The 144179-nt window shown below is 42.7% G+C and overlaps 1 protein-coding gene and 2 long non-coding RNA genes across 6 annotated transcripts; 1 reads left to right on the top strand and 2 right to left on the bottom strand.

The window, feature by feature from the left end:
- Positions 1-43181: 43181 nt before the first annotated feature.
- Positions 43182-139053, bottom strand: ARFGEF3 (ARFGEF family member 3). Of its 2 annotated transcripts, none has more exons than XM_073671327.1 (34): positions 138653-139053; positions 133785-133836; positions 129440-129521; positions 125102-125233; positions 122557-122625; positions 119264-119386; positions 111771-111813; positions 107618-107702; positions 107353-107457; positions 106823-107147; positions 100364-100476; positions 98041-98927; positions 95494-95675; positions 90963-91128; positions 89800-89907; positions 86019-86234; positions 83890-84000; positions 80556-80706; positions 79304-79597; positions 79050-79183; positions 69960-70105; positions 68448-68627; positions 67685-67826; positions 66538-66660; positions 64860-64963; positions 64453-64597; positions 63516-63644; positions 61277-61453; positions 59246-59360; positions 59064-59166; positions 58851-58982; positions 57329-57459; positions 49852-51058; positions 43182-48299 (listed from the first exon to the last, which is right to left on the bottom strand). In XM_073671327.1, the coding sequence occupies exons 1-34, from the start codon at positions 138735-138737 to the stop codon at positions 48108-48110; spliced, it is 6489 nt and encodes a 2162-aa protein (XP_073527428.1). In that variant the 5' UTR covers positions 138738-139053; the 3' UTR covers positions 43182-48107. The 2 variants fall into 2 exon arrangements, with proteins under 2 accessions (XP_073527428.1, XP_073527429.1); XM_073671328.1 differs by having other exon boundaries at positions 95494-95660.
- LOC141258226 (uncharacterized) lies at positions 72696-74538 on the bottom strand. 2 transcript variants are annotated; one of them, XR_012318243.1, is made up of 6 exons: positions 74064-74538; positions 73604-73972; positions 73387-73522; positions 73146-73307; positions 72980-73075; positions 72696-72899 (listed from the first exon to the last, which is right to left on the bottom strand). It is a non-coding gene; the product is annotated as an uncharacterized lncRNA (long non-coding RNA). The 2 variants fall into 2 exon arrangements; XR_012318242.1 differs by having other exon boundaries at positions 72696-73075; positions 74064-74537.
- On the top strand, positions 76395-77564 carry LOC141258225 (uncharacterized). 2 transcript variants are annotated; one of them, XR_012318241.1, is made up of 5 exons: positions 76395-76656; positions 76738-76873; positions 76953-77114; positions 77185-77280; positions 77361-77564. It is a non-coding gene; the product is annotated as an uncharacterized lncRNA (long non-coding RNA). The 2 variants fall into 2 exon arrangements; XR_012318240.1 differs by having other exon boundaries at positions 77185-77564.
- Positions 139054-144179: the final 5126 nt, after the last annotated feature.

Raw genomic sequence — 144179 nt, 5'->3', positions numbered from 1 at the left:
GAAGTTTTCCAGAGCAGGGCAGGTCCACATCATATGAAGCATGTTAGCCGGGAATGTTTTACATCTAGCACATAAGGAGTCTGGTCGAAGCCCTATATCGTGGAGAAATTGGGGTGTTCTATATGACTGGTGCAGCACCTGTAAGTGGGAGAATCTATGGGACTCACTCAGAGATAACTGGGGAACTCTTTCCAGTATTTCAGACCACAGCCCCTCTTCAATAGGGCCTATCATGCCCTCCCATTTTTCTTTTGATCTTATGGGGTGTTTTGCTGATACTAGGTCCAGCAGACCCCTATAGAGCAATAAGATTAGCCCCCCAGAATTATGTGAGCTAGCCATTCTCTGTATTATAGCATTTTGAGGAACTCCATTATTTAGGACAAGACCCTCTGCCTGATATGCATGTTGTAACTGAAGGTACTTAAAAAATTCGGTGTTGGGCAGTCCATATTCATTTTGTATCTGTGAAAACTCCTTGAGTGAATCGCTCGCTAAAAACATGAGTGAATCTTTCTAGTCCTTTTAGACTCCAATTTTTAAACCCTTCCAATTTATATGGGTTAGGGAGCCATGGCGTTTCCCACAGTGATGTAAATTGTGAGATCCCTTGTATCCCCTGTAATTTCCTCACTGCCCACCAAAGTTTGTGTATTAACAGCGTAGTTGGGGTTCTACAAGAGGGTGTCTTAAATTTGTGAGCCTCCAATGCTTCATAGAGTCTGAGTGATTTAAAATGTGATTGGAGTAGAAGACGTTGAGCCCCCCCCCCCCCTCCAGGGTCGACCCACCCATGAATGTGCTGGAGCTGAACTGCCATATAATAAACCCACGGATTTGGGACAGCAAGGCCACTCATTGTTTTATCTCTTTGCAAAGTTTCCAGTTTAATTCTTGGAGCTTGTTTTCCCCAGATTAAGTCCCTGAACATGCTGTTTACTTTAACGAAATAACTCTGGGGAATCCATATTGGAGAATTATGCAATACATATAGCAATTGTGGCATCCAGATCATCTTGACCAAGTTAGTGCGGCCCACTACTTACAGTGGCAATTTAGACCACGTGTCCAGTTTACATTTGAATCTGGCCAGTATTGGGTTGAGGTTTAGTTTCTCATAGTCAGTTACTTTAGATGTTACATTAATACCCAAATATTTAAATTCATTGACCACTTGTAAGCCCGAGTCAGTATAGTGAGGTGCATTAATGTTCCTATTATCTATTGGAAGCAATACTGACTTAGTCCAATTAATCGCCAAACCCGAAAATTTCCCAAACTTCTTGATTGTCTCCATAGCTACAGATAATATTTTGGAGGTTTCCGCTAAAAATAGTAGTGCATCGTCAGCATAAAGCGCAATTTTCTCCTCTCTATTCCCTCTGCCAAATCCTATTATGCCAGGGTGCATCCTGATAGCCGCAGCTAGTGGTTCAATGGCCAGTGCGAACAGTAAAGGGGACAACGGGCAGCCCTGCCGCGTGCCCCTCCCCAGTTCACAGGCTGAAGTAAGACGCCTATTTACCCTTAACGTGCCAATGGCCTCTCATATAGTAGCTTGATCCATGAAATAAATCCAGCGCCCATACCAAATTTCTCCAAAACTACTCAGAGATTCCCATTCAACAGAGTCAAATGCTTTAGCAGCGTCTAGCGAGCAAATAACCCTGTCTCCTGCATTGTCCACTGGCAACTGAAGATTAAGAAATAGTCTACGGATATTAACGGCTGTAGACCTAGCTGGCATAAAGCCCGATTGATCACTATGTATAACATTAGATATTATGTTATTTAACCTGGAGGCCAGAACTTTTGCTATAATTTTAATGTCCGTAGGTAGCAGGGATATAGGCCTATAGGATTTGGGAAGCAATGGATCCTTACCCGGTTTGGGTATCACTACGATAACTGCTTCTCTCATTGAGAGGGGCAGAATGCCTTCCCTGGCTGCCTCCTGGAAGGTGCACAGCAATTGAGGTAGTAATATATCCCCAAATTTTTTGTATATTTCCATAGGGAACCCGTCCAACCCTGGTGATTTATTATTGGCCATTGAAGCTGTGGCCATTTGTAACTCCTCTAATTGCAGGGGACTATTTAAGTATTTTTTATCTGCTTCAGAGATAGCTGGAAGATCAATCCCCTCCAAATAAGTCAGGATTTATTCTCTGCTAAATCGTGTTTTGGTTCTGTATAAGTCCTGATAAAATTCTCTGAAAGTATTTGATATTTGATCTGGCTGATTAACCATTGCACCTTCCTTATTTTTTAAAGCGCCTATAAAGGATGTCCCTATTTGAGCCCTTGCAATCATAGCCAGTAAATTCCCTTTCCTTTTCCCCTTCTTCATAAAAATGTGTTTGGGAGAATAGTCGTTTATTCTTGGCCTTCTCCCTAATGTGTGTGGAGTATGCCTCCTGCGCCTCTTTCCAGGTCATTAGGTCCTCCTCTGTTCCTGATTGGACAAATTTATTTTCCGTGAGTCTAACCCTGGCTTGCAAGAATTCCCCAAATTGGTTAGTTTTAGTCTTGGATCTATTTCTAGCTTGTATCAGGACTCCCCTCAGACAGGCCTTCATAGCGTCCCATAGTGAGTTCTGCATCACAGAGCCGTTATTTTCTATAAAATAGTTTTGAAGAGCAGATGTAATCAAATTTATGTCTATGATTTGCAACCAAAAGGGATTCACAGACCATCTAGTAAGAGTAGCTTCCAATCTGGGCAAAAGACACAGGCTCATCATCAGGGGTGAGTGGTCCGACAGTACTGTAGGTAAATATTCCACCCTTTCCACTAAAGGGAGGATGTGTTCTGTTCCCAGTACTAAATCTATGCGGGAGAGGGTGTTATGTGATTTAGAGTAGCAGGAGAATTGTTGTGTTTTGGGATATTTAAGACGCCATATATCAGTCAAGGATAACTCTGACAGGAGCTCACCAAACTTAGCTATGGGGGTAGCCTCTGTAGCTGTGTCTGATCTGAATCTATCCCAGTATGGGTGTACAATATTGTTAAAATCTCCCATGCATAGCACAGGGACCCCTTGTACTTTGACGCAATTTCCTTCATAATGATATTATTATAGGGAGGGGGGAATGTAGACTGCCACTAGTAATAATTCTGTGGTGAATATTCTACAATGAATCCCAATGAATCTGCCCTCCTCATCCACCTTAGCGGATATCAATTCAAAAGGGATAGATCTATGTACTAAAATACTGACGCCCCTAGAGTAACTTGAAAAGGTAGAATGAAAACTTTGGCTGATCCATGAACGCTTCAGGGCCGCTATATTACTTTTTTCTAGATGCGTTTCCTGCAGACATACCACTGCTGGTGAATTTCCCCGTATATACTCCATGACAGCCGTCCTCTTTAAGGGGTCTCCCAACCCTCTCACGTTCCAAGAAAGGAATTTTACTTGGTAAGCCGTTAGGATATAACGCATAGGGGATGGACAGGATACGTATGACAAGCGTTAACATAACTCCGGTTCCCAAATATAAGGCTATGATAATACCCCCTTTTCCATACAAGATCACTGTAATCCATACGTGTGGCAGAACAATCTATAAACATACAACTTACAAAAACATACAAACAGAAAAATACCGATCCATCCAGAAAAATCAGATGGATGGGGGTACCAGTCCAACTCGCATCCGCACATGAAGCAAGTGAGCAACCTACAAAAAGAGAAAAATAAACGTTTCTTGGGAGCCTGCCATTTTAGGATAATAGACAGAATATCCATTTTCCACTGGGCCGTGGGTTACGTGGGTTACTTGGTAAGAATTATGACTCCAACAGTCAATCAGATATCTTCTGATGGCACATGACTTAAATTATACGTCTTCATTCAGCGTTGTGGGTTCTGACGAAGCTGCTGTTCATTTAGATCAAGCCAGCGGAGTGCTTCCTTAGGATTTTCAAAAAAGGAGGTTGCTCCCAGGGCGGCCACTCTGAGTTTCGCCGGGTAAAGCATGGAATATGGTATTTGGAGCTGGCGTAGCCGGCGTTCCACATCCACAAATTGTGCCCTGCATTTTGACACTTCAATGGAGTAGTCAGGGAAAAAGGACACCTTTTGGCCGTTGACGGAGATGTCCCCTTTATCACGAGCTGCCATAAGGATGTTGTCACGGTCCTTATAGTGGAGCAGCTTCATTAAGACTGGCCGTGGCGGGGCTCCGGGTAACAGCTGAGTAGGAACTCTGTGCACCCTTTCCACAGCAAATAGAGGGGTCAGGTGTTCCGCCCCAAACAGGGAGAGCAGCCATTTCTCAAAATACTCAGTAGGGTTATTGCTCTCGGTTTTTTCAGGGATGCCAATCACCCTTATATTATTCCGCCTGAGTCTGTTCTCCAGATCGTCAGTTTTAGCTAGCAATGCCAGGATCTGTTGGTCATGTCTGCGATAGTCACTGATAATTTGGGACAGTTTATCCTCCAAATCACTAATTCTCCCCTCAGCTGATGTGGTGCGATCTGTTACTTTCTGCAGCCCCTGTCTCATATAGGAAAGTTCTTCCTTAATCTCACCCATTTGATTACTAAGTGAGGACAGGATAGATCCATACTGTGTAACAGCCATGAAAATATCCTTAATTGTAGGGTCTTCTGTCTGCTGGCTTGAGAGAGTGCTGAAGGGGTTAACCTCTGGCCGAAGCTGCGGGCTGCTATTTGAGGTGTTAGTATTATCTGTATTGTCACATTCTCCTGGTGCACCTAGGGATGTGGAAAGCTTTGGCTTCTCGGTGCCATCTTGAGACTGTCTGTCTGCTCCTGCAGTCACCTCACGGTGCCTTCTGCCTGCCTTCCCAGCCATAAAAAAACTCCTCTGTTGTGCACAGATGGTTACAGGAGCTCAGAGGGAGATGTTATCTTTGGTTTTATTACTATTTAGGGCCCAGTGGAGACTTTTACAGGCTATTGCTCCCGGAGTTGATCTGTCCTGCGACCGCTCACATGTCCAGCCAAGCTTTTATGGATATCTTTGAGAAATGGATTTCTTCTTGCCACTCTTCCATAAAGGCCAGATTTGTGCAGTGGTTGACTGATTGTAGTCCTGTGGACAGACTCTCCCACCTCAGCTGTAGATCTCTGCAGTTCATCCAGAGTGATTATGGGCCTTTTGGCTGCATCTCTGATCAGTCTTCTCCTTGTTCGAGATGAAAGTTTAGAGGGACGGCCGGGTCTTGGTAGATTTGCAGTGGTCTGATAATCCTTCCATTTCAATATGATCGCTTGCACAGTGCTCCTTGAGATGTTTAAAACTTGGGAAATCTTTTTGCATCCAAATCTGGCTTTAAACTTCGCCACAACAGTATCTCGGACCTGCCTGGTGTGTTCCTTGGCCTTCATGATGCGCTCTGCGCTTGAAACAGAACCCTGAGACTATCACAGAGCAGGTGCATTTATACGGAGACTTGATTACACACAGGTGGATTCTATTTATCATTACCAGTCATTTAGGACAACACTGGATCATTCAGAGATCCTCACTGAACTTCTGGAGTGAGTTTGCTGCACTGAAAGTAAAGGGGTCGAATAATATTGCACGCCCCACTTTTCAGTTTTTAATTTGTTATAAAAGTTTAAAATATCCAATAAATTTCGTTCCACTTCACGACTGTGTCCCACTTGTTGTTGATTCTTCCCCCAAAAATTATAATTTTATATCTTTATGTTTGAAGCCAGAAATGTGGCAAAAGGTAGAAAAGTTCAAGGGGGGGCAAATACTTTCACAATGCACTGTAATTGAGCTGTCAGTCCCAGATAGCTTCCAGTCGTAGTGTTCAGCTCAGTGTGGTGTGTTCTCTGTGCTTTGTGCTCTAAATTAAGACATTATGAATTCTGTTGTCTGACCCTGGATTTGCCTATTGAAAACCTATTGGAATTATCCCTTTTGCCTCGACGCACTCTGACCTTGAAATTCTGACTCTGCTCTGTGACTTGACTACGCCTTTGTCTCTTCCCTCTGTTTATGACGTACCCTCCTGGCTCTTGACCCCGAACTCCTTGACTACCCTGACTCACGGCTTGTCCGTGAGAAATGACTCAGCGTCACATTACGACTGGCATACGTTTTTCTTTTTCACCAGTATGGATCTTGTTCACATATGCTGTGAACCGTTGGCGAATGGGACATGAATTGTTGCAATTTTAGTTGTAGGGTCAGATAAATAGTTTGAAAATTTCTTATAGCTCTCCACTGTCGGCAGTGGCTGTGACGTCGATACCAGGAGGGCTGAACTGCTGAAGAGTACTGCACTGAGTTCTGGCAGTGGTCCACTGGAGTTCTGTAGTTAAATGCAGTTTCAGCTGCCAGTTCCGCAAAGATCTTTCTGAGACTCTTAATGACATTCTCATTTTTAATGACCTTGTTCTCTGGTCGAGGCCATGATTCAAACCATTTGAATGAACCACAGAATCCGTAAGAGACGTGGTGAACACCAGACTGCCATTTATATTTCCCCGGAGCAGGTCAATTTACCTGAGGTGGAGCCATTTGAGTTTAGAGTTGCTATTTTTTGTGTTATGGAAAAAAAGTGTAGACAATATCTTGTACTCTACCTATTCTGTGGTTTCACTGGACATTTTCTCAAGAATTGCCTAACTCATCCTCAGGAAAGCAAACCGTGTGGAGAATGTCTGATTCTGGGTGATTGCCGAGGAGGTCACCTAGATTCTCAGATATCTTTTTCTTCCCCTGATAAAGTACTGATGAATATGGTGTTTTCTTTTAAGAACCAGGTGTTATCAGCATTGGGGTTCATTGACTGCGAGTCTGACGCTAACTTTATTGATTCGGTTAAGATTAGAGACTGTTATTTTAGAAAGACCCATTCAAATTTTATCCAATGACAAGACACCATTAGCCCGGAATTTGGTCAAGAGGGTAACTGTGGAATTCACAAACCTAGTGTGAGCACTTCACTCTGAATCCATGTCCTGTTTTGTTTTGGATAATTTACCTGCTTGCTGTCTTGGTACTGGGGCTTCCATGGCTGCTTCTTCACAATCCTGTCATTGATTTTTGTCAGAAGGAATTAACACACTGAGCTATTAGAGAATGTGAGAACAGGTTGTAATTTGTAGTATACAGTAAGAAAAAGATTTTTCCACCACCAGGAGCAAAACAGTAACAATGCAGTGACATGACAAGAATCTGCATAACTAATCATATGCTAAATAATTGCAAGTCAAATTTATGTATGAGATAGCCAAGAGGATTGTTTATAAAATAATGGTAGTCTCACGTTCGAAGCCATAGTGGATGGTGAGATATGGATCCTGAAAGTCAAAAGTTCAAAACACTGTTACCCTTTTGCTCATCAGTGTAAATGGAGCCCCAGTTGTTACAAGAAATATCTAAAGTTGGTACAAACATGCTCTGCTAGACTGAAAGGTCTGCCGGGTAAACCTGAAGGACTTTGGAGATGTGTTCTCGGAAAAGGAGGCGGTGATACCACCTCCCCATCGTCCTTAATATTGTGCTATTAATCATGTCCCTAATGCCAAATTACCTAAAGTTCGCCTCTACAATTTGTCTGGGCCTGAACGGACCACCATGAAAGAATATGTTAACGAAAGTTTACGGAAGGGTCATATTCATCCTTCTTCCTCTCCTATAGCTGCCGGATTTTACTTTGTAAAAAAGAAAGATGGGGGTCTCTGTCCTTGCCTTGATTTCCGAGAACTAAACAATATCACAGTTAAAAATGCTTACCCACTTTCACTTATCCTCAACCTATGTAATCAGCTTTTGGGGAATAAGTGGTTTTCTCAACTTGATCTTAGAGGGTCTTAAAATTCGATATGCACCTGGAAGGGTGATGAGTGGAAAATGGCATTTTTAACATCCGAGGGTTTATTTGAAAATCTTGTCATGCCATTTGGGTTGTTCAATGCACCTGCTTTTTTTCAAAATGTTCTGAATTATATTTTCTCTCATTGCATTGGAAGATTTGTTGTGATTTACCTGGACGATATTCGAATTTTCTAGCCCGATTTGGACTCTCACCAGAAATATGTCTCTGTCATATTACAACATTCCTCTGAACCATCTACACCACCACCTTCCCCAGTCAATGTTGATGTGAATCTGGAACTCCAGATAGCGAAGATTATCAATTCTCACTTTGCATGTCAGTCTCTTCAATATTTGGTACATTGGAAGGATTACAGTCCTGAGAAGAGAATTTGAGTACCAGCATCTGATGTTCATGCGATCAGGTTGGTCCAGTCTTTTCACTCTTCACATCCAGATAAACCTGGTTCTGATGTTTCCTAGTCCTTCTTAGGAGGGGAGTACTGTCATGGGAATACCGAGACAGAGAGAGGCCAGAAGATCGCGGCGCCTGGTTACACAAACTCCTGCACTGATTAGAACTGTTTCACCCTCCTATTAAACAGTGCAAGTTTTCCTTGCTCTGTCATTGCAAGGGTTAATCAGTTCAGTTGATCTCCTGGAGCTCTCCATCCTGAATTGTCTCAGCTGTTCTGTGTTGGCCACTCCCCTCTGGTATATAGTGGGTACGGAAAGTATTCAGACCCCTTTAAATTTTTCACTCTTTGTTTCATTGCAGCCATTTGGTAAATTCTGAAAAGTTCTTTTTTTCTCATTAAAGTACACTCTGCACCTCATCTTGACTGAAAAAAAACAGAAATGTAGAAATTTTTGCAAATTTATTAAAAAAGGAAAACTGAAATATCACATGGTCATAAATATTCAGACCCTTTGCTCACACACATATTTAAGTCACATGCTGTCCATTTCTTTGTGATCCTCCTTGAGATGGTTCTACACCTTCATTGGAGTCCAGCTGCGTTTAATTAAACTGATAGCACTTGATTTGAAAACGCACACACCTGTCTATATAAGACCTCACAGCTCACAGTGCATGTCAGACCAAATGAGAATCATGAGCTCAAAGGAACTGCCCAAGGAGCTCAGAGACAAAATTGTGGCAAGGCACAGATATGGTAAAGGTTACAAAAGAATTTCTGCATTACTCAAGGTTCCTAAGAGCACAGTGGCCTCCATAATCCTTAAATGGAAAGAAGTTTGGGACCACCAGAAGTCTTCCCAGACCTGGCCGTCCAGCCAAACTGAGCAATCGTGGGAGAAGAGCCTTGGTGAGAGAGGTAAAGAAGAACCCCAAGGTCACTGTAGCTGAGCTCCATAGATGCAGTAGGGAGATGGGAGAAAGTTTCATAAAGTCAACTACCACTGCAGCCCTCCATCAGTCGGGCCTTTATGGCAGAGGGGCCCGATTGAAGCCTCTCCTCAGTTCAAGACATATGAAAGCTCGCATTGAGCTTGCTCAAAAACATATGAATGACTCCCAGACTATGAGAAATAAGATTCTCTGGTCTGATGAGACAAAGATAGAACTTTTTGGTGATAATTCTAAGCGGTATGTGTGGAGAAAACCAGGCACTGCTCATCACCTGCCCAATACAATCTCAACAGTGAAACATGGTGGTGGCAGCATCATGCTATGTGGGTGTTTTTCAGCTGCAGGGACAGGACGACTAGTTGCTATTGAAGGAAACATGAATGCAGCCAAGTACAGAGATATCCTGGATGAAAACCTCTTCCAGAGTTCTCTGGACCTCAGATTTGGCTGAAGGTTCACCTTCCAACAAGACAATGACCCTAAGCACACAGCTAAAATAACAAAGGAGTGGCTCTAGAACAACTCTGTGAACATTCTTGACTGGCCCAGCCAGAGCCCTGACCTAAACCCAATTGAGCATCTCTGGAGAGACCTGAAAATGGCTGTCAACCAACGTTCACCATCCAACCTGACGGAACGGGAGAGGATCTGCAAGGAAGAATGACAGAGGATCCCCAAATCCAGATGTAAAAAACTTGTTGCATCATTCCTAAGAAGACTCATAGCTGTACTAGCTAAAAAGGGTGCTTCTATTCAATACTGAGCAAAGGGTCTGAATACTTATGACCATGTGATATTTCAGTTTTGCTATTTTAATAAATTTGCAAAAATTTCTACATTTCTGTTTTTTTTCAGACAAGATGGGGTGCAAAGTGTACTTAAATGAGAAAAAAAAAATGAACTTTTTAGAATTTACCAAATGGCTGCAATGAAACAAAGAGTGAAAAATTTAAAGGAGTCTGAATACTTTCTGTACCCGCTGTATATGCTTGCCACTGGCACTTGGGAGTTGCCAGTGATAGTTACAACTTCCTGGTTTGGTGGTGAAGGAGAGTTCTGAATTAGCAGCAGTCGTTTACGGGAGATATCTGCGTGGATATGGTATTGTGTGTTTATCCTAATCCTCTCTCATTTGGTTTACCCCTCATACTGTTCCCTTGACTTACACTGGGTTGTTCGGTGAGTGCATTTGTATGATTGTAGTTTTATTTTATCCCTGTCTGTTTCCCCTGTCTGTCTGGTTTGTGTTATACGTTACACTTCCATATCTCCCTGGGTGGGGGGAGGAAACAGGTCAGCGTGCTTAGAAGAGCATAGCAAGATGCGAGACCCCAGCATCTCCACCTTCAAGGGTAATCTGGTGTACACAGATAGCCTATGGTCCTCCTAACTTGAGGAACAGGGAAGGAGCCAATTGCCCTGGGGAAAATCCTGCTACAGTATTATGACACTTAGATACAAATAATTTGGACCCTGGAGTAGCGGAAGGAGACAATGACTGGACTTTACCGATCTCTGCTTCCAACGCCGAAGATACAATGGAAACCACTATGCCCTGAGTAAGAATGGAGGATGGTAGTTCTGGAGGAGAAACTGAATTGAGACTGCAAGATAATGCATCAGCTTTCACATTCTTAAACCCTGGCCTGGATGTGATAGAGAATTTAAATCTAAAGAAAAACAAGGACCATCTGGCCTGTCTGGGGTTAATCATTTACCAGATTCAATGTAAGCTAGATTATTATGATCAGTGACCACAGTAATTTCATGAACCGCCCCCTCCAAAAATGCCTCCATTCCTCACAGGCCAATTTAACAGCAAGTAACTCATGATTCCCAACATCATCATTTAGTTCCACAGATGAGATTTTTTTTAGAAAAAAAGCACCTGGACTCAGGTTAGTCAAAGTTTTCGACCCCTGTGATAAAACGGCCCTTTCTCCGACCTCTGAAGCTTCCACTTCCACAATGAAGGGTTCTTGTTGATAAGGTTGGATTAGAACAAGAGCAGACATGAAACACTCTTTTAATTTTTCAAAAGCCCTAATAGCATCCGGCGACCAAACCTTGAGATCCGCCCCCTTACGTGTAGAGTCAGTAAGAGGTTTAGCAATCTGAGAAATTTTCTATAAATAGCAAATCCAAGAAAGATTGCAAAGTGTAACATCCCTGGCGGCGTGCTGGCATGGCTTACCATCTCCCACCATGCAAGACCGCCAACTTACCTACCAGTCCAGGCTGTGCACTATACTCCTCTACTTGCTTTGTGCATGTCTCTTGTGTGCTGGCTTAGGGCGGCGGCGCTGGTACTTCCTGATTCTTAAAGTTACAGTGTGCGCAGTCCTAATGAGTCACCAGCCTATTGCTGTGAGTCACTGGATACTTAAACCTGCTCCACCCAGTGGGAGGGGCCTGAGCATCACTTTCTTACAGTGTGTTCTGTGCAACTGTGAGTTGCCAGGTTCTATCCTGAATCTAGTATGTTTCCGCCACCCTGGGGGCTGAGTACCCAGGCCCGTTACCTGCATCTATTACTTCTAGTCTGTTTCCGCCACCCTGGGGGATGAGTACCCAGGCCCGTTACCTTTATCTATGACTTCTAGTCCGTTTCTGCCACCCTGGGGGCTGAGTACCTAGGCCCGTTACTTGTATCTGTGACTTCTAGTCTATTTCCACCACCCTGGGGGCGAATGCCGAGGCTTGTTCCTGTGTCAGTTCCTGTCTGAACTGTGTTCTAGCCCGTTACCTGTTTGTGTCTATGTCCGATCTTTCCCTTTTCCTGCAGTGTCTCAACCAGTACCTAACTCCTACTTGTTGTCTCTGTACTTCTGTTTGTGAGTTTTGTGTCCACTCGCTACTTCATAGCAAGTATCTTGTATGTATCTGGCTCTGCTTGTCCCGTTTCTCTGCCTCCGTACCTACCTCCTGTGTTCTGGCCATCTTCCTGTGTTTGCCGGTCCCTGTCTGTTCCATGTGAACAGAGCCCTGTCCTGTCTGTCCGCTCCTGTGGCACTGCTCTGCTTGCCCTCTGCACCTGCAGCTCTGCCCTGCTCAGCTTGCCCTCTGCACCTGCGGCTCAGCTCTGCCCTGCTCTGCTTGCCCTCCGCACCAGCAGCTCTGCTCTGCCTTGCTCCGCTTGCCCTCTGCACCTGCGGCTCTGCTCTGCCCTGCTCCTCATCCCCTCTGCACCTGCATCTCTGCTCTGCTCCACTTCCCCTCTGCACCTACGGCTCTTCTCTGCTCTGCTCCGCTTGCCCTCCGCACCTGCAGCTCTGCTGTGCCCTGCCCTGCTCCGCTTGCCCTCTGCACCTGCAGCTCTGCTCTGCCCTGCTCCGCTTCCCCTCTGCACCTGCGGCTCTGCTCTGCCCTGCTCCGCTTCCCCTCCGCACCTGCAGCTCTGCTCTGCCCTGCTCCACTTCCCCTCCGCACCTGCAGCTCTGCTCTGCTTTGCTTCCCCTCCACACCTGCGGCTCTGCTCTGCCCTGCTCCGCTTGCCCTCTGCACCTGCGGCTCTGCTCTGTTCTGCCTGCCCTCCGCGCCTGCGGCTCTGCTCTGCCCTGCTCCGCTTGCCCTCTTCACCTGCGGCTCTGTTCTGTTCCGCTTGTCCTCCGCGCCTGCGGCTCTGCTCCGCTTGCCCTCTGCACCTGCGGCTCTGCTCTGCCCTGCTCCGCTTGCCCTCTGCACCTGTGGCTCTGCTCTGCCCTGCTCCGCTTGCCCTCCGCACCTGCGGCTCTGCTCTGCCCTGCTCCACTTGCCCTCCGCACCTGCGGCTCTGCTCTGCCCTGCTCCACTTGCCCTCCGCACCTGCAGCTCCGCTCTGCCCTGCTCCGCTTGCCCTCTGCACCTGTGGCTCCGCTCTGCCCTGCTCCGCTTGCCCTCCACACCAGCGGCTGTGTATTCCAGTCTGTACTGGTCCCTATCCAGCCTGTTTACCTACCTGCCAGTACCCGCCTGTCTGCATACTAGACGTGCCTGCCAGTGCCCGTCTGTCTGCATACCAGCCAAACCTGCCCGTTCCTGCATTCCCCGGAGTGGGTCAACAGCTGTGACCGGGGTCTGACCTGGAGTAGCACCTGGGCCACCTCCCACGTCCCTCCTCGGACCACGGAGTTGATTAAGCCGCCGTGCATCCGTAGACGGATCTGGCGAGGTCCCTAGTCATGCCCCTCCAGGCACTCCTCGGTTCGTGGCCCAGTTTGACCACTAACCACTCTCACGCCAAACAGTCCGGGCGTGAGCGTAACACAAAGCTTTAAGATCATGAGATTGAACTCAATCAATTATGGCCAGCACCTTCCCAGGGTCCATCTTAAACCCTTCTGCTGACAAGATCAACTCTAAGAACAAAACTTCCTGAACAGAAAAAACACATTTCTCTAATAAAGCAAACAAAGAGTTCTCCCACCCGGACACAAAGCACCTAAGATATGTCTCAAGATTCTGGTTCACTCATTCAGTTTGCCCATTAGACTGTGGATTAAAGGCAGATTAAAATGAAAGCTGAATCCCTAAGCGAGCACAAAATGCTTTCCAAAATTTGGAAATAAATTTAATCCCCTGGTCAGCAACAATATCAGATGTAATCCCATGTAATTTCATGATTTCTTTAATAAAAATTTGTGCCGAAGTCTTGGCATTCGGTAAAGCAGTGAAATGAATTGAAATGAGCAATGAAATGATCCATTTTACTGAATCTATCCACCACCAACAATATTACAATGTTTCCTGCTTACACAGGTAGGCCAGAGATAATGTCACGATACTGTAGCAAGATTTACTCTGGGCAATTGGCTCCTTACCTGTCCCTCAAGCTAGGAGAACCCTAGGCTACCCCTACACCCCAGATTACCTCTGATTGTGGAGATGCTGGGATCTCGTACCTTGCATGCTGATCTATCCCCCCCCCCCCCACACCCAGGGAGGTATGGAAGTGTAAAGGATAACACAAACCAGAGAGACAGGGTAAACAGACAGGGATAAAAGAAAACTACAATCATACAAATGCATTCCCCAAACAACCAAGTGTAAATCAAGGGAACAATAGGAGGGGTAAACCAAATGGGAGAGGATTAGGATAAACAAACCAATGCCAAATCCACACAGATATCTCCTGTAAACTACACCAACCAACTGCTACTAATTCAGAACTCTCCTTCACCACCAAACCAGGAAGTTGTAACTATCACTGGCAACTCCCAAGTGCCAGTGGTGAGCATATATACCAAAGGGGAGTGGCCAACACAGAACAGCTGAGACAATTCAGGATGGAGAGCTCCAGGAGAAATTATTGAACTGATTAACCCTTGCAATGACAAAGCAAAGAAAACCGGCACTGTTTAATAAGTTGGTGAAATAGTTCTATTCAGTGCAGGAGTTTGTGTAACCAGACGCCGCGATATTCTGGCACCTCACTGTCACAGTATCCCCGTGACCCTAAAATTATGACTGTTACAGGAGTTTCACGATTTGGTCTTGAGTGGTCATCCTGGTTCCACATCTATGTTGAAAGCCAGTGATATTTAAGATTTTGTATCCGCTTGTCTGCACAAGGACTAAAGTCTGTCATAACTGGCCAGCTGGGAAATTGACTCCATTTCCAATTGCAAAAAAAAAACATGGACTGATCTGTCCATGGATTTCATCATGGATTTGCCTCTCTCTGGTGGGAAAACTGCTATTTTGGTGGTGGTTGACCGATTCAGCAGAGTTATTTTGTTCCTCTGTCATGATTACCTAATGCAGAGACACTCTCCAGATTGTTTATTTCTCATATTGTAAGGTTACATGGGATCCCTCTTAACATTGTGTCTGATAGGAAATGCAATTTGTCTCTAAATTCTGAGGAGCTTGTGTAGTCAACCGTTTGATTGAATTGTCTTTTTCCTCTGCCTACCACCCTGAAACTAACGGTCACACGGAGAGGACAAATCATTCTTTGGAACAAATTTTAAGGTGCTTTGTAGTGGCTCAGCAGAAGCAATGGTCCTCATTCTTACTTCTCGCTGAGTTCAAATTTAACAGTTGGGTCAATCAGTCTACCGCAACCTCACCGTTTTTCTATAAATATGGTTTTCATCCCCATTTTGGAGAATTTTCTCCGATTAGTTCTCAATGTCCTGGGGTGGAGGTCGCCGTACGGAGACTTGGGGATATATGGAGGGAGGTTCAAAAGAATATTGACATAGCTGCCAGCCATAGCTTTAGCTTAGTGTGGTGTGTTCCTGTTTCGTGAATTCAGACATTCTTCTTTTGCTAGACCCAGGATTTGTCTATTGACTACCCATTTGTATTACCCATTTTGTCTTGACGCACTTTGAACTTGGAATTCTGACTCTGGACTGTGACTTGACTACGCCTTTGTCTCTTCCCTCGGCTTATGACGTACTCTCCTGGCTCTTGACCTCAGACTCCTTGACTACCCTGACTCACTGCTTGTCCATGAGAAATGACTTAGCATCACAATTTTTATTCACACACAAACTCACTGCTGCTTATCATGCTCGAGAGAAACATTACAAAATTATGACGAGATGGCACCATTACCCATCCAAGCTGCATGCCATTTTCCTCTTTGTCCCTGACACATGCTGGCATTGTGAACGGATAAAGGGCACTATGCTTCACATTTGGTGGGGATGAAGTAAGATTAAACCCTTTGGAGAGAAAGTGTTTTCAACATAGCATCAACTCACTGGGTGTAGGGTTAAAAACGTTCCTCAGATAGCCCTTTTATCCATATCATCAAAAGAAATATATACTTCACATTCGATTCAAATTCCTACTATAGCCGAATGGTACATAGAGATGGCAAATATAAGCTGGATGGAAGAACTATCCGTAGAAAGTTCAGTGCATACTGATAGATTTCTAAGAATCTGGAGAATATGGATTCTGTTTAAGGATTCACCAGAATTCAAAATATGCAGTATTTAAGTAGCTCTGAGTGAGCTTCGAACTGCTTAACTGAGTATGGTATGGTGTTCCCTCTTACATATTCCCCTCACCCTCATTTTTTTCCCTCCTTCCCCTTCCCTCTTCTCGCTGATAACTGTTCTAAGGTTTATCTCAATGACTACTAAAAGTGAAATACTTCTAGCAGCTGTTATATTCATTAGCAATAACATTGCAGTTTGAAAATGCTGCTTATGTTTTTCTTTTTTCTCTTTATGGCATTTACTGCTTTATTATGGCCGGTTCTTATATAGGTAGAAATGTTACTTTCAATAAAAATAGATTGCATTTAAAAGGGTTATCATAGAAAAAACATTGATGGCATATTGTAAGAGAATGTCATCATTGTCCAAACGGCTGAGGACTGACCACTGTTACACTTGTCTGTCGTAAAAATGAAGTGGCATCGGTGCAAAAAAAAAAAAGTTATATAGAGTCCTAACAGCTTTTTCCAGAAGCCACATTATTGATGATGTGCCTGTCGAGAAAGCTGTGCAGAGCTGACAGACGCTGTGCCACTTTGACTCCCATGTTGAGAAGTTTTCATGGCTGTGTTCCATTGTGATAATATTACAAAGGCCTGTGCTTCATTTAGAAATTGTGTTCTATTATGAGGTTGTGACATTATTTGTCTTTATTTTGGTGCTGAATTTATCACAAAGTGAATTTTTGAAATCAATTTTGCATATGGCTGCTTGTTTATTATTTCCACCAAACTTATCAAAGTGTTGCAGTGTTAGCGGTCTACAGCTAATTTTACATTTTTTAGGCCACTCTCTACTGGATTGAGAATTGTGACGTTAGGCTGCAGCATGATCTGTGACCTGCACAGAGGTAATTGTGAAAGGAGCAAAAGGAAGTGAGTTGTGACCATCACCATCATGAATGGTGGATTATGTGTTATCTGCTAATATAGAGCTAATCACTAGTGATGAGCGAGCATACTCGCAAGTACTCGGTACTCGCCCAAGCATCTCAGTACTCGAGATGCTCGGAGCTCGCCAAGTACTTGCGAGATGCTCGGGCGGATGCTCGGGTCTCCTCCCTGCATGTTTGGCGCTCTTTAGAACGCCAATCAACATGCAGGGATTGCCTGCCACTCATTGTAATGCCGTAGTCATGGTGGTTGTGGCATTACGGTGATTGGCTGGCCGCACAGCGTCATCAGGTCTATATCAGACCTGGCGCCGCTGTGCTCGTCAGTCTACTCTGCAACCAGGCAGTGTAGGGAGAGGTGCTGCGGAGCTAGGGAGAGATTTGCTTGTGTATTAGGTAGTGTAGGGAGAAAACAAGTACATTACACATATCCATCTCAACAAACAGTCCTTCTGAGGACTAATCCATCTGCAGAGATATCAGGCAGGCAGTGTATATAGGCAGGCAGTGTATATGTGACACCCCAGGGGTCTGGTTGCCACAGTAATAGAGATATTATGTCTGAGAGCAAGTGGGAGGTTTCTCTGGTCAGGATCCCTAAACATGCAACACGGTCCGCCCAGACCTGGGAGGGGAGGAATCTGCCCTTATATACTGGGTCTGGGGCGGGATTAGAGCAGTCAGAGCCTGGAGTACAGTTCCAGACACAGGGAAAGCAAGAACAGGAGCTCTGTAGGAGCAGTAGCAGAAGTCCAGGGGCTGGAGCTGAGCAGAGTTCGCCCTGGACGAAGATACTAAAGCCGGACACAGGAGTCCGAGGCTGTGGGGACTGATATACACCCAGCAGCAGAAACCAGCCGGCAGGGGATTCCAGGTCCTCTGGCCATAGAAGCCCGGAGGCTCAGTCACAGAGAAGGGACCAGCGCCGCCATCCAGGAGCGGAGGCTAACAGAAGGCCCCAAGTAACCAGCCATACGGGTGAGCACCACACGGTATACTCAGGGACGTGGGCTACTTGTAACCGCTGACAGCAAGGTAGCCAGGAAGAGTGCAGATAAACGGGGAGGCCTACAACTCCACCTGGCCAGGGGAACTCCTGCTTGCTCGCAGACTGACCAGGCCCCTTATACTAGCCAGTACTCCCGGGAGGGTCTGCCTTGTACCATCAGTAAAGACCCTGAACTGCACCACACGTCTCTGTGATTCCTTGCCGCACCAGCACCATTAGTACTGGGACCCTCACACCATCACTCCCATCATCTTCCACCTTAGCTGCCCTGAGGCAATACTTCTCCCGTGGGGAGTCATCCCATACTCGGCTGCGCAAACAACATCAGCCTCAGCGGTCTGCAGCGCAGCGGCGGTCCCCACTGACCGCAATCCACGGGTGGCGTAGTCGGACACTTATTCCAATACAAATAGACTGCCACTGGTTTGACCACCCTGGGCACGGACCGGGTCACCGCCACACGGAGACTACAACCCCCAGCATTCTACAACAGGCCCGGTTCCGGGTTCCCCTGCACAGCACAGGCCCAGGGGGCGCGTCATATACAGCAGACTGCAGTGCATATAGCACAAGAGGCTCCATTCCAGTTCTGCCTTCTGCTGCTTTTAAATATTTCTAGAAATAGGCCTAGGTCTCAGGGGCCAGTAATAATTTTTTTTGGATCTTAATCCTCATTATTTGCTTCAAAAGCAATCCAGAGAACACCGTTTTTCAGCGCCATTTGCTTGTTGGCACTGCAGAATGCAGGCAGGTCCTTTCCTTAATACAGCGCTAAAAATCCAGCTATTTGAAACTGTGTTTTCTCCGTCACACAGATCACATATACGTTTTCAGAAAATACTGCCATTTCTGGCCTCCATTAAATTTTTTTTCAGTGCGTCAGCAAAGTTTTTGACACCGGTTTGCTGTTCAAAATAGTTACCTACAGGTGAGGTATTTAAAACAGTGTTTTCTTCGTCACACGGATCACATATACGTTTTTAGAAAATACTGCCATTTCTGACCTCCATTAAAAATTTGTTTCAGTGTGTCAGTGAAGCAATTGACACCAGATTGCTGTTCAAACTAGTTACCTACAGGACAGATATTTAAAACTGTGGTTTCTCCGTCACACGGATCACATATAAGTTCGCTCCAAATTCAATCATTTGTAGTGAGCGTGGAAGATACTGTCCTCCATTTAAAATGGGCAAGACACGTGGCAATGGATGGGGAACTGAACGTGATGGTGATGGTGCATGCAGAGGCCGAGGCCAAGGCCGTGGGCAAGCTGAAATTGTGCCACAACAAACACCCACATCTTCTCGCCCAACCTTCCTGTCCCAATTCCTAGGGGACCGCAGCACACCACTATTGAACCCAGAGCAGTGTCAAAAGGTTGTTAGTTGGATAGCGGATAAAGCTTCCAGTCACTTAGCCGCCACCACCACCACCACCACCCTGTCTTCCACACGGTCAAGTCTCAGTAGCCGTGAGTCTGGACCGCATATTCCTCACCCTGATCCTCCTTTCTCCCACCATGCCGAGTGCCCGGAGACAAATGATCCCACACTTGGACACTCTGAAGAGCTGTTCACTTTTCCATTTATAGATTCGGGCCTCTCGCCCGGTCCACTTGAAGCGAGGCAAGAGGAGATCACATGTAGTGTTACCCAAATATTTGAGCAGCCACGGTCACACGAAGGCGACGGTGGGAAAGTGTCACAACAGGTGGACGATGAGGACCAGGATGCGGAAGTGGAACCAGCCTGACCACCACCAGCATGATCAGGCACATGGCAGCAAAGCACCCGACTTTGTGGGCCGAACCCCAGGGTCCAGGAACAGTGTCTGCGAGTGGCACCATTGCTTCTTCCGCTTTTGTGCATGCAAGCCAATCCCCTGTCCATAGTGCATGCGAAGATGCCTCCTGCCCTGTACCCGTCGTTGCACACTCTCAAGTAGCAGCATCAGGAAGCACATCCACGTCCTTGTCCCAGCACAGCATTCAATTGTCCATACCCCAGTCCTTGAAACGCAAGTGCAAATACACAGCCAACGCCCCACAGGCCACACTAATAAATTCTCACATTTCACGACTGCTTGCGCTCGAAATGTTGCCTTTTAGGGTCGTGGAGACGGAAGCATTCCGCAACCTGATGGCGGTGGCCATCCCTCGGTACTCAGTCCCCAGCCGCCACTATTTCTCCCGGTGTGCCATCCCCGCATTACACAAGCACGTGTCCCAAAATATTAGCCCTGCCCTCAACAACGCATTTACCAGGAAAGTCCACCTAACCACGGACACGTGGACAAGTGCTTGTGGGCAGGGGTGGTACATCTCGCTGATGGCACACTGGGTTAACATAGTGGAAGCCGGGACCCAGTCGGACCTTGGGACGGAACACGTCCTTCCGACGCCAAGGATTGCGGGCCCTACGTCAATCAGGGTTGCCCCCACGGTCTACAGCTCCTGCACCTCATCCTCCTCAGCCTCCTCCTCCTCTTCAGCCTCCATCTCCGAAATGACCACATCAGTCACAAGCTGGAAGCACTGCAGCACTGCCTCGGCCAAGCGGCAACAGGCTGTGCTGAAGCTAATATGCTTAGGTGACAAACCACACAATCCTGAAGAGTTGTGGACAGCTCTGAAAGAGCAGGGAGATCTGTGGCTCACACCGCTGAACCTACAGCCTGGCATGGTCGTGTGTGACAATGCCCGGAACCTTGTGGCGGCTCTGAGGCGAGGCGAGCTCACACATGTACCATGCCTGGCCCATGTGCTTAACCTCGTGGTTCAGCGGTTTCTCAAATCCTACCCGGAGCTGCCAAATCTGCTTGGTAAAGTACGCCGCCTGTGTGTCCATTTTAGAAATTCACCTACAGCTTCCGCCACCCTTGCCGTGTTTCAGCAGCGTTTGCAGCTTTCGTCTCACAGACTGGTGTGTGATGTCCCCACGCATTGGAACTCTACACTGCAGATGTTGGGAAGGATTTGTGAGCAGAAGAGGGCAGTTGTTGAGTACCAGCATCAACAAGGCCGTCGGTATTCAGTTCAGATTCCACACATAAGACCTCAGTAGTGGACATGGATGTCAGACATATGTACCATCCTCCAAAACTTTGAAGACTCCACCAAGATGGTGAGCAGCGATAACACCATAATTAGCGTCACCATTCCGCTTCTCTGTCTTCTGAAACGCTCTTTGCTCACAATCAAAGAGGATGCAATGCAGGCGGAGCACGATGAGATGGAGCAAGGAACCATACAGGGTGATTACACACAGCCCAGCCTCATCTGATCCCAACGTGGATTGGGGAACAATGAGAAAGAGGAGGAGGAAGAACAGGAGCTAATTTCATGCGCTATAGATGGTACTACCTGCACAGCTGTCATACCGTCTGTTCAGCGTGGATGGCCAGAGGACAGAGAGGAGGAGGAGGAGAGCATGGTCAATCATCCTCTTGGTGAGGACACGGAAGTCTTGCCTGTTAGTAGTCTGGCACGCATGGCTGAGTTTATGTTACGCTGCCTTTCCCATGACCCTCGCGTTCTCAAAATTTTGGGTGACAGTCATTACTGGTTGATGACACTTCTAGACCCATGCTACAAGGAGAACTTTATATCTCTTATTCTTGAGGCGGACAGGTCTACAAAAAATGGGGCTGTACCAGAAGGCCCTTGTTGCGGAACTATTAAAAAAATTCCCATCTGAAAACGCTGGCGGCAGAGGTTACACTTCGTTGGACAACCAACGAAGTGTGACCTCAACAGGCGAGAGAGACATAACTTCAATCCAGCAGAGGCAGGGGAACACTGTCAAAGTTCTGGGAGAGTTTCCTCAGCCCCTCCCATCGCACAAGCCTTGAGGCGCGGGGTACTCTCACAAGGAGTGCAAAGTTTGGCAAGATGCTGAGGGAGTACCTTGCCGACCATACCAACGTCCTCCGTGATGCCTCTGTGCCTTATAATTATTGGGTATCCAAGCTGGATATGTGGAATGAACTGGCTCTCTATGCCTTGAAGGTCCTGGCCTGCCCTGCCAGCGTTTTATCAGAGCGGGCTTTTAGTGCCGCTGGTGGAATTATAACTGATAAGTGCATCCGCCTGTCAACTGAAAATGCTGACAGACTGACTCTTATAACAATGAACAAGGGCTGGATTGGGCCAGGCTTATCAACACCACCGAATGATAGCAGCGTAACAAACTCAAATCCAGTGTCTTTTCTTGGGAGGTGTATTCCCATGCACCTTTTCACACCCAGACATGGGTAATATGCTTCCTGATTTTGACTATTTGTTCTTGTCCTCCTCCTTCTCCTCATCCTCCACCACATCACCAGGGTGACCATGGTCCGTGAGGCAACACCCACATAATTTTTTTAAAGGGTGTTTCTGATGCAGGTAAAAAAATGTTTTTTATACAGTATGTTCATGTATACCTCCCAGGGGTAAATGTTTGCTACCCCATACACTTAGCGCATGAGCATTACAAGTATAGGAGGCCCGCTCCTTTCTAATGGGAACATTTTTTTTATGATGCCCTCCTCCACGTCTCTTCCAAGGGGCAACCCTTACATTCACTGCATAGGCAAACACAATGGGAGACCCACTTCCTAATAATGGGAACATTGTTTTCAGGAGACCCTCTGACCTCCACGTCTCTTCCAAGGGGCATTGGAGTGCCTCCAAATTTTTGGCAATCCTTACATTCACTGCATAGGCAAATACAATGGGAGACCCACTTCCTAATAATGGGAACATTGTTTTCAGGAGGCCCTCTGACCTCCACGTCTCTTCCAAGGGGTATTGGAGTGCCTCCAAATTTTTGGCAACCCTTGCATTCACTGCATAGGCAAACACAATGGGAGACGCACTTCCTAATAATGGGAACATTGTTTTCAGGAGGCACTCCTCTAAGTCTCTTCAAAGGGGTATTGGGGTGCATCCAAATTTTCAAAGTGGTATTGGGGTGTGTCCAAATTTTGGGCAGCTCTGGCATTCACTGCATACGCAATAACAGTATAGGAGACCCACTCTTTAGTAATGGGAACAATAAAACATAGGTGGCAGATGGCTCTCTAAGAATGGTAAAGGCCGCCTGATGGCCCTATAAAAATAGGCTTTTGACTTTCAGAGTCCCTCCTTCATAAGTGAAACACGATGTGTCTGATGATGTGTCACACACCACATGGCCAGAGAAGGTTGTAAAATGTCATTTCCTGGTGAATGCATTTGCCACGGTTGAAAGCAATGCAAAAGTGAAAAAACGCATCAAAAATGCTACGTGTGAACATAGCCCAAGGTGTGGAGGAGCATTTTTGTTTTTGGTTATTTATTTTGCTTTCTATACAAGTGATTACCCTGGAAAGGATGTTCCTTATCATATTTCCCAGGAAAATCCATTTTGGTTTCGTTTTGGTATGTTTTATTGTGAGTCCGTAAAAGTGGCGTAATACCTCTGACAACGTTGTTGACAGAAGTGACCTGGGAGTCAGAAATGCTTCCAGGGGTCATTTGAGCACTGTTCCCATCGATTTGGGCAATTTTTAGGCCCTCTGCAGACCGCCGGGAGGAGCCGCCTGAAAAATGCTCAAGTTTCCCATAGACTTACATTGAGCTCATTGCTTGGGTCGATCACCCGAGTATTCCAATGTGCTCAACCCGAGCATCAAGCACCCAAGCATTTTAGTGCTCGCTCATCACTACTAATCACTGTAATCTTTACAGAACAGGAGGTGTCAGCCTAATATTAAGATGATGTCACAATGTACCTGGAATCTATATTTCTGATCTATGTCTTAAGATGATGGTGTCACCATAGACTGTGCTTTTACATATAAACTAGTGATTATTAGTGTTGAGCGAGCACTAAAATGATCGGGTGCTCGAAGCTCAGGCCGAGCTCACCGTGATACTCGGGTGCTCGACCCGAGAAACGAGCCCAATGTTAGTCTATCGGAGACCCGAGCATTTTTGCGGCGGCACCCCCGGCAGTCTGTAGAAAGCCTAAAAAGTGCCCAAAAACGATAGTGACAGTGCTCAAATGACATGGGGACAGCATGGGGATCGCCCCAGGAAGCATTTCTGACCCCCAGGTCACTGCTGTCAACAACGTGGTCAGAGGTATTAAGCCACTTTTACGGGCTCATAATAAAACGTTAAAAAACGAAACAAACTGTTTTCCTGTGAAATATGTTAAGGAACATCCTTTCCAGGGTAAAGACTTGTGTATAAGGTAAAATAAATAACCAAAAACAAAAATACTCCTCCACACCTTGGGCTATGTTCACAAGTAGCATTTTTTATGAGTTTTTGCACTTTTGTATTGCTTTCAACCGTGGCAAATGCATTCACTGGGAAATTTCATTTTAACATTTTACAACCTTATCTGGCCATGTGCTGTGTGACACATGCATACAGTGCTGAAAAGACATGGGAACAGCATGGGGAAGACCCCTGGAAGCATCTCTGACACCCAGGTCACTGCCTAAAAGTGTGCCCATCAGAAGTGATCCTTGCCGCATCAGAAGATGCAGACTTGCAACTATCCCCGTGCAAGTCCTTGTCCCAGGGCAGTGTTCAATTGTACCTCCCCCATTCCTTGCAATGCAAGCGCAAGTATGCAGCCTGCCACCCACCCACCCCCAGGCTGCAATACCATACTGCTTGCTTGCTCTTGAAATTGGGCCTTTTAGGCATGTGGAGGCGGAATCTGGCCACCACGTCATGGCTGCGTCGGCGGCCTGGTATCCATACTCAGTCCCCAGCCGCCCCGCGGCCGGGTCCCCAGCCACCCCTACTTGTCCCGGTGCGCCTTATACACAAGCGCGCATACCAAAACATTACCTGTGCCCTCCCCAGTGCATTTAGTGGGAAGGACAGCCTAACCACAAACACGTGGACAAGTGAATGTGGCCAGGGATGGTCCATCTCACTGTCGCTTTCACACTGGGTTAATATTGTGGAAGCCGGGACACAGTTGGACACTGGGATGCAACACGTTCTCCAGACATAGAGGATTGCGGGTCCTGGGTCAATCAGGCTTCAACACAAAGTTCAGAAGGTAGACAGCAGCAGTGGTCGGCCTCCTACACAACGAGAAAATTATTCATGATCATGAGGCCATCCATCTTCTTAGCTTTCTATTCCTTGGAATGCAAGCGCATGTATGTAGTAGCGGCTAGGCCTGAGGTGGTCAGCGTTTTGGCGCATATCCTACCTCCCCGAAGATTGCTGGATGTTTTCCTGCTACTATCCCAGTTCTATAACTCCCGTTAAAACAAAGCTTCAAGTGATGAATGATGGATGAGGTGGTGGCAAAGTAGAAAGAGCAGGTGGAACAGGGACCATTCACATCAATATCAGGGCAGTCAACCACACATGTCTTGTAGGATATGTTTCTGTACCAAAAGGAGCAGTTCAGCTACACAGTTAAAGGGCATACAGTGAGTGCAATGCCTACCAAAAATTTCGAGGTACTCCACGGCCCCTTGGAAGTAACATGGAGGTCAGAGGGCCTTAACTAAACCGTTTTTTCCATTTATAGCAACAGGGTCTCCTGAACACTGTTGGCCTAAGCAGTAAATGGAAGGCTTTCCAAAAATTATGAGGAACTGCAATGCCCCTTGAAACAGACATGGATTACAGCGTACTAAAAACCCTCTACCCATTATTGGGGAGTGGGTGTCCCTTAGTGTTCGCCTATGCATTGAAAAGCAAAAGCTGACTAAAATTAGGAGGAAATGCAAAGCCCGTTGGAAGAGTCGTGGAGGTTAGAGGTAATTAAAAACAACATTTCAATGCCCCTTGGAAGAGCTGTGGAGTTCAGAGTGGTTCAACAAGACGGTTTTAAAAACACCTTGGAAGAGATGTGGAGGTCACAGTGGAATAAAAAGACAATATCAATGACCCTTGGAAGAGACGTGGAGGTCACAGTAGCTTAAGAAGAATATTTTAATGCCCCTTACAAGAGCCATGCAGTACAGCATATTAAAAACATTATTCCCATGATTGGGGAGTGAGTCTCCCATAGTCTTTGCCTATGCCTTCCAAGCAAAAGCTGCCAAAAATTAGGACGGAGTAACTTGCAATGCCCCTTACAAGAGCCATGCAGTACAGCATATTAAAAACATTATTCCCATTATTGGGGAGTGGGTCTCCCATAGTCTTTGCCTATGCCTTCCAAGAAAAAGCTGCCAAAAATTAGGACGGAGGAACTTCCAATGCCCCTTACAAGAGCCATGCAGTACAGCATATTAAAAACATTATTCCCATTATTGGGGAGTGTGTCTCCCATAGTCTTTGCCTAGGCCTTCCAAGCAAAAGCTGCCAAAAATTAGGAAGGAGGAATTTGCAATGCTGGCAACACGGACCACGGTCACCCTGGTGGTATAGTGGTGGTGGTGGCTGAGGATAAGGAGAAGAGCAAAAAACAGCCAAAATGAGGAAGCGTATACCCATGTGTGGGTGTGAAGCGGTGTATGGGAATACACCTCCCGAAATAACACAGTGGATTTGACTTTATGTTACTCTGCTGTCATTTGGTAGTGATGAGAAGTCTGGCCCAATCCAGCCCTTGTTCATTTTGATAAAGGTCAGCTTGTCAGCATTGTCAGTTGACAGGCGAGTGTGCTTATCAGTTATAATTTCCCAGCGGCACCAAAAACACGCTCCGATAACACGCTAGCGGCAGGGCAGGCCAGGACCTCCATGGCATACAGAGCGAGTTCATTCCAAGTGTCCAGCTTGGATACCCAATAATTAAAAGGCACAGAGGAATCACGGAGGATGCTGGTACGGTCAGCAAGGTACTCCCTCACCATCTTTTGAAACTTTCCACTCCTTGTGAGAGTACCCCGCGCCTCAGGGCCTGTAAGCTGGGCGGGTCTGAGAAAACTGTCCCAGAACGTTGACAGTGTTCCCCAGCCTCTGCTGGATTGGACTTGCGTCTCTCTCGCCTGTACGCCTTGGTTGGGCAACGAACTGTGACCTCTGCCGCTAGCTTGTTCAGATGGGAATTTTTTAACAGTTCTGCAGCAAGGGCCTTCTGGTACTGCCCCATTTTTGTAGACCTCTCCACCTCAGGAATAAGAGAGTGAAAGTTCTCCTTGTAGCGGGGGTCTAAAAGTGTCACCAACCAGTAATGACTGTCACCCAACATTTTGACAACGCCAGGGTCACGGTTAAGGCAGCCTAACATTAAGTCAGCCATGCGTGCCAGACTGGTAACGGGCAAGACTTCCGTGTCCTCACCAAGATGACGACTGACCATGCTCTCCTCCTTCTCCTCCCAGTTCTCAGGCCACCCACGCTGAACCGACGGTATGACAGTTGTACAGGTACTACCGTCTACCGCGCATGATACCGGTTCCTGTTCTTCCTCCTCCTCCTCTCCCTCATTGTCCCCCAATGCACGTTGGGATGAAATGAGGCTGGGCTGTGTGTAATCGCCCGCTATGGCTTCTTGATCCATCTCATCATACTCTGGCTGCAATATCTCCTCTTTAATTCTCTGCAGAGAGCGTTGCAAAAGACAGATAAGTGGGATGCTGACGCTAATGATGGCATCATCGCCACTCACCATCTTGGTGGACTCCTCAAAGTTTGTCAGGATGGTATATATGTCAGACATCCAGGTCCACTCCTGAGGTCTTATGTGTGAAGTCTGACCTGAATATCGACGGCCTTGTTGCAGCTGGTACTCCACAACTGCTCTCTTCTGCTCACAAATCCTTTGTAACATGTGGAGGGTAGAGTACCAACGTGTGGGGACATCACACACCAGTCGGTGTGCCGGAAGCTGCAAACGCTGCTGCAACACAGCAAGGGCAGCGGAAGCTGTAGCCGACTTCCGAAAAGCGGCGTACTTTGGCGAGCAGATCTGGCAACTCGGGGTACGATTTAAGAAACCGCTGAACCACGAGGTTAAGCACATGAGCCAGGCATGGTATGCGTGTGATCTCGCCTCGCCTCAGAGCCGCCACCAGGTTACAGCCATTGTCACACACGACCATGTCTGGATGTAGGTTCAGCGGTCTCAGCCACAGATCTGCCTGCTCTTCCACAGCTGTCCACAACTCACAAGCAGTGTGAGGTTTATCACCTAAGCTTATGAGTTTCAGCTCAGCCTGTTGCTGCTTGGCTGAGGCAGTACTGCAGTGCTTCCAGCTTGTAACTGATGTGGTGATATCTGAGATGGAGGCTGAACATGAGGTGGAGGAGGAGGATGATGCGCAGGAGCTGTATACTGTGTGGGCAACTCTGACTGACATAGGGCCCGCAATCCTCGGTGTGGGGAGGATGTGTTCTGTCCCAAGGTCCGACTGGGTCCTCGGCTTCCACTATGTTTACCCAGTGTGCCGTCAGGGAGATGTACCGTCCCTGGCCACAAGCACTTGTCCACATGTCCGTTGTCAGGTGGACTCTCCCAGTAACTGCGTTGTTGAGGGCACGGCCGATGTTTTGGGACACGTGCTTGTGTAGTGCGGGGATGGCACACCGGGCAAAATAGTGTCGGCTGGGGACCGAGTACCGAGGGACGGCCACTGCCATAAGGTTGCGGAAGGATTCCGTCTCCACCAGCCTAAAAGGCAGCATTTCCAACGCAAGCAGTCGTGAAATGTGCGAATTTAGGACTGTGGCGTGTGGGGCGTTGCCTGCGAATTTGCGCTTTCATTCAAAGGTCTGGGATATGGACAATTGAACGCTGCGGTGGGACGTGGACATGGACGTTGATGATGTTTCTTGAGAAACTGCCATAACAAGTGAAGACTGAGAGGAGGGGGCATCTTTGCATGCAGTATGGACAGGGGATTGCCTTGCACGCACAACAGGTGGTTCTCTTACACGCACAACAGCGGAAGAAGCAGTGGTGACACCCGCTGACACTGGTCGTGGACCCTGGGGTTCGCCCCACAAAGTCGGGTGCTTTGCTGCCATGTGCCTGATCATGCTGGTGGTGGTCAGGCTGGTAGTTTTGTCACCCCTTCTGATGCTGGCCTGGCAGGTGGTACAAATGGCCTTTTTGGGGTTATCAGCAGAGTCTTTAAAAAAATTCCAGACTCTGGAAGACCTACCAGTTGTACTGGCAACGTCCCTCGTGTTGGTGTTATGGGGAACGGTTGCCCGCCTTCTGTCTGCGGCCAACACACTGCTTCTTCCTGCCTGTTGGGGTACTCTGCCTCCCTCCCCGTGTGCTGCTGGCCTCGCTCTGCGTGTACTCCTGCCACATTTGGTCAGTTACTAGATCATCCACCACCTCCTCCTCCTCTTCCGCACCATGGTCCTCCTCCTCACTTCGTGGCAATTGTGTCTCGTCATCGTCCACCTCTTGTGACAAATTGCCAGCGTCGCCTTCTTGTGGCCGTGGCTGTTCAAATATTTGGCCATCGCTACATGGGATCTCCTCTTCCACCACTTCAAGCGGAGCAGGCGAGGGGCCCAAATATGGAAATGGACCAGTGAACAGTTCTTCAGAGTATCCAACTGTGGGATCAGTTGCTGTCTGACAACACTCGGCATGGTGGGAGGAAGGAGCATTAGGGTGAGGAGGAGTATGCGGTCGAGACTCACGGCTACTAACACTTGACCGTGTGGAAGAGAGACCGGAGGTGGTGGTGCCCAGGTGACTGGAAGTATTATCTGCTATCCAATTAATAACCTGTTCACACTGATCAGTTGGCAATAGTGGTGTTGTTGTGTGCTTCCCTAGTAATTCAGTCAAGAACTGGGAGCGAGAAGATGTGGCTGTTGGTTGTTGCACATTTTCACCTAGGCCACAGCCCCATCCTCTGCACGCACCATCACCAGAATGTCCAGTTCCACGTCCCTTGCCACGCGCCTTGCCCATTGTAAATGAAGTAAAATAGCTTACACTCGCACAATCAATGGCAAAAGGGTAAAAAAGGAGATTAGAACCGTGGAAGAGGAAAACCACAGTTCTATTTCTCTGTCCTACACCAGAATCTTTTAAACAGATATATTTGTGTCTGAATAGTCAGCAAGACACTGAAACTGTTTTTTTTTCTGTAAAAAAGGCAAAAAGGTGGATAATACAGAGATTTGAACCGTGGAACTGCAAAACCACAGTTCTAGTTATCTGGCCGAAACCAGACTCTTTTAAACAGATATATTTGTGTCTGAACACTCACAGACACACTCAATTTTTTTGGGGGGGAGGAGGGGGGGGATACCAAAAGGTTAATAAGATGGGTATTTGTACAGTCTGACTGAGGGGAAAAAAAAAAAAGAGGATTTAGATGAAAAAAAAAAAGGATATTTCCTGGTCCCTGAGACCTGGGGCTAAGTCTAGCAATTTGAGCAGCGGCAGCACACAGGGCTGTAATGCAGTGTTTGTTGGTATAACCACTGCGTCTCCTATACAGCCTGCCTGCCTGCCTGATATCTGGGATGGATATTAGTCCTAAGAAGGACTGTTTGTTTGATTTTGCAGGCTTTAGAGACCCTACACTACCTATTTCGCAGTATAAATCTCTCCCAAGCTCAGCAGCACTCTCCCTACACTGTCTGATCCGGAGCGACTGTGTCCAAGATGGCGGCGCCCGGTTTTAAATACTCGAGGTGACGCTGTGCGGCCAGCCAATCACTGTAATGCCCACAACCAACATGGCTGCGGCGTTACAGTGACTGGCTGGCAATTTCCTGCATGTTCATTGGCTCCGTAAAGAGCGCCAAACATGCAGGGCGGAGACCCGAGCTCCCGCCTGAGTAACCCGAAAATGCTCGGTGCTCGCCGAACATCCCCAGTAGTGAGATGCTCAGGCGAGTACCGAGCAGTGTCGAGCATGCTCGCTCAACACCAGTGATTATATTCATCATTTACAGAATGTGTCTGACATGCATTTATACAGGTACATCTCTCTAAATTAGAATATCATCAAAAAGTTAATTTCAGTTCTTCAATACAAAAAGTGAAACGCATATATTATATAGAGTCATTACAAACAGAGTGATCTATTTCAAGTGTTTATTTCTGTTAATGTTGATGATTATGGCTTACAACCAATGAAAACACAAAAGTCATTATCTCAGTAAACTAAAATGATTAACAAAAAACACCTGAAAAGGCTTCTTAAGCATTTAAAAAGGTCCATTAGTCTGTTTCTGTAGGCTCCACAATCATGGGGAAGACTGCTGACTTGACAGATGTCCAGAAGGCAGTCATTGACACACTCCACAAGGTCCCAGAGTTCCAGATTTCCAATTTTCATTTGGAAATCAAGGTCCCAGAGTCTGGAGGAAGAGTGGAGAGGCACACAATCCAAGCTGCTTGAGGTCTAGTGTGAAGTTTCCACAACCAGTGATGGTTTGGGGAGCCATGTCATCTGCTGGTGTAGGTCCACTGTGTTTTATCAAGACCAAAGTCAGCGCAGCCGTCTACCAGGAAATTTTTGAGCACTTCATGCTTCCCTCTGCCGACAAGCTTTTTGGAGATGGAAATTTCATTCTCCAGCAGGACTTGGCACCTGTCCACACTGCCAAAAGTACCAATACCTGGTTTAAAAACAACAGTATCACTGTGCTTGATCGACCAGCAAACTCGCCTGACCTTAACCCCATAGATAATCTATAGGGTATTGTCAAGAGGAAGATGAGAGACACTAGACCCAACAATGCAGACGAGCTGAAGGCTGCTATCAAAGCAACCTGGGCTTCCATAACAGCTCAGCAGTGCCACAGGCTGATCGCCTCCACGCCACGCCGCGCCGCATTGATGCAGTAATTGATGCAAAAGGAGCCCTGACCAAGTATTGAGGGCATTTACTGAACATACATTTCAGTAGGACAACATTTCGGATTTTAAAAACATTTTTCAAGCTGTGGTTATAAAGTATTCTAATTTACTGAAATAATGACTTATGTGTTTTCATGGGCTGTAAGCCATGATCATCAACATTAACAGAAATAAACACTTGAAATGGATCTCTCTGTGTGTAATGACTCTATATAATATATGAGTTTCACTTTTTGTATTGAAGAACTGAAATAAATTAACTTTTTGATGATATTCTAATTTAGTGAGATGCATCTGTAGATACCACCACTCCTTCCTCTATAGTTCCACCACGCCTTCAATAAATTATACTAATCATTAGATCTAAACAAACTGGAACTGTGAGCAGCAACTAACAATGTTTTTTTAACAGGGAGAAATGCAAAGTCCTACATTCGGGCAAGGAAAATGAAAAAAGCATATACAAAATAGGAGGTATATAGCTAAGCAACAGCATGTGTGAAAAAGACTTGGGTATACTAAAAAATCTCATACTGAACATGAGTCAACTGTGTGATGCAGCAGCAAAAAACAAACAATTCTGGGTTGCATTAACAGAAGCATACATACTAGATCACATGAAGTTATTATCCCCCTCTACTCCTCTTTGGTCAGACCTCATCTGGAATACGGTGTCCAGTTCTGGACACATTTAAAAAAAAACATTGAAAAACTGACCCCTGGAGGTCCCTTCCAACTTTAACATTCTATGATTCTATACTGTATATAATTCTGTTATTCCAGTATGTGTTATGCTATATTAACCTGTTCCAAAATCTCTTGTATCCATCTGTTAATTTATTTGGAGGGTGGCATGGTGGCTCAGTGGTTAGCTTGGTTGCTTTGCAGCGCTGAAGTACTAGATTCAACTTCCAGGAAGGCCAATGTTTGCAAGGTGTTTGTATGTTCTCCCCGTGTTTGCATGGGGTTCCTCTGAGTTCTCTGATTTCCTCCCACACTGCAAAGACATACTGATAGGGAATTTTGATTGTGAGCCCCAATGGGGACAGTGATGCTGATGAGGAATTAATGGTGCAACCCAAGCTAATAAATTAAATAAATACCTGCAAAAAAGCATAACATTAAAGCGAATCTGTCACCAGTTTTTCTGCCACCTTATGTGAGCGCAACATAATGTAGGGGCAGAGACCCTGATTACAGCGATGTATCACTTACTGAGCAGTTTAGTGTAGATTTGATAAAATCACTGTTTTTTCAGCAGATTATCAATAGAGGACTAGTAATCCTGCTACTAGGTAGTCCTCCATATTCATAAACTCTGTATAACCCCTGGCTAAAACTTGGGGGGTTCCTGTGTACACTGTACATAGGTAGAAACTGCCAATCAGTGGTTTGGGCGGAGTTATATAGAGATCAGCATACAGAGAACAGATAGATTTGCAGAAGATACAATAGTGATTGTATCCAAATGACTGCAAGCAGCCCAGTAAGTGACATATCACAGCAATCAGGGTCTCAGCCTCTACATCATGCTGCTCTCAGATGGGGGAGCAAAAACCTAGTGACAGATTCCCTTTAATTGCATTCTGAATCAAAAGTTCTTAAGTTTTAAAATGTCCATATGATCCCGGTTGTTCTGTGTTCGCTGTACACCAAGTGGCATACTCACCAAATGGGAGTCCATTAATGACCTAGATTCCATTAGCATTCAGATTGGAGTCAGTGTTCCTCAACTTCAGTCCTTCAGTAGAGATGTATATGCTTGCTAATGCATCCACCTTTCCATTCAAATCTATAACAAATATGTGGGCCACTAATTAGTGAATAAGAATCAGTTAATATTTGCAAGTAGGCGTAGACAGGGCCCTCGATTCAATTTTACAGGTGGGCTCCCGACACCCTAGAATCAGGGGTGTCCAACTCATTTTCACCAAGGGCTACATCAACATTATTGTTGCCATCAAAGGGCCAATTGAAATTGTAAGGGCTTATGCACACTTCTGTGCAACACAGTACAAACATGGACTGCTATACATAGACTGGCCATGGACCATAAGAGGCCTGTCCCTGGGCAGTAGAGCTAAGAGAGCCGTTTCTGGATTGTAGAGCTTAGAGCGCTGTCTTTGTATAGTAGTGATTAAGACAGCTGTCTCTGGGTAGTAGGGCAAAAAGAGCTGTTCCTGGGTTGTAGGGCTAAAGAGCTATCCCTGGGTAGCAGGCCTAAGACAGCTGTTCCTGTGTAGTAGGGCTAAGAGCACTGTCCCTTGATAGTAGGGCTAAGAGCACTGTACCTGGATAGTAGGGCTAAGAGTGCTGTCCCGGGGTCGTAGGGCTAACATAGCTATGCCAGACCTCAGAGTCCAAGATGGACTTCTCCCTATGCTAAGTACTGGCTGCGTCTGTTCTGATTCAAAGATGGAACCACACAAAAGTGCTGGCTGACTGCATTCACTTTTTGTGCTGGCTTACTGCGATAACTGCATTTACCGTTTGATCTGGCTGACTGCGTTCACCATTTTTGCAGACAGACTGCAATCACTGTGTTAATTATTTGTGCTGGCTGATTGTCTTCACGGCGCTCACTGTGCAAGCTGACTGCAATAACTGCATCTACGATTTGTGCTGGCTCACTGCGTTCACCGTTGGTGCTGGCTGACTGCGATCACTGCATGCACAGTTTGTGGAGGCTGACTGCGATCACTATTTGTTTTCGCTAACTGTGTTCACCATTTGTGGTGGCTGACTGTGATCACTGCAATTACCGATTGTGCTGGCTGATTGCTATCACGGCATTCACTGTTTGTGCTGGCTGCAATAACTGTGTTCACAGTTTGTGCTGGTTGACTATGAGCACTGCATTCACCATTTCAGCAGGCGGATTGCTAATCACTGCATTCACCGTTTGTGCTGGCTGACTATTTTCACAGCATGCACTGTTCACTCTGACAAAGATACAGTAGCACCTACTCTCTGTGCTGCTTCTGCCCCCTCTGCTGGTTGTGTTGACATAGAACGTAGCCAGTACTTGGTAGAGGGGGTGGCGCCAGCACAAGGGGCGACTGCCATCTTAGATTTTGAGCGTTGGCACACATTTCAACACTGCTCCAACCGGCTCTCCACTTTCCCTGTATGGAGAGCTGGTCAGAGCAGTGTTATAGTGTGCCCTGACCTCGCAGACTGCATAGGTGGGCAGGACTCGGCTGCAGGCCTTGAGATTGGCACCTATGCAGCCTAGATCAACACTAGACCTGTTTGTGTTTGGTATAGATTTTATGTGGATCCTGAGCATTGCTTCCTCTGCTGAGTCCAATGAACTTGTCTGACAATGGGGTTTTTAAACCACTGTGGCAGTGTTTTAGTTGCTTTGGATTCACGGATGTTTTGATTTCTAGTAGATCTATTTCCACGAGTCCTCAGCCCCCTTTTCTGCCATAGTTGATGCAGAAACCAAGGATTGGTGCTGGCGCTCAGCCACCTTCACCATGTAACACACAGAGAAAGAGAGGAAGCTCTGCAACGGTATCATAGCGAACACTGAAGTGGAGCTGACCGGATCACAAAAAGGAAGAAACAAGATAAAAGTGGAAAGGGAGATCTGAATACCAGTGCTTATTTCATATTTGAAGTATACTAGTGAGTTACAGGGTTAGTCCCATATCCAAGATCCTATCCCAATATATAGTAAGTGTAATAATATTAGCAAATGCCTCCAATTAGAAATGTAGTATAGTTCTTCTGATAACTAAGTCGCTTTCCCCATGTGTAGGGCATGGCAGTAGCTTAGGTATCCATGGTTACGACCATATAGTGACAGTTAATTAGTTAGTTGTTAGTGGTCGTAACCATGGATACCCAAGGTCCTGCAACGCCCTGCACGTAGTGTAAACATGAGAAGAATTATACTACATTTTTAATTGGAGGTATTTGCTAATATTATTGGGATAGGATCTTGGAATACCCCTTTAATTTTTATTTGTAAAGATCAAATAACTAGTTATGTCCCCTTATAAACTTGTTGAGTAGAAATATCACATCACTGGATTATATTACATACCAAATTTTTTATTAATTACTTCAACGCTGTACTGTTGACTTTTATTGCATGTTGTGGGCGAGACCCACTACTCAGAAATTCCATTGGATTGCTGTTCACTCCATCTGATTTTATTTATTTATTTTCCTCCCTTATTTAGCACCATTTCATTCTGCAGCGCTTTACAGACATCATCATTGCTGTCCCCATTGGGGCTCACAATCTACATTCCCTATCCGTATGTCTTCGAAATGTGGGAGGAAACAGGAGAACCCAAAGGAAACCCACAAAAACACAGGGAGAACATAAAAACTCCTTGCAGATGTTGTCCTTGGTCGGATTTAAACCCAGGAGACCAGGACCCCAGTGATGCAAAGCTGCAGTGCTAACCACTGAGCCACCCTGCTGCTCATTGATTTTCTCTTTATTATTTGAGGTCAATGAATGAGACAATAATGAAATGCTGGGAAAATTATGTTGTCATCCTAATTTTCAGTTAAATTAAGGAAACATTTTATATCTGTACAATAAAAACCATACTCGTGTGAACCAAGTCATATGATGCTTGAGAAATAAATGCATTCAGATGGCACCACAACTATGAACCACCATTCCTCTGAGGTTCTAGTATGTTATTGCAATATTTCCCACTTTACTTTAAAATTCACCCACCCTCCCTCACGCTTATCACTAAAGCGCACAATAATCACAGACATAATGCTTCATTTTCCGTAGCTGCGGTATAAGGATATAATCTCTGGGACTTTTCAATGTGTTTGTAACCCTTCTTCATGCTAAGTTGAGCATTCTAATGGTTTCTATTCCCTCGAGTTGTTTTCTGAGCACAGCTGCCCACAAATAGCTGAAAAACTGCTGTGCCCTGGAAATGTAAGTAAAGCTTGTACTTAGAACAATACAATACTATGAATATTCACTGTATACTGTATCTACTATTCATTTACTGAGAAATGTCATGGACTATCTTACACATGTTGTATTCAGTGGCATGTAAAAGTTTGGGCACCCCTGGTCAAAATTACTGTTATTGTGAACAGTTAAGGAAGTTAAGATGAAATAATCTCTAAAAGGCCTAAAGTTAAAAATGACACATTTCCTTTGTATTTTAGGCAACAAAAAAAAAGAGTCATTTATTACATTTAAAAAAATTACAAAAAGTAAAATGGGCCTTAGCAAAAGTTTGGACACCCTGCAAGGTTAGTACCTAGTATGACCCCCTTTTGAAAGTGTCACAGTTTGTAAATGCTAAATCTTTCTGAAGGTCTTTTGCAGTCAAGCGAGGGTTCTGATTTGCCTCTCTTGCAATCCTACTGATATTATGCTCTCTCTGATATTTTGCTTGGTCTTCCAGACATTATCTTGACCTCCACTGTTCCTGTTAACTGCTATCTCTTAATTACATTTCAAACGGATGAAAGACAACTTAAAAACGCTTTGCTATCTTCTTATAGTCTTCTCCTGCTTTGTGGGCCTCCACCATTTGAAGTTTCAGAGTGCTAGGCAAATATGGATTTGGATTTCAATTTATCTACTGTTCATTCATTTAGCATTTTATTAATTGATAAAAATTAACTATTAATACTTTTTTAAAGCATTCTTACTTTTGCAGCATTTTTTCACACCTGCCTGAAATGTTTGCACAGTACTGAATATGTAGCGGCTCACAAGTGACATCTTTTCACTTTTCAGGTGATGTCCTTTTACTTTTCCCCAACTTTTTCCATCTTCTCTGTCATGAAGATGACTTTCCACCCAGAGTTTATAACAAAGACACATTTGACTTCACATTTACAGCACCGTACCCACCTATTCCCAACCTAAACATACTCTCCATCATGTTAACATTCCAAATTCTATACCTGTTGCTACCTCTGCTGTGCTGTGCAGTACCCTATGCAAAAATGTTGGTGTCATTGTAATGCCTTCTTTTAAAGTAAAGCAATAATTGCATTTAAGTGCCCCATAAAAAGTAATAATGCCTCATGAGTGCCACAAAAAAGTAATATTGTCCTCTAATGGTCTTCAAAAAGTAATAATGCCCCAGGAAAAAATACAATTTTGCTCACCTCAAGTCCCAGGTGAGTTTACCAACAGAGTCATCTCCTTCTCTTAGAATATCAGTGATCTGATGAATAATTCATGAGAAAACTATTTTCTTCTTAATATGTAAATGAGTTGTTAAGATCTATGGGCCGGACATAAGGAAGCAGATTCTCAGAGAGATCCATTTTAAAAGTAATAGTGTAGTAAAAGTAACTTGTAGATCAGGAGAGCAGACTGTCAGTCATAACATGTATCAAGCTGGTAACACTCCCTTTCATTAATAAGCTCTGAATGTAGATTCTCAGGGAGATCAGTGTCCGGCCCATAGATCTTAACAGCTCATTTACAAATATGTAATACAATGTGGATATCTCTGGTAATAAAAGATTGAATCACATGAATCTACTTTCTACATGCTAACATAGACGGCTTAGGAGCGTTGATTCTACTGACAGATTCCTTCTAACTATAAAGAGTTTGTTCAAATCTGCAGCGTGTCAATAATTCTTTTTTTGCAGCGTTTTTCACCCATTCAAATGAATGCACAAGTTTCCCCACCTACAAAGAATGGAGAGGTCTGTAATTTTTATTGTAGGTACACTTCAACTGTGAGAGACAGAATCTAAAAAAAAAATCCAGAAAATCACATTGTATGATTTTTACATAATTAGAGTCCATTTTATTGCATGAAATAAGTATTTCATCACCTACCAACCAGTAAGAATTCTGGCTCTCACAAACCTGTTAGTTTTTCTTTTAGAAGCCCTCCTACTCTGCACTCATTACCTGTATTAATTGCATGTTTGAACTAGTTACCTGTATAAAAGACACCTGCTCACGCAATCAATCACACTCCAACCTCTCCACCATGGCCAAGACCAAAGACCTGCCTAAGGACACCAGGGACAAAATTGTAGACCTGCACAAGGCTGGGATGGGCTACAGGACAATAGGCAAGCAGCCTTGTGAGAAGGCAACAACTGTTGGCACAATTATTAAAAAATGGAAGAAACACAAGATGACTGTCAATCTTCCTTGGTCTGGTGCTCCATGCAAGATCTCACCTTGTGGGGTAAGGATAATTCTGAGAAAGGTCAGAAATCAGCCCAGAAACTACATGGGAGGACTTGGTCAATGACCTGAAGAGAGCTGGAACCAGTGTCTCAAACATTACCTTTAGTAACACACTACACAATCATGGATTAAAATCCTGCAGGTCATGCAAAGCCCCCCTGCTCATGCCAGCACATGTCCAGGCCCGTTTGAAGTTCCCAATGACCATCTGGATGATTCAGAGGAGGCATAGGAGAAGGTCATGTGGTCAGATGAGACCAAAATAGAACTTTTTGGTATCAACTCCACTCGCCATGTTTGGAGGAAGAAGGATGAGTACAACGCCAAGAACACCGTCCCAACCGTGAAGCATGGTGAGGGGAACATCATACTTTGGGGGTGTTTTTTTGCAAAGGGGACAGGACGACAGGACCGCATTGAAGGGAGGATGGATGGGGTCATGTATCGCAAGATTTTGGCCAACCTCCTTCCCTCAGTAAGAACATTGAAGATGGGTCGTGGCTGGGTCTTCCAGCATGACAATGACACGAAACACACAGCCAGGGCAACTAAAGAGTGGCTCTGTAAGAAGCATTTCAAGGTCCTGGATAGCCAGTCTCCCCCCAATAGCAAATCTTTGGAGGGAGCTGAAACTCAATGTTGCCCAGCGACAGCCATGAAACCTGAAAGATCTGGAGAAGATCTGTATGGAGGAGTGGGCCAAAATCCCTGCTGCAGTGTGTGCAAACTTGGTCAAGAACTACAGGAAACGTCTGACCTCTGTAATTGCAAACAAAGGTTTCTGTACCAAATATTAAGTTCTGTTTTTCTATTGTATGAAATACATATTTCATTCAATAAAATGCAAATTCATTCTGTAGAAATAAAAAAATACAAAATCCAGAAAATCACATTGTAAGATTCTGTCTCTGACAGGTGAAGTGTACCTATGATACAAATTACAGACTTCTCCATTCTTTGTAGGTGGGAAAACTTGCAAAATCGGCAGTGTATCAAATACTTATTCTCCCCACTGTAGATTTTTCCTGCAGGAGGTGGCGTTTTCAGTGCAGGAAAAAAAAAAAGCTGCAAAAACTCAACATATGAACATAACTTTAATGAACTTCTATTATCAAAATCTGGACCCTCATTTGATACAACTGAAACATATATTGATATGTCTAAATATATTTTAGCACACTGTATACCTTCCAAATATGATGCTGGATAGGAAGGTACAACAATGTCTGCCTAGATTGTGCAGATAACAACAAGAACGTACCTACTCATTAGAAATTCACTGGCCCACAGATTATTTCCATAACCTATATCCGCACAACACTACAGACCTATATTCTCGATCTGACCTATTTATGGAGCTTGGATGGTAGTAGTGCACTAGCAATGAGCGAGCCACAGGCAGACTGCAGACTGGACTGTATTATCTTGTTATTAAGCAGAGCTCTGGATTAAATACCTAGAAACCCAGCCAAATATCACAGCAGCAGCCTTTTTCCAATGACAGTTCTCTGTCAGCCTACTTCTGCAGATTACAGATTTAATTAAAACAGAATCCGTGGGTCCAGCAGGACTAAACAGCTGGGGCATGGTGACTTTCACTGTCATACAGAAAATATTCTTTACCTAAATGGCAGTGCAGGTATTCTTTCTTTCTATCTGGAGTTTCTGTAAAAGGACTGAAGTCAACTTTGAATTCACATATAACTTCTGGAAAAGACACTGATATAGTTAGCACATTGCTGCCTTCTTTCATAATGAAAGAGCTGGAGAGGTAAAAGTGCAAATAAGGTCTTATCCAAAATACTACAAATACAATATATTGAATCAGGATAGGCTAACCTGATGCACTTGAGGTTTAAGCATTAAAGGGTAATTAGCTTGCTGCGAATCCACGTGTCAGACAGTATTGCAAATTTAGGAGGAAAAGGTTTGTGGAATTTTTCTGCGCTGCTGAAGACTCAAGAGAACCAGTACCAGGAAATATTGACAATGCAGTTTTTATTCGACACGTTTCGAAATATATCATACTTCTGCAGGAATAACCACATACTTACCTACAGGTATGTGGATATTCCACACAATGTACACCATAAAAACAATTCCCAAAAAACAAAGTCAGTCAGGTGTTTTTTTTCCGCAATTTCACCACACTTGAATTTTTTTTCCCCATTTTCCATTACACAATGTGGTAAAATGAATGGCATCGTTCAAAAGTACAACTCGTCTAGCAAAAAAACAAGCCCTTGGCTGTGTGGACAGAAAAATGAAAAAAAATTATGGCTCTTGGAAGAAGGAGAGAAAAAAAAACAAAAACGGAAATTAGCCATGTCAGGTAGAGGTTAGCCTGGCATGGCGGATTTATTCCCAGTGCCTCAGCTGGCCAGGTATTGCAGCTCAGCCCTCTTCTGGTAACCAGACAGCACCCTTGAATGAGTACCGCTGCTTACGAAAGAAAGCAAATTTAGGAGGAAGATGTTTGTGGAATTTTTCAGCGAGCTCACCCCGTAGACCCACTCCATACAACCACTACCGACTTGCACTGTACATATACACCACATGTAAGGGGTTAAAACTCTCAGTCATAAAGTAGTTAAAAAGGTTATTAGATGCAAACTAAACTGCAAAATAACTGATGGGAGAAATGCTGAATTTGTGAAATAACCATGTACCAGCCACATATGACAATAACATAATAACTTTCATTGTATAATAGCAGTTTGTGAAGGACTTCTTGGGGCCAGACTCATCAATAAGTTTTTGCCAGAATTCTGGCATAAAACTGCTTGAAATGTTGAAACTTTTAGTTGCATAATTTTTTTATTTTTACATTATTTTTGCACCAGTACCAGTCAAAAATGGCATAAATTACAACAGAAATGTATGGCATCCAGGGGTGGTGCACGGCAGTGTAAAGATGCTCAAAATTCATTAAAGAGTGTCTGAATTCGGCGCATCGTACTTCAGCACTCCCTTCAAGGTTGGTGTACAAAATGCCAATCTTAATAAAATCAGGCCCTTGGTGTTTTCACATTTTTGTTATGCACGTCTCCTTCGACCCATATGTGGGTGCACAACTTGCAGCTTGGTGGCCAAATGTGGGCCATCATTATTGTCCTTTATTTTCCATGTTAAGGAGTTGCACACAGTGAACCATTATTCCCGTCCCTGCTATCGGGCGGTGTTTCCATCTCTGCAATCCCCATATTTTGGCACAATAGGGATGTCCTGACTGCTAGGGATGTAGCAGGGAAAGGCGTAGATGAGATGGAGAAATGGCCATGTGTGAGTGCTGCTACATTCATTGTACTTGTGGGAGAAGCAAAGCTTTTCAGCATCTCTCATACTACAATAGAGAGTGATAAGTATGCTCTCTTCCTTTCTTGATTTCAAACGGTGCAAAAAAGGAGCTCTATCCTCCTGATAGGTGGGAGTCCTAAACATGAAACCAGCACCTATCAGATATTAAAAGGGATTAGCCAGTACTTTTAATTTTGTGTATTGGGCTAGGAACTAACAGGCAGTAGTTGCTAATTACCTACATGTTCTGCACAGGAATCATCTCTGCCAGCTCAGCCCCGTCTCATGCTGCACATAACACATCTGCATCTCTGGCTGCTGTGGGCATAAAAGGGGACAAACATATGGTGTGGCACCCATGCTCCCCTGACCTCAACCCCATTCAGAACCTCTGGAGTATCATCAAAAGGAGTGTCTATGATGGCGGGAGGCAGTTCACATCTAAGCAACAGCTCTGGGAGGGTATTCTGTCCTCATGCAAAACAATTAAAACAGAAACCATCCAAAACCTGACAAATTCAATGGACGAGAGAGTTCAGAAGCTCCTTTCGAACAAGGGGTCCTATGTGCAAATGTAACATCACCTAGAATAAAGTTTTGAGTTGAAAACTGTTTGATTTCAGTTTGTAATAACCTGCTAATGCTTATAATTTCAAAAATGACCATTTTTCTGTTCTTTATTAAAATGAAAAGGTTGAAAACTCTGCTGTGCATAATAATTTGGAACATGCACTTTGAGTGCAGTTTGAATTTTTTATTTTTTTAAAAATATACTGTTATCATAGGCAGTTTGTACAAAAAACCTTTCAATTGTACTCTAATAGTTATTTGACAGGAAAATTACAATGACTGCAATTCATATAGGTAATTTGGGAAAATCTGAGAAAATATTATTTGCATAATAATTTGGAACACAGTGTAGACCTGCTGACAATTGCAAGAAAAGCCACAAGAAACATTTGGTGTCAATGTATTTTATTGTACAAGACAAATAGGATTAATTTAAATTAATTAGATATTAAATTATTTAATTTTTATATATTTCTGAACAAAATATACAGAAAGATACAATTTGCAGAGCATTTACACCATGAACAGCATTACAGTGACAAAAGACGTGAAAATAAATGAATTAATATTCAAGTAAAGACATTTAAAAAGTTGTCATATATAGAAAAATTTATCTTCAGGCATATATGGGATTAAACAAAAATGGTGGCATACTGACCTTGTAGCGGCCCCCAGCTCTGGAGGTCTGCTCAGAGTCACCTGACTGCTGCAAACAATCACAGGCTGCAGCGGTCCTCTGACTTCTGAATAGAGCAGGCATCGCCTCCGGAGCAGACACAGACCTTCAGAGCGGCCTGCGCTGGATCCGCAGGGCCACTGGAAGGCGAGTATGCCATCAGTTTTTATTTTAAGAGCATCCATACCTAAAAGAGAACTTTTTCTATAAAATCGGACAACCCCTTTAAGTAAAAATAACATGATTATTTTATTAGAACAGCATGCAAAGCAAAGAATAAAACAAAAAAAAATCATTGCTCAACCTTATAGACAGCTCTGCAGACACTAAAAGGATAAAAAATGGCTGTACCTGGCACAAGGACAATTACCGGGATGAACCTTAGAATTGGAAGGATCTTACAAAGAGAAAAAAAAAAAATCTTACATTTTTCCTTCTGAAAATCTTTAAAAAAGACCAGCAAATATTTGGAGAATCACAACAAGAAACATCTACTTTACTGATTGGTCAGTGATGGTATAGTAAATGTAGAGTGAAACATTAAAATCACTTCAATGCACAATTGTGTAGTAATGATGGATGAAAAATGAATGGACGCCCCCTAGTTGGCCGTCGGAGATCCAAGATTTGGGGAGAGAATCAACACTTTTTTTTTTATAAAGGGCATGAATAACCAGTAGTAAACAGATTACAGTGGTTAATGTATGTCATGAGTAAACACTAAGGGCAGGTGCAGATAAGCGTATTTTCAGTCCCAGTGTGATCCAACAAAACATTGGCACTGTTATCTATGGGGCTGTGCAGATGTCTGATTTTTTTCCTCGGACAGACCCGGTCGGATGAAAAAAAAAAAAAAAAAATCAAAGTTTCGATATTCGAATTGCACTCAGCCATGCAAGTCAATGAGTCTGTGTAAACCATCCGACTGCACTCGGATGATATCTGAGTGCAGTTCGATTTCCACAGATTGACACAATCTTTCTCCATTTTCTCCTCATCTGAGAGAATCAGATCACATTATGATCATACTCTGATCAGTTTGATGAGAAGGTGATTAACATAATCGGCCAGATTCTCTCGGATGAAAAAACATAAGCTCGTGTGATTCTAGCCTAATACTAATATACTTATTGGGTGTTCTGAGCTGCTGAGACTTTGGGGTTTCTCCTGACCTATTTTTTCCATTGTATGATACCTTCAGCTCCTGCAGAATGGGACCATCCAGTAATCCCTATACAAAATTGCTAAGTTAGACACTGTACATCCATATAAATGACAGGTGCCTGAGCAAGTGCTATGAAGTATTCTCGATTACTTTGCATTTTAGGATCCAGGGTAGTATAGTTCTTAAATAGGACAATAACTGTATTTTCATAGATTCACTTTAGGGTTAAATAAAAAATTACATGAAAAAAAGACAAACCAACAGCACAGTCTAAAGTGAGCCAGCACTCTTTGGTGACTGAGCATAAAACACACAATACAGGGAAAAATTGCCATTTACAAAAATATTTACTCCCATTTCCACTCTTAGCACATGCTCCAAATACTCCATTGGCGCTCTGTAAAAGAGCTCTATGCCATTGTTTCTAAAGTAGTGATCATGCTATAGAGGAATAATTCTCATAGTAGCTATTTACAGCATGATATTCTGAGCTTAACAGAAGCCGATATCCAACTAGGTAATTGGTTATCATGGAGAACTGACAGCAGGACCAGTCATAACAGGCCCCCGAACTACTGCACCTTCAGCTTGAGAAAAGCAGAATACAATTGGCCTCTGATGCCCAGTGGGTCAAAGCATCTGCTTAAGGGGGTATTCTCAAGTTGACTCTGGAGCAGTTCAGAGCAATGAAATCTCTCTAGCTTCCTTACTTCCTGGGTTCTCGCAGGGTGGGCCCTCCTCCTTGAGTGACAGTTCTGTTGAATAGTAATATTGTAGTATTAGTAGAACTGTAAAGCCCAGCACAAGTTATATTATAACACAATCAGATCTCAGTGTTTTTTTCTGAGTCGAGTCTACACTGTTGTTATCCCTAGATTTACATCTAGAAATAACAGGGCAACAGAACAAGCACACAGCTCTGGACAGTGAGAGCATAGATTCAGAGACATGTTGTGAAAGCTGCCAGACTGGTGAATCATAAGTGTATTTCTTTAGGAGATGAGGGTAGAGAAGGGAGGTGCTCACTTCCCTTAGATGGAGTAACAAAAATCTGGTCACAGATTCCCTCTAAGGCAGAGATGTCAAACTCCAACACACAGAGGGGCAAAATAAAAACTTGGACGAAAATCATGGGCCAACCAGTATACAGTATAATGACCACACAAAGTCCTCCATACAGAATAATGGACAACCCACATAGTCCTCCGTACATAATAATGGCCCCACATAGCTTTCCATACAGTATAATGGGCCCCCATAGACCTCCATACAGAATAATGGGCCCTACATAGTCCTCCATACAGAATAATGACCCCGCATAGTCCTCCATACAGAATAATGGTCCCCACATAGTCCTCCATACAGAATAATGGGCCCCACATAGTCCTCCATACAGAATAATGACCCCGCATAGGGGTTGTGGTTCTGGTGTCGAGGGCCAAATATAACCACCGTGAGGGCCAGATTTGGCCCACGGGCCGGAGTTTGACACGTGTACTCTAGGGGCTGTAGTTCTGATTTTCAGGTTTCTTCAATAGGGGAAGTTCGAGAAACCTTCTCGTATGCAAAAAACAACAGATAAAACGGATTATAAAAACGGACACTCAGCTAAGCACTGATGAAAATGGGTCCATTTACTGCATAACAGAAAAATCACCGACGTCAGAATGAGACCTAATACAAAGCAATGTCTCCCTCCAGCCACTGACTGCTAGGGTTATTAGAAGCAGTGAGGATTTGTCTTCCTGAAGTAAAACACACATTCTGTCATTATTTTACTTAGTTTTTCTCTGTTCACCTTTTTTCAGCAGTTTTTTTGCTTACAGAAAAATTTCTGAAACAAAAACTACGTACCTGCAACCTGCTATCTTATGATTAAAACAAAACAACGAAAACTTGTAAAAGTGCACTCCCAAAAAAAAAGCTACAGAGAAGCCGCATGGTTTGCAGCGCGTTCCGTTTTTCTCTACTGGTTGCCTGCTATCATCTGACTGCAGCTCTGGCAACAGTAACTTGGGGAAAAACACTTTTTTTCTCCCCAAATGAGATTGTATGTAGGCACATTATCAAACAATTGAAAGTTTTTGTTCTGATGACATTCATGGGAGACAGGAAAAATAATGGTCCAAATGCACTTAAAGGGTTTTCTGGTTTTGGAAAATCCCTGTCCCCCCCAACTGCTTTAAAAGAAAAACAAACTGTTATATACAATCCCTCATGGGTCCAGCAAAGAGTTTCCTTCGCTGCTCCTGGTGTTTGTTATGGTCTCAAAAGCAATAGGAAAAATCCAGCAATCCCAAAGGAAAAATATTACGTTTTAAAACTACACATTTCATGAAACTTGATTAAAAACATACTGAAGGATATGAGTAAGAACCATGCTGGTTCCAAACGCGTTATCCCTTCCAGAATTTTTTATGTCCCTTTTTCCAATTTCCCTTCAGTATGTTTCTAATCGACTTTCATTAAATGTGAAGTTTTAAAATGTAATCTATTTTTTCCTTTGGGATTGCTGGATTTTTCTTATTGCTCTTGTGCCTCATCCACCCTCCTGCTGGGATTTTTTCCTTCCGTGCATCCCTACCTCGACTGAAAGATCCCAGGGCTACAATATACTTCATGAGAGCTGAGAAGTATTTTTTCTCTTTTGTATTTTCATTCTGTTATTGCCTGCAGCTCTGACGCCACATTGACAGCGCTACAATTAGTGGGCTCGGAGGCTCATGCAATCAACTTGGGCTGAGCCGTTGAGCTTTGTTATTGGCTGCAGTGCTGTCAACGTGACAACAATGCTGCAGACGATATAAGACCCCAGGAGCAGCAATGAAGACTTCGCACTGGACATGGGGAAAACGCGGAATGAACAATTTTTCCCACTGCACCTGGCGGAGAGGGTTTTCCAAAACTGAAAACCCTTTTAAGTCTTACTTCTGTTTGTTTGCGGAGTAAAGTTTAAGACCAAAGTTTATCGCCTCTTTAAATAAATTAGAAAATTATATATCTTGCTGCATTTATTGAATATTATGAGGCCTCTTGTACAGCTAAATACATTGTCCTACTGGCATATAAAGCAGCTAATGCAGCCAATTTACTAGCCAAATGCCAGCCTGGCACGGCAGCGTTCAGCAATTAAGAGCAGAGTTTTGGCTATTGGGCTACCGGGATAGGTAGACTGGCTCAGTGGATCCAGTGCTAAGGAGTTCCTATGTATCGTGTTTAGCGTTAGTCATACCAATATCGTAGTATCCTGGAGTAGAACACATGGCTACATACATACAGAGAATGAAACAATTATTAGACTCTAAGAAATGGACAAGACAGAGTTATAAATGTATAGCAGGATAGGCAAAATATTCCAGAACTGGAAATATCCATGATGTACTCTATTTACAAAACGTAATAAACCTTAATTAGAATAAATTCTGAAATAGCAATTTCATATGTAAAAATGATAGCGGCACCATACAATGAACTTATAAAATTATGTCATAAATTCTGCCGACTCTACCCAACCATTCCCTGACTGCCTGGCGCACACGTATGTCATTTACATGGCAGGTCAGCTGGCTGATGCACGGGAACACTGCAGGTTGCAGAGCAGCAAACATCTGGTCTGGCAGGATTTGGAATTGATTTAGAATAGTCAACACCATGTTGGTCCATGCCTAAAACACAAAAGCATACATATATAAGTACTGCAGAAGAAAACAGGAGCCCTTCAACTGACAGGAGGATGAACAAAATAGGTGATGATGGTTACATCGGTACAAGTCCTTGCTCTCCACTGGCCACAAGACTAAGGACAAAAGTAGGGGGAGTGGAGAGAATACCTGATAGAAGATAATAGCCAAGCTCAGCATTTTGCCATCATTGCCAGTGCCACAGACTTTGAATGGAGCAGTATGGCATGCGCGACCAGCCACTCCATTATACGGAAGACATACGGTAAGTCCCCTGTTCTGACAATCAGTGGGAGTCTCAGCAATGTAACAATTGTCTCCTTTATTACATAGGTGGTAATCTTTGAAGACCACTTTGAGGGACTAACATATATTGAGGTTGAAAACCACAAATGGTGAGACAGCTCTGCCCATGTGTGTTAGAATTAAAGGTATTTTCCTCATCTATGTGTTGTATTCGTTGAGGGCATCATCATTATAATCATGAACAGTTACTCAATATTGCTTACATCCTAAAAGGTTTCTCCTTCCATTGTGATCTATTGTCTGCCTGATAGTGTTACATTGTCATTTACTTAATTTAAATGGTCAGTATGTAATACAAAAATTACCTCTCCAGCAACTGCTATAGAAAATAATGTAGAATCCAATAGTAGAGCCTGGCCTACAATACGCAGCACTTCAATTAATGCATAAATCCAATAAAGGACAGAAGTACAGCTGCTTCAATTACCTCAACACGCGTCTCGAGTACCCCCGAAGAAGCTAAACGTGAAACACACGTTGGGGTATCCTTCTCCCACTTTGTATAGCTTTACTGTATTGATCTGTTGCGTGGCATTGCACCATATGGCTTTATTACTATGTATACATACTCTATAGTGAGTTCTTTCTATGAATATGATGCTATTGGACCTACCTAACTGACACTAGTCTTTACTTTTTTGGCTCCATAGTTGTGCTTTGTATACTGTATTATGCACACCCTTTGCTTGCAACTTTTTATATATTAAGATTATCTGGTACCTGCTTTTGTGGGATTTCTTTGCTACTTCTCCTGATTTTAAACTCCCCTTTTTTTATATACATATGAAATAAAGAGGTCATGTTTTAGAATTGAAGCAGCTGTTCTTCTGTTCTTTATTGGTTTTATATAGGAAATATGTGCAGCCACCGGCAGCTCCACCAGCTGATAACAGCGGATTGCTAATGGATTTAGCAGCCAGACCAACAGCTATTGGCTTACTATTAGCAGATTCTCATTCTGAAAAAGGGTTTTCTTCAAGCCCAACTCTAAACCCAAAGTACTTTCTCGATATCAGAAAAGTTTTTCTTGCACCCTGTTTCTGCTGTGCATTTACCACCCCTTCTTCTATATTATCAGGAACTTCCTTTCTGTGATATATCTACTTCTCCAGCTGGTTACATTCGTGTCGAGGCATGTATATAAGCTGATGTGTTATCAATGATAAAGGTTGGAAAACCCCTTCACTGCAGCATTTTCAAATTAGCAAAATGGCTCTTAAAGATGGATTACCTGTATCTGTGCTTCAGCATCCCGTGCTGAAATATTGAACGTGCTGACAGTGGATCCAGAGCGGGATCTCTTCTCCTGCCTCAGTATCTCAGGGCCAGCACTGAAAGAGTGTCTCATCTGAGTTTGGTCAACCAGATGTTGGGGTCTTTGTGGCATAGGCGATTCCTGCCCTCTGGAAGATAACATTTCAACCTTTTTGTCCAATTTTGTGTCTTTAACGAATGTCGTCAGGTTATGCTGTTGCTTTCTCTTTTTGTATTCAGTCATGAGTTTCGCTATTGTTTTATCGGTAGCTATGGTATAGATCTTGTTGCCAGCGTTCTCCCACCATTCCTTCTTTCTGCCCTGATCTCTTTTCTCTAGCTTAGGACTTTGTGGCATTGATGCAGCAAAACGTCTTGGTGGCAGATCGATAGGGTGGTCCTTATTCAGATATCGGTCATCTTCAGAGGGGGTTTCTTTTCCTGAGAGACCTCCAGTTGATGGTGTTGAGGTTTCTGACTGAAATGATGGTAGGATGAAGAAAGGGTCCCCCTTAATGCCTGGATGATCATCATTATTCTCGAGGTCTAAATGCATCTGAATGTAGTTATTACAAAGTTCCATGCACAGTTTGTGAAGCCTTTTAACCAACCAAGCCCAATCGGCATTACTGACCGGCTGAATACTCAGCGATGGGACTCGAGCCCGCCATTGTCGTTTTTCCTTCCCTCTTGGAGGGCTGACTTGAGCAGTTTCTTCGAATATGTCTTCATCCTCTGATGAGCACTGCTGGGAGGAATCTGTACTATGCTCCTCTTCTTCATAAAGTATCTTCTTCACAACATCAGCAGTTATGTTGTCTTGATTGGTCAGCAAGGCACAAATTAAAGCCTGAAAGTAGATGTTAAAGCTCATTGCCGACTGGCGATAAAGATTTGCTGCCCCGCCAATGCCAGAAACTTTCATGAGCAAGCATTTCAAGCCAGGCCGTGCATCAAATTCCCTGGCCGTCCTGTAGGAGTCCAACAAGAGGTCAAAAATAACAGCCAGGTTTTGCATTGAAATGTATCTCAGAAATCCAACCGTTTTAGCTTCGGGGGGAGGAGCAGATTTATCTTCAGTCACCGTAGGGCATTTTACAAATTCCTCCAACAGAATGTCATACAGGTTTTGCAGCAGAACTTGATGAGAAAGCAAACTGACTACAATTGTCCTAAATGGAATACTTTAAGAAAGACAGAGAAATGGCATTAGGAGAGTACAACGCGCATTAGCATTATGTGCACTAAATAATGCAGACATTATAGATCATTTACCATTCTATATGGTTTCCCACTACAATTGTATACTATTTGTAGTTAGGAAAATTGTAAGTGCAACAGCTTTACCTTATAGTTTAACCCCAAGATCTCTCAAAACACAGTATGGCTGTATAGTCAATCCAAAGACACGAAGACTGTAGTCTCCAGTGCTACATCTTTTCCCATGATTGTTAAAGGGGTTGTCTCTCTAGGACATCCCATAGTCAAACAAACACAGCATAGTGAATAGTTGATCGCCATCTGTATGGCAACTATAATATCAGATCATTACAGCTAACCATATAGGGATGGGCCGGTGTGGGAGTCACCGACACTCAGAGGCTATCTTTTCTGGCTGATAGAGGGGAAACCCCCCAGCTACAAAGTGTATATGCTTTAATAGAGTCTGTGTGAGAAAAACAGGAGAAAAGCAGTTTAAAGATAGGATTGTACAGACAAGATGCCAATACACCCACCAGTACTGGAAGAGAACAAATAGACAATACTTGGCGGGAAAGTCTAGAACTGGTGTACATAACTCAATCATGCAGAAAAACAATCTGTTTATTTTTCCTTAAAGATTTGTTAGGCAGTCTTTAATGACAGTGCTGAGAAAGATCAGCTTTGTTCTTTTGTATGACTGATACGCTCTAATAGGGTATATGGACTGTGCCCGCAACACACATTAGTAGGACTCTGAGATGTGGATGTATGGGGAAATACCTGGAGGAGCCCAGGGACAACTAACACAGCCCTTAATGTAAGGACCTGCAAAACATTCCCCATCGTGACAGCATCCTGGACAACACAGTATGGGAGAGTGGTAGAAAACTAAGTAACGTGATCAAGTGCAAATGTTATGGTTTTGGATGATACTTCTGCCATTAAACAAGTGTTTTAATTCTTTGAACATAGAGATAGAGACTTTAGTAATCTGTTACATTAAAGGAATAGTTGGTGGACTGAAAAAAGAAAAAAAAAAAAAAATTGTTCCTCCTCCTCGCACCTCCAATGAGCTGAGCCTCATTGGTCTGTACTACCGTCTCAACCCGCAGGAAATGCCTCTCAGCCAATGGCTGACTACGGCAATGACCCGCCTCAGCCAGTTATTAGCAGAGCAGCATTTCCTGTATGTTAAGGGGGACCGGGAAGCCGAGATCACTGGGGGCCAGATCGTGAGTGGTGCGGGATAGATGAAGAGGAGTATTGCTATTTTATGCCACAAGGAGATGTTTACGTTTGTATGATTGGAAAGCCCCTTAAATCTCTAACACACGGCCAACCTCTGGTTACAGTGCAATTCTAAACATACAGTTATTAATTGGAATAATTGCTCCTCCTTCTGTTACAATTTTATCTAACAGTTTGAACACTACACAAAAATTGTATTTCCATGTAACCACTACCTGACATTTCTGTTAGCCTCAATATGCAATAGCGCCAAGCAACAAAGATCTTACCCCAGCTTTCTGTTTAGTAGCACAGCGCAAGTTATAGGCAGGAAAGAAAAAGGCAGAAAGTTAGAAGCCGTACATGCAGGAATTACACCAATACACGTCACAAAAGACATCGGTCAGCAGAGAACCGCCGCCATCTATACACTGAGCTGCCATGACCGCTTGCAATGTTAGCAGGGTCTGATCACAAATATTAGCCTCGGGGGAAAGAATAGGGGTCAATTATACATTTCCAGATCACATAAAAAAAATTATATAGAATTTTCTAAGTTAAGTCCCCCATTGTCTTTCAGAAAGCATGCTTAAATAGGACTTGTCGCCAGGGCAAAAAAAGAACAGCTTTTCCTTTTATTTTATTTTTACTGCTTCCCTGAGTATTCTGCTTTTTTCCTTTTTAACATGTGTCCCAGAGATATGGCCTTTTTATTTAGTGCTGATTTTAATGGTCTCTTCCATGGAGAGTGGGGGGCGTCCTCCCAGGATTCTCTGCAGTATGACTTTAGGCTACTCCGCATTACTATCCTGTGAGAAACACCCCCATGGTAAAGACCATAAAAATTCGCACTAACTAAAAAGGCTCATACCTCTGTACTGTAAAATAAAAAGAAGAAAAATACAAAATAGAATATTCAGTGAAGTAGCGGGAACAAAATAGGAGTGAAATTGGACCACTTTTGATGTGGTGACAGGTCCTCTTTAAAAGGTGAAAAGTGCTGCAGATATTAAAAGCCTTTACAAATTACAGCATATTACAGAATTTATGAATGATACAGATTTCATTTCTTAGAATGCATCAAAATTACACCCTAGCTATTTTGTGCTGTCTGGGTAGGTTGATGGTAAACTCATATACAACCTCTGCAAGGATCAGTCCATTGACCTCCTGCTTGCTATCATAAAAAAAAGTCAGGGTGCAAAAGTGTTACACTTGTATTAAGGGATGGCCAACGGATCCATGATCTACCTTTAAGTGCATGAACAATAATAGAACAGATCAAAGCCATTCGAATATTTCTACATGTTTGGACAGTAAAAATAACCAGCTATTTAAACAACAACTAATATGAGCAAGAATATATATAAAACAAAAAATACCCTTATGGGTTCTGCATGTGACACATTTGCACATGCAAAGTAGTCAAAATAGTATCACATACAGGTGGTTCTCACAAAATTAGAATATCATCAAAAAGTTCATTTATTTCAGTTCCTCAATACAAAAAGTGAAACTCATATTATATAGAGTCATTACAAACAGAGTGATCTATTTCAAGTGTTTATTTCTGATAATGTTGATGATTATGGCTTACAGCCAATGGAAACACAAAAGTCATTATCTCAGTAAATTAGAATAATTAAAACACCTGCAAAGTCTTCCTACGCGTTTAAAATGGTCCCTTAGTCTGTTTCAGTAGGCTCCACAATCATGAGGAAGACTGCTGACTTGACAGATGCCCAGAAGGCAGTCATTGACACACTCCACAAGGAGGGTAAGCCACAAAAGGTCATTGGTAAAGAAGCTGACTGTTCACAGAGTGTTGTATCCAAGCATATTAAAGGAAAGTTGAGTGGTAGGAAAAAGTGTGGTAGGAAAGGTGCACAAGCAACCGGGATAACCACAGCCTTTAAAGGATTGTTAAGAAAAGGCCATTCAAAAATTTGGGGGAGATTCACAAGGAGTGGACTGCTGCTGGAGTCATTACTTCAAGAGCCACCACACACAGACGTATCCAGGACATGGGCTACAAGTGTCGCATTCCTTGTGTCAAGCCACTCATGACCAATAGAGAACGCCAGAAGTGTCTTACCTGGGCCAAGGAGAAAAAGACCTGGACTGTTGCTCAGTGGTCCAAGGTGGTGTTTTCAGATATGAGTAAATTTTACATTTCATTTGGAAATCAAGGTCCCAGAGTCTGGAGGAAGAGTGGAGAGGCCACAATCCAAGCTGCTTGAAGTCTAGTGTGAAGTTTCCACAATCAGTGATGGTTTGGGGAGCCATGTCATCTGCAGGTGTAGGGCCACTGTGTTTTATCAAGACCAAAGCCAGCGCAGCCGTCTACCAGGAAATTTTAGTGCACTTCATGTTTCCCTCTGCCGACAAGCTTTTTGGAGGTGGAAATTTCATTCTCCAGCAGGTCTTGGCCCCTGTCCACACTGACAAAAGTACCAATACCTGGTTTAAAAACAACAGTATCACTGTGCTTGATCGACCAGCAAACTCGTCTGGCCTTAACCCAATAGAGAATCTATGGGGTATTGTCAAGAGGAAGATGAGAGACACCAGACCCAACAATGCAGACGAGCTGAAGGCTGCTATCAAAGCAACCTGGGCTTACATAACACCTCAGCAGTGCCACAGGCTGATTGCCTCCATGCCACGCCGCATTGATGCAGTAATTGATGCATGAGGAGCCCCGACCAAGTATTGAGGGCATTTACTGAACATACATTTCAGTAGGCCAACATGTCGGATTTTAAAAACATTTTTCAAGCTATTGTTATAAAGTATTCTAATTTACTGAGATAATGACTTTTGTGTTTTCATTGGCTGTAAGCCATAATCATCAACATTAACAGAAATAAACACTTGAAATAGATCACTCTGTTTGTAATGACTATATAATATATGAGTTTCACTTTTTGTATTGAAGAACTGAAATAAATTAACTTTTTGATGATATTCTAAAATTGGGAGAAGCACCTTTATGTAGCTGCTCCTATCTAGCCAATGTAACATGTCGTGACTTGAAGCTGGAGAAAAAGGTCCAGCGAAGCTCCTTCATGGAGTTTATTATTTAGGTAACCCTATAATAATCAGTAAGCAGGATCTTTCACCAATTTTAGCACATCAAACTGACCACATCATGGAATAGTGGCTGCGGAGCAGAATGAAAAATAGCTTTTATTTTTAAATGTCTCCTCTCCGTTGCAAAGATATTAGCTTGTAAAGTTTCCATAATTTCTTCTTGGGGGGCAAGTTCTTTTCCCCTGCATAATGTTGACCAATCATAAGCAGGAGGAGTCATACAAAATAAAAACAAGCCCCAAAAAGGTCAGAAGAACAAGCCTTCTCCTGTGAGGTGTAATGACAAGCGGTCCTACTCTCAGCCTTCGCCTCTGCACCTAGCAGAGTGATTTCAAACACTTTCAGCTTTCATCTCACAGCAGTCAATGTGGGAGAAGGGGGGAGTAGAGCTGATTTGTGTCATTACAAACACATCTGCAACTGCAGCTGTACTTTACAATACTGTCAGATCTGCTTTAATCCACTTTCTCCTCACTGACCGCTCTAAGATAAAAGCTGGAATTGTTCGTAATCAATCACACTCAGCTCTGATGTACTCTACACAGTAGCTGCAGAGATCAGGACTGAGCAGGGGCTTCTATCATTACAAGTCTCACACAGAGAAAGCCTGCTCTAAGGTTATCTAGGGGCATGTTCTTTTTCAACCTGTATGAAAGGGAAAAAAAAAAAAAAAGACAAATCTCTGGTAACGCCCCCTTGAAGTTATCCCAAGTTATCTCCTAAACTTTAAAATGCTAAATTAAAAAATATAAAAACATTTGATTGCGTCGGCACCCTCTATTCCATGATATAGTCAGTTTAACATGCTAAAACTAGAGAAAAGTCCTCTTTAAAGGGAAAGTCATGTATTTAATTTTACTTTCATATACCAAATTTATGTCTGTATAAAGAAATGTTTGTCCTATTTTTATATGTTTTAGGTATCTAATTTTTGAAAACGTCCCTAGGAAGCAGTGATCGTGGACAGACACGCTTCCTTACTCTATTGTTTGTACAGTGGGGTGTGTATGCCTTGCGGCAGCTGAAATGAATGGATGCAATTTATTCCAGGCAGTTATGGAGTACAGCTGTTTTCCCAGGGACCAGAGAGTTGATAATGAGATGACTCTTCTGTCTTTACCAGTCTACACAGCAAAGCCAACAAGTGAGCTACATAACAAAAAAACAACTAATTAAAAAAAATATGTTTATAGGAAAAATGTGACTATAAAAGTGTTGTTGCATCTTCTGAGATAGGTGTGCACCGCTTATTGCTGATGGACTGTGTATTACTGATTGATCGGCACGTCGGACAGCGGCATCATTGTGCTGCTGGCCTGAACTGTGTGCTCCTTCGATGATGCAGGAGCAAAGCTGTCTCATATAGCAGCATTGGAAGAGCCTACTGGCACTAAAGCCAGCAAGACCAGAGCAGTATTTACAAGTTCTACTGGAAAGAGCTTGTAAGTCATGCTCATGATCAGCCACCACTGCTAAACTTCACTGGTAGCCGATACTTTTTACTGCTTATTGCCTAGGGTAACATTAAAAATCTCTACGTTCTTCTGGACCGATGAGAATTTTAATAAGAAGCAAATTGCAAAGTTGTTAATTTTTACAAGCACTTTGCAATTTTACCAGTACAAGAACATTGGAATAATCCTTTAAATACGTCAGTGTTTGATCATACAAATGTGAAGGCTTTTCAAGTATGTCAGTCTAATGGCTCTTCTGTATATTGTGGTGACTGGCTTTCAAGAAGACATACAAACTATAGTCAAATTAGCATATATGGCATCCTGAATATGCTATGCAAAATTATTCTGTTATTAGCTAGTATTAGGTGAAAAATGAACAATAGTGAATAAATACGACAACACCTGCTATACCACATCTCCTGGGACTCCAGATAGGTTTAGATTTTAACCTGCCTACCTTTTACACAGCCTTACCTTTTCTGCGTGTGTCCATTGGGCTTTTCATCTGGAGGCAGCTCAATAATAAGAACACAGGACTGGGCATGTTCAAAGCCTTCCTTATTGTTTGGGGTCTTTGGTGAGCACTGGGCATCTAACATGAACACCTGTCAATGACAATTACCTCAATGTATTGCTTGAACAAATGGAGCAAAAACTTTAGTAAAAATCCTGAATATTTCAAATCTGTAAGCCACCAACAAAAGAAAATAATTCTACCAAAATATGTACAGTGAATTGAATCCGTCAGCAGGATTTTGTTATGTAATCTGGCAGCAGTATAATGTAAGGACAGAGACCCTGATTCCAGTGATATGTCACTTACTGGGCTGAGTTTTGAGGTTTTAATAAAATCAGTGTTTTAATCAGCAGGAGATTAAGACTACAGGACTAGAAATATCGTTGAGCCTAGTCAAACCATGCCACCCACCAGTGATTAACAGGTTTATTTCAATACGCGGAGGGTGATTTTTCAAGGCTTTTTCATTTCTGGCATTTAAAAAGTCACAAATTTTTTAGCGCGACGTGAAGTGTGCAAAATCGTGCGGTGTTCAGCATTTTTACACCATTTTTGACAAAGTGGGTCGAGGTGGGGCAGGTTTCAAAGAACTGGTAAATTGGCCGCAGACAAAAGTCTGATTCTATCACAATTGCTGCACCCAGAGTAAATGACACATCACTGGAATCAGGGTGTGTGTCCCTACATCATAGTGCTCTCAGTTTACATAGCAAAAGCCTGCTGACAAATTCCCCTTAAGAACTCAATCTGAAAGAAAAATGGAAAAAATATATAATTATTTTTTAAGCCACTTCTGGCATTTTACACTTTTTCGTTCTCTCCACAAGCTTTTAGGGAGTTACATAAAGCATTTTAATGTGTATATCCAAGATCTTCAGGAGTGGATTACGGCTGCTCACACTAATATTTTACGTCTGTTCATTTCCATGATATTCTGGTGTAATCACAAATCTATTATGTATCCATCAAGAGAGCGAGAGCGGCACTTTAAATGAATCATCTCATCCACATCAAATTTAGACCAAAGACTTTATTAAATTTTCATTCCCGGTTAAGCACACTGACTTCTTGCATACATATATCTTTCAGTTTCTGGCCAGTAGCCAGTGAACATGGTCCGTGCCAGCGAAAAACATTATGTTGTAGGTAGAGATGGGAGAATCGATTCGCAGGACTCTGGTCAAGCAGTCAGGTCAGTATTCCATGACCGCTGGATGGGAGGTCTACAAATCGCCGCTTAGCTGCTGTCATCCTGAGATCTTCTTTTGATTAGCTGGGCTGGTGCGACAACATCACTGACGCACACACATCGCACCAGCTCAGCTAATCATAGAAGCCACAGATGTTGTCATGTAGGCAGCGATCACAGAATACTGACCTAGATACTGGACCTGCGAAACCTGGCTGGGGTCGACACTTGAAGGTAGTAAGACTAAAAAGTAACAGTATACCTCAAGAGGGATCGATTGTGGGTTTTACCTGTTGTGTCATGGCCCGGATTCTCCAGTATTCAGCTTCTGCATTTGGGGATAAAGATGGTGCTGCCACCTTCACTTCACAGGCATCTCCAGAGAAACTTTCTGACCCGCTATGGAAATAGCCTAATAGATTCTAAGAGATATTAGATATTCAGTCATGTATTTGCAATGACGAGACCGGTGTCATTTGGTTATAACATCCCTTATGTCTTACCTTCATTGGTTCTAACGTAGCAGAAAAAGCATCCTGCAAGGCACAGCAAGCCAATCTCCACATCTCCTCTGTAAAGACTGGTCCTGCAGTTACCAATACATATCTAAAAAGAAATGATGGGATCAGATTAGAAAACAGAAAAACCAAGGATTCCCATATCTGATCTATCAAGTAATCCCTACCTGATACAGGAACAGCCCACTCGAGAGATGGTTTCGGTGGGTTCAGCCACACATGACACAAGCAGCTTAAATAATTCTTTTAACATTGTGTTAATCATATTTTCATATCCTATGTCTGCAGGAAGAGAACCAAAAAATTAAACCTTGTAGATCAGAAATCCGTTAAGTAATGGTAAAGGTGGGGCACAGAGGCTTGTATAATGGTGCACACTGTAGTTGGTACCATATGCGCTGCATACTTTGGCTGGCATTGTAACACAATGGTATTACATATATCTTTGTTGTATAATCAGCTAGTTCATTTGGTTGACACCTCTTAAAAATAGATTTAGCATTTTGGGATTATTTGTGATTTCAACTGTTGGGATTAAAGCATAAAGTATGCTTTGTTATAACTTTTATTTCCCCAAATCAATATTACACATGAAAATAAGTAACCTTGTAATATATCTTATCAGAGAAATCTGCTTCTTTCTTCTCCTGGACTGATCGATCATTCTCAATTCATGACTAAAATCTGTAAAATCTGTTAAGTCGAGACAGATTATCACAATACTGAGATAGGAGATGACAGTTGGTGCTTTAAAAATTCTATGGAGATGAGAGGAGACAAACATTCTGCTGCAAGTTCTCCTGAAACAAAAGTTACAGTTCTCTATAGAATCTTATGAGCGCCAATCATCTATCCCAGTAATGGAAAAATCTGTATTCACTGAAGACAGATTTAACCCTTGAATTGAGAATTTTGAGACTGGATGATCAGTCCCGGTGGAGAAAGAAGCAAATTTTTCTAATAAGATCTATTCCCCAGTTTTTTTATTCTCATGTGTACTAATAATTTATTGAAAAAAAAATAATAAAACGGCGCATACACTTTAACCATTGCTTGAATATATTAGAAAACTGCGTTATGATCACTTCCACAATACACCTATATGATGATCTCTGTAATCAGACATCATTTCTGTGGTAGAGTTGAGCGTCAGAAGTTCTTAAATTTCCAGTTGAACCACAGACATCAGAATCCTGTACGCCATAACGTGATCATAGCCAAACAGAGAGCTCCGTGGAACAAATACAGGCACTGGGAATTTGATTACCCCGTTCCTGTTTTTATAACTCTAGCTCATAATGGAAGCTTTTCAGACATTACAATTATATTATTGCATTAACTGATAATGCAATTCCTTGCTAAGCCGGTCAAAAGTAACCCTTAATGATACAGAAAGTAAAAGAAAAGATTAAATATGAAACTTCTATACAACATCCAATAAAAATATACCAGGACACACTCCATTTTCTCTCTTTCATCTTGTTGTGTCTCATACTACAATCAAATCTGTTGTAAGTGTATAACGAAATGGATATGTGTCCGGGAGAACAGCCGCCGCTCCTCACAATCCTTTATGGCTAGAAGGTAAGTGGCTGCAGCATCATCCTTCCCCCATACGGTAGTCTGCAATACGAGACCAAGAATGCCTAGTCCGACAATGACTGTTCTCGGCTTGGGAAGCCATGATGGTCGGCTGGTGGACAGTGAAGGTAGGCAGACTTGGTCGCATTAGGATGAGGGAAAGATGTGCCCTGGCTCCAGGACGGCAGTGCCAAAATAAGATGCAGAAAAAAAACAACCTAACATTTTTAATGTGGTTTGAGGCACAAAACGATTGCCAAGTATTTGTGAAATGAAGGGGGTCCCTAGGGTTTATCAGGTGTTAATATATTGTTTTTTTTCTGCAAGAGTGAAACAGAAACATGCAGAAAACTGAAGTCTACAATACCACTGGCGGACACACACAGATGAGGGATCTTGTGCAAGAACAATATATGGGACCTGTGCAGCCCAAGAGCTCACCATAATAATTATTCTTATTATATTATCATCATAATGCACAATGCCGCCTGCTTTGGAGGTGGAAGTGGCTGCCTGACCATATGGGCCCACGTGCAGCGGCACAGGTTGCATCAGTGATCTGTCCATTCCTGTCACAGTAACATGGAGATAGACTTTCCCATGAGGAAATAATGTACCTGAGTTTATGAAGCTTTGAATGTGTTCAACCACTAGTTCACAAGACAAGCCAATTGCGTGTTTGAAGTTGGCAGAAGCGGCGTCCCAATAAACGTGATCACCCTGACTGCGAGCCAGCCACATGGACATGACCGGTAATAGCAGGTGTACAACTGCATAGATGGCAAAGCCAGGGCCTGCAAGACAAAACGACTCAGTGAGCAAGAGCAACCACATCGTAAAGAGAACCGACACTGGGGCGTACAAGCAAAAACATTAACAAGTATAACATTATAAGATGTCATTAAAGGTTCAATTTTTTTATACCTCTCACATCATTAATTAAAAAATCCTAATAATGCAGTCTCTTTTCTGAGAATCTAATTTCCAATAACATACTTTTTTGACAACTTACAATGGTTTACCTGCTGGCTGAATTTTTCCTATCTTTGTCTTGTTTCAGAGAATATGAATGATAACAAAAAACCTTTTTCTCCACTCATGGTTATTGGTTGGGTGAAGCCATTTATTGTCAAACTACTGTGTTTTCTCTTTTTAAATCTTAATGACAACCAAAAACATCCAAATGACCCTGATCAAAAGTTCACATACCCTGGTGATTTTGGCCTGATAACATGCTCCGAATTTGACACAAATGGGTTTGAATGGCTACTAAAGGTAACATCCTCACCTGTGACCTGTTTGCTTGTAATCAGTGAGTGTGCATAAAAGCGGAGTGAGTTTCTGGGATCCAGACAGACTCTTGCATCTTTCATCCAGCCACTGACGTTTCTGGATTGTGAGTCATGGGGAAATCAAAAGAATTATCAACAGATCTACGGGAAAAGGTAGTTCAACTGTATAACACAGGTAAGGGATACAAAAAATATCCAAGGAATTGAGAAGGCCAGTCAGCAGCGTTCAAACTGTGATTAACAAATGGAAAATCAGGGGCTCTGTAAAAACCAAACCACGGTCAGGTAGACCAACAAAGATTTCGGCCACAACTGACAGGGAAATTGTTCGAGATGCAAAGAAAAACCCACAAATAACATCAGCTGAAATTCAGGACTCTCTGAAAACTAGCAGTGTGGCTGTTTCAAGATGCACAATAAGGAGGCACTTGAAGAAAAATGAGCTGCATGGTCGAGTCGCCAGAAGAAAGCCATTACTGTGCAAATGCCACAAACTGTCTGACCTACAATACGTCAAACAGCACAGAGACAAGCCTCAAAACTTCTGGAACAAGGTAATTTGGAGTGATGAAACCAAAATATAACTTTTTGGCCACAACCATAAATGTTACATTTGGAGAGAGGTCAACAAGGCCTATGATGAAAGGAACACCATTCCTACTGTAAAGCACGGAGGTGGATCGCTGATGTTTTGGGGATGTGTGAGCTACAAAGGCACAGGAAACTTGGTAAAAATTGAAGGAAAGATGAATGCAGCACATTATCAGCAAATGATGGAGGCAAATCAGCCCGGAAGCTGCGCATGGGACGTACTTGGACTTTCCAACATGGCCTTGTGTTTTTAATCGTTGTCAAATCGACCGGTCATTGGCTACAGCAGAACAAAGTGAAGGTTCTGGAGTGGCCATCTCAGTCTCCTGACCTCAATATCATTGAGCCACTCTGGGGAGATCTCAAGCGCGCAGTTCATGCTAGACAGCCCAGAAATTTACAAGAACTGGAGGCTTTTTGCCAAGAAGAATGGGCAGCTTTACCATCTGAGAAATAAAGAACCTCATCTACAACTACCACAAAAGACATCAAGCTGTCATTGATGTTAGAGGGGGCAATACACGGTATTAAGAACTGGGGTATGTGAACTTTTGATCAGGGTCATTTGGATGTTTTTGGTTGTCATTAAGATGTAAAAAGCGAAAACACAGTAGTTTGACAATAAATGGCTTCACCCAACCAATAATCATGAGTGGAGAAAAAGTTTTTTTGTTATCATTCATATTCTGTGAAACAAGGCCAAGAAAGGAAAAATTCTGCCGGGGTATGTAAACTTTTGAGCACAACTTTACTGATGTAAAATACTGACCAAATGCTGAAAGTGTGAACATGGCCCACATCTGTAGCTTACAGACTCAAATGGTAGCCTATAACAATTATTTTAGAGATCTTTATTTCACCTAGATCAATTATTGCTTCTACTGGCAGCATAAAAGGAAGGAATGGCGGCTTATTACACCATCTATTTGTATCCCTGTACTTAAGGGTTATTTTAGCATAGTAATACATTTACCGGGCACTTTGGCAACTTCTCTCAATAACTCAAAGAGTAAATCCAGGGTGGGTGGTTGATGCTGACGAGGACAATTCGAAACAGCCGCCGTAAGTTGTTCTAAAAGGTTTATCCATACATCAATAAGACCTAAAGTAAAGCAAAACAGACAGACCACACTCACTATCCGGACATACAGCGTCTCCATGTGGGGAATGAAGGAGTAAAAATGTTATAATTATGGAAAGTTTCAGGAAGAAAGAGAAACCCTGAAACACCATGGCCACATTTGCTAATGCTGTTTATCATGCAGTCAGTGTAACTTTGGACCGGATAGTATTTAGCACAATGACCGAAAACTGTGTGTTATATTTGGGGATCTCGTATGAACTTAGACCCCCTAAGCCAACTCTGTTAAGATACTTTAGGGCAAAAACATAGCAGAAAAAAGGCAGCCGGATTTAACAACACAGGTCAGAAAACTAATCCACTTACTGGATGCAGCGGACTATCTTGATAAAATCAGAGGCAACACAAGTGCAAAATAGTGATGAAACAACCACTCACACATCCACTACTCATGGAAGGAGTGGTCGCTCAGTATTAAAATTGCGCACAAAAAAAGGCTTGTATAGGGTGAGGGTCACACACAGGTAGTGCACGGCGTCTGGCTTATAGCCTATTAGTGATGACCATATTATTAGAATAGGCGGGCTGCCTCATATCTTGCGAGTACTTACACTAAAATCAATGGCAAATACACAGCAAAAGGACACAAAAAAAATAAATATAGTAGAAACACATATTACACCTTTTCGCAGTGATCGCTGCAGCGGTATATACTGCTGTGAATATCACTGCGGAATCGCCACTGCAGGAGGTAAAGTCTCTAAATGGATGAACAGAATGTTTCCTGTACTGGTTCTTGAGTATTAGAAAAGTATAATGCTAAACCTACCAGTGTCATCATCAAACTCGGATAACACCGCATCAATACCATCTTCGCTGCTTGCTGATCTTTCCTGAACTCGGCGAGGTAAAGTGTTCAGGCGCCCACACAAGAAGATTGGTTTCATTGGCATCTTGTAGATTTTAGCCAGTAGCTGTATATTAAATAAAGCATCATTTTATGAGAAGGTTGCTTGGTATACAGATATGTACTGCAAATATCTATTCAGAAACTGTTCTGCAGAGAAATGCCAAAAAACTGCCATGCATACATTTCACAGGATTATGATGGAAAAGAGTTTCACATTTTTTGGGGTCCAGTTTACATTTTGCTGTAGTCTCCAGACATTATATGAAATATTTATAAACCTTTTGATCTAATCGTATGATCGGCAGAGAATAAATTAATTGTTTTACCTGAGAACATTTCCTCAAATAATCTAAAGCTGGTAGGCAAAGGTCTGTGGATGATGAAGCAGATGATGGTATACAATCTCCAATTTCTTTGCAATCATTCTCACCTGAAAATCATATTCAATACTGGTTATTATATTATTTTGGGTTCTAGAGAAAGCAAAACATTACTAATAAAAGTAGCAGTTCCTGCGGCTCTGTATATATTTGCATTTTTTTTTTTTATCATGTACTGCCTGCCACTCCTGTGTTGTGTCCTGGTGTTAAAGGGCCGAGAATCTCTATGTGGGGGGACGGTTAAGTCCCAACATCCTTAAAAATAATATGTATTGCACACACTTTGCATAATAGAAAACCAAAGATACTAGAGATGTCACAATAATTGTAAAGCATTTAAAGGGGTTGTCCACTACTAGGACAACCTTCTTAAAATAAATGTTCGGTCCTGATAAAATAAAACCTATACTCACCTCCCGTGCCGGCTCCGTTCCAGCCGTGTCAGCACTCGGGATCCCGGGATTGTGATCCGGTGGAATGACACGTGGCGCCAAATCAGCGCTGGCATCACTGTCCCCGCCTTCGGAAGAACTGAACATGAAGTAGTCCTCCTGCAGCTGATCTCTCACTCCCTCTTCATGTTCCATTTGTGCAAAGGCGGGGACAGTGACCCCAGTGCTAACTGGGCGCCGGGCATCACTTGTCACTCCACCACATCACAGCCCCGGAACCACAAGTGTCAACACCGCTGGAACAAAGCCGGCACGGAAGGGGAGTATAGGTTTTATTATTTTATCAGGGCCGAACGTTTCATTTAAGAAGGGGTTGTCCTTGTAGTGAACAACCCCATTTAAAGGGGTTGTCCAGTGAAAAAAAGTCAGCTAAATTCCTAATGCCAGATAGATACATTAATCCTCCAAATCTGAGAGGACATGGAGTCCAAAAAGTACTGAAATCATCAGACTTACTGAAACAGGAAAAGTATATTTATGTGGAGAAACCCAAATCCTACTGTAACACAACTTAATTTCACCTATCCAAAGTACAGGTGATAACGTGGTGATCAGTGGTTGTCCGATCGCTGGGACCCACACAAATCGGCAGAACGGGGGAACTTTTTATCCCCAACAGAGAACTTGTATCCTAGTTAAAAAGTGGAACTGCAGGTCGGACACTCGATCGCTGCTCCATTCATTCTCTATGGGGCTGGCGGAAAATGTCAAGACCAGCCTTAGAAAACAAATTGAGCTGCTGATCAATTCTAATTGGGATAAAAGGGCACCGTTCTGCTGATCTGTGCGGGTTCCAGCGGTCGGTCACTCCTCAATCATCTACTTATCACCCAACATCAGGATAGGTGACAAAAAGTTTGTCCAATCAAAACAATATACTGTAAGTCATGGTAGGATTTTGGTTTCTCCACATGAATACTTATTCCCAATTTCATGGAGTCTGACGATTTCAGTACTTTTGGGACTTAACATCCCTTCAAACTTGGAGGTTTATGGTCTTTATCTGGTCACTAGGAAACTTTCCACACTCACGCTAGGTGAAGACACAGAAAAGCCATCCTACAGAATACCCACCGTCCACCTTATAACATTACTGATGCTCTTGGGTGACCGATAATACAAACACCCACCTAATGAGCATAGCAAAGACATAATTAAAAGTATATATATACCTAATCCTTTCACAAATTTCATAAGGCACATAATGTAATCAGTGGCTGCATTGGCAAAGACTTGAATGTTGTCGGTGTTCAGGAATGCTTCAAACACATCAAACACCGGAGCTTGGCGTTTCCCTAAGAAATAATACATTAGTAGGTTAGAAAAATGACGGACAAGACCACATTTATTCAATGCGATAATTTTCACAATCATTTCCAAAAATGTGCAAAGTCAAGAGGTGAATTTTAAAGACCCGATTTAAAAAGGACTCTATTGGAGGTACCAGGCCATACAATCTTAGGGATTGTCCAGAACTAAGGGAATATAAAGGGAATCGTCACCAGGTTCTTGTTTTGGAATCTGAAAGCACTATAATGTAGGAGCAGAGTCCCAGATTACAGGGATGTGTCACTTACTAGGCTGTGTTTTGCTGTTTCAATACAATCAGCATTTTATCAGCAAGAGATTATAACTACACGACAACTGGCCTTGTAACTCCTAGTCCAATCACGCCTCCAGCACTTATTAGCAGCTCTCTGTCACTATACAATGTACACAGAAAACTGTGGTATGGGCAGGATTATACAGAGCTCAACATCTGAGCTCTGTTCAGTCTACAGCAGAGAAAACTTAATTTATCACAACTGCTGCACCTAGTAAAACTAAGTGATACATAGCTGGAATCGGGGTGTTTCTCCCAAGATGCTGTCAGATTACATAGCAAAAACAAGCTGAAAATTTTTCTTTAACCCTTTTTCTGCTGCTATCTCTATCTATATCCTACACCATTAGACATAACAGAGTAGGGTGGCAGGTGGTAGAATCTTAGATGGAAGGTATATATTAACGAGAAGGCTGGCCTTGCTGTTGTAGGTCCTGGAATGAAAGCTCCAGTAACAGCAGGTTACTGAGAGGTTTTGTTTTTTTTGTTGGACCGGATTTTGGGTCTGGATTTAGGAGAGGCCAAACAGCCTAGATGGGAATGGTCGCTCCCATACCTCCAATCCAGCTTTTGCAGCTCCAAAAAATATTGGTTTAAGACATATGTAAGCACATATCTAAAGGAAAACAGTAAAACAGACTAAAAATCTCTGCGATGCAAAACTTTGCTCCCTATTGGAAAACCTTTTACAATGTTTTATTGCATTTTCAACTTACCCATTGAGTACTCTCCAACAAGATACTCTTTAATATCAGACTTGCTGCTATGTACAGTTTCTAGGGCACTAAACAAAGGTCTCCATCCGGACTGGATCCGAGGAGAGCACACTTCCACCAGCTCACCAATCGATGTCACCACCTGAAAGTCAAACAAAGAAACACTAAATAACCATGTTTGGATCACAAGTTTGCCATAAAAGTCACATTTCTTCTTTTATCACTTTTACACAAAATTTAAAAAGGGGGAAATTTTACATATTAAGCATGAATTGGATTTATATGGCAAGTTCTAGTGCAGCATACAATTCCATAGAGTTGAAAAAAATATGGTTTTCCAATTAGACTTGGTGCAAACTGATTTGTAGGATTCTGTCCATCAGCCACTTCGGTATTCCATAGCTACTGGACGGCAGCCTTGAGAACCACCTCTTACTTCATGGCATCTGTGGCTCTTCTTTTGATTAGCTTGCCTGATGCAATGTCACATGTGCGTCACACCACAGCAATGACTTCGCACCAAGCTGGCTAATCAAAAGAAGAGCCACGGATGTCAGAAGGCAAGAGGGGGTTCTCGGGGCTCTTGTACAGCGGTCATAGATTAGAAACCAGGCCATTGGACAGAGTCCTGCAAACTTGATTGGCACCAGCTCTATTTCCAGTGTCAAGTGAATGGGCTAAAGCTAGGCTGTCCAAACGCTTCTAGTTTCAGTGAGTGGAGGTCCAGCCTGCATTTCAATGGTCTTTTGTTCTTTTACTTCACCTGGTCCTGGACATCTTCATCACATAACTCAAGTTGCATGATTCGCTCAAAAGGACGGAAAAGGGCTTCATTAAAGTGAAATTGTTGAGGCTCGTTCCAGTCCATTAGAACCTCAGTCATGATGTCATGTATGAAGGAGACCGCTTTCTTAGAAACTCGCCTTTCCTTATGACACGCTGCCTAAGATATAGTAGAAAATAAGGAATGTAGTTAATGCAATCCCATGACTGCTAAACTGGAAATAAAAACCATTCAGATGTCATAGGTACATGTGAGAAGATCACGTTATTAAAAATTGTAAACTCAGATTACCACCGATTTCTAGAAAAAAAAAAAAGGGCTCCATTGGGAACTCAAATCTCTATGGCATAGTCTGGAGATTTCTCTTACTGGAAGACTGAAACATTCCATGCAAAAGACCATTCAAATAAATGGCAACGTGATTATTATTTTCTGTTAGACTTCAGTAATAGGGATAATTCTGGGTCAAAGACTTTAAAGCTTCATTACCTGCGCAACAAAAATACTATCTCCTGTCACAGAACCTATATAATAGTACAAACTGTCTTCACTTCTAGAGTACACCTCAATCATAATTTCCATTCTACAAAACTTGCCTTTTTCCTCATCATGTTCTTTCCTCCAAGACAACTGCCCTTTTCTGGAATTCACTACCCTCTAAGGTGGGTTTACACCACTTGATTTGCGGCAATAAATGAATATCGATCAGCTCTTCAGAAACACATTTAAAGGGAATCTGTCAGCAGGTTTTTGCTTCCTCATCGGAGAGTAGCATGATGTAGGCAAAGAAACCCTGATTCTAATGATGTATCACTTCGTTTACTGGGTGCAGTAGTTGTGAAGTAGAATGTAGCAAAGCTGAGAAAGATAACCCCGCCCACACCAGACTCTGTATGTATATTGTCTATTGACAGTGAGCTGCTGATCACAGGAGGAGGCGGAGTCGGATCAGTGCTCACATGACCAGTTAGTAACAGCAATGATAATTTCCTAGTGATAAAACCTTCATTGTAAGTAAACAACAGTACATATTTTGATAAGTGACACATCGTTGAAATCTGTGTTTTAACCAGTACTTCATGCTCTCCTCGGATTATATAGTATAAGATTGCTGACAGAGCATTCAGTGTGCATAGGGTGCCACTGTTCTCAGCAGTGCACGTCCTGCTTACAAAGGACATGCTGCTGAGAACAATGATCCTTTGTGCAGCACAAAACAAAGTTTCACCCAACAAAACAGTGCTTTACTGGTTCATCAGGTGAATGGCAGTCTGTTTAGTTTATCAAGAAAGGAGGGTTCCTAGGAATCCACATTCATGATAATCTTTCAGCATAAATGGACCTTTACTCTTGGATCTCTGAAAACCGACCCTTCAGATAAGATAACCTATTTACCCCTCTTTCCACGACCACCATATTCCCATATATATTGTATTATGTTAGATCAGGACAGGGTGAGGACACCTTACACAATATATAGTTATTAGTTACCTCTACAAAATGAGGGGCCACTATACTCCAACATCGCATAATGTGCAGAAGAGGACGAGCTTTGCTGCGGATGATACGTAACATGACATCGCCAAGACGGAAGAGATGTAGAGCACTTATTTTGTCCTGAGTAGATTTAATCTCACCTGTACATTTAGAAAACCATGTGTGAGTTACTGAAGACAAGTGTCACTTTATATAAATACAGGAAACGTAGCCATCATAGTTAGAACCTACGGCCACTTCCCCACTGTCAGTATTTGATCAGTATGTGGTCAGTATTTTTTCTCAGGAGTGGGAGCCAAAACCAGGAGTGGGTGATAAATGCAGAATTGGTGACTTGTTTCTATCAGACCTTTTCTCTGATTGTTCCTCATCTGGTTTTGGCTCCCACTCCTGAGAAAAATATACCCCCTTTACCCCCAAGGGTTGTTTGCATATTAATGACCAGGCCAATTTTTACAATTCTGACCACTGTCACTTTATGAGGTAATTACTCTGGAACGCTTCAACGGATCCCACTGATTCTGAGATTGTTTTTTCATGACATATTGTACTTCATGATAGTGGTAAAATTTCTTCGATATCACAAATCGGATATTTGGCAAAAATTTTGAAAATTTCGCAATTTTCAAAATATGAATTTTTATGCCCTTAAATCAGAGCGATATGTTACACAAAATAGTTAATAAATAACATTTCCCACATGTCTACTTTACATCAGCACAACTTTGAAACCAAAATTTTTTTTATTAGGGAGCTTTAAGGGTTAAAAGTTGATCAGTGATTTCTCATCTTTACAAAAAAATTTGAAAAACCATTTTTTTAGGGACCACATCACATTTGAAGTGACTGAGGGAATACCAAAAAGTGACACCATTCTAAAAACTGCACCTCTCAAGGGTGTCAAAACCACATTCAAGGAGTTTATTAACCCTTCAGGTGCTTCACAGGAATTTTTGGAATGTGGAAGAAAAAAAATTAACATTTAACTTTTTTCACAAAAATGTTACTTTAGACCCAATTTTTTTATTTTTGCAGGTGTAACAGGAAAAAATGAACCCCAAAATTTGTTGTGCAATTTCCCCTGAGCACGCAGATACCCCATGCGTGGGGAAAAAAAAACACAGTTTCGGCGCACGACTCAGAAGGGAAGGAGCGCCTTTTGACTTTTTGAATGTAAAATTTGCTTGAATAATTAGCAGATGCCATGTTGCGTTTAGAGAGCCCCTGTGTGCCTAAATAGTGGAAACCCCCATAAGTGATACCATTTTGGAAACAAGACCCCTCAGGGAACTTATCTAGATGTGTAATGAGCACCTTGAGCCCCCAGGTGCTTCACAGAAGTTTATAACATGGAGCCGTGAAAATAAATTTTTCACACAAATGTTTTTCATTCCATAATTTTGCATTTTCATAAGGATAACAGGAGAAATTGCACCATGCAACTTGTTGTGCAATCTCTCCTGAGTAAGCCGATACCCCATATGTGGGGGAAAACCACTGTTTGGGCGAACGGAAGGGTTCGGAAGGGAAGGAGAGCCATTTGACTTTTTGAATGTAAAGTTTGCTTGAATAATTAGCGGATGTGTCCCTGATGTGCCTAAACAGTGGAAACCCCCCACAAGTGACACCATTTTGGAAACTAGACCCCTCTGGGAACTTATCTAGATGTGTGGTGAGCACCCTTAACCCCCAGGTGCTTCACAGAAGTTTATAACATGGACCCGTGAAAATAAAAAAAATCTAACTTTTTCCACAAAAATGATCTTTTAGCCCCAAATTTTGTATTTTCACAAGGGTAAGAGAAATTGCAAAACTATTGTGCAATTTCTCCTGAGTACGCCAATACCCCATATGTGGTGTAAATACACTGTTTGGGCACATGTCAGGGTTCAGGAGGGAAGGATCACTGTGTGACTTTTTGAACGCAAAATTGGCTGGAATCAAGAGCGGACGCCATGTCGCATTTCAGGAGCCCCTGATGTGCCTAAATATTGGAAACTCCCCACAATTGACTCCATTTTGGAAACTAGACCCCTCGAGGATTTTATCAAGGGGTATAGTGTACATTTTGAACAGAAAGGTAGACAGAATTTGATAACTTATTCAATATGATGACCTAATGTTGTCATTAGTCTTGAGCGCAAGTGCTCGCTACTTGAGTTTGCATCGGGTACTCGGGTATGCACCATGTATGACGGGTGCTCGTGACCGCCCCTGTGCACGGCAGGCGATCCCAGCAACGTTTTTTTGGCCGCAAAGCATATGGGGCAGAGACTCGAGCATGTCACTCGAGCACCCGCGATACTCAGTGCATACCCGAGCACCCGATGCAAACTCAATTAGCGAGCACTTGCGCTCAATACTGGTCGCCATATAGTCATCATTTTTTTTTTTCTTTACTTTTGAAAAAATCCCAACCCTAATACAACCCCAACCCTAACCCTAGCCCAACTCTAACCCTAGCCCTAGCCCCAACCCTAGCCCAACCCTAACCCTAACCCAAACCCTAGAGTTTATTTTTTTACACCGTTCCTCGTGTGGTATAAGTAATTAGATGATAAGGTATTATATGTGTAAAAGGCGCTTATCAGGCTAACTACTACCAATGGCAGCGATAATTGTGGACAGGGAACCACTAATGTCCGTAGTAGATACACTACAATAAAATAACTGTTCTATAGTAAAAATCGCGCTATCGGTAGTGAAAAAGAGATCAGGAGAAGAGTACTATTATTTTATAAAAATAAGATTTATTTGTTTGGATGCTAGCAATAAAAACTTAATAAAATACAGGATTTAATACAGGATTTAAAAGACGAGTGTAGACAACAATATTTCGATTGGGGTAAAAGAACTAATGGTATACAAGGTGTAATAAATAGTAAAATCCAGCGGTTAATCTGGTGTGGTAAAATGCCTGTGGTGGCTTGGTACCTGGAAAGAAGAGGAGTTTGGTTAGGGCTATTGTTCTCTAGTAATGAATATGCTTAGCTGGCTGTGGATCTGTTACTCACCAGGTATCAGAGTGGGTAAAGTGCAGGTGTGCACTAGGGCTGTGGTCCGTCAGGATTCTTAGAGTGGGGCGTGGTCCTGAACGCTTTGTTATGCTCCTGGAGATTTAATGATATGGGGTTAGTGCTGTTAGCTCTGGGTAGGTAGATAGTGGGGTTAGCGACTTACCCACGGAGGAGCTGTTCTGCTTTTGGAGATTGCTTGTTAGCACTCCCTCAGTGGGGGGTGCAGCAGGAGGCTCTGGATTGTATCTCACTTTGTTGCAGAGATGTGACAGGGGGGCTTTTTGATTGCCAGTAGGCGTAGTAACGCTTGAGGATACTCAATGTCCTGTATATAGATATGGAGGAAGGGTTAGGAACTGAGGAATACAGGAATAGTCCACAGTGTGGTAAACCTAGATGTTTACCTGTGCGTGATTATCAGTAATCCAGGGGTGCAACAGGAGGCTCTGGATTGTATCTGTCTCTGAGCAGAGATGTAGTAGGAGGCTACTGGTTGCCGGGTGATAGGGGGCGTTGTGGCACTCAAGGATAATTGATGTCCTGTATATAGATGGGGAGGGAGAGTTAGGAGCTGAGGTATACAAACAATAAGCCACAATATAAGTAAGCCCGGTTGATTACCTTGTTTAGGGTCCAGGTGTGAAATGGTCAGTCACCTTCTTTATCTGTGGCTGAAGGCCTAAATCAAGGGAAGGTGTTCAGGAGGTTCTGCAAGAGGGTTCAGCCTAGTGGTAGGTGCAGCAGGAGGCTCTGGCTGAGTAATTTACTGGCTAAGTAGCAGTGGGTCTTGTCCCTGGACGCTGAGGTGCAGCAGGGGACCGGCTGCAAATGTGGCAGGAGGCCTGGTCTGGATAAGTATATTCAAGTAGGTGGAAGGCTTTGGTGGCAGGCTGTGTAGTAGATATCCGGGCAAGGTCTATGGTTGTGGAGTCCGGTTTTCAGGCACGGTCCCTACTCGTGTGGAGTCAGGCAGGCCGCGTTCCTGGAATCCTGTCGGTAATAAAGAGGTGAGTATGTGTGGTTTTGGTCCTTGTGGTGGCGTGTGTCATAAGCGGTGGGGGCCGTGGCCCAGAGTACTTACGGTCCGTAGTCCTGCGGAGATGTCAAGGAGTTGTGGGGCCCGGGGCGAGAGCGGGGTCCCGGCCGGTGACCGCCGCTACTCGCGGGCTTCCGGGTAAGTGGAGCAGGAGAGGAGGGGCGGAGAAGGTGAGGGGGCGCGTTCTATTGGAAGCGCGCGAGAGGCAGAGAGACGAGCTGACACGTGGTGTGCAGCGTGTATTGAGGACGGATGCCTGTGGGCGCCTTCTCTGCTGGGTCAGTCAATTCCAACGCGTTTCGACAGCTGACGGCTGTCTTCATCAGGGATAGTCTGGCCCAGTAGGTGGAGTCCTTTATATACCTGTCTATAATGACGTCATGGCAACGGTCCGCTGTTGGTGGCGTTGTCATGGTAACTATCAGTCGTTGAAAGCAAATAGCTCAATTTCGCTGTTAAGACCCCATGGTCTCAAGGTGTTTAATTTAAAAATCCACTCGCTTTCTTTTCTTGACATATGTTTGATAAAATCACCCTGTCTCCAATGTTTGTGAACTATTTGTATGCCTATCACTTTAATTCCTTTGATGGATCCTTTATGTTTGTCCGCAAAATGCTTTGACAGGGGGTGGCCCATGTATTTATTTTTAATATTCCTCAGATGTTCATTAATTCTAGTGCCCATTGCTCTTTTAGTCCGGCCTATATACATTTTTTCACAAGGGCACATTAGTCCATAGATAACCCCCGTAGTGGTACATGTGACAAAGTCTGTGATGGGATATGGCTCTTTGCGGTAATTGACAGTGTGTGATTTGGCTGGTTTCAGGGTTTTGCATATTTTGCATTTTTGGCATGGAAAGAACCCTGTAATTTTTTGTTGAAAAGGTGTGACTGTTTTTTTTGTGATGATATTATTTTTTACGGTGGGGGCTATGAGTGATCCTAGGTTCCGTGCTTTCCTGAATATGAGCCTGGGCCTATTGGGTATTTGATCGCCAATGATTTTGTCGTCCTTTAGTGTATGCCAGTGTTTTTCCACAATTTTTTTTTTTTTTCCAAGACAAAACCTCTTAACTGATACAAACACCACAAAATCAACACGAACCAATCCCAATCCCAATATAATCATGCCCATCATCACCCCTTACTCCGCCAATACGCACATTTTTAAAAAAATTGTGGAAAAACACTGGCATACACTAAAGGACGACAAAATCATTGGCGATCAAATACCCAATAGGCCCAGGCTCATATTCAGGAAAGCACGGAACCTAGGATCACTCATAGCCCCCACCGTAAAAAATAATATCATCACAAAAAAAACAGTCACACCTTTTCAACAAAAAATTACAGGGTTCTTTCCATGCCAAAAATGCAAAATATGCAAAACCCTGAAACCAGCCAAATCACACACTGTCAATTACCGCAAAGAGTCATATCCCATCACAGACTTTGTCACATGTACCACTACGGGGGTTATCTATGGACTAATGTGCCCTTGTGAAAAAATGTATATAGGCCGGACTAAAAGAGCAATGGGCACTAGAATTAATGAACATCTGAGGAATATTAAAAATAAATACATGGGCCACCCCCTGTCAAAGCATTTTGCGGACAAACATAAAGGATCCATCAAAGGAATTAAAGTGATAGGCATACAAATAGTTCACAAACATTGGAGACAGGGTGATTTTATCAAACATATGTCAAGAAAAGAAAGCGAGTGGATTTTTAAATTAAACACCTTGAGACCATGGGGTCTTAACAGCGAAATTGAGCTATTTGCTTTCAACGACTGATAGTTACCATGACAACGCCACCAACAGCGGACCGTTGCCATGACGTCATTATAGACAGGTATATAAAGGACTCCACCTACTGGGCCAGACTATCCCTGATGAAGACAGCCGTCAGCTGTCGAAACGCGTTGGAATTGACTGACCCAGCAGAGAAGGCGCCCACAGGCATCCGTCCTCAATACACGCTGCACACCACGTGTCAGCTCGTCTCTCTGCCTCTCGCGCGCTTCCAATAGAACGCGCCCCCTCACCTTCTCCGCCCCTCCTCTCCTGCTCCACTTACCCGGAAGCCCGCGAGTAGCGGCGGTCACCGGCCGGGACCCCGCTCTCGCCCCGGACCCCACAACTCCTTGACATCTCCGCAGGACTACGGACCGTAAGTACTCTGGGCCACGGCCCCCACCGCTTATGACACACGCCACCACAAGGACCAAAACCACACATACTCACCTCTTTATTACCGACAGGATTCCAGGAACGCGGCCTGCCTGACTCCACACGAGTAGGGACCGTGCCTGAAAACCGGACTCCACAACCATAGACCTTGCCCGGATATCTACTACACAACCTGCCACCAAAGCCTTCCACCTACTTGAATATACTTATCCAGACCAGGCCTCCTGCCACATTTGCAGCCGGTCCCCTGCTGCACCTCAGCGTCCAGGGACAAGACCCACTGCTACTTAGCCAGTAAATTACTCAGCCAGAGCCTCCTGCTGCACCTACCACTAGGCTGAACCCTCTTGCAGAACCTCCTGAACACCTTCCCTTGATTTAGGCCTTCAGCCACAGATAAAGAAGGTGACTGACCATTTCACACCTGGACCCTAAACAAGGTAATCAACCGGGCTTACTTATATTGTGGCTTATTGTTTGTATACCTCAGCTCCTAACTCTCCCTCCCCATCTATATACAGGACATCAATTATCCTTGAGTGCCACAACGCCCCCTATCACCCGGCAACCAGTAGCCTCCTACTACATCTCTGCTCAGAGACAGATACAATCCAGAGCCTCCTGTTGCACCCCTGGATTACTGATAATCACGCACAGGTAAACATCTAGGTTTACCACACTGTGGACTATTCCTGTATTCCTCAGTTCCTAACCCTTCCTCCATATCTATATACAGGACATTGAGTATCCTCAAGCGTTACTACGCCTACTGGCAATCAAAAAGCCCCCCTGTCACATCTCTGCAACAAAGTGAGATACAATCCAGAGCCTCCTGCTGCACCCCCCACTGAGGGAGTGCTAACAAGCAATCTCCAAAAGCAGAACAGCTCCTCCGTGGGTAAGTCGCTAACCCCACTATCTACCTACCCAGAGCTAACAGCACTAACCCCATATCATTAAATCTCCAGGAGCATAACAAAGCGTTCAGGACCACGCCCCACTCTAAGAATCCTGACGGACCACAGCCCTAGTGCACACCTGCACTTTACCCACTCTGATACCTGGTGAGTAACAGATCCACAGCCAGCTAAGCATATTCATTACTAGAGAACAATAGCCCTAACCAAACTCCTCTTCTTTCCAGGTACCAAGCCACCACAGGCATTTTACCACACCAGATTAACCGCTGGATTTTACTATTTATTACACCTTGTATACCATTAGTTCTTTTACCCCAATCGAAATATTGTTGTCTACACTCGTCTTTTAAATCCTGTATTAAATCCTGTATTTTATTAAGTTTTTATTGCTAGCATCCAAACAAATAAATCTTATTTTTATAAAATAATAGTACTCTTCTCCTGATCTCTTTTTCACTACCGATAGCGCGATTTTTACTATAGAAAAGTAATTAGATGACTTTATTCTTCGGGTCGGTGCGATCATAGCGATACCAGATTCATATCAGGGTTTTATGATTGACAGATGTCACGCACTGAAAGACTTTTTTTTTGTTGCAAAGACTAGTTTTTGCATCGCCATATTTTGAGAGCTATAATTTTTCATATTTTGGCCGACAGTCATGTGACAGCTTGTTTTTTGAGGGACAAGTTGACGTTTTTATTGATACCATTTTCGGGCATGTGACATTTTTTGATCGCTTTCTATTCCGATTTTTGGGAGGCAGAATAAACAAAAACCGGAATTGTTTTTATGTTTTTTTTATGCCGCTCCGCTTGTGGTAAAATTGATAAGGCAGCTTTATTTTTCGGGTCAGTACATTTACAGCGGTACCGCATTTTTATTGTTTTTTTTATGTTTTAGCGCTTTTACACAATAAAAACTATTTTCTAGAAAAAATATTTTTTTTGTATCGCTTCATTCTGAGAGCTATAACTTTTTTATTTTTCGGATGATGGAGCTGCATGGCGGCTTATTTTGTTGCGGGACAAGATGAACTTTTCAGCGTTACCATTTTTATTTACATTTGTCGTTTTGATCGCGTGTTATTCCATTTTTTGTTTGGCGGTATGATAAAGCATTGTTTTTTGCTTCGTTTTTTTATTTTTTTATTTTTTACCGTGTTCACTAAAGGGGTTAACTAGTGTGACAGTTTTATAGGTCAGGTCATTCCGGACGCAGTGATACCAAATATGTGTACTTTTATTGGTTTATTTTTTTTTCAGAATAAATAAATATTATGGGTTCAATATATTTTTATGGGATTATTTTTTTTATTTTTTTTTTTCCTTTCTTACTTTTTTTTTTTTTTAACTGTCTCACTATGAGACTTTCAATTTTTGCAGCCTGATCGGCTGTATAGCATAGAGAGCAGCAGCTCCCTATGCTATGCAGCCAGTCAGCGCTGAACACAGGGGAGACATTACTTTGGTTATCTGCCTCCTGGTGACCCGGGATATTCTCATGACGACCCGCTGGACGTCGGCAGGAGAGGTGAGTATAGCGATCACCTCCCCCCTTGCCCCCGCAATGCTGCGATTGACTTCGATCGCAGCATTGTGGGGGTTAATGTGCCAGGAGCGGTGCAGGACCGCTCCCTGCACATAGCACCAGGTGTCAGCTGTGACAATCAGCTGACACCCGGCGGCGATTGCCGCACGCGTAATAGTACGTAGCTGGTCCATAAGTCCCAGGGCGCAGCTACGTACTATTACTGACCTCATCGGAAAGGGAATACTGACAGAATACTGACTAAATACTGATAGTGGGGCCGTGGCCTTAGACAGCTATCGAGTGCTCCATCTAATCCCTATTTTAGAGTAGGTTTGCCCGCTTTCTACTTATCAGATATTCCCATTAAGGAAAGTCTCACCTGGCATTGCAAGGGAATAGTCAACAGTATCAGTGACTGAATAGAAAAGCTGAGCCTGGGATGCCTTCTTCAGCTGGTAGAGAAAGCCACTTAGTGCCACCAGATTGAGCTTGTCTGCAGCGCCTTCAAATAGTCTACGGACAATTGAATTTTTATATTAACCATTACTCATTATGCTTGGAATTCAAATATGAAAATAAGTATGTTACAATTTATGGACCGATCTATAGCAAATATTATATCAGGTTTCTCACTTGTCTGCTTGCGTGGACAAGGTACACACAGCCTTAGCGGCATTGCTTGCACTCATCAGGGCGTTTCCACGGAAGTCAAATGCCCGGCCCTTGCTGCCCTCCTTGATAAGCTCTTGGATTGGGACGGGTTGGATGATCGGACTCTTCCCAAGTGAAGCCTCCAGTTCTTTAGTTTGGTCTAAAGAATCAGCGGAAAGACCATGAGAGTCTGTGGACTGAGTGATTGTCAGCGGTAGCTGCGATATCCCCTCACTGAAGTGCGTGTGCTCCAATGTGCTGATATATTCACACACCCTGGTGGGAGAACAGAGAATATTCCTGAAGATACTCTACTTGTTATTATCACGATATAAACTCTACTTAATAATTACCATCATAATATAAACTCTACTTATTAATTACCATCATAATATAAACTCTACTTGGAAATTATCATAATATAAACTCTACATGATAATTATTATCAGGATATAAACTCTACATGATAATTATTATCAGGATATAAACTCTATTTGGAACATTAGGGAAAATGAAAAGAAATTAATTTTAAAAATAGTTACATAACAAAAAATAATTGAAAGTATTCGGCTATATTAACGTTTTTTCAAAGTTTTTTAATGCAAATTTTTACATGCGTTTTACAGTACCTCAGTATTTTGTGAAATACTTTGGTTTTTGCAAAATGCAGCGTGTCACTTTCAGTGTATTTTCGGCGTTTTTCACCCATTGAAAGCAATGGGTAGTGGGAAAAAACGCTGAAAAAAACGCAGGTGTCAGTTTTTGGTGCCAAAACCTGAGGAAGTTGAATTAGGTTATTTATTCTTTGCAGTAAACTTTAGTGCCTTAAGCTATGTTCACATGTTGTGTTTTTGCTGCATTTTTTTCTGTGGTAAAACTTGTGCTCTTGGCAGTGAAGAATCTGCCTCAATAAAGCAGGTTTTACTAAGATTTTGCTGCGGTTTTGTCATGGTACATTCGTCTCTTGTGCATGCTGATAAAGTTTAGTGCAAAAAAAAAAATAACCTAATTCAATTTCCTCAGGTTTTGGCACCAAAAACACAACAAAAGAGGTTATCTATGTTTTTTTCAGCGGTTTTCCCACTACCCATTGCTTTGAATTGGTGAAAAACGCTGAAAATACACTGAAAGAAGTGACACGCTGCATTTTGCAAAAACCAAGGTATCTCACAAAATCACAAACACAGAATACACCTCCCCGAGGCGACAAGTAATCAATGTATCACTATTCTACCTGAACACATGCGGCCAGCAATCTTGATTGTGACTTCCCATCTCCAGACCCACATTAAGTATGGCGTCCATACACAGAACATGGGCATTGTGTAGACGATAGCCTCCATGTTTTCCCATCTGCTCCAGCTTTTGCTCCACTTTCTGCTTAACTGATTTTAAAAATAAATGATAAAGCAATCTGGTAAATTCAGAACTCTCTCAAGGTTATTTGGGGAGATTTATCAAACAGTTTGCGGCACAATTCTCACGTAAAGACTACTAGAAATGTCACAAAATCTCATAGTTATGAAAATTTGACACTGATGACTGGCAGCATTCACACTGATTCACACGCGGCAGTCCTTCAGCAGCTTTTGTCTGCAACAGCCCTGTGCTACCACGGTTTTTCACCATTTTGCTGCCCGATTGCTTTGTCTTGTGGGGAAACCGCAGTATCACCTGAAAAGCGGCTGTTTGCCACGGGTGTGTCAGATGTAACAGACAGTCGCTCTGCAGTTGGTTATAGAATGTCACTTCGTTTGGAATTGCAGATGCCTTCTTAAATCTGTCTTTCTTTAGGAATCAGCGGCTACCTCCCTCCTGCTCTGACACCCTGGCCTGGGTGTTTAAATACTTTCAGTTTGCTACAGGGAGGCGCCGGTGATATTCACATGTTCCCTTGTGAAAGCTTGGAGCTATGGCAGTCGGCTTACCTCCTCTCTGGTGCTTTGGAGGACGTTTGGTGTAATCTCTCTGAAGTCGGCTCAAGCTAAGTTTCTCCCCCCGTGTTTGTCTCCCTTGTTGTCTTTAGTTTTTAGTGGGAACTGAGCAGTGCTCACCCCCCCCCCTCCCTATCCAGGGCCTAGCTCTAAGGATATACAGGGCTTAGGTTTCTTGTTCGGCGATTGCTGAAGAACCAATATAGGGACGGTAGGGTAGACAGGGTGATATCAGATCAGCCTAGGGGTCTCCACTCCCCCTTTCCCTAGTGTCTGGGCTCCCTTCCCCTCATCCCTTTGTGTTGTACTTAATCTTACCTACACTGTGTGTGACACTGTTATAAGAATCCATGAGGTGTATGGCTGCTTTCACACTGCAATCAGGCACCCGTTCGGTGGCTCCGTCCGGGGCTTACGTCAGAACCCCCCGCAAAACGGGATTCGGATGTATGCGCCAATGGGGCTATAGACTATAATGATGCAAAGAATCAAACATGTGCTCTGTTGTGCATCATTTTCAAGAGTGTACGTCTACTGGAGACCAACACCCAGAAGTAGTCTACTACGTCTGAATCCTGTTTTGCGGGGGTTTTGGACATAAGCTCCAACGGAGCCAATGAACAGGTGCCTGAAAGCAGTGTGAAAGCAGCCTTACAAGCAAAACAGCTGTTTCACAGCATGATTAAAAGGAGCAGGAAATTGGGCAGGTAAACTTTAAAAAAGACCACTGTAGCACAGGGCTCCTGCAGTTAAAAGCTGCTGTGTGTGAATGCAGCCTTTGAAAAGTGGGCAGAGATCCACAGGGAAGGGCCAACAAATTCATCATAATTTACACAACAGTTAGGAACGACAGCTGAAAGATAAGCAATATTCATTAAGAGAAGTGCTCCTCTTAATAAAGTTCCGGAGTAATATGCCCCAAATGCATTAAAGGGGTGTTCTCACGTTTAAACGTTATCCACTATCCAAAAGGATAGGGGATAACGTTCTGATCACTACGGGTCAAACCGCCATGGACCTTCCCCCCCAGTGATCCCCGATAACCGGGAACTTTTTAGCTCCCTAGCTCAATAGAGCGGAAGTTGATCATGCACACTACCACTCCATTCATTCTTAAAGGGGTATTTGTAATGATAATATTAGCAAATACCTCAATTAGAAATGTAGTATAGTTTTTCTGATTCACTCTGTCTCTTTCCTCATGTGCAGGGCATTGCATGACCTTAGAATATTGGGACAGGATCTTGGAGATGGGAACACCCCTTTAATGGGAGTGCCGGAGATTGCTATGCGCAGTGCTGGACTGATCGTCGGCGCTCCAATTAGAATGAATGGAGCAACAGTGCTCATGATTAGCCTCTGCTCTATTCAGCCAGGGCTCTACAGAGCCACGGTTCCCGGGATCAGTGGGGGCCACAGCAATCAGACACCCAACGATCAGAAAGGTATGCCCTATCCTGTGGATAGAAGAGAACTTTCAAGCTTGAGAACTTCCCTCTAAGCCTTAGTGAAGTGGGACATTACGTTTTTGTGTCATACTTTTTTGTGTTTTTGTTTTGGTGCTTTTCCGCTATTGTTTTTATGCAGTAAAAAGTATATACAAACTCCAAAAGCATTGCTTCTCCTCATAGTGCCCTTATAGAAAAATTATCTAGAGATACATATACATCTAAAATGAATAAGCTATGAATTAACTTCCATTTTGTAACCTAAAGTCTCTCACTCATCTTGTTGATTAATACAAATGAAGATGGATAAAAAGTTTGTGTGAAGATCTGTGTCTGTCAGTCCCTTATATTAAAGACACAGACCCAGATTCCTCATTTGAATTTTTATTTCAGTCACTTTTCTGTCTGAAAAGGGACTGTCCAATTTTTTTCATGAAAGTCTGTAGTCACTATGTGACAGCGCTCACATTGCACGCTGTAAGAATTCTCTGATGCAGTCGGCAGGATCAGTCTTCTGGCCACATTCAGACTAGAAGTGCGTGGCCTCGCTCAATGCAAGTTGAGCATACATCTAGTCATAATGTGGCAGAGAATATGCATATTGTATACTTGTGGTCACATGACCGCCGATCTCACCCATGGCACCAGAGAAAATTGAGTATGCGCAAGTCTGCACTCACTCTACTTGATAAACCTGGACAACTGCTTTAACTTTCTTTTTTCCACTGGCGAAATGAGCAAAACAGATAATGAATAATGCGGAAAAGAAAACCAGGGAAGAAAAAAAAAAAAAAAAAAAAAAAGCACTTATTAAAAAAAAGGTGCAAATCGATCCAACAATGTTTGTAAATCCGTGCTTTGCACTTTCTGTTGACCAGGTCCCCATGATTCGTAATCTGGGACAGAAATGAACTGAGACTTTATTAGCAAATAAGGATGTATCTAGCACTTTATTTTTGTATTCCCGCCACTAATGCAAATCAAGATGAGCGGATCTGACAAAATTCAAATTCGGCAAATCATGCGGATTTTACAGGTGAACTTGGTTTGTTTGCAAAGTTATGCTCTGTGAATTGAATACTAAATGTAGGATGTAAAAAAAAATTCAATTCTTTAATAAAATTTGTTAATCTCTTATGGCTATTATGTGGCAGAATGCTTTTAAAACACTGCACAATCTGCATACCTTGTGATATTGTGTCACTTTGTTCAGGATTTTCCTTGTCATCCTTCTCCTCTTGCACACAGGATGCAGCAGCCATCTGAGCTAAAGCGGACGCACAGTTAGCAGCCACTCCTGTAGATGCATACAAGACAAAGGAAATAAAGCCAAGTATACCGACAATTAACAGATTCACTAAATACACAATCTATGGGAAATCAGAAGAACTTACACACACTAAGCTACGTAACATGAAGGGGTTATCCAAGACCTTAAATGGGAGTTCCGTCCATGAACAAAATTCCTGCAGTCACTTTATGTGACTCTACTCACTCTCTGCATTAGGCACACTGCCACAACTCCCCTCAGTTGCCAGGTCCTTCGGATAGGTCTTAATATCAGATCTATGAGTGTATGATTCCTGACAACCCCATGAACCATTCCTAGCCAGTACACAATGCAGAGAGCTTCCACTGCGTACAGTTTCTTCAATCAGCTAATCATCCAGCATCAGTTCCATCATATATGTTCTTGTTTATGTGCAGTAATTTTTTTTATATCCAGTCTACACTCCCCTGTTAAAAGCCAGGTTTTTGTTGTGTAAAAAATACATCATAAAATGAAGAATCATTTCAGAACTCCAAATCAGTCAAATGCGAGGGCATCTCCTGTGTACAGCCCTCTTCAAGTCAACCCTCAGATTTTCAATTGGATTCAGGCCTCGGCAATTTCAAAACTTTGATCATTTGCTGACAAATCCTTTCTTTTGATTGATTGATTGATTTGGAGGTATGCTTAGGGTTATTGTCGGGCTGAAAGGTGAAATTCCTATTTATCTTCTTAGCAGAAGCCTGAAGGCTTTGTTGCAAAATTGACTGATATTTAGAACCAATCACCTTGACTGAAGCCCCAGATATCGCTGCTGAAAAACAGCTCCAAAAGTAACATGCTGCCTCCATCATGCTTCACTGTGTGTATGGTGTTCTTTTGTTGATGCACAATGTTGGCTTCGCGCCAAACACACTTTTTGGTATTATGGTCAAAAAGTTCAACCTTGACCATCATCAGACCATTGCATGTTTTCCCAAATGCTTTTGGCAAAACCTAGCAGGGCTTGGATGTTTTTCTTTGTAAGAAAATATTTAAGTTTTGCCACCCTACCTCACAGGCCAGACATAAGAAAAACATGGGAGACTGTTGTCACATGCAGTGCACAACCAGTACTTCACAGAAATTCCTGTAGCTCCTTTAATGTTGCTGAAGGCCTCTTGGAAGCCACCAACAATTTTTTTTCTTTTCATCAATTTTTGAGCGATGTCCAGTTCTAGGTAATGCCACTGTTGTGCTAAATTGAAGCCACTTCTTTTTGACGTCTTCCATGGTATATCTAATGCCTTGGAATTTTTTCTACCCTTCTCCTGACTGATAACTTTCAACAACGAGATCCCTTTGCTGTGTTGTAAGCCGTTTACAGACCATGGGTTTTGTTGTAAAATGTAACTAAGAAAATGTCAGAAAGAGCCTACTAGAACAGCTAAATTTTATATGCCGTTAATCAGAATCAATGTAAATGATGGCAGCTATGTACTGACTAGGATTGTATATGAGTTTCAATGTGATTGGCTAATTCTGATCACAACCACATCCATAATTCTAGGATGGTGTTCACACTTATGCAATCATATTATTTTAGTTTTGTTATTTTTGTTCTCCCCCTTAAAATGATTTCAGCTGGTTTCTCAATGGATTTGTACAGATCATGGATGACAAAGCTGGAAAAAGTTCTGAAATGATTCTTTTTGGGATGATTTTTGAGCCGTCAATCTGGCTAATTGGGTACAGAATCAGTTTAAACTTTCATAAAACCATTCTGACATGGATTTTTACTGTAAGCACACCAGCCTCATTAGATCTAAAATCAACTTAGTAATGTATTCAATTCATATTGAAAATCTGATGACAGATCTGTTTTAAGCAGGATCAAACTGACAAAATCCCTATAGCAGCTTTCTATACTTGTCAATAAACAATCACATCAGCAGTAAATCAGCTTTCTAAACCAGTGACCATACAACCCTACATTTAAAATAAAAATAGGTCTACAGAGGACTCCCAAGATTGAATGTCAATATAAATAAAAAGGCAAGCCATACCTAAGGCACAGCTGAGACGAGCAGCTTTCCTTAGACCATCAAGACTCATACAAATAGAATCTCTTTCTTTCTGATTTTGCTCCTTCACGCCTTCTGCACCCAAAATAAATGATAATCCTTTGGAGCTCCCTGCCATGCGCCCAGTTAGTGGTGCAGACAATGTGTCTATTAGGTTCTTCCAGCATCCAATAAGTACAAAGCGTGCAAAAGCAACACCTGAGACAGGGAAAACAACAAGATTATAGATTAGGTTAGTTTACCTTACTATAGATTCAAAACACTAAAACTGCATTACAGAAAAAAGATTATCATGGCGAAGTTTACAAGAGGACTCGGTAAATCTACCATCTTTACAATTGTATCATCACTACCATTAATGGGTGTCTGATTGGCTCATTAACACATTCAAATCCCCTACATCCCAATTCACTAGCACATACAATACCCAATGTAATATTGAAGAGGTTTTCTACCCCCTATGTTAAACTTTCCATATGGCCCCAGTTGGTAAATTCTAAAAAAAAGAGCATATACTCCCCATCCATTCCCATATTGCTCCTCTGTCCCCTGCTGGTATCCTCTCTTATTTCGGCACGGTTGGTGCTTAACCACAAAGTGACCACCAATACGTATCTTCACGGACTTGAGATACTTGAATAGCGTCCCCCGAAGGGTGAAAATGCAGCAGCTATTAGCTGTACACTATAGCTGACACCCTGCTGCATCAGTCACGATTGATTTTGATGCCGACTATGGCAGTTTAACCCCTTAGATGCTGCGGTCAAAAGTGACTGCAGCATCTACATGCTTAACAGAGTGCGGGGGCTCCCTCTTTAACCTCATCGGCACCGTTAGATCTTGATTGTGTGGTCCTGATGGTTGCCATGGCAATTCAAGGCCAAATAACAGTCTTAAATTATGCCAGCTATAGCAGCCTGTTCAGAAGTTAGCAACATTTATCGTATTTTTCGGACTATAAGACGCACTTTTTCCTCAAAAATTTTGGAGGAAAGTAGGGGGTGTGTCTTATAGTCCAATATACATAAATATTGTGGCTGTAGGTGGTGGGGGACGTGGGGGAAGCAACAGCGGCTGAATAGCGGGGCACAGGAGGCAGCAGCCGCCTGCTACAGCCTACACTGTGCCCGCTACTAAAGAAAAAGAATATTCACTGCTCCCCACGCCCATAGGCATGGGGAGCAGTGAATATTCATTTTCCTTAATAGCCGGCACACTGTGCCTGCAGCGCGGCTCCTGGTATGTATGGCCCCCCTCATCCCGGTATGCTTGGCACCCCCTGATCCCCGTCACGCTGCACAGAAAAAAAAAAACAAAATCATACTCACCTCCTCTCTCCTCCAGCGCTGTGTCCCGCTCTGTGCCGGAATAGTCACTGCTCTCCACGCCGGGACTGCGTGTGTGGGGAGCAGTGACCATTCATTCTCCCTAATAGTGCGCACACTGTAGCAGCAGCGGGAGCAGTGAGTATTCCGGCACAGCATCTCGCCATGCGCGGCTCACACAGTGAGATCCCTGTCGGCAACAGAGCTGAACACAGCGCTGGAGGAGAGAGGAGTTGAGTATGATAATTTTTTTTTTTTCTGTGCAGCATGACGGGGATCAGGGGGTGCAAGCATACTAGGATGAAGGGGGCCATACATACAAGGACAAAGGGTGCCATACATACCAGAAAGAGGGATTAGGGGGGCCATGCATACAGGGATAAGGCATGAGTGGGGCCATGCATACTGGGATGAAGGGGGCCATGCATACTGGGATGAAGGGGGCCATACATGCCAGGAAGAGGAATGAAGGTACCATATATACCAGGATGAGGGATGAAGGTGCCATAGATACCAGCATGGGTGTGAGAGGGGCCATAAATACCAGGATGAAGGGTGCCATACATACCAGGAAGAGGGATGAGGGGTGCCATGCACACCAGGATGCGGGATTGGGGTCCCATGCCTAGCAGGATGGTGGATTGGGGTGCCATGCATAACAGGATGGGGATGAGGGCCACTTATAACAGGAAGGAGGGGGGCATATATACCAGGATGGGGGATATTAACAGAATTGGGGGATATTACCCCTAAAACAGTGTCAGCAGCAGACCCCCTCCCATTTAACAGGGCATCATGACCACATTTTTTTTCTTACATTTTTTTTTCTATTTTCCTCCTCTAAAACCTAGGTGCGTCTTATTAGTCCGAAAAATACAGTAAGTTGTACATGAGATTTTGTATTAATTTCTGAAAAGCACCTGAAGGGTTAATAAACTACCTGACAGCAGTTTGAAATAGGTTGACTCGTGCAGTTTTTAAAATTATATAATTTTTGAGGGTTTTCCAATATATAGATCCCCCCCCAAAGTCACTTCAAAACTGAATAGGTCCCTAAAAAAAAAGTTTTGTGAATTTTCTTCAAAAAATGAAAAATTGCTACCACATTTTTAAACCTCCTATCATAAAATCATTAAAAAAATTCAGATGGTGCTAATGTAAAGCAGGCATGAGGAAAATGTTATTTATTAACTATTTTGTGTGGTATTACAAGGGATAATTGTTCAAAGTTTGAGAATTTACAAAAAATGTTAATCTTTTGTCAAATTTCTGATTTTTTTTTTTTTTTGTAAATAAAACGCAAAACATATCAACCTAAATTTACTATTATCATAAACTATAACTTGTCACAAAAAAAGAATCTCAAAATCTCTGGTATACTTGCAAACATTCCAGAGTTAATTACCACATAACGTGACACATCAGCTTTGAAAAATTTGTCACCAAGTGGTTAAAGGGGTTTTTCCACAAATAAAGTACATTTTAATCAATAGATCTTAGAAAAAAAATAAGTTCCACAATTGGATGTGTTTAAATAAAGTGTTCCTGTGCTGAGATAATCTTATAAATGTGCCCCTGCTGTGTACTGTGCAATGGCTGTGTCTGACCGTGCAGGAACACAGTCTGATCATACACTGTCTCCTGGACAGGGGAGGAAGCAAAAGAGTATACAGACATTACAGGAGGGGATCACAGATGATTCTTTCCATGAAATAAAACTTTAACTGTAAAAACAAGCAGGAAATGCTTTACCTCACAGAAACTATCAGCTGTGATCACGTGCTGCAATGTCTGTATGCCTCCACCCAGGAGCTGTGGTATGATCAGACCATGTTCCTGTACGGTCAGACACAGCCATTACACAGTACACAGCAGCGGCACATTCATAAGATTATCTTAGCACAGGAACAATTTATTTAAACACGTCCAATTGTGGAAATTATTATTATTACAAGATCTATTGAGTAAAATGTATTTTGTTTGTAGGAAAACCCCTTTAATAACCATGTCAAGTAGCGGAGGCCACTAAATGGCTGCAGCAGTGACATGTCAACCATGACGAAAGAGGAGAGAACACCAGCGGAGAATAGAACGGTGAGTATATGCCATTTCTTATTTTTTTTACCACATTGGGGTCATATGTAAAGTTAAAAAAAGAGGCAACGTGGGTATTTGTCAAACAGGTTATTTGATTCAGAGAACCCAATAACAGGGTGATGGTTCAGGTGCTGAAAGATCAAACATTTATCATCAACCTTGTGCATAGGTGATTGTGTCCAATATGGAGCAACCACTTTGATAGAAGCCGAGTGCAATATTACAGATTTGACTATTTGTTTTCCTTTTGTATTAGCAGTAAGAGTTGTCATGCTCCACACAGTGATAGAAACGTATAGAAATGAAGGCGCCATGCACATTAGTATTTTTTCCCCGCACACCTGCCACGGTTGTTGGGTCCACATTCTTGTCAGGAGGAAGTGGAGATTGTGTTAACGTGGATGCCTGAAGCTGTCCACCAATGGCACTGCTGCCCAAACCATCAATGTCTACAGTAATGAAAAAAAAGTTCAAGAAAGCAGACTTGAAATAAGGGTTTTGTACAAGTAATGGCACAGACATGTATGGCTACAATGTATAAATACCAAAGTCCCATGTGTGATGTTCCCTTCCTTGGTCTTACAGTTACTTCTTTCCTATCCATCTGAGTGGTGACAGGGGTGTCTGATCGAGAAGAACTTTCTCACTCCCAGAACCACCTTGATACGTTAGGGATTTCATTAAGGGTGATAGGTTAAAATAAATGTAATTCTGGAGAAGAATTTTTTTTTTTTTACTAAAGGCATTAATTCAGAGTGGCAAAAATGTAATGTTAAAAACCTAGCTTTACATTTATTGTGCTTATACATTTAACGGGAGAGGATTAATAAATAATGGCTGCCCATGTAATGTATTGGCATGCCTGGTCCGCCAACAGGAGCTACTCTTAGATAGCGGCTCTCCATTCTGGTTCACAAAGAGGCCTTATCAGAACATGGGGACAGGTGTTGTCCTGATGGAACCCAATAAAAAAAGTCACAGCACTCTGAGGAACAGGTTAAAATAGGTGCACATACTATGGTGGTTGGCTTCCTCATACTGACAGTAACACGACGATAAAAGAGAAGAACATTATTCCAATGTCATAGGCCACACATTACATCATTATTCACAGGCCATGCATTAAAATAACGGGTCAGCTTTTTATACAAGTCTGTTTTGGAGATTTCTTGTATCCTCTATAAATAATTCTGGAGTAGCTTTTCTTAGAATTCTACTTCTTCCTCGGTCATTCTTCCTGGAAACGTGTGAAACTTATCCCGTTGTCAATACGATGTCTCTATCTACTCTAGCACAGTCAGCACTGATTAGATAGTATGACATTGGGAATATTGTCAGAAAATTGTCAAGTCATGGGGGGGCGAGAACAGAAGTGGCGCTTTTCTAAGAAAAGATAGCAGTCATAGAATCTTGTATTCTATATCTTAGAACATAAAATAGAACACACAAAATGAACAACAAAAAGCAGAGAAAGCAGTTGAGGCAAAAACATGGCAATACTCACTAATAAGCATGGTAATAAGAGGCAGACATTGGCCCTCAGGGGAGCCCCAGTAGCCAGACTCTCCAAGCATGTTCCTGTCCAAGATTTGGTGATACAACTCCTCGATCCAAGCCTGGGAGAACACTATGACCACCCCACTGGACTGGACCTGCTTCATGAATTCCTTCTGTATAATGAAACATTGAGTATATTCCATATAATGTATGTGACTATACTCGCATTAACTAGATGTTCAAGGTCTATTAACTGAAGAGCATTTTTCCTCCTTCAGTGACTCAGCCGTCATGTTTGGCTTTCATCTCTCTGCATACAGCCCACTGGCTGTGGATCAAGACAGCAGAGAGATCACAGCAGAGCTGCAACGTGGTGCCAGGCTCAGGGTCCTGTTACCGGTCCACGGCGCCAGGCTCAGGGCCCTGTTACCGGTCCACGGCGCCAGGCACAGGGCCCTGTTACCGGTCCACGGCGCCAGGCACAGGGCCCTGTTACCGGTTATCTGTTTAACCCTTTTATGGCAAGAGGTCTAATGATTCTCAACAAGAGTTTCAGCTTTCGGAATGCAGCAGTCTAAAAGGTGATTCATATATTTATTTTTTATGTTGTACTTTACTCAATTTATATTTTTATATATTCACTTTGCAAAACTGTGGCTGATATTTGATAGTACCAAAATTAATCTCTTGTAAACCCTTCTAACACATGCGCAGTTTGTTTTAAATATCCAAAATGTGCTTTACACACTCTCTCGGGGTCCAGTACTGAGCGTCTTCCACTACTCCCGGTGTCTGTCGTGTGACGTCAGCGCTGCAGACAATAAAAAGACACCGGACACCGGGAGTAGCATCAGAGACTCAGCGCTGGACCCAGGAAGGAGGAGTAAATTACAATTTGTTTGTTGTGTTTTTAAACAAATTGCACCCAGGGAACAAAGGGTTTCTGAAACCAGGAAACCCCTTTAAATAAAGAAAAATGCTAAAAAATAGACAAAACGATGTACAGTGTTATCAGTTTACCTTTGAATGCTACCATAGTTGCATTACTAAGTTACTAAAAATGGCTTGCTGATGAGCCACAGGCTTCCTTACACCGGTGGATTATAATGAGGGCAATCTCTTGTTACCGCCCGGGGCTCAATGCTACAGGGGGGCCCATGGCCAGATTGTCCTCATTATATTATTTTTTGAGCCTCCATTGGCGGCATACATCGCAGGGCAGGGTATGTTCCTGTAGTTTCGCTGCAGACAATAGAGAATCGCATCATGCCTACTAAAAGAAGCTGGCTGCATAATTTAGCAACCACCCGCTGGCCACATACACATATTTATTTATTTTTTTTACTTTAAATTGAGTGAAAAAGGGTGGTGAGGGGAAGGTCATGATATTATAATGAACTGAAGGTGGTGGTGGTGGGGAGAGGACATGACATTATAATTAATTGGGGGAGGGAATGGTGGGATTGAGGACACAACATAATAAATGGGGGTGGGGATGGAATACAGGACATGACATTATAATTAATTGGGGGTGATTATGGTAGGGAGAGGACATGACATTATAATTAATTGGGGGTGATTATGGTAGGGAGAGGATATGACATTATAATAAATTGGGGGAGGGAAGAAAGAGAGAGGACATGACAATAAATTAGTGGTGGGGATGGGATACAGGACATGACATTATAATGAATCGGGGGATGAGTGGTGGGAGAGATGACATGAGAATAAAATGAATCGGCGGTGGGAGAGAGCTCATTACATTATAATGAATTGAGGTTGGGGGAGAGGACATTACAGTATAATGAATTTGGAGTGGGCATGTAATTATAGTGAATTTGGCAAGTATGAGGAGCACTGTGGGGATTGAGGAAACAGGATAGTGTCTGATATTGAACTGGGGGTAGAATACAGTGGCTAATGAATTTATATTTGTACTGTGTGGGGGAAAAGTGGTTAGAGTTTAAGTAGTTAATGAGGGGCACAGTGCCAGCTTATCAATTATTTATTTATAATCAGATGAGACGTCAACAGTAGTTTACATTTATTCTGTGTCTACATTGTATAAAGATACATGGAAGCACTAAACGACTGCCGATTGGCAAACCTAAATGGCAACAAACAGCAGTAAATGGAGCACACTGAGTATTCTATAAAAGATCGCTCAGTTTGCATAGGCTGCCATAGTTCAGTGAAAGTCCTGTTTAAACAGGAAGATGCACTCGATCTATCCCCCAATGAGCATGCATTTTACAATGAAAGATTATCATGATTATCTTTCAGTGTAAAAGCAGCTTTACTTGCGGAGAAATGGGAGTAATACTTTTGGGTGTAAAACAAAATCCCTCATTATTTAGGACGCCGTGTCTTAGTATATACAGTGGTTGCCAAAAGTATTGGCACCCCTGCAATTCTGTCAGATAATACTCAGCTTCTTCCTGAAAATGATTGCAATTACAAATTCTTTGGTATTATTATCTTCATTTAATTTGTCTTCAATGAAAAAACACAAAAAGAATTGTCCTAAAGCCAAATTGGATATAATTCCACACCAAACCTAAAAAAGGGGGTGGACAAAAGTATTGGCACCCTTTGAAAAATCATGTGATGCTTCTCTAATTCATGTAATTAACAGCACCTGTAACTTACCTGTGGCACCTAACCGGTGTTGGCAATAACTAAATCACACTTGCAGACAGTTAACATGGATTAAAGTTGACTCAACCTCTGTCCTGTGTCCTTGTGTGTACCACATTGAGCATGGAGAAAAGAAAGAAGACCAAAGAACTGTCTGAGGACTTGAGAAACCAAATTGTGAGGAAGCATGAGCAATCTCAAGGCTACAAGTCCATCTCCAAAGACCTGAATGTTCCTGTGTCTTCCGTGCGCAGTGTCATCAAGAAGTTTAAAGCCCATGGCACTGTGGCTAACCTCCCTAGATGTGGACGCAAAAGAAAAACTGACGAGAGATTTCAACGCAAGATTGTGCGGATGGTGGATAAAGAACCTCGACTAACATCCAAACAAGTTCAAGCTGCCCTGCAGTCCGAGGGTACAACAGTGTCAACCCGTACTATCCGTCGGCGTCTGAATGAAAATGGACTGCATGGTAGGATACCCAGGAAGACCCCACTTCTTACCCCGAGACATAAAAACGCCAGGCTGGAGTTTGCCAAAACTTACCTGAGAAAGCCTAAAAAGTTTTGGAACAATGTTCTCTGGTCAGATGAGACAAAAGTAGAGCTCTTTGGGAAAAAGCATCAACAGAGTGTACAGGAAAAAAAAAAGAGGCATTCAAATAAAGAACACGGTCCCTACAGTCAAACATGGCGGAGGTTCCCTGATGTTTTGGGGCTGCTTTGCTGCCTCTGGCACTGGACTGCTTGACCGTGTGCATGACATTATGAAGTCTGAAGACTACCAACAAATTTTGCAGCATAATGTAGGGCCCAGTGTGAGAAAGCTGGGTCTCCCTCAGAGGTCATGGGTCTTCCAGCAGGACAATGACCCAAAACACACTTCCAAAAGAACTATAAAATGGTTTGAGAGAAAGCACTGGAGACTTCTAAGGTGGCCAGCAATGAGTCCAGACCTGAATCCCATGGAACACCTGTGGAGAGATCTCAAAATGGCAGTTTGGAGAAGGCACCCTTCAAATATCAGGGACCTGGAGCAGTTTGCCAAAGAAGAATGGTCTACAATTCCAGCAGAGCATTGTAAAAAACTCATTGATGGTTACCAGAAGCGGTTGTTCGCTGTTATTTTGGCTAAAGGTTGTGCAACCAAGTATTAGGCTCAGGGTTCCAATACTTTTGTCTGGCCCATTTTTGGAGTTGTGTGTGAAATGATCAATGATTTGATTTTTGCTTCATTCTCTTTTGTGTTTTTTCCTTGCAAGCAAATTAAATGAAGATAATACCAAAGAATTTGTGATTGCAATCATTTTCAGGAAGAAACTGAGTATTATCTGACAGAATTGCAGGGGTGCCAATACTTTTGGCCACCACTGTAAAGTCTTCTCTGGTTATGTACAGCACAGTCCCTTATTACATAGCATCCTTTCATGTACACAGCCATCCCTTATTATATAGCGACCTCTCGTTATGTATAGCACTGTCCCTTATTATATAGTATCTGCACGTTATATAGAACGCTGTACAAGGGAAAAAATCTGGCACGGCGTGCATAGCTCCGTCTGTCCACTTAAATGTAAACCAAAGCACTTGGATGGGTCACGAGATGAACACACATCACAAGACCTCCCAAAAATATAATAAAAAGATACACAGGGTGCTGAAAGAGTCCAAACACTCAAAACTGCCCAGGCTTCTCCAAATCTTCTCCTGGGAACATAGCTTTAAAAAAGATGTGTTCAATAAGACTACTGAAGACATTTCAGTTTGCATGTGACTTGGCCTATAAAAAGCTGGAAACCTGTATTCACTAGATATAAATCTTCAGAAATCACATGGACATGATTTTTGCTAGAGGTGGTACCACGTAAGGAGATGGATTTCATATAGTAAAATTGCACCTACTAGTGTCACGGGGGCCAAAGCTGTTTTCTTCCTGTAATAATCACTGTTGGCTAGTTTCAGGTTCAGCAGAAGGGTGTAGTAGGCTGCAACATATAAACTGTCTGCATTCAGAAGGTTCTGGACGCATGGTCCGCCGTTAGTTTCAAAGCCGGGTGAATGCATCACACCTGTGAAAAGTAATACTGGATCAAAGAAATGTGAAATAACTCCCCTACTTAACTAGGAGAATCATCTCAATAATAAGGCTAGGTTCACACATTATGGCCACAGGGTACTGCACTTCTGCCCTGAATTCAGAAAAATTGCACAGAAGCAGCATGGTGGTCACAAGGAGTGAACCAAGCCTGACAGAATGTGCACACAACGTCTCCATCAGGCAGATTTGGAGCCGATCTGCTCCAAAACAAGTCTTAAAAAGTGAGTAGAAAATGCTTATAAGAATGAAAATATTCATGTCTATGTCAAAACAACTTGCTTTTCATATGTTCTTGTTCAGACACCAAGTGGTTAAAAATATCTGACCTGACCATTCTTCAGGCGTCTCACGTCATACAAGTCAATAGGAAAGCTGAAAAGACGGCCCAGATATTTTTTTGAGCGTCTTGCTATCGTTTTTGCTTCAAAACCTCTAGTGGTTTCTTCACAATTGAATGAAGTTTTTTTTTAAAAAAAAATGCCAGTACAAAAGACCCCAAAAATGCTGGAAAAAAAATTGCTCAGAAACACTGTGGGAGGTCAAAAGCTTTGAAAAAGTGCACTGAATACTACACCAAAAAAATGCGATTCCTAAAGCATCTTCTGCTTGAAAAAACAGAATTTTTGGGCCACCTGAAAAGCATATTGTGTGCATATACCCTTAAGATGATTACACTGGAGCAGAGGTAATGCAATGTCAGTGTCTTAAGGCATCTGCTGCTTCTTTTAAGGCTACATGAAGACTTTGGCCGCAACATCTGAGCGCTATACAAGTGAATAGGGCTGCATTGCGACACCTACATGACTGCAAACGTGATCTGCAAAAATCAGGCTCAAATGGCTTTTATGCGACTTGCATGTCACAATGCGACCCCAAATCGTTGTCACACCAAAGTCGCTGTGAAGCCTTAGGCTTCAGATAATCGGCCTATTTAAAGGATTATTCCCATCATTAAAATAATTTGGGGAGTAGAGGGCAGACCACTGGGAACCCCATCATTTCCAAAATGGAGCCCTGAAATACCTTGTCAGAATGGAGATGTGGGTGCAGTGCTCATCTTGTTCTGCCAGTCCTCTGGAGAATGAATGGAGAGTGGCACAGATCCATGCACAAGGCTCCACTCCTTAGGGGCACTTCAGCACCCTGGTGTTGGGAACCCTTGATGATGGGAATAACCCTTTAAGTACACACAGCAATGAACATCACATGGAATAATTTCACAGTGAGACCTAAGTGTCTATCGGAATTTAACACAGGGAATAACAAAGACAGTTCACAATCAGTGGTGTGAGGTGGAGACCCACCACCGCATCCATATAGTTTAATGTAAGGCCTTTATACACATTAGATAGCGGTTGGCTGGACATTCAGACAACAGCTATCCCTCCAGACACAGGAACGACTGGCTCAACTAAGGGCTCCTGTGTTCTCATAAAAGCTGCTGCCAAATTCATCTGGAAACAGCCTGTCTTCCCGCCTAACACCATGATTGGGAGATTGAACAACCACCACCAGATCTTTATTTCCCCGGACATAAAATTTTAGTAAAAGGAAGTCTGGATAGGTGCCTGAATTTAAACACCTGTAGCAATGGGACTCAATGCAAAACCTTAATTCAATGATTAAAGGTGGTCATATACATAAAATAGCTGACGGCCGAGTGCTCATTTGGCCATCAGATATTTCTCCCGATGTTCCCATACACATGAGCATTCAACTCGATGAAATGTTCATGAGTTTTCTAAGAGGAGAGCGAAGCAAGCCGTGGCCAAATTTCCCTCACAAAACTTCTTTGCTCTGCCAGATCAGACAGTGGACAGCAATGGTGACCACCAAATCCTTCTGACTTATAATGGGGTCCATCGGGTTCCACCAAAAGGATGAATCATTTTCACAGGGGAAAAAAAAAAAAAAGCTACTGCATGTGGCGCCATTTTTTTTTTGGGTCAAAAATTATAGCCAGCGATTAAGGCTACAAAAACATTGCACAGCATATAATGACATGCTGCAGATTTACAATCTGCGCCACAGGTACATTTTTTGGGAGTATTTCTGTTCTCATAGCATGTGAATGAAATGTATTAAATTCTCATCCACTTTCCTTCCAATGTAATGCGCTACCATGTGAAATCATACCCTCAATGCACAAAATCATGACCAGTTAATACTATGCTTTGCAAAACACGTTGCTCATACATGCAATTATTGGCATGATTAGGTCTAAAAATATTTGATGATCGCCTAATAGTAAATGGACTAAAATCATACCACTGGAATATCATTAAATAGCATTCCTGAGCAGGCCTGACTACAGATGTACAGTGTCCTATTACTATACAATGGATAGTTACCAGCTTGTAAACTGGAGCAAAATGTTGAAGCAAAATTCTGCAAAGTGGTATCGACTTCCTCCATCCTCTGCAGTGTCAGGAGGCGAGGAATAAGACCTTCTAGAGACTGCACAAACAGCCGTGCGCTGTGCTGATCCGCCTCCTGGTTTTTCAGCAGTTTTAAAGATAAAGCAGCAGTTCGCAATGACCTATGGCCAGGACAGTCTCGGGGAGTTTGATCTTCATCTGCTAGCGAGCAGTTATCAGAACCAATGTCAGAGACGTCAGATCTACCCGAATCCTTTTCTGCAGCCATGGAGTACTGATCGCATGAATCAAATTCTGTCCTAGAAAGATCTTGCTCGTCAACACTAAAGTTACTCTCACTGCACCTTGAGCCATAAGACCTTGTCCTACTCTCAACGGACAGGAAGTTTGTTATGTCGGGGTAAACGGTAATATGACTCCTTTGGACAACATCTGGTTGATCTACAACATCCAGCTCTGGATCTTTAGTATGATTGTCTTCTTGCCCATCTAGGTTATCTTCTGGAGTAGTCTGTCCTAAATCGCCTTCTAAGGTGGTTTGTCCAGTGTCCGTGGTCACGCTAATACTGATGTCAGGACTCTTTTCTGTTCCCAGCTCCCACGGTGTATGTTCAGAGGATAGAACGCGTCTTTGCCACCTGAAATCTGCCTCATTAATTTCCATGGATTCTCTGCTTGATTCTGCTCCATCTCTCAGCTCGTCAAGACGTCTTAGAAGATGCTGGACATGAGCTTCTTTCAGACCTTTTCCTTGACTCATTTCATCCAAAGCTCCAAGCAATGCACAGACACAAGACACAGAGGCATAACAAGCTTCAATGCCTCCTTTCATACATGCTTCTGCCATCCCATCCATGATCCTACAAAACAAATCACAAAGTACAGGGTGACATACCTCATTCTTGTTGCGCTTTAATAATGTAAATCTTAAAATTTTATTAGTTCCTACTTGTAAGAAAATAAAGAGGACATGGCAGGTCTTCAGTTCTAACATGTCTGTTTTAGTACATTCCTATATTTCTCATTGTGAAGGAAATATATAAAATTGTAGGGGCAATTGTATAACAGCAGTAGAGTTAAATTTAGTTGACAAAGGGGCAAACTGGATTTACCAGTGCTGCAAGCACAAAGGGGCTTTCCCTGGAGGTTGTCAAACATGGCACCTCAGCTCCTGGACCCTGAGCTTCAAAAAGGGGTCAGCAGATAGTCTGTAACCAAGCAGAATATTTCACATTTACTGTATAGAGAGGAGTGGGGGAAACACAGGATATTTAAAATGTGAGATGCTTGTCCCTAAATTAGACCACCTTCCAATCACCAACAACAATTTTTAAATAGTCCAATCCAGGCTGTCTGGGAAACCAGAGTACGGGACCAAGCATATAAAAGCTGGGTTGCACAAAAAGAAAGTTGTTTACATGTGAGGGCCTGTTTATGCGGGTGTGATCCATAATTAATTTTTCCTTCCCTTAAGGAAACAGAAGCTAACTGTAGATGGAAGTGTTAAGGTATTTATTATGTTTCCCTTTTTATTTTATAACTGTTTTGCATATTTGTGTGTCGTTTTGTTTCCTTTTTAATATCTTCTATTGTAAGCACTGTATATTTTTATATTCAAGCTTAATTTTTTTTAATAAGTTTGATCCTTGTAAGCTCTAAAGAATCCATAGCCTTTCAGAGAGTGTGACCTTTTGATTGTCTGACAGCAACATATTTGGACTTATCACCTTGTGTGTTTGATGAGTGGTGGCAGCGTGTTAAGAAACCTGTGTGTGTGGACTGTGTCTGGATGTGATTTATGCTCACTGTAAAGCCTAGAACAGAGGTTGAGTGCTTGATTGAGTAAGAGGAGATAAATTAACCTTGCAGGCGTACCCCACGTCACGTGATAAGTAGTGTGTATGTGACACTTATAAAATAGAATGATAATACAGGATATTTTCTTCATACAAGTCTGAATGTAAAGGTACTCTATTATTCCTCCTAGAAATATATGAAACAAATCTACAATGAAAATGTAGTATTACATGGAACTGGCCACAAATGTTTTGTTCAATACATACAAGCAACAGAGACTGGCTGCAGTGGTCACATGGATGTATAGCACATGACTGCTGCAGAAAAATACACAAAGATAGGTGAGGACCCGCAATGATTTATTCATCACCCATTATTATTATCATCATTATTTTTGTAGTATTCCCTAACCATTAGTAACAAATATAATTCTGCATTTTCACTACTCAAAAAAACTGACACATGAAAGTTTTTACAAGTAACAAACAAAAGTACTTACAGTTTTAACAGGTCCAGATGGGACTTCCTTTTTGATATAGATCGTTTCCTGGTTTCAGGTTCAGAAATACATGGCCCGGCAAGATCAAAAAGTCTATGTGGGCTGCTGAGAATCTAGAGAAAGAGATAAATTAACTATGAAAAATGTCGGGTAAAAACTCCTGCTATCTAATGTTTTGTGATTCAGGCACAGAAAGAAAACTTATGCCTATGTGAGACTTTCCATTGCTTCTATGCCTGAGTGCATCTCATACCAAGGTCAACAATGTAACAGGAGAATGCCACGAACACATTTATTAGTTGAAAACTTTTAGTTTGTGCTCGATATACATTTTCAAGACTATAAAGCCAGAGACAGATAGGACACAGGGGCATTCACTGAAATCCGGGGCCCCATTCCAATTGGGCCCTTCCCTACAGAAATCCCAGCTGCCCATCGGGTTCTAGGTGTTGTGAAGGCCCAATGGAGATGACAGAAGCCCCCCATCTTTAACCTCTCTACCCCCGAAGGTGGTTTGCACGTTAAGGAAGGGGCCAATTTTTACAATTCTGACCACTGTCACTTTATGAGGTAAGAACTCTGGAATGCTTCAACGGATCCCACTGATTCTGCGACTGTTTTTTCGTGACATATTGTACTTCATGATAGTGGTAAAATTTATTCGATATGACTTGCGTTTGTGTGTGAAAAAAAAAACAGAAATTTGGCGAAAATTTAGCAATTTTCAAAATTTGAATTTTCATGCCCTTAAATCAGATATGTCACACAAAATAGTTAATAAATAACATTTCCCACATGTCTACTTTACATCAGCACAATTTTGGAACCAAAATAAAATATTTTTTTTTGTTAGGGAGCTATAAGAGTTAAAAGTTGACCAGCGATTTCTCATTTTTCTAACAAAATTTACAAAACCATTTTATAGGGACCACATCACGTTTGAAGTGACTTTGAGGGGCCTTTATGACAGAAAATACCCAAAGTGACACCATTCCAAATACTGCACCCCTCAAGGTGCTCAAAACCACATTCAAGAAGTTTATTAACCCTTCAGGTGCTTCACAGGAATTTTTGGAATGTGGAAGAAAAAAAATGAACATTTAACTTTTTTCACAAAAATGTTACTTTAGATCCCAATTTTTTTACTTTCGCAACGGTAAGGCTAAGTGCCCACGATACAGAAATGCTCCGGATTTTTCCTGAGCGTTTCTGCATCTCCCTGCAAGTGAAGAGTTTTTCACATGCGATTTCGCATGCGGGCTGTCAAGCGCTTTCGAAGCGATTTTAGCATCATTTGGAAAGTGCTTGACAACCTGGTCACACTATATAAATCCATGCAACTGGCATGGATTTATATAGTGTGACCAGGATAGTTAAAAAAAAAAAAAAGACTAAAAATGGTAAAAAAAATAAAAAAAACACACTCACCCCCCGATGGCCCCCAGTCTCCTTATCCAATGCGTAGGGTCTTCCCGGTGTCTCGGGGTTGTGTAAAAGGACCTTTCATGACGTAATTTAGTCATGTGACAGGTCACGCGACCGCCGACGTCGGCGGTCGCGTGACCTGTCAAATGACTAAATGACATCATGAAAGGTCCTTTCAGACCATCGTGAGCTGCCGGGGAGCCAGGACGCATCACTATGGAGACCGGGGGCCATCAGAAGGTGAGTGCAATGTACATTTTTTATTTTATTTTAATTGTTTTTTCTTGCAGGTACTATGGTAACTGGGTCTGGAGGAGAGTCTACTCTTCTCCAGACCCGGGTAACATCCGCACATTGAATAGCTTAATATGCACATGTAGTCATGTGGATATTAAGCGATTCAATGCAAAAGGAACTTCTCTAGATGTGTGGCGAGTACCCTGAACCCCCAGGTGCTTCACAAAAGTTTATAACGTAAAGCCGTGAAAATAAAGAAATCAAACTTTTTTCACAAAAATGATCTTTTAGTCCCAATTTTTTTTTATTTTCACAAGGGTAAGAGGAGAAAATGGATCCCAAAAACTGTTGTGCAATTTGTCCTGAGTACGCAGATACTCCATATACACTGGGGAAAATACAGTGTTTGGGCGCACGGCAGGGTTCAGAAGGGAAGGAGCACTGTGTGACTTTTTGAGCGCAAAATTTGCTGGAATCAAGAGCGGACGCCATGTCACATTTGGAGAGCCCCTGATGCACCTAAACAGTGGAAACCTCCCACAAGTTACCCCATTTTGGAAACTAGACTCTTCAAGGATTTTATCAAGGGGTTTAGTGAACATTTTGAACCCAGAGGTACGACAGAATTTGATAACATTAGGTCATCATATTGACTAAGTTGTCATTAGTCTTGAGCTTGCATCGGGTACTCGGGTATGCACCATGTATCGCGGGTGCTCGAGTAACATGCTCGAGTCCCCGACCCGCATGTTTCACGGTTGTTAGACACTCAAAAAAACACATGCAGGGATCGCTCGTGCATGGCAGGCAATCCCCGCGAGGTTATTTTGGCAGTATAACAGCCGCAAAACATGCGGGGCGGGGACTCAAGCACCCACGATACTCGGTGCATACCCGAGTACCTGATGCAAACTCAAGTAGCGAGCACTTGCGCTCAACACTAGTCGCCATATCGTAGAAATTTTTTTGTCTTTACTTTTGAAAAAATCCCAACCCTAACCCTAGCACAACCCTAGAGTTTATTTTTTACGCGGTTCTTCGTGTGGTATAAGTGATTAGACGGCTTTATTCTTTGGGTCGGTCAGTCTTTGCAATCATTTTTATATATTTCGGCCGACAGTCATGTAAGGGCTTGATTTTGGCGGGACGAGTTGAGGTTTTTAATGGTACCATTTTCGGGCAAATTAAATTTTTTGATCGCTTTCCATTTAGATTTCTGGGAGGCAGAAAAAAAAATAAAAAAATTTCATGAATTGTTGATTTATGCCATTCCACATGTGGTAAAATTGATAAGGCAGCTTTATTCTTCGGGTCAGTATGTTTACAGCAATACTACACTTATATAGTTTTTTTATGTTTTGGTGCTTTTACACAATAAAACTTTTATAGAAAAAAGATTTTTTTTTGTATCGCTTTATTCTGAGAGCAATAACTTTTTTATTTTTCCACTGATGGAGCGGTATGGCAGCTTGGTTTTTGAGGAACAAGGTGACGTTTTCAGTGGTAACATTTTTGCTTACATTTGTCTTTTTGATCGCGTTTTATTCCATTTTTTGTTTGGTGGTATGATGATAAAAAACAAAGATAAAAAACGATGCTTCATATATATTTTTTTACCGTGTTCACTATAGGAGTTAACTAGTGGGACAGTTTTATAAGTCAGGTTGTTCCGGACGCGGTGATACCAAATATGTGTACTTTTATTGGTTTTTTCTTCATAATAATATTTATTTATGGATACAGTATATTTTTATTTTTTGGGATTATTTCTTCTTTTCTTTTTTTAATTTTTTTTTTTTTCACTTTTATACTTTGTCCCACTATGGGACTCTCATTTTTTGCAGGCTGATCGCTTGCACAGCACAGAGATGGAGCAGCATCCCCTATGCTATGCAGGCTGTCAGCCCTGCCCACCCAAGTTAGGTAGGTCGTGAACTGAGCACGATCTACCTAGCTTCCTGATGCCTGGTGACCCGGATGTCGTCATGACGATTGGGTCACCATGGCAACGATCGGGACCCTGTGCTTAGAGCACGGAGTCGCAGATCCAAGGTAAGAGGGGCGCTCTTACCTCTGCTAGCCCCGGAAATGCTGTGATCGACTTCGATCGCAGCATTTCCGGGGTTAATGTGCAGGGATTAGTGTGGCACCGCTCCTGGCACATAGTACCAGTGTCAGCTGTTAGAATCAGCTGACACCTGGCGGCGATCTGTGACTGTGCGGGCGCGATCACCAGGGTTAATAATACGGATCTGGTCTAATAGGCCCAGGGTGTGTAAACATGAAAACCTCTAAAACTATCAATTTTATTCTGATTCTTTTTAAAAAAAAAAAAAACCAAATAACCATGTGATGTGCGGGTTTAAAAATTCGTCACTATATCCAGATCAAACCAATATCCCTCAGGGACTATTTTTCAAATAAGAGACAATAGAAATAGATAATCAGATATGGGCCAGTAAAGTCTTATATATGACAAACATTCATACACAATATACTTACATCTGCCCTATCACAAAACGCCTCAACTGATACTGCCTGTCATGGAGGTTGGCACCCTAGTATACGAGTTTGGCGTCCCCATTGAACGGTGGCTGTCCCTCACTTTCCCTGTTAAGCCCTGATAATGTGGGTTATAGACAGGTAAGGAGTGACTGCCTAATCTAATACATTTTTCATACTATGCTAGTAGATAAATAAAGAGAGTACAACATGATGGCAAACTTATCTCGTATTCTGGAAATCGCACCAACGCGTTTCCCCTTCCTGTAGGTTCATCAGGAGGCCAAATGTACAGGACTCCAGAGAGTCATAAGCATGGATAAAGATCAATGAAGGATGTAGCAGGCTGTGCTGTTATATGCTGTGGCTGTGTTTAAATACCGTGCTCAATCATAGTCCTGTGTATTTCGTACACCCCCTTCCCAAAATCCTCCTCCCCTCCTCGCGCAGTCTCCTGTCTGCAAGATGGTACTGCGCATGCCCAATTCCCAGGACGCTAGAGGTGGCATCTCCAATGGGCAGTGCACAGACGTCACTTCCCTTGCCGGAGAGGACGCTTGTGTTCCACAGTGGTTCGCAAGGGGGCCTGCTGGTCTCGGGCATGCGCCCTACTGTCACTTCCGGAACCACTATGGTGCTTGCGTTCCAGGCTGAAGTGATGCTAGACAGGAAATTCAGTGTGAGGCTGAGAAGCTGGAAGTGCATTGTCACGCCCCAATGCACTGCAGTGCTATAGGGTCACAAAGGGGTAAACTGTCTAATAATATTTAGCCCATTAAAATATAAAACATTCATGGCTTCACAGCTGCCTTGGGTTCGTATTGTAATATTTAGAGAAATGAGATCATGTGATTGGATGGGAGGTACAAGCATTTGTTGCTGACTGATGACAGTTAAAGGGCACATAGTGACTTGCATATGGTTGAGGTTTTGTATACTGATAACTGTATCAAGGAATGGGGCAAATTTATGGTGGAGTCACTCTACTGAATACAGCTCCTTAAATCTAAACATAGGCCAGCATTCCTGTTAGTACAAGTGCAATATGTAGGTGCACATTCACACTATTGCCTTAACACACAAAACCTAGGATACAAATAACGTACAGCTACACTGCACAAAGTGAATACTCTGTGTACCCAATCAGTACACCTTGTCATGATGGGATGACGTTTATACTCTCTCAAGTAAAATATTGTGAACCAAATACCCTATGTTATTTACATGTACTAGTTCTACTTATTCACGTACTGCAGGGCATTTATTCATTGTTTATATTTACATTATATATTTATTTTGTTTACAGCTCCCTGTCATTTCCTTTTGGAAACAGTACTCCATGGACCTCAGTCAAAGGCCGCGGTCACACAGCCATCGATTCTCTCATGGGAGAGAATCAGCCCGATTATGCCAATGTCACTCGGGTCAAGAGAGAGAGATGAGTGAAGATAGAAGTCATCACTATCCCTGCTCCCTGGATTACTTCTAATGGTGAAGAAGCCTGGGCCACGTACTGTGCTGAGCTCCCAAATCAGCCCTTAATTTGTTCCCTCCCCCATCCATGAAAGTGGAGAGTATTAGTGTATAAGAATACACAAACCAGACTACAAGGGAAGATGTACAGGGATAAATAAAAACATCAATCATACAACTATGCATTCACGAACAACAGAGTTGAACACCGGAGAGTGAAGGAAGGAAAAAAACAAAATAGGAGAGGAAGAGAATTTGCTCACAGCTGAATTATCAAGCAACAGTCTGTAGATGAACACTCCAAACTCCTCCTCAAACAACCAACTCCTCCAGCTCCAGGCAGCATGAAACTAATACTGGCAACCATGATAGCCAGAGGGAAGTATATGTAGGAGAAGGGAGGGCCAACACTGAACAGCTGAGAGGATCAACACTGGAAAGCTCTAAAATGAACAGTTTAACCCCTGCACTGCTAGCAGAAACCTGCACAGTTCAATACAATGGTCTTCTGGCTCCTCTCTGTCGCGGTAAACCCGTGACACTGGCATTTTTGGACTAGCAATCCTTTTGTTCTTTGCAAGATAAGCTGTCGCAAGAGAAGTCTGGCAACGATTCTCTAACACGCCTCCAGAGTGCTCGGCAGTGTGAGTGCTCAGATGTATGGAAGAGTCAGGGGAGATAGCTGCTGGCCGAACTCTTATTAGGCTGATGTCCATCTATTGTATATGGGTCCTCTTGGATAGAGAACTTAAGGCGTCTAAAGAATAAAAAGGAAATTGTTCATCTCTTAGGTAAATTATATTATCTAGCCTCAGTACTTACCTCCTTAATAATTTTGATGGCTTCCACACGATTTTGTGGGGGTGCATACAGCAGAATACGGTGGTATAGCGACTGAAGGACAGGTCTCATAGATTCGACAGAGCCCATAAGTCGAACTAACTCAGCTGCAATGTAATAAATTGTTCTGGCGACTGGTCCACTCAGAGCAGGAGCAGTAGAAGAACATGCTGACCCTCGCCCCTGGTCTGCTACTCCAGTTGATTGACATTCTGAATCCACAAAGGTGTTGTTATGGGCAGAAGTTATTGTTTTATCATGGACTGGATTTCCCAGAATCACTACAAGCGCTGGACAGAGATGCTTCCTTGAAAACAAAAATAACATATCTTGAATGTAAAGAAAGCATACCAAGAAAACTAATGAATGTCAACAGTAAAACACTATCTGGTAGCCACTCAATGTGATCAGAAGTGGCCCAAGGAAATCTGTGTAGAGCCTGAAATAAGAATTACTGGAAAAAAAAGTCAAGTTTTTTTTAATAAATTTCGTTTTTCTAAATGGATACTTACCATATTAAGTCCATGAAGCCCTTGTGGCTGTGCATTGTTGGAGACGAGCTGTTCAGCATTGAAAGTATGCATTCCAAATACAGGAGCTGCAGGGGGTGATTCTCACTGCAAACAAATAATGGGAATAATGGGAGGGGAGCTGCTAGGTCTATAGACTTACAGTACAGGTGAACAATATGATATTCCGGCATGACCCCCAAATCATACAATCTGAATGAGCTGCAGGATGTATTGGTGAAAAAAGAAACCACAATACAATACTTACTTAATAACCGCCTGCAACTTGTCACATAGGACCGTGAGGACAGATACAACGTCATCACACAGCGACTCTACGGATGGTCCAGATTCTGGGTTACAAATGAAAGAATCAATAAGAGACAAGAACATAAGAAAAATTGCAGTAATAAAAAGTTAAATTATGTTTTGTGATGAACTGTTGGTTGGAAATATAAGATAAAATACATTAAAACTGAACCCCTAACCTTCCTCCAATATCCTGCCTGCTATTCAAAAGAGATAAGATGGAGGAAAAGAAAAAAAACCATAAATAAGTAAAATAGACCCATGGAGAGAGGAAGAGGACTGTCACTAATGACACCTGCTGGGCTATGTGTCCACGATCAGGCTATAGCAGCGTATTTTCGCTGTGTCCAAAGCTCATGGTCCGATCACACAGGTAAATCCGCATGTGATCATTGGACTCTGCAACAGAAATTGACATGCTGCGGCTCGTAAAGCTGCGCCTCGGGTGGGTTTACGCGGCATCAAATAGAAGCACAGTGGTCATGGGAATTCTATAAATCCCATACACTGTGCTTCTACTGTACAACGGAGTGGTTTGGACGCAGCACAGGTGAGCTGCGTCCAAAACGCTGCTAGTACGGATCATGGGCACATACTTTCAGGATTGCTACATCCAAGGGTAAGTATCGACCCATTAACAAGCCTTGCTACATGATTTAGGATAGCAAGCCAAACCAGCCAACCAAACCAATCTCCATTAGATGATCACCATTTAGGATAACAAGCCAAGCTCCACTAGATGATCACAATTTAGGATAACAAGCCAAGCTCCATTAGATGATCATGATTTTAGAAATCATCATACTGTCTGAAAGACTTTTTAGATTGAAAAAATGGACTTAGTGAGTGATATACACTCCTCAACATTGGAATTTCAACACTAAGAAGGAAAAGTCAAGGAGTTTTGGAAATGACAGGGCCAATAGACAAATGCAAATGATGAAAAAAAGCACACTGGAATCATGGGTTCAATTTCAAACAAGTCCAACAACTTCATAAATTTTGCATATTCTCTCCGTTTTTGTGTGGGTTTATTAAATGAGTTGTCCAGACTTGGGCTACAAGTCTGCAATAACTATGTGACTGCAGACTTGTGAAATCTTCACATTGCGCACACTGTGAGGATTCGCTTATGCTGGCGCCGGGAGAGGCCAGTCATGTGACTACAAGTATGAAATTTACATACTTCCGGCTGCATTCCAATTAGACTGTCTAGGCCTCGCTCAATACACTTACTTTGAGCAAGTCTGCACCAATGTAGTCGGTACATGAACGCATGTATGCAAATCACATACTTGCAGTCACGCTCGCTGCCGGCACCGGAGAATCTTCTCAGCGCGCAATGTGAGGGCTCACAAGTCTGCAGTCACATGGATGTGACTGCAGACTTGTACCTTAAGACTAGACAACCCCTTTACAACATTTGGATAGGTTCAGAAGCTTAGCATGAAGCGGACGCTTGTGCACATCTTGGATATTATATTGTCAGCCCCTCTATGGCCTCATTTATGAGATGGTCCCCTTTCACGGCTGCTAAATACAATGGCACTATGCAGTTTAAGCAATAGGCTGGGGCCCCAGCAACTCCATGCGCCTTTGTACAGGCTCCATGCACATAGTATATCAGATGAAATAGTGTTTTCAAAGTGGTTGCCAGGCAGGTCATCCTCAGAAACGAGTCAGTCTGACGCTACCACTGAACTGAGAGCACCGAATGGGCATGAACCAGGCTTTTCTCCATCTCTTATTGACAGATTTAATTGACATATATTTTATACATTGAGCAGGAAAACATTATAAATTTCCATTTATTTTCTAAATAAGAACATTTTAAAATCTACTAATCAGCGAACAAAAGGACATATGCTGCATCTGAGGGTAAGTACATATGTCGCTTTTTTTCAGGTGCTCAAACCTACTAACTTTTTCAAGAGGAAGGTGATTAAAGAAACAGACTTTTTTTTTTTCCTGAAGCATCTTTTTAGCATTTTTTTGTTGTTATTTTCCAAGCGCTTTTTTGACCTTTTGCAGCCGTTGTTTTCCTAGCATTTTTCCATCGTAGCCACAATACCTGGAGTGCAGAGACCAGTGACATCATTTGCAAGAGAGCGCTGGTCTCTTCACGCCAGGCATTTTGACAACGGGCTCTGTTGCCAGCTCATTACTGCTGACCTAAGCCAACAACAGAGAGCGCACTGTCATTGTGCACATCGCAGAGCAGGGACTAGCCCATCCCCTGAAAAAGTGTCACTGATGAGGCTTTGTTTCATGGAGGGTGCAGAGGCTGAAAGACAGCGACCACAGCCTCTGCCCCTTGAGGACGCTTCATTTGAGTATTCCAGCATGTACTGGGATTCTCAAACGAAACATCATCAAAAAGGAAGTAGGGAAAAAAAATAGAAAAGCAGATAGTGTAGCTAGGGAAGGATAGAAAATTTTTAATGCAATTATATTATAAAATAGCTTAGATTATTGTACTAAATAGATGGGGCTTCAGGATGAAAATTATTTTGGACTTCAGACCACCCCTTTAAGGAGTAAATTAGCATAGGTTTTCACTGGCTCAACAATTTTTAAGAAACAAGCCATAAAAGCAGTTGAATTAATTTCACTTGTAAAGTAAGCTATAATTAAAGTGCAGTGCTTTGTCATTCTCAAAGTGGTTTGAAGATTGTTCCGTTTATTAAAGGCGAACCTTTGTAACCATGCTTCTATTGCTTACAGTGCAGCAGGAATGAATTTCAACCATAAGAATTTCTAGCTACACTTAAAACCCAGCCCCTCTCTACCAGGTAAAAAAGACCACCTTTATTATTTCATATTAAAGATAGAAGATGTAACTGGGTAAAAGTAAAAAGGATTAAAAATAAAATTAGTTCCTAGTATTCATGTTGTGAGACAAAATAGGAGGTCAGTTTGGTATTTTAATACATCCATGCCCCCAGGCAAAAAGTTTGTGCTTGGCCTTTAAAATGATTTCTCCACAAAAGACATGCATGGCATACTACACGAATACAGAAAATCTAAATAAGTTTATTCTTTCAATATGGTGTGCTCTGTTAGGCTGCGCACCCACTATGCGATTTTGCGGCGGAATTTCCGCAGAGAAACACTTAAAAAACACTTGGTAATACATGCCCCATGGTCCCCAATGATAATCCACATGTGCTGTGCACATGCTGCAGAAATTTCCACTGCGGATTATCATTGCGGAAAAATCCGCAGCATGTCCATTAATTTTGGGGACACGCGACGTAATTGCCGCCATTGACTTGCACTGAATCGCTTAATTTAAGCATGACTACATGTGCACATGCGGATATTAAGCAATTCAATGTGCGGATGGTACCCGGGTCTGGAGAAGAGGAGACTCTCATCCAGACCTGGGTACCATAGTACCTGTTAAAAAAAAAAAAAAAAAAGAATTTAAAATAAAAAATATACATTATACTCACCTTCTGACGGCCCCCGGTCTACTGTACGGTGCGTCCTGGCTTCCCGGCGGCTCGCGATGGTGTAAAAGGACCTTCCATGACGTCATTTAGTCATGTGACAGGTCACGCGACCGCTGACGCCGGCAGTCGCGTGACCTATCACATGACTAAATGACGTCATGGAAGGTCCTTTTACACCACCGCGAGCCGTACAAGAGACCGGACGCACCAGAGGAGGAGAACGGGGGCCATCGGAAGGTGAGTATAATGGGTTTTTTTTTACCATTTTTATTCTTTTTCTATCTATTAACTTGGTCTCAATATATAAATCCATGCCGGTTGCATGGATTTATATAGTGTGACCAAGTTGTCAAGCACTTTCCAAGCGATGCTAAAATCGCTTGGAAAAGCGCTTGATAACCCGCATGCAGAAAAGCATGTGAAGAACGCTTCTACCTGGCGGGAAAAACGCATGTAAAATCCGCATGCGTTTTTCCTGCCAGGGAGATGCAGAAAAAGTCAGCAGCATTTCTGCATCGTGGGCACATAGCCTCATAACAGAATCGTAGTTGCAATATAGAGATATCTTCATTGTATTGCATAGTTCAGCATCTACAAGGCTTCATAACAGGCTACTATTCTAAATAGGATTTATCAGGTAGAAGTGACATACTGTACCTTGGCTACGGAATTCCAAAAGAGCCTCGTGGATTTCTGTATTCTGTAAAAATTAGACAGGATTTTTAAGAACTCTCCTTGAGAATTCAATTACACAAAAACCTTACAGACAGTCTCCTAATAGTAAAGAAACTAAAGCCTGGAAGTCACAGACTGAATAGCAAAGGGATTCTTCGAGAATAATGAGCAAGTGCAAATCTAGTTTTAATTACCCTTGATAATGCCTTAAAGTAAACTTCATCATGTCATAGAGCCGGGGAGCAGCCTATACGGACATAAAGCGGGTGAAACTAGTATTGAACAAGTCACCAAATCTCTAAGTAAATATATTTCTAAAGGTGCTATTGACATGAAATACTCACCAAATGTTGGTAACAATCCATCCAATCCACACAGGCAAAGAAATCAAACCATACATGTCCATAAATGAAGTTATGTGTAATAATGAGAAATAACTTCGGAAAAAAGAATTGAACACGCCTACAGAAATGTAATTAACACTTAGTCCTGTATGGAGAAACTAGTCGCATGCATTGCTCAGGTGTGATTTTGGTCCATTCTTCCACACAAACACTCTTCAAATCCTGAAGGTTCTGTGGGCTCCTATGAACTCTGAGCTTTAGTTCTTTCAATACATTTTCTATTGGATTCAGGTCAGGTGATTAAAGCTGCTAGAATGGCGCAGCCATTTTCTTTCTCAGAGCGTTTCTTTGGCTGTGTATTTGGGACCAATGTCTTACTTGAAGTGTCCACCCTCGTTTTATCTTCATCATTCCGGTAGATGGCAGCATATTTTTATCAAGAATGTCTTGTTACATTTGTCCTTCCTTCAATTACATAATGTTCGCCAGTGCCGAATACTGAAAAACAGTCCCACACCATGATGTTCCTGCCTCCAAACTTCACTGTATGGGGGTGATATGCAGTGCCTTTTGGCCTCCAAACATGGTATGTATTATGGTATCCATAAATTTAATTTTGGTCTCATCTGATCAGACTATATTTTCCCAGTATTTCACAGGCTTGTTGAGCAAACTTTAAAAACGCACTTAAACATGCTTTTTGTTCAGCAATGGAGTCTTGAGTGGTGAGCGTGCATACAGGCCATGGAGGTTGATTGCATTACTTATTGTTTTCTTGAAACAATTATACTTGCTCTTGCGGGGAGCAACCTGGTTGTGGCCAGTTTATGATGAAATTATGTTCTTTCCACTTCTGGGTTATGGCCAAAACTGTGCTCACTGGAGCCTTCAGTAGTTTAGAAACGCTTCTGTAACCAATATCAGTTTGTTTTACAACAAGAAGGTTGCAAAAGTCTTGAGACAGTTCACTGGTTTTACCCATCATGAGATGTTTCTTGTGTGGCACCTTGGCAATGAGACACCTTTTTATAGTTCATCAGTTGAACCAGCTGACATTTTTCACTTAATGACAGGATTGCTTTCTAATTACTGATAGACTTCAGCTGGTGTCATGACTTTGTGCACCTCTCTTTCTTCATGTGTTCAATACTTTTCTATGTGTCATTCATCATTATTATTACACATAAATTAATTTATGGACATCTATGGTTTGATTTATTTACCTGTGTGGATTGGATGGATTGTTACTGACATCTAGTGAGAATTTCATGTCAATAGCACCTTTAGAAATATATTTACTTAAAAATTAGGGAAGTGTTCAATACTTTTTTCATCCGCTGTATAAAAATACTGGGCAAAAGTCTGGAGACACCTGTTCATGCAATGGTTTTCCTTATCCTTATTGGAAAGTGCACATTGTAGAGTTAGTCTGAAGGCAGCAAAACCATAAAATAAAATATGGACACAAGGAGTAAATAAATGTGTGAAACCATCCAGAAAATGTGTTGAACCTCAGATTCCTAAAAGTACCCCCCCTTTTACTCTGATGAAAGCTTTATATCCCTTGACATTCTCACAAGCAGCTTCATCAGTCACCTGGAATGACTTCCAACAGTAGTGAAAGAGTTCTCAGAGGCGCTGAGCACTTGTTGGCTGATTTGCCTTCACTCTTCAGTCCAACTCATCCCAAACCATCTCGTTGAGGTCGGATGAGAGTAGAGGCCATGTCATGTGATGTACCACTTTATCCCACTCTTTCTAGGTCACACACCCCTGGTCACAAGCTGTTTGACAGCTTTACACACTCTTGGCATTCTCTCAGAGTAAGGGCGGTATTTTAAAGAATCTAAGGTTTAAAACACACATTCTGGTTTGTTTTTTCTGATGACCAAACCAAATCTCACTCCCACTAAATGAAAATAAGATGCAAGGGCATGTCCTTGAACAGTGCTGTTGTAGTCATGCTGTGTGTGTGTCTTGAATTTGGAATAAATCAACATTGACTTCCATGAATGAATCATCAACATTGACCTCTTTGCCTCCATGCTTCACGGTGAGCACTACACATGTGCGTCTCAGAAAGACATGGCGGTTGACACCAAAAATCTCAAATTGTCAATTATTACACCACAGTGCAATATTTTCACTGATCTAATGTCCATTCCTTGTGTTGCTTGGCCCAAACAAATCTATTCTTGTTTGTGGTCCTCAATAGTGGCTTCTTTACAGAATTCGACCATAAGGCCTGCTTCTTGCAGTCTTTTCTAGACAGTTGGTATTGAGAGGTTTCAGCTACTTGAGGTTTGTGCATCATTTATGAGAACTAATATCTGAGGTGCGGTCAATATGCAGTTTTGTAGATTAGTAACTTAGTAAGCCTGATGAACTTATCCTCTGCAGCAGAGGTTATTCTTGGTCTTCTTTTCCTGGGGCGGTCATCTTAAGAGCCAGTTTCATCATAGCAATTGATGGATTTCATGATTGCACTTGAGAATATATTGAAGGCAATTTTCCAGACAGACCTCCATGTTAAAGTAATAACATACCTTCATTTCTCTTTGCTTAATTGAGTGGTTAGTGCCATATTCGGTCTTAAAACAGTTTTAGAATAGGTCTCACTGGTCAGCATTGTATGTAACTTTACCAACAATGCCTCTGCAAAACACCCCTGATAATTGCAAACACTGTCTGAAGGTCAATGATTCCACAAATTAACCCTTGACAAGGCATACCTGTTCATTGGAAGCCATTTCAGGGGACTACATGATGAAGCTGTTTGAGAGAATGCCCGGGGGGGTGGGGGGGAACTGTCATCAGAGTTAAAAGGGGGTTACTGTGAAGAATCTAAGGTATAACAACTATTCTGGTTTGTTTCACACTTTATGCCTTGATTCTACATGTGTTCCTTTGTGATTTTGCTGCCGCCAGTCTGGATCTACAATGTGCACATTCCAATAATATCAAGGAAAACCATTGCATAACGATTGTGTCTAAATGTTTGATCGGTACTGTAGATTTGTAAGAAAGTACAGGCCTCATTCAGATGGCCATTTTAGCACTACTATTATGGTTGTCTGAATGAGACCTAAACAGAAATGTGTTGCTTTGAATCCTAAGTCATTCAGAGCACAAGTCTTTTATGCACAGCTTCCATCCTGATGAGTCCCAGACCTCTTTGTGTGAAAGTGCATAAAAAGTGGTCTGTCAATGATTGAGGTCGCCCACTCTCATAAGTCCAGAGTAAGCAGGGATTTATATTACTACATTACAAGTTCTGCTAAACCTTGTTCTACAAATCTACCCAGCATGTCCTGTTGAATGACATACTGCCTCGGTTAGTACAGCATGTCCAATGGAACTGGTCCATTGTAAAGTCAAAAGATATAGGATATTTCCACATGTAGGAAATTAATAATTGCGCTTGTTTTCCGTAACAAATCCACAAGAATTTACAAGGAAATCAGCAACTGCAAATACGTACATAATTTGCAAGTTTGGCGCCGATTTCCCTGGCTATGCTCACTGTATGCATCCTTCCCAAGCAATGCGTTTCTGATGTTTGTACACCTACCTCATGTGAAGAGATCTAATCCTATGTGAACATTGCAGTGATTACACGGAACAAGACATTCTCGCAGGAGGCCAGGTATACAGTGACCGTCGGAGAACCAGAGCATTATTGCTATGGGAGCACCAGTAAGGCGAGGACAATAGTTTAAACGTGAAGGAAGTAATTTGAGGTTTTACTGCAGATTATGTGTAACTGGGGTTTGTTGTGGATTTTGAGTTTTCTTCTCGAGTTCAATGAGGAAAATCTGCTACAACTAACATAATTCCGCAACATAAATTGCTATCTTGCTGATGTAAAAGTAAGGACCACAGGTCTATTTCTGAGGGGAAAACTTCTACAGAGTCAGGATGAGATTTGCTCAAATTTGGTTTCCGCCGCAAATTTTTTTTTTCAGAAAATCCAAACAAAAATCTGGAGCACTTCTGATCAAACCCAAAGATGTGAACGGTCCCTGACTTTAAAATCTATCTCTTTAATGTATAGCCTTTAATTTTTATTTTAAACCAGTGGAACTAATGGAAAATTTACAATTTATATCTCATTCATTCAGTGATGTAGCGTGAGTTGGCAGCACCCAAATCCATGGGCACCACCTCAAACCCCACTCCTAACCATAACACTATTATTTTTGTTCAGGAGAGCACCCCCAGCAGATCCTTGTCTCTCTTATCACAATTCACAAGTGAGAGGAGAGGCGTGGAGCTGTGCGAAAGAACAGTTCAGCATTTGTCATTTCAGTTGCTGCCTATGCAGATAGCAGCAGTTGAGACAAGTTTATCATTGGCAGGTGTGTTCTGTATAGGCGACAGTCAAGTTGAGAGCTTTGTCATCTGACGCTCCCTAAGCAGAGAACTCATCTTGACTGCTACGCTCTGCATAGGAACCTGTAGTGCTGATATAATCGTGAAAGCTGCCCCTGGCTGCTCGAAATATCTAGGTCAGCAACCAAGGACTCACTGCGCTGCTCCAAGAAGAAGTGGCAGTAAGGAAGAAGGGAGCAAAGTTTTGCACCCTCATGGAATTTGGCGCCTGGGGCAACCACTACTGTGGACCCCCTCACCCACACTACATCACTGCATGCATTTAGTTCCAAATGCCAGTTTGCTTCAGCCCATTAAAACATTACAATGTCAAGAAAATCAACATCACAACGCTGTACACTAATCAGTGAAGAGTCATCTAAGTGTTGCCACAATCAGAAGATTCAGGCAGCACAGTCTCCGAACCCATTCCAGCCAACTTAATTAACACCTACCCAGCACGCTCATCCTGACATCCTTCAATTCCCACTGGGCAAATGCTTATCAAAGGGGGCGGGTTTCAAGACCTTTCTTCATAATTTCGACATCCAAATTACTCTTCACTGGTAATTACCATACAGCATGCCATTTTATAATCTTTTAGATTTTACTGCATCAACAAAAGCAAGCACGCTTCCAGACTGAAGAAACACCCAGTTGGACTGCAAGCAAAGATTTCACATACTGCGCTCCAAAAACAACAAAAGTGAATATCTCAGCAATGGAGTGACGCAGCGCAAAATGGAAAAGAGCGATAGAATCAGGGTAGAGCAGGGATTTTTAAAAGTTATTATGCTCAATTTTTTTCAGGAAGTGACAGCTCCTCTTTAAATAAGAGTAAAATCAAGTGTAGAAGAAGGGGGTTGTTTATGAACCAAACATGCCAATATATACTTAGCATTGAATTTCCATGTTAATAATCTTGGCAGCCTTGAGCTCTTATGTTTATTTCATTTACTGCATCTGCCTAAATAAGTTCTCTCCGTCCACAACTGCTTTCACACTGCATATTCAAGAAGGGAACATATACTAAAACATATGGCCACTGTCTAGGTGTCTGCTGACTCACAAAGAGCCACGGGGCTGGAAACGCCCTGCCTTGAAAGTTTGATGGCATGATTAGCTAACATACGGTAACACCAGAAGGCATTTTTTGGCATTATTTAATAACTAGCAAAGCGCTTAAAGTTTACCTAATATCTTAAGAACTTTTCTCCCTCTCATTTATTACTTTGGATGTTGATTATACAAAACTATAGCACTATAATCCCATGCCCCCATGACAATACTCACTGCTTGTTCAGTCTTGTCATAGGGATGCTGCAGTAACGCCTGGCACCACTAGACTGACGACTTGTGCCAGCCAAATACCATGTGCTATTTATTAAATTGTTGTCTTCTTATGTGACAAAGGGGCCACCCATTTTCTGATCTAAAAACTAAGCGTGAACACACTATGCACTCGGCGTCTATTTTTCCTGAAATATCATCTTTGGTGTCTTTTTGGTATCTGTCTGAAAAAAAGACGTAGTGTGCACATACCCCAAGACCGGTTTCACATACAGTAGTTTATGGAAAAACACCAATGTTTGGATTCGAATAAATAGGAAATATTTTTTTTTTTTTTAAAAAAAAAAAGGAACTTTTACTTTTCCTTCTTGGTAAATCTACTTCTGGCTTCTGCATCAAAAGCGGCAGCGGCATTTTTTCCAAAAACATTCTGCATGTTAAACCACCATTAAAAATAGTTCTAATTCATCTATACCTTGTAGTCTCCATGATAAAAACTCAGGACAAGCTACACTTAAGGAACTAAGGCTGCAAATTAGGGCTTGTAACTAGTCTTTTAAGAGCAATTTTTGTATGCTATCATTTAATGGGGTTGTCTAAAGTTCATAAATGGGTAAAATTCCAAAGTGCTTAGAAAAACAACCAACTTTGAAATATATCTCTTAGAATTAAGAATCCCCTCCATTCTTGAGAACGGAGATGATTTTTTACTAAGTGTACAGCTCGTTGTCTAGGTTAGTGGCCATCCAGCAGTCTCAGAGCGGATGACTAGGTAAGGAGCGCGTGGCACAAGAAGGCTCCACAGCATGTTTGCAAGGTTCAACCAGCCTCAGTCTCCCTGCGCTTCTCCCAAGCTACAGAGGTAAAGTTGCCTCTGCTGCAAGCCTGGGTGGGGAGGAGAGCACAGTTTGGGTCAGAATCACAATCATGACACTGTTCTTAATTGTTAATCTTTAGGGGCGCACCGCCCACAGCAGAGTAAACAGCTGGGAGGCAGAGGAGTGGTGCGCTCCTGAAGATACAACTTAAGAAGAACCTTTTGGGCAGAGACAGACTGCCGTACAACTCGTGCGATGATCGCATCGCACTGCACGGACTGGCCAGCACCTCTCCTGACCTGAGCATGACGGATTTCTATGCAGCCATCACACTCAGGTCAAGGTTTATGATGCGATCCTTGCAGCAGAAATACGGAAGTCTGTCCTTTAACCAACAGTGAAAAAGTAGAATAGTACAAAACTGTTTCATTTTTTCTTCATTTGTAATCTTGTCTTTTTTTTAGCAAATAACTTGTACAATATTTTTTACAGGGGTCAATAGATTGCACTGTGAAAAAAATATAAAAAATGAAATGTTAAAACATAAGTAAATCTTTGCAAAAGAAAAGTTACCAATCCCCGGTACTGTCTGAAGCATAGATTTACCTGCAGAAAATACAAGAAAAAAAAATTATAACGCAAGTCGTCTCACCGGGCTGTCCTGCTTTTGGCGTAATTGTAATGTCAAGTCACTTAACATTTGACTGAGTGTGGCGCGTACAGCCGTGTTTATGCTTCGTTGATGACAGCTTGATACATAGGTTTCAATGCAGATCTGCGGGAAAACAGGAGTAATATTAATGAAACAATCTACAAAAGGGATAACTGAACACTGGACACAAGTTTATCCCATATAACTAATGGCTAGATATGACATATGTCTCTAGAAGTCGCTATATAGATACCAATAAATCTCATGACCATCAGTTCACAGCGTAAAAGTCCAAAACGTGTAAAAGGACAGGTACAAGTGAGAAAAGTAACACTACTTATTTCACATCCTGAAAAAAAAATTAACTTCCCCACTTCCTGTAGTATCCACAAAAAAAGGACATAAAATTAAAAAAACATGAGAAAAAAGGCAGCCATATATACCAAGAAACTATATTAATCCACTTACAGGATGCGCCAGCCCCCATTGATAAAGGCAGAGGGAGCACATGTGGAATATACTGATGAAAACCATTCACACACCTAACATTCATGGAGAGGAGGTTGCCTAGTATTACAAATGTACGTGGATAAGGCATGTATAGGGCGCCAGTCACATGGGGGGGCTGCTGCATCCTGCAGTGCATTAATATCGGGTCTTGGTGTAAATATGGTCACTTATACAAGTAATAGGCTAAAATACTGTAAATTCCCAAATATCAAAGGATGCATATGTATGGAAAGTGTTTATGCAAGACCTTACTTTTTATGTAAACTATCGATATAACGGGAGATCAGATAAATAAAAAAATAAAAGTAACTTATCCATATGCATACATTAGTAAATAATGGGATACCTCTAAAAAAGCAGTGGGTTGCAAGGGGCCAGGGAAAATGCGATGGCATAAAGCAATTAGGACGTGTGCAATGGACTCTTTTATTATTTCATGCAATCGATGGGATCCTTTTTTATGGCATGCCAAACACAACTACAGATGGAAGAGCAAAAACACAAGCAGTAAAAGCATAACACAAAAGAGAAAAAAGCAACGCAGATATGAGATGTAGAAAAACGGAGCCAAGTACAGAATCATAAATATATGCTGGTACTAACTAGAGACCAAGGTTTAATGGTTTCTTCATGTAACAAAGTACAGCTCTGTGGCTGGAGTAGTTATATGGTCTGAAATTCAGAAACTCTATACAGTGAACTGTAAGCAGCCCATTTCAGTACATCTCTAAAGCACACCAAATCCGTTATAGGAAGCCACATTTCTTTTAGAAAACTTTACAGATACATAGGCTAGAAGACCATGTATATATAAAAAAAAAAAGCAGACTTAGAATATGTTTCATGAAAAAAAAAGTAATGAGAATGACGTGGTTCTGTGCTCCCACCCGGAAATGGATCAGGTCCGGTGCTACGCTACTCCGGTCACAAGGGCCGCCATTGTTCTTACCGTGGATGCGGTGCTACTACGCGTGCATGGAGACTGTCCCAATCTTATGGAGCATTGCGTTCAAATGTTGTAGGATGTGTGAGGAGGCGGGAAGCCGTGTCTCACAGATTTCTCTGGCTACCAGGCAACGTAGAAGGCTTCTGTGTCTGGCACTCTGCAATGGATGTTGTCCATTCTGCTGTTCAAACTTGCAGGGAGTGGCTGTCTGGGGATGATTGGGAGGTATTCAACACCTGATCATTAGGCAGGCTATTTAATCCTGCTCCCTGCTCAGTGCCTTGCTGTTTATTGCAATTCCTATCTGCTGTGTAGTGAGTAATGCTGCCATCTTTCCGGGGTTTTCTCTTTCTCTTCTGGTTACACTTCCTGGGTTCTTGCAGAGGTACTCACCTGGTTTGTAATTAGGCACCAGCCGCGTCACAGACGCCAGCTGTCCTGCGACTCTGGGCCTGAGAAGGGCTCTGCCAAAGTTCCCCTTCCATTTACTGGGAGCTGGGTGAAGAGTATTCCAGGCCCTCAAGGGCTCGCCTAGCTGGGCAGCTTGTGCCAAGTGCATCTGTGGCTGCATCTTTGCTGGGTTGGTGTCAGGCTTGCTGGATCCTTCTGCACAGTGTGTAAAACATGCATGCTGTTCAATTCCAAAGCCTAATATTTTTGTATTCCTGGGAGATAAGCCGCAGTCCGACAGCAGCTTACTCTTCAGCCTCCAGTGAGAACACACGCACACTCTGCCAAACCAAGCCTGCACTCTTCCATAATTTCTAACCTAGGTAGAGAATATTTACAGGGGACAATGGATGGCGCTGTGAAATATCAGAGTGGGGAGAAATGGCGAGAAAGAACGCTCACCCCAATAAGACTTCTCCTGATAGTTATCTCATGTGCACGTATCCCCAATACTGGACCAATATCATGAATAGTTGGCAGTGCGATAATGCTGTATTATTCAGTGATAATCTGAAAACTGGACTGAATGAGTTCATTCAACCCAATGCAAACTGATGTTATCTTCTACCATGGGCTACAGGAGGAGGGACAATTGCATGAAGCCAGGAAGGGTGTTTTTTTGATAGGGGACAATGCTTATGAATTACTACAATGCATATTTTATCTGGAAATGTTATGAAGTCGATCAGCACCCATTTTAGAGGATTTTCTAAATGTTCCCAAAATAGAAATAAAAAGTCTTCAGGGTGTTGTCCAGCTTTATAAAAAAAAAAATGGAAAATTTTAACTGGGTTCAGAGGTCATGTTGTAGGTAGATGGCATGGAACACAGAAGGGGACACTGCCATAAATTCTCAAGACCTCTGGGGGTCTCACCCCACTGATCAGACCCCGACTTGTCACTAAGTGATGGCACATCTCGCGAATATGGAGTACCCCTTTATTTGAAGCTTCTTATTATTTAAGTGTGTATATAGTATATTTACCCAAAGACATTTTATGCAGCAATTAAAGTCATTAAAAAATAATCTTCCTAAATATTGACAGATTCCCTCGTGTTTTTTAAAGTGTATTCAATAATGTAGAGGATCGTTAGTGTACTGGAGTAATTTGGCAGTACTTCAGATTGTAACACAACAATAGAACATTAAAAAGACATTAATTTATGGGAATTGTACGTTTTACCTTCATACTGACGTTATAAGTTGCAATGAAATGATGCTTCCTATAAGGATAACTTTATTTGTCGATATGTTAGTAAATAGTTAATTACAAGCTGCAAGATGCACAACAATATTACGCTGCAAGCAGCAAGAAACAAGCAATGTGAATGGTTACAAGGGCAGTTTTAGTAACAGCTTAGCGTAAATAAATCTGCCATCACTTACCTCCGCAATCTTCAGTACTGAGCTGCCATTCAGCTCAAAGGTGGATGTATACGTGATACAGAGTAAGACCTACACAAAGAAGAATAGTAAATAGACGTGTATTCTAAGGCTTCTTTTACATACACTGATAAATTGGTAAAATGTAGAATGGGTGCCGATTGGGAAGATTTTTACAATTGCATTTTTTTTCTTTAGAACTCTGATGTGATCACTCGTCCTTTCTCTTCGACTGCGTCCATTACGAACAACTAGATTACATTAGTGAATTTACTGTCTACAAATGATATACTATAGGTGATCATAGAAGGTAAGAATGTGGGAAACAATTTATTTATTGCCAATCGCTGCACATCTTTACACTGGATGATTGAGAATTTTGGAGCTATTTAAAGGGAATCTGTCAGAATGAAAGAGCTACATGTGCATGGAAATAGTTTGGGGAGGAGGGAATCAAAGACAAGTCCAGAAATATCTGTAAATGGCCATATCAATCACTGAGAAATCAACTGATATGCAAATAAGGCTGTAGATTTGATACTTCTGTCACTCCAGCTCTATTCCCTTCCCAGAACAGGCTCCTCCTGCCTGACTGATTGCTTCTTTGCCTGAAGTCACACAGCACAGAGACTATCAGTTAAGTAGGAGGAGGCGAGAATAGAGCTGGAGTGACCGATGCTTCAGATCTACAAATAGTCCTTCAACCTCATTGGCATATCAATACAAACGGTGATTTCTCAGTAACAGAGCAAAGGACTGGCCATGTAAAGGTTGACTTGTCTTTAAAAGAGCTACATGCTCATATAAATGGTTTGGGGGGGTGAAATCCTGCAGACCAATTCCCTTTAACCATTGTTCTGCCAATTACTGTATGTAAGCTTATGTGAATGTGAGCTTTCTACCATTAATAATGAATGTGCTGGTCCACACACTGTGCACACACATAGCACTGCTGCCTGAAGGTTATTTGCAGTGTTGTGCATAGGTTTTTCCATCATGTAGCAGATTATTTCCAATGACATACAGCAGGTGTTTTTACCATCTGTCTATGAAACCACCAATCCAAGTCAACCACACACAAGACGTCTGTCACATGATGACAAGGAACAGAAGCTCCGGTGCTATAAAGCAGACAGGTTATTCTGGTTTCTAAGCACACAGTGCTACTCACCAATCTTAAAATGTCACTATATAGCCTCGGAGGGTGTACTGCATATATTTAGTTGAGTTTTCCAAGTTTACATTTAAGCAACAGTGTGATCAAAAGATTGTTCTGACCATTAATCAAACGTGTCAGAAAGTCAGACCGGTCATGGACCCATTCTGTTCCTATAAGTAACCATTAGTTCTTAGCTATTTTATTGAAGTGCAAGCTCACATGTACAATGCTCTCTAGTAGCGTCCAGGTCCATGATTGGCTCTGTTCTCATGACCGGTGGTGAGATCCCATGATCATGGTTATCACACGTCCTATCTTTAAAGGTGTTGCATGTTTTTTCACATTTCTCTCGATAGAAGGCCCAGCTTACTATAGGATATTCACTGGGGCACCCAGCCATCAGAGAGAGCTGTGTTCAATTTCTGTGCAGCGCCAGGAAATACACATTGCATAGTGCCCAAATAACAAGCAGACATGTCCGGCAGAAATGTTCTGTATATACTCTTCACTTTGACGAATAGATGAGGATTCTGAACAGAATCCCCCTCCATTTACTACTTACTAGTGTTGAGCGAGTGTGCTCGTTTAACCCTTTAATCGAGCGTGCTCAGGTGTTCGCCGAGTATTTTCGGCGTGCTCGGCATCTATGTTTGAGCTTGCGAGGTGCATGTGTCGCGACTGTTAGACATCTGTGACACATGCAAGGATTGCCTGTTTGTTAGGCAATCTCTGCATGTATCACAGCGGTCTAACAGCTCACATGCTGAGTACAGCTATACATGGCAGGTGCAGGCTGCCCTAAACAGCAGACATCAGCCATGATTAGCCCTATCATCAATTGTTGCAGTTCGAAATCTTAGATGTTACACTCAATAGCAACTGCAGTAATTAAGAGGTCATAAGGAGAGGTGAGGCCCCACTCTACTCAATGGCACCCTGCAATGGCGATGGCCTGAAAGTCATGGCGACCAGAGGCCTAATAAAAGGCTCTGTGCCTACCAGCTTTGAATTCACATTAAAGGGGTTGTTCCCTTTCAGAAAGCTCTCACTCAGACTGCGATAGCTAGTCCCTCTGATAAGCTTACCGATATGTTCAGGAACATGGCGCACCACGTCGAAATTTGTCTGGCAGAGAGCGGAGGTCATCGAATGTAATGCAATGGATTACACATATGTCAAGCTATGTAGTGTATTTTTCGGTTCAGATTGCTTCATCTGAACGGGAGCTACAAGACAATAATGGGGGCCTCTTTCCAGTGAATCTCCCTGTACTATAGCTATATATACACAGTCAATATAACACAAAATAGAAACATATACAAATCCAACATTGACTCATGACCCAATGCCTTGTGCTGCGATGTATTGTACGGGCTAATTAGTACTTACTTTCATAACTTCAACTTGCAGATCCTCATATAGAGATGGGGTCACTTTAACGGCGCCCAGCATTTGGTTAAGGAGCTGCCGCTCATCAGATTCTGTTTCCACGGATACAAATCTGTCGTCAGCGAGAAGTTTCTATAGGAAAAAAAAGTAGCGGAGAGCAGTGAGTCACTCCGAGGTCATTGTCGCTGAGCGACCAGCCATCCAGAGCCAAATTCAATTTTCCAATCCAAGAAATATTGTTTTTTAGATGTCAGCCTATATTTCTGTTAAAGTTTGATTATGGATTGAAATGAGGTCTCATTTATGTATACAAGTCCTAAGAAATGACAGCAGATTATATTGATAGGTTATTTATACCATGACCTTAGTATGTGCTATACATGTCTGTAAGGTAGGGGTCACAGAGAGGAGAAAGGGTGGTTCCTGAAGTGGTGCCCCCTTGCCGGGCATTGACGGGCATCAAGCAGGTGTCCTCTTATAAGTTAAGAGGAACCAAACCTTCAACACTTTTTTTTTTTTTTTTAGTTGCAAGCAGATCAGTGCAGGTCCAGGTCCTGAGACCCCCATCGAATGCTCATGAAAAAAAAAAACTGAAGAGGCGTGCAAATCAGCCGACAGGAGCACACAGAGAGGGTTATGGATTCCACAGAAAGCATGAGCTTCTTAACCTAGAAAGCACAGGCTTCGTAGCTTATGCTTTTTATTGAATCAGCTCCTCCTGTCTCTGTGTGTGAACTTAGGCAGGAGCTATGAACTACTGTCTGTTACGGGTCCGGGTGGTGGAACCTCTGTGCTTCGGTGCAAGGAGGGACCAGTGGGGCGTGACTAAGTGCCTACTCGGCCTGACCAAGGTCGCACGGCGGCTCAATCGACTCCGTGAACCAGGGAGGGACTGGGCAGGTGAACCAGGTGCCACTCTGGGACCGACCTTGTGTGAGAGCAGGTGACTCCCACGGGTCAGATGACAGGGACTGACCGGTACAGCGGATGAGCACGGCTGGAAGGCTGACGGGTGGTATGGGTAGATCAGCAGGCAGGTACGGCAGATAGCCAGACAGGTGCTCCAGGTAGGCAAGCAGGCGGGCACAGCAGGTAACTCGCAGGTGCTCAATGTAGGCAGGCTGGCGGGATTGGCAGGTTACTGGCAGGTGTTCCAGGTAGGCAGGCAACTGGCAGACTGGAGGGCAGAACAATTAGGTTAAGTGCCCACGATGCAGAAATGCTCCGGATTTTTCCTGAGCGTTTCTGCATCTCCCCTGGCAGAAAAAACGCATGCGGATTGTACATGTGTTTTCCTGCCAGGGACATGCGGATGTGAAGCGTTCTTCACATGCATTTCCGCATGCGGGTTGACAAGCGCTTTCCAAGCGATTTTAGCATCACTTGGAAAGTGCTTGACAACTTGGTCACACTATATAAATCCATGCAAACGGCATGGATTTATTTAGTGTGACCTTAAAGAATGGTTAAGACAGCAGATAGCGGTACACTGAAGGACTTGCCGTCACATGACTATGACGTCAGCGCAGGTTCTCCAGTCCACTGCGATCTGCCGGCAAGGGAGGACAAGCGCAGCGGGGGCCGTCAGAAGGTAAATATAACATTTATTTTTTATTTTATTCTTTTTTTACAGGTTCTATGGTACCTGGGTCCGGAGTAGAGTCTCCTGTCCTCTAGACCCGGGTACCATCCGCACATTGAAACGCGTAGAATGCGCATCTACATATACAGTGATGCAGAATCCATGCGTTTCAATGCAAGTCAATGGCGGCGAAAACGCAGCACTTCCGCAAAATAATTGGTAGTGCTGCATTTTTTTCCACAATGATAATCCGCAGCGGAAATTTCCGCAGCATGTGCACAGCACATGCGGATTATCATTGGGGACCATGGAAGGCCTTCTACCATGCGTTTAAGCGTTTCTGCAGAGTTTTTGCCACTGCGGAAACGCTTAAAAAAAACGCATCGCGGGCACACAGACAGACTGACGGGCTGGACTGACTGACAGCGGGACCTGAGGGCTGAAGCAAGTGTTAGCAAATGGAACAACAACCTTGCATAGGCACCTCAGTTTTGGAGGAGGTGCCTTAGATAGGAGAAGTCCTCCGGACAATGGCAGGGGACTCTTTAGGACAGCACGCGCGGCCCCTTTAAGAGGGAGTGAGCGCGCGCGCCCTAAGCACAGAGCCCGGGAAGCTGCGCGCGGTGCACGCCACAGCAGCAGGGGGAGCGGGAGGACGCCGGACCTGTACCGCAGCGGTGAGGGGAACGGCGTCTCTGCCTCCTGCTACACTGTCTGCAGATTAGCTGCCTGCAGCACAACTATTTTTTGAGAAACTGATGTAGGTCTCAGGACCTAGATCCGACTGCCCTGCTTGCAATTAAAAATTCACTCAAATATATACAGTACAGACTAAAAGTTTGGACACACCTTCTCATTTAAAGATTTTTCTGTATTTTCATGACTATGAAAATTGTACATTCACACTGAAGGCATCAAAACTATGAATTAACACATGTGGAATTATATACTTAACAAAAAAGTGTGAAACAACTGAAAATATGTCTTATATTCTAGGTTCTTCAAAGTAGCCACCTTTTGCTTTGATGACTGCTTTGCACACTCTTGGCATTCTCTTGATGAGCTTCAAGAGGTAGTCACCGGAAATGGTCTTCCAACAATCTTGAAGGAGTTCCCAGAGATGCTTAGCACTTGTTGGCCCTTTTGCCTTCACTCTGCGGTCCAGCTCACCCCAAACCATCTATATTGGGTTCAGGTCTGGTGAATTGGAGGCCAGGTCATCTGGCGTAGCACCCCATCACTCTCCTTCTTGGTCAAATAGCCCTTACACACCCTGGAGGTGTGTTTGGGGTCATTGTCCTGTTGAAAAATAAATGATGGTCCAACTAAACGCAAACCGGATGGAATAGCATGCCGCTGCAAGATGCTGTGGTAGCCATGCTGGTTCAGTATGCCTTCAATTTTGAATAAATCCCCAACAGTGTCACCAGCAAAGCACCCCCACACCATCACACCTCCTCCTCTATGCTTCACGGTGGGAACCAGGCATGTAGAGTCCATCCGTTCACCTTTTCTGCGTCACACAAAGACACGGTGGTTGGAACCAAAGATCTCAAATTTGGACTCATCAGACCAAAGCACAGATTTCCACTGGTCTAATGTCCATTCCTTGTGTTCTTTAGGCCAAACAAGTCTCTTCTGCTTGTTGCCTGTCCTTAGCAGTGGTTTCCTATCAGCTATTTTACCATGAAGGCATGTGGCACAAAGTCTCCTCTTAACAGTTGTTGTAGAGATGTGTCTGCTGCTAGAACTCTGTGTGGCATTGACCTGGTCTCTAATCTGAGCTGCTGTTAACCTGCGATTTCGGAGGCTGGGGACTCGGATAAACTTATCCTCAGAAGCAGAGGTGACTCTTGGTCTTCCTTTCCTGGGGCGGTCCTCATGTGAGCCAGTTTCTTTGTAGCGCTTGATGGTTTTTGCAACTGCACTTGGGGACACATTCAAAGTTTGCCCAATTTTTCAGACTGACTGACCTTCATTTCTTAAAGTAATGATGGCCACTCGTTTTTCTTTAATTAGAATTTGTATTATGGCAAGAAAAAAGCAGCTAACAGTCTATTCAGTAGGACTATCAGCTGTGTATCCACCTGACTTCTGCACAACACAACTGATGGTCCCAACCCCATTTAGAAGGAAAGAAATCCCACTTATTAAACCTAACAGAGCACACCTGTGAAGTGAAGACCATTTCCGGTGACTACCTCTTGAAGCTCATCAAGAGAATGCCAAGAGTGTGCAAAGCAGTCATCAAAGCAAAAGGTGGCTACTTTGAAGAACCTAGAATATAAGACATATTTTCAGTTGTTTCACACTTTTTTGTTAAGTATATAATTCCACATGTGTTAATGCACAGTTTTGATGCCTTCAGTGTGAATGTACAATTTTCAGTCATGAAAGTACAGAAAAATCTTTAAATGAGAAGGTGTGTCCAAACTTTTGGCCTGTACTGTATATGTATAAAGTTATAAAAAGGTTTAGTTACTCTTTAATAGCATGCATGAACAAAATCTGACAGTCAAGTACAAAACCTATCAAGCACCTGACGGACACCAGATAGAAGAGGTGCCAATAACCCCCTTTAGTAACGGAGTCCTTTATCTTCATTGTGCTAAATGGAGTCGATGAATATTTTTCAGCTTCTTGAATGTTGCAGGAGAGACTTTCATTATCAACCACTGAGAGCTGGCTTCTAACAATGCCAAATACATACATGCTCAACTAAAAGCAATATATCCTATTTATACCGCCATTGTTACCTGCATGCCAGCAAGTGCTTGCTGCGCCAACTTCATATTCTTAGATTCCAGAGCAAGCTGAAGGGGGAGAAGGCATCTTTCCCTAAAAAAAAAAAAAAAAGTCAAAACACCAGAATAAGTAGAAAAAAACATTTTTATGATAAAGAAACCAATCAGATGGAAACCACGAATAGCTCACTGGCAACCAATTACCTCTACATGTCTATTTCAGACAAAATATTATGACTTGCTTACAAGGAAAACATGTTATATCAAGTTAATATTTGAAATTTCAAAAAAGCGAAATCAAGATGGCTTGCATTAGTCTAGTGCAATGCATATGAACCAAGTTTTGGCAGGCCACACATTTAACATATTATAACTGTTGAATGGCGTTATTCACAGTATAAATGATAAATGTCTGATTGCTTGGGGTCCAATCACTGAGACTCCCATTAATCACAAGAATGGGGGTGCTTTGCTCCTTGTCTGGATAGCGTGACATTGTGCATATGTGACCACTGCTCTATTCTATGTATATGGCAGCTGTTGTCACACATGCGATCAGCCACTCCAGATTCTTCCACAACTTCTTCTGAAATCAAACCTTGGCAGACTAGATCAGTTGTGATGAGCTGGTTAAATCGTTCTTGTTTGCAGAAAGTTAGACATTTTGCTAATAAACCTAACTTGCAAAATGAAGGGGGTAGAATAATTCTGATTGCAACTGTATGTCCTTTAGCCTTCATATCCTTTACACCACTGCACTGAAAATAGCTCTGCTTGCCGAGTCAGTCTGGTTCCTAAATACCTGTTTTTTTGCATTTTTTCCATTCAAGTGAACCTGTAATCATGATTTAACCTGTTAAAGGAAAGGTATAGCCATAATGGCCCTGATATACTGACTTAATGGATACCTAAAGTGAAAAAAATCTGTAGCCCGGTTTTGAGGAGAGGAATAGGACATAGAAAAATCGGACAGCACACGGATGTGTGAATGTAGCCTGATAAGGAGAGATGAGTTTGATGGACTGATCTATGGATTTTTTATACAGTAGTGCAAAAGGAGTTCAGATCATATGAATGCTGGTAGTAAAGTTTCATGCTCGTTGCTGTATTATACTACTACTGTGGTATATAAATCATCAGGACATAGGCCATCAACTTCAGATATGTGGAGTCCAACACCTGGCACCGCTACTGATCAGCGGTTATCGGCTCCTATTTAAATACCACTCCGGGTTATTTTTTTTACTCTATTCTGTCACTTTATACATCTACATTATATATATTTATTTCAGCTAGTATTATCCTATATGATTGTTCCTTTCTATTAAAAATTCACAGTATAATCTTCAGATAGAAGAAAATGGGTTTGAAGTGCATGGAAATAAATCAATTATACATATGAGAATTGCAGAGTGCACGTTACAAACAACATAAAAACCCCATAGTGCCTATTTAAAAGCCTAGGGCCCAGATTCATCATTTGCATTTATTAAGTCATCTTCCTGTTTTGTCCTGTGATATTAGTTGCTGGGTTTTTTGGCGTCAAATTATTAAAAATGGTGCATGCGATTCATGAATTTGGCGCAAAGTCAAAAATTGTTTTTGTGACTTTTTAGTGCAAAAAGTTGCACAATTTGCAAGACGGTGCAAAAATTTGCACCAGACTCTTAAGTACTGGCTTACAAAATAATACACCGGAGGGGACTGGAGTGAAGTTGCGCCAAATTTTTTGACTTTTTAAAAAGTCACAATTGATGAATCAGATGAAAGCAAGTGCAATTGCTAAACTCTACCACAAAGTGAAAAAAACAAACAATAGGTGAGCACAAAAAAATAGAATAATGAATTGGGTGCAAAAGAAAAACAAAAGGCGTAAAGCGCATAAAACTAGGCAAGAAATAGGTGGAAAGGCGCAGATGAAATGATGAATTGGATCCCTAGTAGCTGATCTGCAGTTCTTAGCAGATGGCACTACATACTGATTGTGATTTCCATTCACTGTTTACATCCAACCACCACAGGAGCCAATAGCAGATGATCGGGGGAGGGGGCCTCGGACTGTCACTTGATGTGATATTGATGACCTATGTTAAGGTTAGATCCTCATTATTATATGCCCGGATAAACCCTTTAATATGGCTCTTAGTAGTGATGGGTCGTTCGCGACCAATCCAAGACAAAGAGTTGGCACACCAGTGATAGCCACAAAATTCTCTAAATGGCTCTCAATGGGCAGAAAATGACGATGTTCGGTGGCTGAAACCCTGCCCACCCATCAATTTTATTGGCTTGCGGCAATTAGGCAGGGTTTCGGCTGTGTTAATTTAATCTTAAATGTGTGTTCACCTATGTTGAAGCGGGCTCTTTTTGGTGAGTGGACCAAAGTGATCCAGAACACCAAAACAGCTGGACTGACCATCACTAGCACTTGTAGCCTGTTCTTGTTTTTCCACTGTATTACGCTCCCTGATTATGACTGATCGACGATATACAGGGGAAAAAAAGCAAACGCCCCCAGAGAAGAATCTTTCCTTTCCTTGGTTTTAGTGGAAAATAGCATATAAACTTTACAAGCCAATAAGATGAGAAATAAAAAAATGTATTATTGACCGCTATTTCACGATGTGGCCAGTTTAATATCCTAAAACTGGTGAAAGGTCCTCTTTTAAGAGGACTTGTCATCAGGTCAAAAATTACCAGTTTTTGTTCCCGATGCTCCGCTGAGCATGACTTTTTTAATTTCACCATACAGTTCCAGAGATATGGGCCTTTTAATTTAGTGCTAGTTTTTATGGTCTTTACAAAGGGGTTGGTACTCATAGGATTCTTTGAGGGGGGGGGGGGTGTCTTTAGGTTGCTCTTCACTAATACCCCTTCTAAAGACTATAAAAATCAACATTGAATAAAACGGCTCAAATCTCTGGAACCGTAAATTGGATTAAAAAAAAACAAACAAAACAGCACAGAATACTAATACTTGGGGTACTAGCGAAGAACAAAAACTGGACACTTTAGACATGGTGACAGATCCTTTTTTTGAGGCACAAGTTTTCAATGCCTTGTCTACAAAAATCTGGAATTCTGCTTCCAGGTTACAGCATAAATGTGTAATAAATTGCACCTCTGGGACGGAGGTCCCTAGCTCCCCTCTTCTGACTGGTACAGAGGTTGTAGTAAAAGGAGCAGTGATAGCATATGTGCAGCTCTCTCCATTTTTTGCCATGGAAGTTATTCTAGAGACAGATGCAGGTTCAAGTAGTAGAACCTGCATCTACGAGACATTTATATCATATTTTGTCTGAAAGCGATAACACCTTTAATACAGAAGTGTACATTCACTTTGAATATACATTTTTAATTCTGCCTATATCAGGCTATCAGGTTAAAGGACATGCCATAAAATGTCTGATGGTCCTGGGTCTCCTCAACCCCTGTCCAGTCTGGTGATGTGACCAGTGTGATCAGAGAGGTCTCTTTGCATTTTTCTGTAATCACGTTTAAAGTTTTAAAAACAAACATGTTTTTCTTTTATTACGAACTTCCTTTGAAGTTAATGGAGAGAGTTGAACAAGTGCATTCATCTCAGCTAAACTCTTTAAAACCCTTCCCATATTCATCCATCTTGAAATGGGAAATTTAGGTTGCACTCCTTATAATGCAGGATTTAGTGGCCCCTGAGCTTCAAAAAAAAGGAGTATTCTGGAGTCCATTCATGTTTATGCCAATATATTATTTAAATATAATTAACTTTACAACTTATAATTAAAAAAATCCAAAAAGAATTATAGAAATTATGGTGAAAACAATGTGAGGATTCCACTATAGGGTTTTAGGTTTCTAGCACAACGGATTAAACCTATTAATAAGCACTGATAAAAGCCATTTCTATGATGCAGAATACAAAAAAAAGAACAAAAGTAAATTCTTTGGTATATTTTGTCAGTTGGAGTGGGACAAGATTTGGAAACAGTTCTCTCTCATACAACTAGTGTTTATTTCATTTGCAGGACTGGGAAGTTCTCTCAAAAATTTGTGAGCCCCCTCCACAGTTACGGACCCCTGTGCCGGACGTTTATTCATGTCCTAATGAGGGAAGGGGATAATATTGTAAAATAAAAAGACGTGATTGAAAACAGTCATATTCTATCGCTGGATTCCCTGATGTGGCTTTGTGCAGTGCTGTGTATGAACTGCTCAGGGATCTGTGACTGCAATCCTGTGCACTATATAGCGGACAATATAAATAGCAATCATCAGTAATATCCATTTATTATAATACAGCATATCCAATAGATGGTGTTTATACAGCCGGAATACAGATGCTCATATTTGTAAAGAAGGAGCGGCGTGCACTTACCTAAGTTGGCAAGGAGGGATCTTGGCTATGCCCTCTGGAGCTTCTAATACATCTGTATATTGAAGAAAAATCACCATGAATCAATGAGAGAAGTTTATTGAAATTTTCTGTGGAATAAACATTGTACGCGCATGATCCAAAATACACAAATGCCACAAGACTAAGATGAATGATACAGAAGAAGAGAGCAGGGTGTAGTACATGGACACAGGCTTTATTAGCCTGGGGACCACACTGTCAGATTGTACCCTACAAACTTCAATGAGCTTTACTTATATGAGCCATTAGGGTTGTTCACACGGGGTGGACGACAGCGGATTTACTGGGTGTACAATCATTTAATACATAGTCACATTCACTCTGCTCTGGCTAATAAACTAGATCTCAGCAGGGTGGTCCCATCTATAACATTGTGTATGCCCTAATGCAACAACAACTTTAAAGGGTTGTTCCAATCTTCTGCAGGAGCACACCGCTCCCTGCCACTCAGGTTCCTGTTCCAGCTTGTTTCACAGTTTGCACAAACAGCAATGTTGCACCGCTGACATGAACTGCGCTCTCTCCAATGCTGCAAGCAAAGGAAGCTTTGGCATACCTCCCAACTTATAAGAACAAGAAAGAGGGACACAAACCGTGGTGTGCGGAGAGCGACAACTTTTATATGTCCTGACAGTAATTTCCCCTCATTTCCCTTGGAATGATACCCCCCATTGTGTACACACACAGCTTTGAGATATAGAGATAGAGATATATATATATCTCTATCTATATATACACAGTACAGACCAAAAGTTTGGACACACCTTCTCATTTAATTTTTTTTTCCAAGACTATGAGAATTGTACATTCACACTGAAAGCATCAAAACTATGAATTACACATGTGGAATTATATACTTAACAAAAAAGTGTAAAACAACTGAAAATATGTCTTATATTCTAGGTTCTTCAAAGTAGCCACCTTTAGCTTTGATGACTGCTTTGCACACTCTTGGCATTCTCTTGATGAGCTTCAAGAGGTAGTCACCGGAAATGGTCCTCCAACAATCTTGAAGGAGTTCCCAGAGATGCTTAGCACTTGTTGGCCCTTTTGCCTTCACTCTGCGGTCCAGCTCACCCCAAACCATCTCGACTGGGTTCAGGTCTGATGACTGTGGAGGCCAGGTCATCTGGTGTAGCACCCCATCACTCTCCTCCTTGGTCAAATAGCCCTTACACAGCCTGGAGGTGTGTTTGGGGTCATTGTCCTGTTGAAAAAAATAAACGATGGTCCAACTAAACGCAAACCGGATGGAATAGCATGCCGCTGCAAGATGCTGTGGTAGCCATGCTGGTTCACTATGCCCTCAATTTTGAATAAATCCCCAACAGTGTCACCAGCAAAGCACCCCCACACCATCACACCTCCTCCTCCATGCTTCACAGTAGGAACCAGGCATGTAGAGTCCATCCGTTCACCTTTTCTGCGTCGCACAAAGACACGGTGGTTGGAACCAAAGATCTCAAATTTGGACTCATCAGACCAAAGCACAGATTTCCACTGGTCTAATGTCCATTCCTTGTGTTCTTTAGCCCAAACAAGTCTCTTCTGCTTGTTTCCTGTCCTTAGCAGTGGTTTCCTAGCAGCTATTTCACCATGAAGGCCTGCTGCACAAAGTCTCCTCTTAACAGTTGTTGTAGAGATGCGTCTGCTGCTAGAACTCTGTGTGGCATTGACCTGGTCTCTAATCTGAGCTGCTGTTAACCTGCGATTTCTGAGGCTGGTGACTCGGATAAACTTATCCTCAGAAGCAGAGGTGACTCTTGGTCTTCCTTTCCTGGAGCGGTCCTCATGTGAGCCAGTTTCTTTGTAGCGCTTGATGGTTTTTGCAACTGCACTTGGGGACACATTCAAAGTTTGCCCAATTTTTCAGACTGACTGACCTTCATTTCTTAAAGTAATGATGGCCACTCGTTTTTCTTTACTTAGAATTTGTATTATGGCAAGAAAAAAGCAGCTAACAGTCTATTCAGTAGGACTATCAGCTGTGTATCCACCTGACTTCTGCACAACACAACTGATGGTCCCAACCCCATTTATAAGGCAAGAAATCCCACTTATTAAACCTGACAGGGCACACCTGTGAAGTGAAAACCATTTCCGGTGACTACCTCTGGAAGCTCATCAAGAGAATGCCAAGAGTGTGCAAAGCAGTCATCAAAGCAAAAGGTGGCTACTTTGAAGAACCTAGAATATAAGACATATTTTCAGTTGTTTCACACTTCTTTGTTAAGTATATAATTCCACATGTGTTAAATCATAGTTTTGATGCCTTCAGTGTGAATGTACAATTTTCATAGTCAGGAAAATACAGAAAAATCTTTAAATGAGAAGGTGTGTCCAAACTTTTGGTCTGAACTGTATATATATATATATATATATATATACACACACACACACACACACTTCTGCTACATCAATACACACACACACCACATCAATAAATATATACAAAAACACATTACTTGTGTCCTGCTCATGTAGCCTTTTGTTCACTGCCAGTCAAAGGTGCTGGCAAAACCTTCAGTCCATACAAAGACTGAGCAGTGGAGGAAGGACCTTTTGGTGTTTTCCTCCACCATTATATTCAGCTGAATCGGTGACTTTAGGACACAGACACAGCTGATGTTGGAACATAACCCCCCCGACTTCCCGAAACAGCTCCTCAAATTCGGGACAGAATGTCACTCATTGAACAACCCCTTGTTATAGGTGGTGATATAGAATGCTGTATCTTCATATAGTAACCTTGTTGTGACCTAAATATTTGGTAAGATATTCAATAACATCTTTTTGTGACTGAATATTTAGGTAAATGTTCAGAAAACAAATGGCAAATTTCTACAATGTGTTATTTTTCAAGCTGGTAATAAATTCATCAATTGTAGCTTTAAAAGGGACTTTTAGAAACCCTTCCTTCATAGACTACAGTAGCAATACAAAACAAGTATTACTTGGGGCTCGCTCACACCGGCGTATACCACGGCCGAGTGATATGTGATGTATTATCGGACGGCTCTCAGCCCAATGTTATTCTATGGGGCAGATCTGCGATTATTTTCTAATGCAGATTTGGTATGAGAAGACAATCACAGCATGCTGTGGGTGCATCCAAGAATTGGATCGCACTCACCCATACAAGCCTATGGGTGCGTGTGAAACATTGGACTGCACTCAGATGTCATCCGAGTGCAGTCCAAATACCGCGGACACTGGCAATGGAGGAGATTGAGATGGATTACTTTCTCCACACCTGTGCTGCGATTCTCTCATTTACAAAGGCAGAGAAGCTAAGCTCACCGATTGGCTGCGGTGCTATCAACATGACGTTAAAGACCAGGGCAGCAGTGGAGAGCCAGAGACGGACCTGGGGAGGGTACGTAATACTCAGTCTGTTTTGTTTATTGCTATCACAATCTGTGAAAGAAAGTTTACTTATAAGGGGACAACCAGTGTAATGACTTTTAGTGGACAAATCCCAATCCAAAAGTCAATGGAACACGGACCTTCCTCGTATCACCATACTGGGCTCAGCTGATTTGAGGCAATTAGCTCAAGTGAGTACACCCGCCAGTCTGGCCAGGTACTGCGATCAGTGTTTAGCACACGTGTGAATTCAGCCAAAGCTTCCCTCCATGTAACATACAGACCTACACTCTGGAGAAAATAATAAATCACGGCTCTGTCTATTTGTAGATAGACATTCTTCTTTCACCAGAGCTAAATATTTCATGACGCTAACAGATGCAGATGGTAGGGGATTATTCTGGGGTGAACGCAGGATTAATACGCATTCTGAATTTGTACAAACTGAATTAAAAGAAATTGGCCTTATAGCCTGGAGCTTCTAGTTATGGATGTAGACGTCCACACGTATGACCATGAGCATTATGGCCACAGTGCCAAATTATCTTTGGCAGTCTAGGAGGAATATTTTGTGCCCCATCGAAAGAGGACCTGTCACCAGGTCAAAAGTGTTCAGTTTTTGCTCTTACATTATCCCGCTGTTCCCCTGAATATTTTTTTTTTTTAAAGCCCCCCCATATGTTTCCAGAGATGTGGACCTTTTCATTTAGCAGTAATTTTTTGGTCTTTACCAAGGGGGGCGTCTAATGTGTATGGCGGCCTTTATATCAGCACTCCTCTCTACGGGTCACACATATTAGTGATCTTATAGGTTCTGTACATGCCATAAAATCACAATTACTAATGAAAGGTAGGCAGAGACAATCACTGAGGAAATAGATCACATCTACCCTTCCAAAGAAGTCAGTGACAACGCCAAAATGTCAGCGGTTTCCATAACAACCACCTGAAGATGTGGAAAAAGCTTGATGAAGGTGGGAATCAGGAAGCCTATAGGCTGCCACACACAGGGGTTCCTATTGGGCAGCCAGACTTAGTAGGAATGGTGGGACATGGGATCTATATATATATATATATATATATATATATATATATATATATATATATATATATATATATATATATATATATATATATATATATATATATATATATATATTAGTCTATGCATGGATCCACTCTGGCAAGGCTCATTAGCCATGATTCCTGATCATAGCAGCCTCCAGATTGTTAAAGCAGATTGTCATTGGACCAAAGCTGTCAGATTTGTGGCATGTAAAGTTCAGCATGTACATGGCAGGTGTGAGGGTGGCAGCCTCCCTGGCCAGGATCTGCCGCCTCATACATACAGGTACCCGGACACACCTGTCATTATGTGGCAAGCACCTGACAAGCAGATCTGAATGCAGGCAGCCACCTCTGCAGATCCCTGACCCCCACACACACCAGGCAGGTGCACTCACCGATGGCCAGTGCACACGTATCCTTGATCGCCCTGTGCTTGCTGCCACTGGCTTCCTTCTGCAGCTTTCTCAGAATCTCTTCCATGTTTACTGAAGGGATGATGATGATGATGCAGAGACGGCTAAGCCCAGGGTTTAATGATGTCCCAGCCCCTCGGATAGGAGGTCTCAGTGCGCAGCATCCCCGGCTCCCATTGCTGATGAATCATCGCACAGATCCGGGCATAGCACACACATGGCTGGAGATGATTCCCCGGCAGGGGGCAGGTCGGGCTCCTGGAGGGGCGGGAGGAAGAAAGGTCTCCCCCGCTAATTATTCTATTAAGAAATCCTGGTATAGACTCTTACAGAGACGACGAGACCATTGAGCGGAGGAGGGGGTGCGCCGAGGGATTTCCTGTGGGAGGATTGTGCACTGTGTATTGGCTGTGGGAGCTAGGTGTGTGTGAGCATGCTCAGGCGCCTGCCACTGTGACCAGGCCGTGTCACCTGAATCGTGTTTTACTCTCTGTTCCTAGCAGGACGTTTATCTAAGTAATTAGTCTCAAAATGAGGGGTATATATTAAAATGTCATATAATAATAGCAGGTATAAAATACTGAGCACAGCCCTTTACACATTACTGGTTTTAGGTCCCCATCACTGGACCTGAGATCCCCCCCATAGTAGTGTCAGTGTACCCATCACTGGACCTGGGGTCCCCCATAGTAATGTCAGTGTACCCATCACTGGACCTGAGGTCCCCCATTGTAGACTCAGTGTACCCATCACTGGACCTGAGGTCCCCCATAGTAGTGTCAGTGTACCCATGACTGGACCTGAGGTCCCCCATAGTAGTGTCAGTGTACCCATCACTGGACCTGAGGTCCCCATTGTAGACTCAGTGTACCCATCTCTGAACTTGAAAGACCGAATTATAGAGAGTGTACCCATTACTGTACCCGAGCCCCCATTACAGAGCTATTGGATTCATTACTAGACCTGAGGGCCTCATTACTGAGGCAGTGTCCTCATCCCTGGACCTAAGGTCCCCATTGCAGTCAGTGTACCCATCTCTGGACCTGAAAGACCCAATTACAGAGCCGGTGTACCAATTACTGTTCCTAAGGATCCCCCATTACAGAGGCAGTGTCCCTATTACTGGACCTGAAGGCCCCCCATTACAAAGGCAGTGTCCCCTTCACTGGAGCTGAAGGCCCCCCATTACAGAGTCAGTGTTCCCATCATTGTACCTGAGCACTGCACTTTACCCAATACTGGTTCATGTCCCCATCACTGATCCTGAGGGCCCACCATGACAGAGCCAATGTCCCCATGACTGGACCTGAGGATACATATTTTAGAGCAAGCATGTTCATTACTAGTCCAGAGGGCCCCCATTATAGAGCCAGTGTACCCATCTCTGGACCTGAGGGCCCCATTACAGAGTCGGTGTACCCATCACTGGACTTGAGGGTACCCATTACAGAATTAGTGTACCCTTTAGTAGATCTGAAGGCCATCTTTAACAGAGCCAGTGTCTTTTGACACAAAGATGGCGCTAGCAGAGCTGACTAGTCAAGCAAAGGAAAAATTCCCTGCCAGTACTGTGTGTGGTGCTGGCACATGCGTCATCGACATGGGATCATGCGATGTAAGCCAATGTCACTGGTGTACATACGGAAGGCTGTATAACCACAGAACCAATATAAAGGATGGCTGAGTAGAAGCTTATATGTAGCATATACTAGGACAGAAATTTCTCACATGCATCCATCCATATATATATAAACACACATATACTGTATAATTTATATATATATATACACTGCTCAAAAAAATAAAGGGAACACTTCAACAGAATATAACTCCAAGTTGATCAAACTTCTGTGAAATCAAACTGTCCACTTAGGAAGCAACACTGATTGACAATCAATTTCACATGCTGTTGTGCAAATGAAATAGACAATAGATGGAAATTATTGGCAATTATCAAGACACCCTCAATAAAGGAGTGGTTCTGCAGGTGGGGACCACAGACCACATCTCAGAACCAATGCTTTCTGGCTGATTTGGTCACTTTTGAATGTTGGTTGTGCTTTCACACTCGTGGTAGCATGCAGCGTACTCTACAACCCACAGAAGTTGCTCAGGTAGTGCAGCTCATCCAGGATGGCACATCAATGCGAGCTGTGGCAAGAAGGTTTGCTGTGTCTGTCAGCATAGTGTCCAGAGGCTGGAGGCGCTACCGGGAGACAGGCCAGTACACCAGGAGACGTGGAGGGGGCCGTAAGAGGGCAACAAGCCAGCAGCAGGACCGCTACCTCCGCCTTTGTGCAAGGAAGAACAGGAGGAGCACTGCCAGAGCCCTGCAAAATGACCTCCAGCAGGCCACAAATATGCATGTGTCTGCACAAACGGTTAGAAACCGACTCCATGAGGGCCCGACGTCCACAGATGGGGGTTGTGCTCACAGCCCAACACCGTGCAGGACGCTTGGCATTTGCCTCAGAACACCAGGATTGGCAAAGTCGCCACTGGCGCCCTGTGCTCTTCACAGATGAAAGCAGGTTCACACTGAGCACATGTGACAGACGTGACAGAATCTGGAGTCGCCGTGGAGAGCGATCTGCTGCCTGCAGCATCCTACAGCATGACCGGTTTGCCAGTGGGTCAGTAATGGTGTGGGGTGGCATTTGTTTGGAGAGCCGCACAGCCCTCCATGTGCTCGCCAGAGGTAGCCTGACTGCCATTAGGTACCAAAATGAGATCCTCAGACCCCTTGTGAGACCATATGCTGGTGCGGTTGGCCCTGGGTTCCTCCTAATGCAGGACAATGCCAGACCTCATGTGGCTGGAGTGTGTCAGCAGTTCCTGCAAGATGAAGGCATTGAAGCTGTGGACTGGCCCACCCGTTCCCCAGACCTGAATCCGATTGAGCACATCTGGGACATCATGTCTCGCTCCATCCACCAACATCACGTTGCACCACAGACTGTCCAGGAGTTGGCGGATGCTTTAGTCCAGGTCTGGGAGGAGATCTCATAGGAGACCATCCGCATCCTCATCAGGAGCATGCCCAGACATTGTAGGGAGGTCATACAGGCACGTGGAGGCCACACACAATACTGAGCCTCATTTTGACTTGTTTTAAGGACATTACATCAAAGTTGGATCAGCCTGTAGTGTGTTTTTCCACTTTAATTTTGGGGGTGACTACAAATCCAGGCCTCCATTGGTTAATAAATTTGATTTCCATTGATGATTTTTGTGTCATTTTGTTGTCAGCACATTCAACTTTGTACAGAACAAAGTATTCAATGAGAATATTTCATTCATTCAGATCTAGGATGTGTTATTTGAATGTTCCCTTTATTTTTTTGAGTAGTGTATATATAATGGTACATACAGTACAGACCAAAAGTTTGGACACACCTTCTCATTTAAAGATTTTTCTGTATTTTCATGACTTTGAAAATTGTACATTCACACTGAAGGCATCAAAACTATGAATTTACACATGTGGAATTATATACTTAACAAAAAAGTGTAAAACAACTGAAAATATGTCTTATATTCTAGGTTCTTCAAAGTAGCCACCTTTTGCTTTGATGACTGCTTTGCACACTATTGGCATTCTCTTGATGAGCTTCAAGAGGTAGTCACTGGAAATTGTTTTCACTTCACAGGTGTGCCCTGTCAGGTTTAATAAGCGGGATTTCTTTCCTTATAAATGGGGTTGGGACCATCAGTTGTGTTGTGCAGAAGTCTGGTGGATACACAGCTGATAGTCCTACTGAATAGACTGTTAGAATTTGTATTATGGCAAGAAAAAAGCAGCTAAGTAAAGAAAAACGAGTGGCCATCATTACTTTAAGAAGTGGAGGTCAGTCAGTCCGAAAAATTGGGAAAACTTTGAAAGTGTCCCCAAGTGCAGTTGCAAAAACCATCAAGCGCTACAAAGAAACTGTCTCACATGAGGACCGCCCCAGGAAAGGAAGACCAAGAGTCACCTCTGCTTCTGAGGATAAGTTTATCCGAGTCACCAGCCTCCGAAATCGCAGGTTAACAGCTGCTCAGATTAGAGACCAGGTCAATGCCACACATCTCTTCAACAACTGTTAAAAGGAGACTTTGTGCAGCAGGCCTTCATGATAAAATAGCTGCTAGTAAACCACGGCTAAGGACAGACAACAAACAGAAGAGACTTGTTTGGGCTAAAGAACACAAGGAATGGACAATAGACAATAGTGCTTTGGTCTGATGAGTCCAAATTTGAGATCTTTGGTTCCAACCACCGTGTCTTTGTGCGATGCAGAAAAGGTGAACGGATGGACTCTACATGCCTGGTTCCCACCGTGAAGCATGGAGGATGAGGTGTGATGGTGTGGGGGTGCTTTGCTGGTGACACTGTTGGGGATTTATTCAAAATTGAAGGCATACTGAACCAGCATGGCTACCACAGCATCTTGCAGCGGCATGCTATTCCATCCGGTTTGTGTTTAGTTGGACCATCATTTATTTTTCAACAGGACAGTGACCCCAAACACACCTCCAGGCTGTGTAAGGGCTATTTGACCAAGAAGGACAGTGATGGGGTTCTACGCCAGATGACCTGGCCTCCACAGTCACCAGACCTGAACCCAATCGAGATGGTTTGGGGTGAGCTGGACCACAGAGTGAAGGCAAAAGGGCCAACAAGTGCTAAGCATCTCTGGGAACTCCATCAAGATTGTTGGAAGACCATTTCCGGTGACTACCTCTTGAAGCTCATCAAGAGAATGCCAAGAGTGTGCAAAGCAGTCATCAAAGCAAAAGGTGGCTACTTTGAAGAACCTAGAATATAAGACATATTTTCAGGTTTTTCACACTTTTTTGTTAAGTATATAATTCCACATGTGTTAATTCATAGTTTTGATGCCTTCAGTGTGAATGTACAATTTTCATAGTCATGAAAATACAGAAAAATCTTTAAATGAGAAGGTGTGTCCAAACTTTTGGTCTGTACTGTACATACATCTCTATCACAAGGGCAAACAGATAGCATGGATTATAGAGGTGTATTCATGCAAGAGGTAGATGCCAAGCAGAGTATAGAGCAGGGTAGTGAGTATGATAAAAAATAGCTTTTATTACAATATTTAAAAGAGCCCAGGGCTCAAAAAGGACAACAAAAATGAAAATGTAGACAACACACGTAAAAATAGTTATCACCTACTATGTTAAGGAGCAGTTAACATGACCGTGTAATCTCGCTTATAGGAAGGTGACACAAATAGTTATATATGAGAAAGGAACGATCTCACCATTTGTTGGAGTATAGCCCTAACTCAGTCCAGGTAAGATCCCATGTATCCCAGGATTTGTCAGAGGAATACACTCCACAGAGGAGATATTAATCAAGGGGGGAATAGATAACCCACACAATGCCCAAAATATATCTCATGTGTGATTAAAGAAGGAATATATTGCGCATGACCCATGATGCTCCCACTCCCTAACCGTTTCTAGGTTTTCTACCTCCTAACAGAAGTTAACTCTTGCTAGC

The sequence above is a fragment of the Phyllobates terribilis genome, unplaced genomic scaffold (assembly GCF_046119375.1).
Source record: "Phyllobates terribilis strain yellow unplaced genomic scaffold, ASM4611937v1 Scaffold_3__8_contigs__length_932513732, whole genome shotgun sequence".
NCBI classification, from domain to species: domain Eukaryota; kingdom Metazoa; phylum Chordata; class Amphibia; order Anura; family Dendrobatidae; genus Phyllobates; species Phyllobates terribilis.
The sequence above is the reverse complement of the archived record's forward strand: the minus strand, read 5'-3'. Positions and strand labels throughout refer to the sequence as shown.

Excerpts from the sequence above, each read along its gene's own strand:
- ARFGEF3 (XM_073671327.1), bottom strand. The coding sequence starts at position 138,737 with ATGGAAGAGATTCTGAGAAAGCTGCAGAAGGAAGCCAGTGGCAGCAAG. Across the intron at positions 100,477-106,822 it reads CCATCAAAATTATTAAGGAG|ATTCTCAGCAGCCCACATAG; the intron begins GTAAGTACTGAG and ends CTCTTTCTCTAG. Across the intron at positions 63,645-64,452 it reads CGAGTTTGATGATGACACTG|GTCTTATTGATGTATGGATA; the intron begins GTAGGTTTAGCA and ends GCTTTACTTTAG.